At 40.5% G+C, this 144,179-nt stretch overlaps 1 protein-coding gene and 2 non-coding genes across 5 annotated transcripts; 2 read left to right on the top strand and 1 right to left on the bottom strand.

Annotated features, from left to right (window-relative positions):
• Window positions 1-48,578: 48,578 nt before the first annotated feature.
• Window positions 48,579-48,651, top strand: TRNAV-CAC. Its single transcript has one exon. It is a non-coding gene; the product is annotated as a tRNA-Val (tRNA).
• A 28,347-nt stretch (window positions 48,652-76,998) lies between these two features.
• TRNAV-CAC lies at window positions 76,999-77,071 on the top strand. The gene has a single exon. It is a non-coding gene; the product is annotated as a tRNA-Val (tRNA).
• Window positions 77,072-97,058: 19,987 nt separating this feature from the next.
• Window positions 97,059-138,792, bottom strand: TUBGCP3 (tubulin gamma complex associated protein 3). Of its 3 annotated transcripts, none has more exons than XM_015849179.2 (22): window positions 138,534-138,792; window positions 130,013-130,120; window positions 128,871-128,938; window positions 127,513-127,590; window positions 126,748-126,965; window positions 122,160-122,332; window positions 119,891-120,009; window positions 116,977-117,102; window positions 113,721-113,789; window positions 112,517-112,649; window positions 111,219-111,385; window positions 110,593-110,703; window positions 110,100-110,208; window positions 107,892-108,081; window positions 106,556-106,691; window positions 105,697-105,765; window positions 104,364-104,499; window positions 101,827-101,915; window positions 101,558-101,689; window positions 101,044-101,184; window positions 99,746-99,862; window positions 97,059-98,270 (listed from the first exon to the last, which is right to left on the bottom strand). In XM_015849179.2, the coding sequence occupies exons 1-22, from the start codon at window positions 138,607-138,609 to the stop codon at window positions 98,112-98,114; spliced, it is 2,724 nt and encodes a 907-aa protein (XP_015704665.1). In that variant the 5' UTR covers window positions 138,610-138,792; the 3' UTR covers window positions 97,059-98,111. The 3 variants fall into 3 exon arrangements, with proteins under 3 accessions (XP_015704665.1, XP_015704672.1, XP_015704680.1); XM_015849186.2 differs by having other exon boundaries at window positions 110,103-110,208; XM_015849194.2 differs by lacking the exons at window positions 126,748-126,965; window positions 127,513-127,590; window positions 128,871-128,938; window positions 130,013-130,120; window positions 138,534-138,792 and adding an exon at window positions 124,029-124,184.
• Between the last annotated feature and the right edge of the window lie 5,387 nt (window positions 138,793-144,179).

Genomic DNA, 144,179 nt, shown 5'->3' with positions numbered 1-144,179 from the left:
AAATGTTGAGACATTCTTTTGAGTTTTAAAACCTTGTTATACATACAAAAAAAATAACAGTCTAGATGCAATTGTAAACACTAGCAGTGACTCTGAGCATCATACACTAAAGTAACAAAAGGAGCCTCTTAGCTCACGGTCTAAAACAAAGAAAAGAGAACTAAAGGTTTGCCAAAGATGCACCAAATAGCATTTTTCTTCCCCAGTTTTCTCAAAGCATCTATGACATAGAAAATAAACACAAAACCTTAAAATACGCCCAATCACATCCACGTAAGATAACTTTGCATTGTGTAGCACATTTTAAACAAAATCCCAGCATAAGGCTGCCGAAATAATAGCTCCAAAGGGCCTATTTATGTTTTCCTAGCAGCTAATGAATTGTCAAGGAAAATGTCAGCAGGCAAGCTTATGGGAAGCATCCTTAAATATTATTGGGTTTTTTTTCCTAAAGCATGAGCACAGGCACTACATAAACTGTGAAACACTCTCTGTTGGCCTCCAAAAATCGCCTGAAAAAGTCCTTTAGTATCTTTGAGAGAACTTGATGAAAGCAATATTCATTTGTCATACACAAAAGGAAAACTTTCACTACTGCTCATCTGGAAAAAAAAAAAAAAATGCAATCACACGGCAAGAAAATACATGGATAGCTTTAATCTCTAATTTACTTCAATTACAGGTGCTTAATGGGAAACATCATCATTTTTAATGTGCCAGTGATTACTCTCAACAAGCCTGACAGAACCCAACTTCACACAGTGACTAGATTGGAGCTGATCTGCATTCAAGAACCTCCTTAGAACATAACATCATACTGTATGTAGCATCTTCTTTATGGGCACTGACCTTTGGAGCCCTCTTTTGACCCCAGGTCAACAGATAATATCAACTCCTGAAACAAATGAATTCCAGAACAGAAAAATTGTTTACTTTCTATTCAAATAGTATAATACAGTTTTGCCTTCATTGGGAAGCAGAGATTATTGTTGAATAACTGGCAAACTGAGTATAAATACTGACTGCTTAGTGCATGGTGGCATGCTTGGGGTCTCAAGATTTCTTTCCGCTGGGTATTCTGATAAAACCACTGTGAAACATAAACAGCAAAACCAAGGTATCACTGAACTGATAAAGCACGATTGATGTCTAGTCAAAAGAACAGGAAGCACATCAGTGTCAGTAACAAATTAAAGCTGATGACCCAGGATACAACTAGCAGTCTGAATGTCACTAAAGTTAGAGAAATCAACTTAAAACAACAACAACAAACACTGAACCTTCTACTTTGCTTTAACTGTACAGAGAGCAACTTGCCCCTGTTAGTTTATGTCATAAGATTGTCCCAAACTCCCATGAAAGGATCTCTCAGGAGAAAGAAAACAAGGAAGGAACAAGTGTCTTGCTGTTCATGCCTTTCTTTCACAGTTCCCATTGCTCACTGCTTTCTTAATCACATACAACAGACAAGATCCACGTGATAAGGAATGATTAAATTATCAAGAAAAACACACAGTCTATGTATGGCCCGCAGTTTGGTTCTGGGTAAGCACACCTGCTACATCCATGCTACTCAACCTGACAAAATTCAAGCGAACACCCTCCTCCCAGAGATATAGGCACATGGCCTGCAACAGAATGACAGCATATTCTGGCCAGGTCCCTGACCACAACAATTAGGAAAGCAGGACTGAGGGAACGCTCCAAGGCAGGATTATTCAGTCAGGCATAACAGCAACAGCTTGACAAGCCATACTTCGTCCAACTTTTGTCCCCTGACTCACAGGCTTTCCTCAGTGCCAAGCTGCCTGTGCAGACAGCTACATACAAAGGCATGTAGGGGCACCCAGGTGCGACAGAGGTAGAGACACTGAGACAAAGTGATTCATAGCATCTCACTGCTGATTCAATCCCAGTGTTATGATTACACACAGAATCATTTTAATTATCCACTGCCAATTTCTGAGATCCCAAGCTACAGACAACTTTCAATTTTCCCTCGTCTGCTTTCACAAAAAAAACTCCAATTTTCTAGGGATGGCGGCATCAATTTCCAATGGCACAAGCATCTTTCCCTTCAGTTGAGTTGTCAAAAAAAGATGTAATCAGCAGAAACTTTGTGCTTCACTGCTTCCGTTCTATTATTTAGCAGTGATAAATATGGATCTAGATTTGACTGTCCACACTCTGAGTGAGACCCTTATTATCGTCACGCTGTTTTTCACCAAACAATTATACTGGAAAGAACAGGAATCTGAAGTGACACAAGAACACCTGAGCTTCCAGACTGCTTAACGTCAGACCTTGAGCCACATTTGGGTGGGCAGGGTTGTAAAAAAATGAAAATGCACCATACATTACATATTTCTCCCTAATAATTTTATAGAAAACTATTTCCAGACTGATATTTGCCTTACACCTGGTCTATATCACTGGAGGAAGGATCACACACTCAAATTTTATTTCCATGAAAGAGTTCTCTTGGAACCAGCACTGAAGTTTTCTGGTTTTTGTACACCAGACCATTTCGATACATCATTTAAGATAAGCTGCTCTAGACAGCATCTTAGGAATTGCAGTCTTTATGCTTTTAAATGAAGTCCTTTTCTGACAGCTCACCTTTAAACTGAAAAATCAGGATCAGGAATATATTTTCCACACTCCTTGCTCTTCCAGGAGAAGTCATCTAAAGGTCTAACTATATTAATTCCAAGTTCTGTTTTGACTGAGACTAAATTGGGTTTATTCGTGATTCATTTTCAGAAGCCTCTTTTAGGCAGCATCTGAATGACAGATTTACTAGCAATGTGCATTGTAAGTATATGCCTAACACTGTGAGTTCCAACCAGTTTATATACTCCTGAAATCCCCGACTCCTTCATTCTTCTATAAACTTCTTGCATGACTTCAAAAAAGTCATTTTGCTGTAGCTCAGCTGTGTTCCAAAGAACTGCAATAACTAAGTGAACCTTTTATGTATGAGTTACGCGTGCAGGGGAAGCTTAGAGTTACGCGCTCAGAGGTAGACAGGGTTGCAAAGATCATTTCAATAATGTTTCTGAGCAAGTTCTAATGAAGAACTACTTCAGTGGATAATTTTCATCAAAAAAATTGCATTTAGAACAACTCATACAAAACCAGGGGTGCCCTAAGGAAGGAGAAGAATCATTATCCCCTATACTCTGATAATTGTCCTTGCTTCTTTTTGGGACAGGTATGTTGTCATTGCTGTACTGAGCCACTTAGCTCCCTCTCTATCTCCAAATGGGGCCATCAGCTTAAGAAAAAGCAAAAGCAAGGCAAGCATTCACAATACCAATTTTCATTACTCAGCTGCTCTTGAGATGCCTCCAGAGGATTTCCTCAGCCTCACATTTATTTAGTAGCACCTCATGGAATCCTCTTCACTGCACTTGATAGCCTCCCTTCAAACTCATGTGAGAAGGATATACTTCCCTTGCTACAACCATCTTCTGCAAAAGTGATTCCAAACACATTGTGCTAGCACGATTCCTGCCTCAGCAGACTCTCTGGAGCTCTTTCGCTTAATTGCCAGCATTTTTATGCTCTTGTTCACAGTGCTATAGAGATTCAACTGAAGCTACATGCGTCCATTGCTGGGTCCAAAAAAACAAGAATCTCCAGAGTAAAATATCTCACTTATTGTGAAGCCACAGTTAAAACTTCAGCAAGTCATTAGAAACAACCCACTATTTCTAAGAAAGAAAATTTGGCACTCAACTGCAGTAGCAGAAAACATGCCTGCAGCATTACGCACTGGGAACAAAAACAAGAAGACAGGTGACAGATCACTCGTGAAGTAGAATGTAATATTATTTATGATGACTGCCTTCCACCATTCTTTAAATGTGCTTCTTAACACTGTCTGCTGTTTGCCAGCACATTTATAACAAACTTTCCTAAAGGTCAAGTTGTACAAGGAAGTTCTGTCAGGATGAATGGCAGCTTGCGCACTTGTTAAAAGCTTCACTAAGCCTCTCATCTACCAGAAGGAAGGAAATGATTAAGAAGAAACTCACGTGGTGGGTTCCACAGACAATGCTGCTTTTACAAGACATATTTTAAGTCAGTTTAACCTTAGGCAAATGATGTCTGCTGGATCCATAGAGACTAGATGCGTTTGTGTGGTTAACCGTTCAACGTCTGTTTAAAATCTTTGCATGGGATACTGCACGTTTTGATAAAATCACCAAGCTTTGTTTTTGTTTTTGTTTTTTAATTAAAGTTCTTATTGAAATTTTAAAGTCTCAGGATAGCATTTTCACTCAGTTTGATACGTTAGCTCTCTTTCTAGTTTGAGAATGGTTTACAAATAAATTCTCTGAGCCGCCACATTGCACCTTGAGCTCCTTGGAGCTGAGAATCAAGAAAAATATCTAAGCTTGGTTTATATTTCATGTGATGACTGGTTTTAAAGAAAGCAGGAAAAAATTAACCATTTTATTCAGTTATACAGAACTCAGGAAGCAAAACCTAAAGAGAGATCAGGCTTTGGGCAGCCTGTTCTGGTAGCTGGCAACTGCGCATTAGCAGGGGGGCTGAAACCAGATGATCATTGCAGTCCTTTTCAACCCAGGCTATTCTATGATTCTATGAAAAACAAAACCTCTTTTGAACTACAATAATACATAATAAAATTAACCTATTAACATTAGTTAACATAAGATTTCAGACACTAAGCAAAAATAGTTGGAGTTGGATTTTACTTTCTATCTGCAGTATGCCACAAGCTTTAAAACATATCCTAGACACTTCCTAGATGAGTTGCTGACAAATTACTTTTCACCCATCTGGCCTTACCAAGACACAGTTCTACATTCCCACAATGTCATCTGATGAGAGCCCACTGCTGTGGTGCAATAGGAAAGGAGAAATATATCACACACGGAGATATATGATATCTACATCATCCTGTAGATATCATTTCTTCTGGACAACAGGCTTGCAACCTTTTCAAATTACATCTTCAAATTATTTTTTGCTCCCACTATTCTGATTTGGCAATCATTTGGACGTAGCTCTATAGATACTTGCTTTTGCAGTTAGAAATGGAGCCTTTCAGAAACTCTCCAACAAAACAAGAGTTACACTGGAAAACACTGTCAGCTGAATCTAAACTGATTTAGTAACCTAGCTCAAATTTAGCTTTCATAGATACGAAGTGAAACCTTTCCTGACTTCCCTGCAGGTGACTGGAAGCCTGAACTGCCAGTATCCCCAAGGTCTAGGTAGTCAACCATGACCTCAGACATGTCTAACATTTCAACCACTCATGAGCCAGAAATCCTGAAGCTTTTAATTACTCTAATCACAAACAGCTGGAGGCCTGACAGCTCTGGAAGCCCGCGCACATGCCCAGGATCTTCTTCTGGCCATACAGCCTGATCTGCTCATAGCTCCATTAACCAGCCCAGCGGCCTGCAACAGAGCATGGCTGCTGAGCCCAGTAACGTTGGCAAGGAATATCCTGCTTTGTCTCATTTGCTTTTCAAACCCTGTTCCCTACAACAGTAGTATAACTCCTCCTCCCTTACAGCAAGCACCAGAGCTGGTGATCATCTCTCAGTGACACAGCTCAACTCATTACCATAGAAAACACTGCTTTCATTTTGGTCTAACAGTTGGGGACAAGGACAAATTGCCTAGCCACCAGTCTGGAATACTGGTCAGGACTCAGTATGTAATCTTGTTTAACCAGTCAAGCTGACAAACTGGGAAACTGTCTGGGCCACAGCACTAGAAGACCCCTGCGTTTCCTCCATCACAGGCTGAAGGGCCTCTCCTGTACTTTCAGAGGAACCACTTTTTCCACTACAGGATCTGATAATCTTTTAAAGGATTTTCCTCTCCATGTTTATAAAGGCACAACTTAATTCAGTTTTGGGGTTTTGTTTTGTTTTGTTTTTGTTTTATTTTGTTTTGTTTTGTGTTTTTTTTTTTTATTTATTTAAATTCATGGTTAAATGCTACAATTTGTGCTCCCTTTTCCCTACAGAGCTAAAGGATCCACATGCTTCCTGATAGGCTTCCTGATTTCTGCAGGCAGCATCCCCGCTCAGGGCCCCCTCCGCTCAGAAGCAGGGCACAGAGCAGAGCCTCTTCAGAGCTGCTCCTGTGCACAGCAGTGGCACTGGGAAAAAGCACTGCAGCCAAATCCCTACAGGTTGTGCACTTTTATAACCAAACCTTTCTACATCAATGTTTCCAAACCAAATCTAGGGTGACAGTAATGAATATGTATTTTGCATCACCTCTCTAGGATACCGTCAGTTTTTTCACTAAGACAACTTTGAACTAATCCATATTGGAAATTTTTAATTTCAAATCTGCATAATTTTATTATATTATATATTTTATTTTCAAGTCTGCTACTGCTATCTATTTGTTTCCATTTCCCTTCTGTACCAGGCTCTCATTGCAAGGTGCTGGTAGCTGGGGGGCAACAGACATGGCATCTCCAGTAACACAGGACTTTATTTATGTTAGAAGTAAATAGAATTTGGGATTAAAGAATTACAGAATCATAGAGGTCTGAAGGGACCTCTGGAGATGATTTAGCCCAACTCCCCTGTGTTAACCAGGGTTCCTTGCAGTAGGTTGCACAGGAGAACATATCTATATGAATATGGATAAGTTTTCAGCATCTAGAAGCACCTGATGGAGCCTTAGAAAACAAAACAAAGCCAAAAAATACTGTACACATGACTCTTCCTTAATATAAATATTCCTTTCTTATGAAACAGCTTCTGACCACTACTGGAGACAGGAGCAGCACCCAGCAAGCTTCAGTGGCATCGTACTCAGCAGCTCTGGGGACACGCACAAACTCTGCTGGATGTTTATATCTAAGTGTCCTGATAAAATATGACATCTTTAAAATTGATGCTTTTCTCACAAAACATTCATGAATTCGTAAAATATGACTAAGCACAGGCCAATAAAAAGCTAGGAAGCGTAAGTGTACCTAACAGAATATGAAATTATCCAGTTATTCATTATAATCTAATAAGCTTCTCAATTCCAGAAGAGCTTGATGAAATTACATTTATATCAAAAAATGCTTAATTTCTCAGAACTGTTGCCAACTGAATTTCTCACATCAATAAAGACGACAACCTGGAGAAATATACAGTTTGCCATTTAAATGCCATGCTGAGTGCCTACATTAAAAACAATGCATATATCTCATCTGTCACAACAGACTTTCCCAGAGTAAGGTATTCTGGATTTTAAGGCAAGCGGATCACTTTCTCATAAATGTCTGTAAATCTACATCACATTTAACCATGTTTGCCTCCAATTATCACTTACTCCTACAAGAGAGAAACTAGCAAATCAGATTAGCAAAATAAAAGGAAAAAAGAGGAAGGAGAAAAATCCCACTTAAGAAACTCCCACATTGATGTAACTGTAGCAAGAACTTGTGCAAATGTTTAAGACACAGGATATTTCTTTGCCAGCAATTAGTATTTACAAAACACTATTGATTCCTTTTATGATTTTATATTTTGTAGATTATGTTTGGAAGAAAACTGCAATGATAAAAAGATATATTTCTAATACATGCTGAGTATTTTCCCAAGTCCATAGGAAGCCACACAGCTGAGCTAATGGCTCTAGGGTAATTATGACTTACATTATTTGTGTAGCACCAGATACATATGCAGCTGTCTAAAAGGAATGAGCCAATCTTTATTACCTCTAAAGCACCACCAAAAATTAAAGGTAATAAATTAAGAGATGGTTGGAAAACATAATGGTCAGTCCATGCAGGGGAAATCTGGGATATGTTCTTTCGGTACCTTGACCGAACTCCCCTCCTGCACAACAAACCCCACCTCCCACAAACAGATTGCATGCAGGTGAAAGGCAGAAAGAGGAACAGCAGGTGCACCAGACTGCGGACAGGAACAACAGCCCTCCACCATCTGCTCTCCTCAACAGGAACCCACCTGCAGGGGATGCCACCAGCTGCACACAGCCTGTGTGCATAGGGCAGGGGAGACCAAGACCCTAAGCTGGCAGCTGCTGAGCACTTCCTTCAACCACCAGCTTGGCCCCAAGGCTGGGAAACCTGTTTTGTGGTAAGGCTTACTTGGCAGGGCAAGGCTAAGTGGTCATGCATGGGTAGGATATCTGAACGTAGTTGGAAGAAGGCTAGTGAAAATAAGCCTTCTCCCTCCACACACACCATCACATTTATTCAGTCTGTACTGAAAACAGCAACTTACTGGCTTTACTCATCTTTTCTCAGTTTCCTATCAGAACTGCAATCACAGATCACTAATGTATCACTATACCCTGCTGTTGGGCATGGCAACTTCCACATCCAAAAATAGCCTTCTGTTAAATGACAATTTTGTTTAGGTCTCAGCTCCTCTTTCAAATGAGCACCACATGCTTTCAGCTTTGTTCTCACATAATCCATGCCTTTCCTCCTCTTATACTTTCGAAAATGATACATAAAAATAAATATAATATTACAAGCTCCCTTTTCAAATCAGGAGTGAGGGTTCCAGTTTTCTACAGCAAACACATATGGTTCACTTTATCAGTGAATAAAGATTTAGCTGAGGGTTGTTAGAGTTAGGGTACTGTGGTTAGGCTGCGGTTGGACTTGGTGATCTTCAAGGTCTTTTCCAACCTGGGTAATTCTATGATTCTGTGATTCTATGATGAAGTTAGAAAGTTAGAAAATGATCACACTACATAAATCTCCATCAAAGCATGCAGAAGTGTCCTTGCATACCATCAATTTTTCGATAATGAGATAACATTGGATCGGATAGGCAATGCAATAAATGAATAGCAACAGCATCAGAATTAGCTGTTGGCACACAGCCTAAAGAAGGTAGGGAAAGTTAAGGGGAGGAAAACACTAAAGAGTGAGATTACACACTGGATGCTAGATTTTCTTCTTCCATTACATATGCAACCCAGGTGGATGGTTAATATCCTGAAATGGGCCCCAAAAGAGCAAACAAAAGGAAAATTGTGAGGAATAGAATTACAACTCTGTGTCCCTCAAGTAAGATTGGTATTTATTTAGGTTTTTAAAAATATATTTATTGTCTTTCATAAAAATTCAGAAGTAAAAACCATATCTCAACAGACTCAAAATGAGCACACTGGGAAAATATGCAGATATTGCATTCAGCTATAACATCGTAATGGAACTTATGCTGTGCATGCAACAAGAATATAGAAGAGGGGCAGTAAGAAAGAAAATGCCTTAACGATACAAAGGAAACAGCAGTAGTCTCAGTAACCTGCTTCCTTTTAAGTGCGAGCAAGTAAGACTGGTGCTTGACAGCACCACACATTTTATGTTGCACAGGTGCTCACAAACATGGACTGAAAAAAGCGATCTCTAATTTGTGATGACTCTCAGATCCCTGCATACTTCATATGATCCAACAAGCTCTGTCAACACCAGGTTTCAATGTTTCTGAGCCAAGCTCTGTTACACGATCAAAATGCATACCTCCTTTCATCCTACTGGTTCCCTGCAGTCTCCTAAGAGGCTCCAGTCTTCCATGTGAAATAATATGGCACAAACGCAAAACCTGCAAAAGTCTTTCCACCCATCATCCACAACACTGTTGTATTTAGTTTCATCCAATTGTCTTACAGTCACAAAATGCTTTTAACAATAATAAAATGTCAACAATAACACCGATTCAACCAAGAAAGTGAGCACCCTATCACTTACAGTAAAGAAGCCTTTTCCATTTTGCTAATGCTAAACTCTTGCTGTCAGCTAACTGCTAATAAGCAGCTACATGACAAGGGATTCTTAAGTAGATCCACAGATGAAGGACTTCAAAACTACTTTTTCTACATTCCTTCTCAGGAAAGGATGCTTATCATCCCCTTGGAATTTACAAGGCTCCAAAAAACAGGCAATTCATGGTAAACAGTATGAAGTGGTCAACCTGATCTACTGGTTGGTAACCCGGCCCCATGGCACAGGGGTTGAAACTAGATGATCCCTTCCAACACTAACTCTTCTATGATTCTATGAACTACAGTACAGTAATTCACCATATGAAAGAGGCAGCTGTCTTTAGTACTTAGCAACACTGCCTCACTCACAAAACAACAAAAACAACAATAAATTCAAATGTTTTCAAACAATTTTAAACTGGTAAAAAGGTCTAGAATATTCCCTTACGATATTCTGATTGAACTTACCGAATAAATTATTACAGTCCAATACCTATAGCCTAGCCAACTCAGTCCAAAGTTTTAGCCTTTCACAATGACTTCTGCTGTATTTGGAAAGCCTACATACAATTATTTTGTCTGAAAGTGCCTTCTCATATTAAAGCAATTCAAGCATTTCAGACTACATGTACACTTAGATGAGAAAATTCCCTTAGGAATCCAGAACATGAGACGCTCATGATGATCAGGAGGATTACCTGATGTTGCAACAAACATTAGCCCTCTGCATCAACAGGAAGTTCTGGATATACATAGCCTCTCATCCATTGCTGGAACAGATTATAACCATAGGAAGCAGCCAGAATTGGGCTCATCATCATCTCATGCAAGCCAAGAGAAGAAATACTTTGCCATAGTTCGGTCTCTTATTACACATCTCATTACACACAATTTTCTGGATGCTCTCAGCAGCATCTCAATTTCAAGTCTTTTCTCATCACCCAGACAAGTTTAGAAGACTCCAGTGATGGCTGAGAAAACAGAAAGAACAAAACACAAAATGGTTCAGACCATTAAAGACACCTGGCATAATATTTTCTGTCTGACACTCAACTGGAACTGCTTTGGTAGACCTTTATTACTGCAGCCCTGTCAAAATTCATGTTGAACCTTCCCAGGGTGTGATATATGAGATACTTCTTGTTTATAGCAGTCTGTAAGTGGAGCTGCAGCCTGTGCTCTCCTTGGCTCTGGTTTCCCTTATCAGATGACCAAATACAAACAAAAATGCGATAGCTGAAGCATTAGCAGCATCAAGGAAGCATCAAGGCAGCGCCACCTGCCTCTGCATCCTGTCTAGAACCTGCATGACACACCACTGGAGCATCAGGAGAACATGAAGGGATCTACCTCATAACTGGTGGCATCAATCAGGCAGGTCTGTCCTGTTGTCTTGCACCAATTTATAGGAGGGAGAGGAGGTTCTTTGGTATATGTATACCCAGCGTGAGATTAAGAAACAATGGTTCAAATGCTGGTCCAACCAGTTTATTACAAGTCTTAATCAGGGAGATGGGGAAGGGGAGGACGGACGATTTAGGGTGATGGGGAAGGAAAGGCAGGTGATAGAAAAGATAGAAAGAGGCAAGAATTGCATAAAGTGGGGATAGTCACCACCAGGATCCAGCAGTGATCCCGCTGCAAGACGTTCTAATGGTCTGAGGCAAAAGCACAGGGATGGGAGGGGGACAGCAGCAGCGTAGCCAGCAAGCGGGTAGCAGGAAGAACCTGCAGGGTAAGTCCATGGTATAAAAGAATAATCTCTTACAGCTGTGCAACCTTAAGAGTCTATGATAGGCCTTTTGTCAACTGGCATCAGCTTTCTGCACATTCTCCTCTTTGAATTACTGAGCACAGTCTAAGTGTCACATATTTGTGCATTATATAGTAAATACTTTACTAGTTTTACATTTACCAGTGTAGAGATGGGCATAATGCTATTTCAATTTATAAGACTGTAAAATCTTCCTGTATTTCCCTTTGAAACACGGAGTTATGTTTAAAAGCTGTGCTTTCTAATTGTCCATCAGGTTGGCTGAGGATGCACTTTGGGTCATTCTAAAATGTCAGCCTTGATAGCATGATATTCTCCCTTGCTCCCATAATATTTAGTGTCACCTCTTCACTTGCTGCTAATCATTTGTCGTCATTAGGAAGGTTAATTCCTTTGATTAATGTAAGGGAAAAAAAAACCACATTTTTGAAAGGTCACTGTTTATAGCCTGATGAGAAGTAATCAACAGTGTAACCACTTCATCACAAACTGAACCCTTACGAAGTCTTATTTAAGGTATCCCTATGACATGCATTCCTAAAACATCCAACCACTCCACAGAAAATCCTAGTAAGGCAAGTCAGGCTTTCATTTCAGCAACCACCAAAAGATTAGCTAACTCCCTACCCAAGGGGAGGCTCATGAAATAGTACCACAGGGTTGGAAAAGCCATCCAAAAGCTGAGCTGAATTAAGAAACTTGGTCTGTGTAAGAAGGTTAGGATGCTAAGACGCACTGGCTACAGGAATATAACAGATAAGGAGCAGCAGTGAATTTTAGGTTAACAAAAAAGAACAGACCAGAACCCTCTAGGTATGTACAGATGGGTCTTCAGCAGGAGAACCAAGGTTAGGAGAACGTATTGACATGTTTTGCACAGCCATGTGAAAGACAGATGAAGCCCTAAGAAAAGAGACTGACTGGGCATGGTGCCACATCTTCTTGAGAACAGAGGGCAGGCTGCCAGCCTATACTTCTGAGCCACAACAGACTTCTCCTGACAGCATCTCCATGGAAGAGGAGTATTAATTCTCTCTTTATAAGAAGGCACAATCTTACTAACCTCAGGGTTAAAGGAAAGGCTGCAGAGAAGTATGATTAGGAACTTATATTTTACTTGGTCATGATTTAAGCTTCCTATTCAAATTAAGTCTCCCAGGATGCAAGATTTGAGGTAGGGGGGTTTCATGGAAGGTTTTTTATTGGAAGGAGACAGAAAATGAAGGAAAAAAAGTCTTGTGAGTTTTGCCATTCAGCCTTCAGAGAAAACCTGACACTGCTTTAGTTTTGTTTACTTGGAGGGGAATGGAAAAAAAAAAAAAAACCACAACTGTGTTACTATATTATTTCAGCTTTGCAGCTAAATTTCACACCTTTATCTATCTTTTGTTTTTTCACAACATTTACAGTTCATGCAGAAGAAAAACCTCATCAGCCTAAGAAAAGCACAAGGGAGAGTAAAAGAACGTGCATATATATAAGGAATGCTTCACAGAATACAAACGCTACTCTTAACTGTCAACAAAACAAAATATCTTACAAAGTGACTTACAAAGTGACTACTCCTTCAGATCAATATAAAGCACTGATGAACAAGCTCAGTGGGTATCTGATCTCTGCACCACCCTGCTGCGGTGCTGCTGCTTCCTCAGAAAGGCATTCACACTCTGATACCCTGACCAACTCCCACAGTAGGCTGCCTTTCCATTTCTGAGCTACTTTCTGAGCATCTTTCACAACAGTTATCAGTAGCTTCTTTCCACCATCCATAGTTTAATTATCCACGGCCAGGGGCCAAAGTGGTTGGAAGAATATGTAGGATCTGGCAAAATGTGCAGTTTTAAAAATGACAGCAACAATAATTTCCCTATGTACTCTTCTATAACTCTGGGCTTCAAAATCCTATTCAGGTGCAGAGAGAATGAACCATATCCATCCAGCTGCATCTGAAATAATTACAGTATACATAAAAATTATTGTAATGCCCAAAGTAGCCATAACTTTTCATCGCAGCAGGCAAATGCATATGGCAAGAAACATTCACAGGCATCCCAGCTAACCTGGTATTTTAACTGCAATACCAGACACTACAGTGAAATGGTGTCATAAGTAAACAGCAAAGTTTCATCTCAGAGATTTACAGCTCACATGCAATATGTGGACAGGACTTCATTCATAAATGGTAAGCTCAGAAATTAGACAGAAAGGAGCCAGAAGTTCCTCTGTTGGATGGAATTAACAGTAGCAGTTTTGCTCAATACCACAAATAAAATTACCTAATCCGGTTGAAAACAAATACCAATGTGCTCATTACTACATGCATATTCTGTGCAGACAGCAACGTCTCACAATGGCCTGTGGTTCAAGCAGCACATAGTTCCACTGAATAGAAATAGTATGATTTTTATTAGACAAACATTCAACTAAGCAATTACATGGAACATGGTAGAGTTTTACGAGCGAAGGCAATACCTCACAATGCCTGAAAAATAAGAAGTGAAGTCAGGCACAGTTCAGAGAAACGGTATGGGGAAGGTATAATCAGCATGTTGAAATTCATACAGGATTAGAGTCGAGAGACTTGACAGGGCAGAAGCACACCATGCAAATCTTCTAATGCCAGTAATCCAGGTCACACCCTGCACACCACTCACCAACACAGAATCCCCTAATGCTCAGTTCAGCAAAGAGTTAGGAAGGCTGGAAAAACACAAATACATCAAGAGAAAGAAAACACAGCTCCCCCCCTGGCCAAAGCACTCCCTGGGACCCTTCCACCTAGATCTTGGTGCACTTTGGAGCAGGTTTTGTAGCATTTCTCACCAGTGTTGAAAGAAAACTGCAACATTCCCACGGATAACAAATTCTAAATGGGTAAATGGGAGGTAAATAACCATAGGCATTTAAGCATGTACTCCCAGAAGCCACAGAACTTGTTTTAGTGTTTTTAGTCTTTTTAAACCAAACAAGCAAGGTTATTGTAACACTAAACATACGAACAAATCGGTTTATTTTCTGCTTTATGATCCATCAGAGTACATCCCCTCGTGTTAGTAATGTAGGACATTCCCTGTCAGAGGAAAAAAATGTGGCACTTTTAAAGTTAATCAGTAAATACCACAAACAGTGGTACTGAGAGGTCAAAAGATCAGCTCTGTTTAGGGACTTACTCAAGCCATCACAATGCAGTTCAATACATAACTACCTATACATGAGCTGACGGTCTTCAGGTCACCATACAGACAATGCCAGAAAGTAAGAACCAAAAAAACAACTGTAGGTCATTTGGTCTCAGCATGAAGAAACTAGGACTGCAGGACGCATGGCCTGCAGGGAGAACCACCAAATAGTGTCACAAGCATGATTCTCTTACAAGACCCACAATGCCCTACTTTGATTCTCTTTAAACTGCCAGTGAGAAGGCAGGCTTTGTTGCTGTATTTGTACTCTCATCTCCAACATTAATCACTTATTTCACTCTTCTGCTTTTATTCAGTTTAAAGTACTGCAATACAATACAAAAAGATAATAGTTTCTGCAGTAACAATCAGCTCATAGATATATGCAGCAGATTGTGGCACAAAATAGTTCTGAATAGTTATATCAATTAATTAAATCAACTGCTAGTGGGGCCCTTCAAGAAACAGACAGTAAATGCAAGGCAATTGAGTTTTTCTTAAAACCTTATGAAAATATTAACCTAACAGATGCACAGAACAGAAGAATGATGGAGGAAACTAGCTGTCTGAAAGAGAAACCACAGGCAACTTTACAGGAAAGGGTGGTGGCTGGCACCAAGGGCTGCAATAAGAGATCTTGCAAATGAATAGCTACACAATCCTGAAACCTACAGAGAAGAAGCCAAGGCAACTTTTATTCTCAAGGTGGAGCCAGATATCCCCAAATGCTGGAAAAAGACTCTCATCAACCTCAAAGAAGACATGAAGGATGTTTGAGACTCTCCCAGGAGAGCCCCAGCTCTCAGGTATAAAAATAAACAAACATAAAAAGAGAGACAACAGGATGAGAATTTACTAAGAAATCTCTGACCCAGAACTGGAGAAGAAATTATATAAATAAAAAGAAAAGCCACATGAAGATAGTAGATGGTAACAAAAGGTAAATACAAAGTGACAGCACAATATTATAATTCTAAAAGCCAACAGGCTCAAATTAAAGGCTGAGATGGAATTCCTTCTATGAAGAAAATCTCATTGTCAGACTATTTTCAACCTCTTTTTTCCATATACCAAAAAAAAAAAAAAAAACCTCTGAAATTACACAGTCTGAACACATAGAAAACAGTGACTCGTACTTGAGGCAAGGACTTTCAGTGAATGGGAAGCTGCTTTGACACAACGATATGTCATACACACAGCTATATATCCAATGAAGTTAACAATCCTCTGAAAACATTTCAGTTCAGCTATAACTTTCAGAAGGATCGGTGCTCAGTAGAACTCCACTTGCACTCCAATCCCCCATAAGCCCTTGGCGGAAGCATGCATGGAAGCATGGACCCAGGTTCTACCACTGATCCCAGTGCCCCTCACTGGAACACAGCAGGGAGAAAGGCAAGACTGACCGCAAATGCAGAGATGAGATAAGAAGAGTAATTGGGACAAGATGACAAAAGTGCCCGACTTCTGTATAAAAGGAAGCTGAGAAATCTACTCAAAGTGGTGCTTCTCTTCTGCTGAATCTCACAAAGTGTACCATCAAGGATCTTCTGGAACTGGTTCAGAGTGCAGGAAGACAGTCTGCCCAGGTAGGTAGTGGAAGCATCATCCCCAGAGGTGTTCAAGGAACATTTATATGTGCTACTAAGGGACATGGTTTATTGAGGAAATATTAGTGGTAGGTGGATGGTTGAACTGGATGATCATGGAGGTCTTTTCCAACCTTGTTGATTCTATGATTCTAAAAGGACTTACAAGTGGTTGGATATGTTGACGGCTGGGGATGAAAAGCAACTTTGGCTTCCCGTGCAGGGCAGCTAGCTTACACCATATCATTTCTGCTCAGATATATGATTTAGCAGAGGGTTGTTAGCGTTAGGGTACTATGGTTAGGCCACGGTTGGACTTGAGGATCTTTGAGGTCTTTTCCAACCTGAGTAATTCTATGATTTCATAGCAGACAAAAGGCTGCAATACAAAAGCTGAAGAAACGTGCATTGCTGAGAAAAACAAAAAAAAAAACACTTCACCCGGGATGCAATTGTGGCCTCCAATAGAGATACCTCTTTCTTCCCTGCCCCAGAAGCAGTTTTTTCAGCTCTTCACTGGGAAGTCTGGCTTTAAAAACTGTTTCTGAGTATTTTGAACAATAATTCATAAAAGTAGAGTGTACAGCTATAACAAGTGACAAATGAACAAATGTACTTCATGCATACACAATGTACAACAAACTTGCTTCTGGCCTACACTATCTGTTTTTGCATCTGTTTAACCTTGATTTCTGCAGGTTTACTCAATTAAGTTCGAGATTCTGTTCACATTTAGTACAACAAAAACGAGCAATCTCTTGAGATGCAGCCACTTGCCATCACATACACCTTACATAGGAACAGAGCTTAACATTTGCAGGGAAATGCAAGAAAAAGTGTGACTGAAGAGCTAAAAGATGTTACTGTGCCACACAAAAGCTTTACTCCCATCTTAACACTTCAGATCACTAAAAGCTCTCAGTGAGCACCATGTGCAGCCAACACTTGCCCCGTGTTTTCCTTTGCCTTATCATTGCATCTCCATGTAAAAACCATCAGTCAGTAAGTTCTCAGCCAATAGTCTGGCAAACATTGTTCTCTAAAACTTAGGCTAAAAGGGTAAGCACAAAGAAATATTAGTTGTTTTGTAAATAAATCGAGCTATGCAGATCTGATTTGGACTAAAGAAACCACAGCAGTAGCACAGTGGCTTTTACGTGACACAGTGATACATTACACAAAATACACTGTATTGGCTGTGCTTGACAAGAATACTCTGACATTTGAAAAAAAAAATTAACTGTGTGCTATTTAACTTAGTGTTGTTGTATGTATTTTCTTCATAAGCAAATGAAATGTAGTCTGCTTGGTCATGGTAAATGCAGTCATGGAAATAATAAGGGGGAAAACAGGAAAGCTTGTGGAAAATGTCAGATTTATGTTAAGCAAAAAAATGAATAGTAAGCTTAGACTGAGTTAATAGCTTCAGAACTACAAGCACTGAACCAAACAGAAGCACACCTACTGCCCCAAATAAACAGAGCCTAAAAAGTGTTCTAAAAATAGGTTTCATTACATCCTACACAAAGAAGTATCAATTTGCAACACTCAGAACTCAGATGCAATAAACCAACCTTTTACTCCTCTATGAAAGAACCTTTCCCAAGCCTAAAATCTGATTTATTTGGTTGTCCTGTCCAACTGCACCAAAATGAATTAGTAAAACAGAAATCCTTATTAAAAAAATGCCTGATCTGTGTATGTACTTCTTTTCCCTTCAGTGACAGAAATATACTGATAGCACACCTCATAATAATCATCCCTTTCCCAGAATGTTTTAAGATAACTAAGATAAACAAAAAACAATTTTCTAAGTCATTCCAAATACTGTAGGTCACAAAATTCACAAAACAGTGCAATGAAGCTTGATCAGTATTTGTACTATCCATCTATAAAGCACAGATATCTATCTTTTGTTATATCCACATGCTATTCAAAACACATACCATCTCCAGGACATTTGTTTTACCACTGTACTTCATGTTTAGAAATACATAGGGTGTTTAGAAATACTCTGAGCTTAAACTTGTCCTTTATTTGAAAACATGCTTTCAAAATCAACTTCTACAATATTATCTTGCAGCTGATAACACAACTCATACTCGAGTTCGTTTACCTTATCTTGGTTTTATATCACTACCAACTGTTTTCATTTCTTTTTAAAAAAGTATGTAGTTTATATGTAACTGTATTCATTATGCACGGATACATTTCTCAAATGCATTATATATGTTGAAAATATACGCATAGCATCACATGAAGAATACATAAGACTCTGTAGTGAAGAAAATACCCATAATATCTCATTTTCAAAAGTCACTCTAATAATATATTAAAAACATGCAAAGAAATAGATTTTCTTACCGCAGTTTCTATCTTGACCAATTTGGCTCCCACATATTCCCGTGTTCAACTGAATCAATTTCACACTTACTCACCTCCCTGTCTCTCTGATGTGGTTTATTCATTGGTTTGATATTGCCATAGCAACTCTGCAACATGGTAACATGCTATTCAAGCAATGCTGCTCACCTCCCAGCGTATGGTGAGCAGCTATAGTTGCCTGACACACACGGCTTTATATTATGATGTATATTGATTTCTGATTCCTGCTATTAGCAAACTGTTTTAATGTTACCATTTCTAACTCTGCATCTAGAAACCATTCATCCTGACCTTCATAGCAGTTAATCTGTAATGGTTTTAGCTTCACTATACAAATCAGCTCCCATCTCAGATTCAAATCCAGGATACATTTTGACTCTAAATTCCAAATCTTTCAAAAAACTGAGAATAGAAAACCCAAGCATCATTTTTTATGTTTTTCTTCAAAAAGTTCAGCCTTAAAAAGCTTTCCCTCTGAGAAGGAGGTCTAGAGGACCTGGAGGCCCTCTTACCCCCAAGCCTCTCCGGAACTGCAAACAATCCAGCTGCTACAGGATAGATAGCATTTTGTCCCCAGACAGACATGGGAACAGCACGGCCTGTCACGGGAGGCAGTGCTTGAACTGGTTCTGCTCCCAGTGCCTCCTGCATTTGTGTAAAACAGCAGAAGACAAGAGGAATATCAGTTGCAGCAAGCAAGAGGTTTTTAAGCTACAAAGTCGACTGTATCAATGCTATGCAAATCAGGGCATCCCCAAGCACAGATTTGGATGACAGGAAGGAAACTAGGCAAACTTCCAGGGCAATGGTATGAGTGGGAGTTGAGTCTGTCTCATTCACTGAGCCTTTATCTTCACAAGTTGGCAAGCATTTCACAACCATGCTTACTCACAGTGGAAACATGCTTATGTTTGAACAGGGTTGTACCACAGCTTGACCTAACTGGGCTTCATAAAAGCAGCTTACTTGCCCTCAGACACGGGTGGACAAGTCCCATACAACACAGAGGCCCTGCCCACACATGACACAGAGAAACAGAAATGAAAACATCAGTACCACAGGACTGAACACATCTGTGATCATAGTAACATACCAGAACACCTCCTCCTGCTTACCTAGCTGCATCACAGCTGTTTCAGACTACACTGTGCTTAAGCTCAAAGGTTAAATGCTGTTGTTTGCCTTAAGCTAAAACACATCTGTGACACAGTATGAGTCTCACAGCAGAAATTTAAGTTGCAGCCAGGTTGCTGCAACTCAGTAAGGTTTGTGATCTGAGATGTACCACAGAAACATCTCTGCATGGCCTAGTAACAAAGGGCTCTGATTCCTTTCCCCAGCAATGTGAAACCAGCATTTTTGTCTGGAATTCCTTTGGACAATATCAAGGAAAAGACACAGAGGAAAGATAGAAAACTGAATATTAATTCTCCCACTGAATATATTTGGTCTTTCTGAGAAATAGGGAACTCTGAAAAAAAGAGTTGAAAGAAAATTACATTCTATCTAATCTGAGAACCTGTTTCATCTGAGTATGCTCTCAATTAACAGAGACCTTTGTTGGAACTCTTACAGTAAGCACAATGCAAAGGAATCTGAGCAGTATTAAACATTGCCAACTGGTCTGGTGTTTGTTGCACCCTTCACCATCTTAGCAAAAATTTGATTCTTCATGCCCCCAACACAGTCATCTGCTTTCATATAACAGACCTCAAGTTAGCCCCCATCTGGCTCCATGCGTGGCCACACAGCCAAGAATACTGCATGTATATATACATCAAGATACTCGGCATCATTCTCACCAACAGTAATACACACTTCTGAGAACAAAGAATAGTACAGAAGTCATAAAGTGTCCACATGACTGTGTCATCTTTAAATAATCCCAGAACTATGAACCTGCAAACAAAGCAAAACTCAGTTCAACAATAACTAAATCTAAGCTTCAGTAGCAGCCCAGCCTAGATACACATTGTCATGGAGAGACAACTCTGAAAAACCACCCTTGCTTCCCTTTTGCTCCCCAGGTCTCAATAACTGCGCCAAAGGACTAATCAAGCAAAGCAAACATCAGAATTACTCTTCTGGAAACAATAATTTTTCCTTAATAAATATTACGAAAGTTGAAGAAAAAAAAAAAGCAACCGAATGTGATATAGTAATTTCCTTGTAGGTTTGAAATAGTCTTTCATTTCAGCAATATGGAAACACAGGCAAAAATTTCTGAGAAGTATCACAGCTGGAGTCCTATGAACTAAGGTCTGATGTCAGCCCTTATACACTGCCAGCAGCTCTGGTTGCTTCTCTAGTTTCTTCATCTTTAGGATGCACAGTCTCTGTTTAACCTTTTCCAAGCACTTATTCCTCATTCCCCCTCTGCTCCCACCTTAATTTCTTAAACCCACCACTATAAAATTGCTAGAATAAAAGTCACTCATTTCAACTATACAGCCAAGATATACAGTCAGTCAGTTGTAAGAGGACAGCCATGCTCTACACTTGGCATTTTGTAGGGCCAGAAACACTAAGGTTCAGTGTACTTTAGTACTAAGCCCTACACAGTTACATGAGCATGGTTTGACTGTTCTGGTCTTTGAGCAGTGCACAAACCAATTTTCTTTACCTCCACCCTCCAGGCAAGGCGATAACTCACAAAGTATTTTACATCCAGTCACAACATGGGCTGCCAATCAAACTATTCCAAATTAAAACAAAAGGTCGTAGAACATGATTTGGGCTTTAGTTGCACTTAATTATTTAGACCAAATGAGAGGAATGATAATTCTGATTTTACGTCATTTCCAAACTCAGTATATAACTTCTTTAAAAATGCACCCATTGCTGCCTTGATATTCTCCCAGTAGAGGTGCATACAAGTACGATTTTGATTTGCCGAGACTCTCGAGAGTTTAATCTGTAAATATACCTTGGAACTTGTAAAACATATAGGATGAAAAGCCCTCACATTTCAAGCATCCCCTTTACCTTTTTATTTCCCTTCAAATCAGAAGGCATCACTGCAACAACAGAAAATTATCTTGATAAGATGGGTGATTCAAACAGACAAAATGGGTTGCCAGCAAATAAATTGATGACAATATAAGCAATCATCAGGTCACATCAGGAAAGCTGCACAAATAGAAAATGAAGGGCCTGCAAGTGAGGTCCTACCTAGCAAAACAATTGGTGATATTTTTATTTATATTTAGAGGTCTCTATTAAACTTGCTATTTTAAGCTTGAAATTTATTGCTATAATATGGTATTATTTTGTCTGATTGTGCCTTTCTCTCTCCTTCCAGATGGACCAGTACAGACATAAAATCATCTCCAAAAGGAAAAAGGATTTCGTTACAGAAGATGCATTCTGATTTCCATCACAAGCATTAGGTAGAAGCTTAACAGAAGCTTAATTCAGCAAAATGCTAACAACTTCTGCAAGGCACTTAGAACCCTTAGCTTGTAAGATCAGGAAAGTTCACATTCTTAGTTTCAATGCTTTATTACACAGATGCGATCTACTACCATTTAGCCAGTTGAATGATATTAAAGAACAGCTTGTGTGGGACAGTCAAAATAGTGAAGTATTTGTGTAGCTTTACTCATATGGGCATCATTCCCTTCCAGCTCAAACCCTTCAAAAATTTGTTTTCCCTTATCTGTGTAAGCTGACAGAAGATTAGTGGCAGAAGAAAAGAGAATGGCTGTGTGGTTTTGCTGCAGGACACTTCTGGAGGGAACGTTCATGTTTGGCAATTCTCAATGTTAAATAGGACACAGAAGAAAAGAGTGCTTTATCCTCAGATAAATTACCACTGTAAAATTTATTTGCAGACCAAATAATTTGAGTGTGAGAAAATACACCTCTTCATTTACTTGAATTTGATGTGAATTATCAGACAAGAACATTTGGCATCGAGTGCTGAGTAAACACATAATTATCAGTTCCTGTTACAATTACAAGTAATGTAATAGGATCTCTAGTTTGCATTGTTGCTTGCTTTCCCTATAGCTCGGTTCCTTGCATTTCTAGCAAAGACTCTGTTTCACAGTATCACAGTATCACAGTCTCATGCGGGTTGGAAAGGACCTTAAAGATCATCGAGTCCAACCCCCAGGATTCGAGCCTCCTGTGTAGCAGAGTGGCACTTCGACCACTCGCGCCACAGGGGGGATTCGAACCTGGGCCTCCGGTGTTGCAACGTGGCATTCCTACCACTGCACCACCGTGGCACACAAAAGCAGTGATATTAACCAAAGATATACTTTCATTCGGGTTTCAAAGTAACTAAGTTGTCACCTTGATTCCAATACGTGGACATGAACTCATCAAGCTTCACAGTGGTAAAGTTAATATGAATTTAATTGCCATGATAAAGCTGAAGGACTCTGATTGCTCCTTGTAACAGGCTGAACACAGCCTTTCTTTAACACACAGAAAGATTTAATCAGTATCTACAGACAGAATGTATTAAAGTACTACTTGCATCAATTTGCAAACAAACAACACCACTACATCTTATAGCCCTTCTCATTTCCAGTCAGTGATCATCTCTGAACACTAGCATCAAAAATGACATTTCACTTTGGAGTACCTAACCAACACAGGCAAGAGTAGAATTCAACTTCACAAACACAGCCCATAAACATGACCCTACTGACGCATACTCCTCATTTGGAAGTACCTGCAACAGTACTGAAAATGGATACTCTTTGCTGCAACTTTAGGGACATGAGCAGCTTATTATATGTATTTGCAAACCCACTTGCTTAGCCTTTGTGGCAACAGTTTACAAAGGGAACAGGCCAAAGCCCCACACCTTGTTGAGTTTTGGGCACCTCAATACAGAAAGGACACTGAGGTGCTGGAGTAGGTTCAAAGAAGGGCAACAAGCCTTGTGAGAACATGCCCTACGAGGAGCAACTGAGGGAATTGGGACTGTTTAGTCTGGGGAAGAGGAGGCTGAGGGGAGACCTTATTGCTCTCTTCCAATATCTGAAAGGAGCTTACAGCGTGAGCTGGGCTGGTCTCTTCTTACTGATGACAGGACAAAGGGAAATGGTCTTAAGCTGTGCCAGGAGAAGATTATGTTGGCTATTAGGAAAAACGTTTTTTACAGAAAGGGTTGTTACACACTGGAATAGGCTCCCCAGGGAGGTGGTTGAGTCGCCATCCCTGGATGTGCTTAAAAACCATTTGGATGTGGTGCTCAGGGACATTATTGAGTGGAGGGTTGTTAAAATTAGGATGGTATGGTTAGGTTGTGGTTGGACTTGGTGATCTTTAAGGTCTTTTCTAACCAAAGCAATTCTATGATTCTAAGAAAAACCACGTGGCCTCAGAAGCAACTGATAAATGCGTAAGAGCAGCTGAGGGATTGAAGGGACTGACAGGAGTCTGAAGTAAATTATATTGGCTTAATTCCCCACACAGAAGTTATTATCCTCTCTACAGAAGAAAAGCTACAGACCTATTAATGAAAAGAGAGGCACTCAGCAGTCATAGTAACTGTTATACACATTGCTTGAGTAAGATGTCAATAAATACCAGACCTTAATGACTTGCTCCATTGTATGATATGAATTCTTTTCTAACAGAGAAAATATAAGCAACAAGACACTTGTGGATGCACTGGTTTTGTTATAGGAAACACCTTTGGTTTTGACAGAGGATTTTTTCTTTTTTTTCTTTTTTTTCTTTTTTTTTTTTTTTACACCAATGTTTTGTGAATGCCTTTCAACACATGAAGACTGTTTGACTTCCATCCTACATTGTTCATTATTTTAAATATACAGCATTCTGGTTTCTGTACAGCACAGAGATCCTAACACTTATGTCTGAAAGAGTTACTGGGTCTAATTGTTTGCATTTAATACAGCTCTTAGCATCTTACTGCAGTATGGTTTAACCCAGCAGCAGCTCAGCGTGAAGCAGCCATTCACTCACTACCCTCAAAGCCAGTAGAATGAGGATAAAGCCCAACCCTGCCCACCTCACCATCACAGTGCTGTCTTTCTAACAACTCATCACCAATGGAAAAAACCTTCTGGGGAACCACATACTCCAGCTCTCCTATTTATCCTTTTCTGCAAGTTCAGAGGTTTGGGTTGTTTTGGTTTTTCCCCCTTAAGTTTTCAAGTGCTACATAAGGTTTTGTAGCAGTAGGTTACCAAGGCAACTCACACCGAACATCGTTATCTAGATCTCATTACTAAAAAAATGTAATTTGGGGTGAATAAATTACCTTGCTCTTTCAAGAAATCTTGTAAAAGTGATGTTGTAAATCACCTTCTTTTAAGTTTTTTTAAGTTCAGGGTAGCCCAAGCATACAGTTCTACCGTGGGGGGAGGAATCTGAAGAAACAGTTCAATCAATGGTTTCCTGGTTTCCCTCATTTTACCTTAAAACTTAGAAGGAACAGCAGAGCACTAAAAATGCAGGAAGATAAAAACAGGCATCTTGGAGTGGAAAAAAACAATGCAAATACAACCACAGGCATTACATTAACTCATTTTAAAAAATGGCATACTGCTGCCACAACTCTTCAATGTGAATATATAGAGATGCTTCATTAAGCAAATAAGAGTCTCCCCTCAGTAACTGCTGCTGCCGAGCTGATGTGCTAATCTTGGGGTGTCTTGCCAAACTTACAGGTTCAGGTTTTCCATGTTTATTCCATTCACTGTCTCTAAGTAACCATGAGAACACATATTTCTGGCCCTGCAAATCCTGTGGGAGGGTTTTCCCTAGCAGGGGAAAACAGAAATGCCCACATGATCTGACATGGAGCTGATAGCGAATGCTTCTGACGCTAACTCTGGTCCATTGATGGCGACATCTAAACAACCTGACATAGAGCCTCCTTTACACTAATGCAGCACAAGTTTGAAAAGTAATCCACAGCATAACCTCTCATATTTATGCACTGTCCCCAGGGCTGTCCTTGCATCTTTCTTGCTGCTGTTCAGTTAGCAAGCATTAACAATAATTTAACAGCTTCAGACTTAAGTCCTTTGTAGCATTTTCACACCAGCTTGTTGACACTCTACTACCTAACAGGACAATTGAGAATACTGTGGTTTGGGGTTTTCTTTGTTAAACAACAATTGAAAACATTCAGGTTAGTTATCAGAAGATCGTAAATGTGAGTAGGTGAATCTTTCGTCATAGGAAGACTTTAAAATCATATTAATGTCTTATTAAATCTTCACCCAGTAGAAATCCATTCAGCTGGATCTGAATCTCAGGTAGTCCCATTCTGCACTGACAAAGAGCAATGCAAGGATCTAAGTTCAGCCCCTCAGCTTCTCTTGGGGATCTCCTAGTAGTAACGCTGGTTCCCCTTGATCCATATTTCCAAAGCAGCACATGCAGTCACTTCTAACCATATTTGCAGTTTGCTTCACTGAGCTTCTGGTCTTGGATGTTTCAAAGCACACATCCTTACCAGCAGATAAGCCAAATCACAAGCTTGTGTTCTCCATCCTCAGACCACAAGCACACAACACACAGGTGTAAGAAAGAGAAAGTTTGACAGCAGCTTTTCTGTATCTAGAGGGGAGCTTGAAGGAAAGAAAGACCCTCCTTAGCAGGGTCTGTTGTGATAAAACAAGGGGAAATGGTTTCAAACTATACGAGGGAAGATTTAGGTTAAATACAAGAATAAAGTCTTTTACAGTGAGGGTGGTGAGGCACTGGAATAGGTTGCCCAGAGATGTGATTGATGCCCTGTCCCTGGAGACTTTCAAGGCTAGGCTGGATCAGTCCCTGGGCAACCTGACCTAGCTGTGGTGTCCCTGTTCATTGCAGGGGAGCTGGACTAGGTGGCCTTTAAAGGTCCCTTCCAACTCTTAAGTATTCTATGATTCCATGATTCTATTCTAATGACCAGTAACATTGCATCACTGGATGTGGCACTTTGTTCTGGGTCAGATTTTTTTTTTTTATCAAGTCTGCATCAGAGCACACCACATTTTCATAAGAGAACACATTGCTAAAGCTTCACTCATGGCTGTTTGCCTGACAGTCAAGCAGGAGGCACACACCAGGCAGCACACTGGGCTTCAAAGACTTCTTACCCCTTACCAGGCTAGGCACCATAAAATATTTATAGACTATTTTGTGTTGCATTTCACTGCAAATACCATATGGTTAGTGAACTATTCAATGCTCAGAATGACAATAAAGAGATTACATTTGAACGCACTGTGTAGCAAATAGCCCATTATCTCCTAAAATAAGCACAGCCTGCTTGTTCCTTCAGCAGGGTTCTGCAGCACTAAGCACCTCTACATAGTGCAGGGATGCAGGTGGGTTGAACATCTACTCCCCTGTAATATCCCATTTCCATTCACAATACTTGTGCACATACTTTCCTGCACATCAAGAGGAGAACAGGGCCTGAAGGGTATGAGTTCTTTAATGCAGTGTATACTGAAAGAGTGAGGGAAGCAAGGTAGCTACAGATCCCCTACCCAGGCACTGTACAGTTCCTAGTTATAGTTATAACCATATGATGATGCGGCACTTAGAAAATTGCTAGTAGTATACTAAGGAACTAAATAAGAGGAGCATCTGACCTCCGGAATAATTTAACTCATTCTGAAAGAAAGCAGCCACCATTATGGAAAAAATCCTTAAATAATTCCCTTAATTATTTATTTATTTATTTATTTTTTTAACTCATATACAATCAGAAATTTGCAAGGAAACTTGAGATGTATAGGTTCGAGTCATGCTGTACCTCATCTCTACTGCATCATCATACATTCCTTCTTGCATTTGTAGTCAAGAGAAGCAAGACAGCCATTTTGTACATAAGATTAGCTTTGCAGGGAAAGACAGGCAGCGCAGACAGACACAGGAGGATTGAAGAAAGTGCCAACTAGCTGAACAGACTTAGTCTTTTACTTGCAGAAGAAACCATGCACCATATTGAGCTCCTGCTTTGGGTAGCCAATCCCAAGAAAAGGATGATCTTTTAGGAGCTACTACAATATTTAGGATCCTAAAGCAGCTCATTGGATCAGCCATGCAGTGGTAAACCAGTTAGGATAATCCCAGTTATATCCAACAATGAACTGTGGCCAAATAAAAGGGTTAGAAGTTTGCTTCAACAAAAGCTGGTTGGGCACCAACTAGAGCTCCAGCACAAGGAGGACAAGCAGCCTTCCACACCACTCTGTTTCTTTTTTGTGTCACTTGACTAGAAATTCTGCAACCTATTCAGATTTGAAGGTTGTTTTATTTGTTTGTTTTGCCTACACTTTAACTATTAAACACATCTTGGGTTCTCTGTTATATCTCTTCGTGCATCCATTTTTTGTCCACTGCATTAACAGCTTTACACTTAAAGAAGTTTACATACAGAAGATCTGTATATTTTTATTCTCATTTCCCTTCATGCTTTCTGCCTGTTCAGAGCTTAAAGACAGCACCTTTTGCATTAAATCATGACCAGGTCCATTAACATTAGGAAACCATCCCCATTAAAGCAGTAATATATTGATATGCAAACACTCCACGCCCAGAAGCTTTTTTCCAACACTTCATTACCATTTTTCACTGCTGAACCATTATATCCTCCCAGAGCAGGTTTTTATTGTTCCATTTCCTCACTCTACCATCCCCGACACAAACAAAAGGAGGGGCAACTGTAGATAAATCAACCAAACTTCCCATTGGGCTCCCTTCTGCACCATCGCCATCTGTGCCTGCCACAATAACACACAGGTTGTTCATGATGGCTTTGTGGTCGTCCCAGCCCAGTACCTCCACTGTCTGCCTTTAGATGCACATACACAAGGGAGAGATTTCTTCCAAATAAGCTGAAGGTGCACAGCTGATGCCCTTCTCCTCACTGCTCATCACCTGGTCTTTACCATGCAATTTACAAACTACAGATTTCAAGACCTGAGAGGCAATATGTCAGGTTTTCAACAGTCCGTTTACTCACAGAAATATTCCCCTGACCTAAAATAATCAGATTAAACCATCTCTTTGGCAAAGAACAATATTTCCAAAGAAGTGGGAAGCTTAAATCACAAACAAGGTTAGGAATATGTGATTGTTTCCTCTGACTAAATTAACACTGCCGAAGGACAGAATGAAATATTGATCTATGTTTCTGAATTAGCTTTCTAAGCTTTGCAATCACCTTTTCATAGCTGTGAACACAGCACAGCAAAAAAAACTGATCATCACTCATTTTGCAAGCTGAGCCACATGATCGTTAATGGTTGAGTTGTTAATTAAAAATGGTAGCAGAATCCCAGATTAGTCCCGTCTTTATAAGAACACCATTAATAAACCTGTTTTTCAATTTAGGAAACATCATCTCTGCATATAGTAGGCATTGTAATATTCCTACAGCACTTCATTCATTACCTTGACAGGTTGCATCACTTAGGCCATCCAAGGGAATATATTTCAGCAGCTTACAAATGCTATCTATGTTTCCATACAGAAACCTCACATGCACAATGTCTGCTTTAAATCTTACATCACCATTTCTGTAAAACAGTGGACACAACAACAAGCCCATGAACAATACACTCACAACAGGCTTTCTACTGTATTATTTGGTGCCAAACAAAATGATTGTTTGGCTGAAGAATTCTCATCTCACTATTTTCCTTTTTTTTCCCCCCAGTCAGATTACAGTGTAAATCAAGTGAAAAAAACCCCACTCTTCCACAAACACTCAACCAGGAAACAAATCAGGGTCCAGCACATTTGCGTCCTCAATCCTCCTATAGTCTGTATTATGATATGAACATAACCACGTACAACATATGGCAATAGCTGTGGTACCACCTGATTTGCAATGCATCAGTAACATTGGCCTGATCTAGCCCTCAAGTATCTCAAGTATGATACTACTGTCTCAAGTATGATATCCAAGGCAAACACTTTTCCTTCCAAAACTTACACAGCAAAGTGCCACTGAGAAGAATAGTCTCCTCAGAGAAGCCCCAAAAAACTGGCAGCCAAGAGGGAATTCCTTTTGAAAGTTTCTATATCTAGTAATCAATTTGACCAGCACCCATATATTATATACATATGTATACACACAAATATACACACACACACCATACTTCCAAATTTATATATATATATGTGTATGTATATGTATATGTATATAAACCCAGGGGCAGAAACCATAAACACACAATGAATGAACAACCAGCACACAAAAATGCTGAGGTAGCAATTCTGCTAAAACACAAGGGCTGCTCCAAAAGCAATGCCTCCCATTTTATTATGCCAGCCCATGATGTCAGAGATGGTGATGGTATAGTAGTAGAGGCTGAACTATCCTGCCAATATCCCATTACAGATGGTAGCAGTGGGACAGACCAACACAACGGGCCTGATGCAGCAAGTGCCCAGATGAAACAGAGGTGTGTCCACTGAATTCCTTCATGCAGAAAAAACAGCATCCACTGACATTCATCAAAAATTGCTGAGTGTTTATGAAGACCAAACAGTGTATGTGAGTACATATAGCAGGTGATGTGTTTCAGCAGTGGCAACTTGTGGTTGCCTCCACTTGTGTAGACTTCTACAAGCATGACTCTTGTTCACTGTCCAGTGAAAATGCATAGCTAATGGTGGTGACTACGATTAAAACAGCAAATTCTCAGCAACAAAACACTATCAAATAATGTTATAATGCTCTTTGTATGTGTTGTTTCCATGAAAATAAATAGAAAACATTATTTTCAGAGCAATCTACATATAGGCTGAGATTCAATCCTGCTGTCACTAGACAGTCAGCAGTGGAAATGTAAATATTAGCCAAAAAGACTATTTTAATCAGCCTCCGACTATGAATTGCTAAGAATTGTGAATAATAAATGAATTCCAAGACTGGAGTACACAAACACATAGAAGACTGATGAATGGTTATTAGAAACCCCGTTTATTTCCTGTCTCTGAAACATTTTATGGATTTGCAATAGTGGATTAAAAAAGAAAACTTCACTATTTCCTATTTTAAGCATACAGAAAAGGAAGATTTAGGAAATAGTGACTTAGAGAGAAGAACCAACTGAAGAATAGACAAGATTCTTATTTCGTACACAGCAACATCGTACACCCTGTTTTTAAGGAGATGCAACTGATCTCCTTCCAGTAGAGTTCGTCTGATGTGTGTTCCCCACATAAACAAGTGAGTTATTTCACTGAAAGCCCGTACTATTTTAAAATCTTTGTCTCCATTTCTGAGAACTTCTCATTCCCCACAAAAATACAACCGAAGTCCTGTCTTTAAGAACTCCTGTCTTTATGCTACATGCATACAGCACAGCTCTTTCTGCCAGTAAAACAACCTTTATTGAAGTCACTTTAAAACTAAACATAAGTTTTGGAAGTCTATAGGCAGGAAAATACACAAATTTAGTGTACTTCTACAGAGCTTCTAATTATATGTATTAGAGTAAAAAATGAAAACCTACAGTACTACAGTAAATAGAATTTTGAGATCATGCCTTTGCTTCTAGAAATTGGTACAACATCATTTACACTGGAGCTAAATCAAATTACAGCAGAACAGTGTACTTCACTGTAATTTTGCTGACACTAATAGTATTTATCTTGCATCCAATGTGAGAATGAATGGCTTAATCCCATCATGAAAGGAATCCTGCCCAGTTTAAAGTGCTGGCCAGAAAGCCTGGAAGAAATGGAGAGAGCTGTCGCTAGTAGCCAAAGCCAAACAAATCTGAGAGTTGTATCTGTTCTGTGTGTAATTGCTCACATGAATTTTGTTCATTCTTCTAGCACTGGCAGCGCAAGGTCTCAGTGGAACAGTAGTCTGAGTAGAGATATGAGATAATGCGAGGCAATTTTTGTGTACACTATTAGGGAAATAGTGGACCAGGGAAAGATATGGCAATTAGAATATTAATGTCCACATCCTGGAATACTGATATCTGCATGAAAAGGAATAAACTTTACCTCAGTTGCAAAGGCATTGCTATAGAATTTAATTCTGCAGTTCATTCTATTTTTAATGGATTTTGCTTGCTATTTTCTATCACATAGTAGGTTATGTAAAATAGTTCACATGGCAGTTATGCAAAAATTAACAGCATTTACTATGTTTCAATGCTTGCAATTAAACAGGGAACATTTCCACACCACTACCATATATGCTATTAAATGATATACTAAAGTCATCTTTGTGCGTAGAGAGGAGAATAACAAGGATACTGAAGATACCTTATTTAACAAGGGAAAGTCTTTGCTTCTTTTGAATTACTTTAAATATACAATTATCTTTGTTAAGGAGGCTCTGAATAAATTATACCAGTTAATGTGTTTTTTAGAAGGATTCAATATTAGATATTCACAGACAATATAATAGAGTAAATCAACACAATGTCCCTCAAAGGATTAATAATTAAGTCTTAGCTGCGATATGCACAAAAATACCAGACTGCAGAAAAAATTCTGACTACATAGCCAAGCTTCCCATTTGCTTTGAAGCCATTCGAGAAAATGCCTCAAAGGATAGACTGCAGATTAGGAGCTGTTGGAGAGGGTCCAAAGGAGGGCTACAAAGATGGTCAGAGGGCTGGAGCATCTCCCCTATGAAGACAGGCTGAGAGAGCTGAGCTTGTTCAGCCTGGAGAAAAGAAGGCTGTGGGGTGACTGCGCTGCAGTCCTTCAGTACCTAAAGGGAGCCCATAAATAGGAGGGTAGCCAACTTCTTGAAAGGGTAGACAAGAGAAGGACAAGGGGAAATGGTTTTATTTGAAGGAGGGAAGATTTAGGTTAGATGTCAGAAGGAAGTTCTTTACTATGAGAGTGGTGAGGTGCTGGCACAGGCTACCCAGAGAGGCTGTGGATGACCCATCCCTGGAGGTGTTCAAGGCCAGTTTGGATGGGGCCCTGGGCAGCCTGGGGAGGTTGGTAGCCCTGCCTGTGGTGGTGGTGGAGGGAGGGGTTGGAGATTCATGACCCTTGAGGTCCCTTCCAACCCAAGCCATTCTATGATTCTATGACTACGTCAAGCAAAATGCATTGTTTTCCAAAATAATGTTTTAATGCCATACAGTAATGTCACACAAAGTTGATATATACATAATACATCAAAAGAATAAAGGTGCATTAAACATTCATAGAGCTTCTGTCTGAAAAGGAGTAAAAGGAAAAATCCATATTAATTTCAGTTCAGTATTTTCTTACCATAGACCATGAACCTTAACATGTAGTAGACAATCTGAAAGTTTGTAGACTGTTGGACTTTACATTTATGTCTTGGTAGTCCATATACTATTGTGTAGATTATAGTGGCAAGTTGACTTTGGCTAGCTGGCAGGTGCCTACCCAGCTGCTCCATCACTCCCACTCAACAGAGCAAGGAGGGAGAATAAGGCGGAAAAAGTCACGAGTCCAGATACAAAAAGACCTGTTACCATCTCTGGCAAAACAGACAGGACTTAGTGAAATGTAATTTAATTCATGGCCAGTTTAGATGAAGCAGGATAGTGGGAAACAAAGACAAATCCAAAACACCTTTCTCTCAGCTCTCCATTCTTCCTAGGCCCAGAATCACTCCCCTTCATTCACACTTCTTTTACTTCCCATGCTGCCCCCCAAGCAGAGCAGGGGAACAGAGAACTGGCTTAACAGTTTCCCTCTGCTGCTCCTTCCTACTTGCACTGGCTACCAAAGCTGATTGAAACTCACCATGTCCAGCATGGGGCAGACCCCCAGCCTCATCTCACAGATGCCACCCAGACAGCCCCTCTGCTACCAAACCTTGCCAACTACATCCAATATAATTATTTGCTGACATACAGGTTGTTTAAATATGACATACCAGAGTATTTACCTCCTCTGCTTCCCATAGTAAAGAGCAAATTGTAGCTGCTTGACTTTAAGAAAAAAAGATGAATTAAGTTCTTCCATGGAGAACCTCCAAGGAAACTCCCAGTGTGACTGTGGACAGTTTTTCCCAGGTACAAGAAAATCCCCAAGATTCTAAAAATGACAAAGAGTTCCCCAAGCTTTGATGTTAGCAGAGTGCATTCTAAGGCAGCCTAGCTCCACCACCAGCTCGCCACGCTTGAACACATTACAGAACTGAACAGTTCAGCTGGAAGGGACTTTCAAAGATCACTGAGCTCAACTGCTTGACCACTTCAGGGCTAACCAGAAGTTACAGCATGTTATTGAGGGTGTTGTCCAAATGTCTCTTGAACAACAAGCACAGGGCATCAGCTACATCTGTAGAAAGCTTGTTCCATTGATTGACCACCCTCCTGGCAAAGAAATGTTTCTCAGTGCCCAGTCTGATCCTGCTCTGGTGCAGCTTTGTGGCATTTCCACATGTCCTGCCATCAGTTCCCAGAAGCAGAGCAGAGCCCAGCTCTTCCCTCTGCTTCCCCAACTCAGTGAGCAATGAGGTCATGTTTTGGCCTTCTTCAGACTGTACAACCCAGTGTCCTCAGCCTCTCCTCACAGGCCATGCCTCCCAGCCCTTTTATGCCTATAGTCAGTACACAGATTGGAATAAAGACCTTGAAGAAATATTTTTATTTACACAGTAAACAAAATGCATATGAAATATAAATATAGATTAGCATATTCATTGTGGAGCTCTAAATTTGATACATAAATTCATTAGGGAAGCAATAAATGTGCTGTATAAATTAATTACTTTGTGGTTATCCTCATTAAATGCTACTTAATGAGTTAATAGGCTTGAAAAGCAATGACAAATTGCTAAAGTACATGTACAGGTTTTTTCTTTTTTTTTTAAAAAAAAAAAAAGAAAGCGTCATGTTAACAGAATGTTGCAGCTCTGGATACAAACTAATAAAATTTATGACAGCTGGTGATTTTATCTTATAAAATTCACTAACAGAATACAACCATACAGAATTTGGACTCTGCAAACTCTGCACTTCCAACTGCAGAAGAGATTCTTGCTAAAGCTTAAGAACCACCTACTACTGAAAGAAAAACTTACTTGTACCACAGGATGACCTCCATGTTAGGCTGTGCTAAATCAAAATGATTTGTACAGAGTGGCCTGTGTATGTGTGTAAGTAATACCATCTATCTGTTTCCAGAAAACCAGAATTGCTACAAAGAGCACAGTACCACTATCTGATAGAGCACATTCTCAGCTACAAAACACTATTTTTTTGAACAGTTTCTACCATTGATATCTGTATTTTAACCAGCAATGAACAAGAGCCTGCATGCCGCAACTCATAGAAATCTGCACCAGTGAAGGTGATCCACTACTGCTGTCACCAGTGCTGAAACTCACCACCCACCACCTCACTATGCTCACATCCACTGTCTGGTCTCTGTAAATGCTCAGCAAGAGTCAATGCATGTCAGTGGGTGCCATTCTTTTCTGCATGGAGGAATTCAATGTCACACACTTCCAGGTCAGACACCATTGTGTCAGGCTGCCCCTCTGCTGCCATCTGTCACACAACAATAAAAATTTAACTGAATCATGGCAAGGAGGTTCAGCCTCTTCTGCCATACCATCAACATCCACCTCTGACATCATGAGCCAACATCATAACATGGGAGGTATTACTTTCGGAGCAGCCTTTGTAGATATGCATAGACAGACACACAAAAATATTATAGCAATGCTTGACAATTATGCACAAGCTTTCATCGCTTTAATGTCTGAGGATGACAAACACACAGTCGCATTGTCAGAGTTAGGAACTGGGAAGTTGCATCCCATGGTCTGAGCAGCACTGGGGGAAGGCACATTCAGCACCAATAAACACTTCAGTTTCCGTGATGGAGTATAAGCATCCCAAAATTGAATGAGTTCTATCATTAGCAGTCTCTATGGGAGACTGAAATGGTGACCCTATTTGTCACATCCACAGGTAAAGACTGCGCTTATGCTTTCATCTTGTAGAGCACAAAGCCTGAAAGACGTGTTGGTTTATGTTACAATTTAAATGCAGAAAATCCCACATAAGTATGTTTTCCACTTTCACAGAATCACAGAACTGTAGGGGTTGGAAGGGACCTCTAGAGATCACCGAGTCCAACCCCCCCCTGCCAAAGCAGGCTCCCACTTTCTCTCTTTCCATGCCATAACGTACATGAGAGAGGATGGCATGCTGCACCCCAAGGTACATTAGTCATATTGATATTACAAATAACTTTAGCGTAAAGTAAAATATAGCCCAAACACATCTTAAATACCAGCCACATCAGTGCATTAACTAAGCATGGTTCAGTGAATTCATCAATATGCAGCTCTCTCACCTTCCCAGGACACACACAATTTGCAGTGAAACTACCAGCATAACCTTGAATAATAAGGCGGTCTTGGACTATTTCATGCTCAAATAATTCCTTAAAAAAACCTCAGGATATTAATCCAAATTTCCACACTCCTTAAACTGACTTTGTTAACTTCTTAAAACTAACTTACACCAACAAAATGTAACTTTCCTTTGGAGGAACACATTAAAACAAAATGAAAGTAGTTTCCAGCATCCTCCAGCATGCCCAGTAGGACCTCCATATAAGCTAACAGCATGAGAACTCCTTTCAAATAAAATTCAGAAGAGGTCAGTTAAGCATCAAGGAACACTACTGTACTAAATTTGCATCACCTGAGTTGTCTGCATTGCTACGACAGTAGCATTAATTCCACCAATGAAAAAAAAATGTTTGAAAGTATGCAAGAAGGCAGATGCTTATAGAGGACAGCTACTGGCATTCTTTCTTTCAGATAAATAACCCCTGTAGATATTGTTTCATCAAACCTTGAATTCTTTTAAAACCTAACTATCCTGCGAACATAACCACGACCATCAATCACACAGACTTTAGACATCTTCAATTGATTTTGGTCACTTAAGACTAACTCACACAGGATTTGAAAGCCACAATGCAGTTAAATGCCATCTCTAGGACTGGATCAAGACATCTTTTAAACAAATGAAGACATACTCATGCCCTCAACAGTTCTGTGCTGAGACTTTGCTAAGACAGCTAATGAGAATAGCTTTCCTAGACTCAACACTGTTTAGGACACTGTAACAAATTGTCCCTAGGTGGTTTGTAAAGTTACAGAAGGGAGAAGACACATTGTTTAATGGCGCTACTGGAAGGAGGAGGAGGAAGAAAAGAAATCCTTGATTTCTTTCTGATTACTGAGACGACAGCAATAAACGACACTAGAAAAAAGTATTTTACATGGAACAAGACTAACCATTTATCTCAATTACTACTATATATTATTTTTTCTGATAGACACTTTAACCTTCATTCATGCCCCAATTTTCAACAGTCATTCTAATGCTCTGAAAGAATCATTCTGGAAAGGAATTTAAATGCTGTTTGAGGCAGAAGAGCCACAATCAGTCACTGCCTGCATTTTCAACAAAAAAAACAGGCAGGAGAGTCACAAAATGAAGGATGGGTGGTGCCGGCTGAGATTGGTTTTCTTTCTCTTTTCCTTTAATGCATCTTATCATATTATCTCACTTCTGAACCATTATGCCTGTGGAAGGGAAGAGGGAAAGGTCATCAGTAGCCACTGGCAGCACCAGCTGGGAGCTCAAAATGGCACTTGCAGTTTTCAGCTGTCAGATGCTGCCTGAAATTTAACAAGTGCCAATAAGAAATGATCTGCAAGCAAATCTGTAGCTTTCTTTAAGCTAGCAAGGATAAATGAAGGGTTTTGAGAGCAATTTGAAGGCCATTATATTATTACACTTATACACAAAGTATTTCAATTTATTCAGTTCCAGCTGTTTCCAGGTTAGCACAACTCCCACCTACATCCCATGCAAAGCTGAAGTGCATTGTGTTATGTCTGATCTGCTCCCCATTAAAATTCCCTGATGCCCTTCCCCTCTGTTATCTTTTGTGAGTATGCACCATACTCACAAAATGAGACCAAACAATATCGCTCATTTTAATGTACTCTTATGAGCGGTAATGTGAATTGCTTGTATCTCCTAACAATTAAACAAAGAATGCTGAAACAATACAAAGATATGGGAAGCAACGCAACTACACTAGTGCCTTCTATCCACATCCACACAATGTTTTTGATCCAACCCCACGCTTTTTGTCCGTAACTGTACTTTTGGTGACCTAGACCTGCCTTTCCCTAGGAGCAAACTCCACCCATGTCTAAACCCAGCTGGAATTCACAGACATGCTCCCAGCCTATCAAAGAGATGAAAAAAGGAAACGGCTCCCTCCACAGCTGCAAGTTCAGCAAATACACTGCAACAGCAGCCACAACATTGCTGCCCTTCTTTTGGAAGACGATCTGCTAATATTTAAACACAGACATGGAAAGATACTTGGGTCCAACCCTTAGCCACTCCCAAATGCCACTCTGTTTAAGAATACAAATAACCTTTCAGAATACACAAAGCCAGCCTACCCATACCACAGGCCCCTTCCACCTTACACAAGATGTCCCTAGCCCCAACACAGGAGAGGACAGAGAATTAAATCATGAGCTAAGGAACGAACATTTACCATGAAGATGAATGGTCTGCAGTTTTCTACTGGGTATATGTTTCTGTGATTTCCAGACCAGACAAAGCAATGCAAACAACTCCAGCATACTGCCACAGCACACCAAAACAGAGAGACCACATCTGCCTTCCATAGCAGGTCATCGTTTCATAAAGGGCTGTGGCTGTGTCCATGCATGACTTGACATATCCACAAACAATCTCAAAGGAGTAAGTGGCTTTATCCTGCAGACCAGCTTTATCCTTCCCTCCCTCTGTTCCCAGCTTGTCTTGGATGAGTAAATTCCTTCTCAATCATTGGCACTGAACTGACTTATCTAAAATCCTGTGTATTTTATTTAAATCAGTTTTTAAAACATTAAGATTAGCTAGTCTAATGACCCCTTACTATATACAGCAGAAATCCAGAAACTGAATTATTCTTAGCTAATAAAACTCCTCTGACTTAAATTATATTTGCTATCTCATTTGTCCCTGTGGACATGGCCTAATTTCCCCCTGTTCTTCTCACATTTGATAGGCATAAAGGTTTTGTGGGGCAAGGACTGTCATTTATTATACGTCTAAATGGGACCTATGCCACAGAAGCCTGAAGGCTTTGAAGTGTTACTATAATGAGGATGTTCGACTGCTCTTTCTAGTGGATAAGACTTGCAGTAGCTATATTCTCCATTTAAAAGTAGTATTTTCCATTCTTGGAAAAATGTATAACAAAAATAGCAAAAATAACAGAAACAGAAAGCCTAGATAAGAGTTACACTAACAAACAAGCACACACATAAAAACCATTCAACTTATTAACCTATAAAAACTAAGCCTCTGCGGTTAAATGTTGCCACAAACCAGCTTGGTTTCCTCAGCCTTTATTCAATGGGATAGGATCTCCCACCCTGATGAACAGCCTACTGTACACTAGAGCACTCTACAACTCCTGTGTGTTTTTGTGCCAATATTTCCATTCACAGGAGGCCAAAGATTAAAGTCTGTAATTGTAAAAAAATTAATTAAATACCAAAGTCTCACTTGGTACAGATTTAGAATCACTGATGCCCCTGAGCAGTTAGCTAGAGCCACCATTGAGCTCTTCAGTAGAAGTGCTCGCACCAAAATCCAGTTAGGTTTCATGCTTGGGAGCACTTCCAAGTTCTCTATCACAGGCATGAGGGGGCAGTTAAGGGCAGAAGACCTCCCAGGAGAATGCTAGAGAAATCTCACAAGCAGAGGAAGCTGGAGACTTGGCAGGGCCTTTATCCATACTGTTTGTCCAGAGCAGGCCTTGCAGCAAATCAGACAGCCAACAATTGCCTTTCCCTCCCCCCCGTCCCTCTTCAGAAGGAACTACTTTACTATCTCTAGTAGGAATACTGAATTAATTAGCATACGTGCACTGCAAACAGTCAGGAAACTTGAACCTGATACTTAACGAAAACCAAAGTATTTTATATTAAAACATTCAGTGTGAAAGAGTGAAAGGGGCTGAGAAAGTATTGAGCCACTTGATGTCCAAAAGCAGTGTTGGTTGCAGGAAGTGGAAGCAGAGAAGAGTAGCCTGCAGTGTTTTTTGTCTCCCTTCCTTTCTGTGGCTGTGCTGGCACAGAGGGATGTAGACTAGCATGTCCTGCTGGGAAAGGAAGAGATGTGACAGGACTGAGGAATCGGCAGTACAGGGCAGGATCTCACACTCTGAAGAGATTCCTACTGCTTTTTCTCTAAATGCACATCCACACTCAAGCATTCCCCAAGCACAAAGTTGGAAAGCGAACCCCTTTGTTGTACAAAGACAAACAAGCAAAAGATTAGTTTAAAAGCTTGCTACAACTGTTGTGCATTGAAGACAAGTAACAAGCTTTTACACTTAATTGCTTCATCAGTCCAATGAGGGAATAAGGTATTCTCGGCCTAAGAGCTTGTTTGTTTCTTTTTCAGCTACGTCAACTAAATTAATAAACTGATCTCTCTCTGTAGATCTTATTTATAGTATATTACTTCAAGCTGGTTACAAAGCTCCCAATCTCTAAACACACTAGTATCTAGCATTTAAAGAAACCAAGTTATTAGGATTTAGTTCAGCAAAGCATGCACTGCCTTCCAGACCTAAGAATTTGTCACATCCATGGATCTCTGGCAAGAGCAAGCCAACTTACCAAAAGCAAGAGAACACCTGAGAGACCACCTATGGAAGCAAAACTTCTATGAACACCTACTTGATGGCCAGGTTCTCTGTCCATCTGAACCAGACATCATAGACTAACTGGTAGCAAGCTGCAAGGACAGCTTTATCCTTCTAAGGCCACAGTACATTTTATAGCAGGCTTACAGCTGCTCCAAGTTGCACCTTTCTATCTATATATAAAAAAGCTGCCTTGGCTGCTGTAAACTATGAGAGCCCGTGGCCAGTACATCCTGATTACACCCTGAGTTCTTCTCACACTTCGAAGGCCAAAGATAACTGTGGTAGAAAGCAATTCAAGAATGTCTCTTCCACTAGTTATATTTGAGTAGAATCTGATCCTATAAATGAGAGTTCAAAAGCCAGTCATTTGGGTTGTGGTGACTGACGGTATTAAGTTTCTGTAAACGATTGGCTCATGTCTTTACCACTATGTAAAAATAGAACAAATATTACTATTTCCTTTTAGACATTACATACAGAACATTGTCATAGAAATAAAGTTCTCTATAAACATTGGAAATTAGTGGTTCTTGTTTCCTTAAGGGTATATTTTCCATAAAATATCTCGCTCTGGTGCTAATTACAAAATTAGCAAGAAGCTTACGAGTAATTAGATTGGGGTGTTAAATCACTAATGTTCCTTAAATAAAACTCCTAATTAGGACACAGCACACATATCTACAAGCTAGATCTGACAAACTAACCAAACTGTCCTTTTTTCCTAACACGTTGGGCACCATGAGGGAAAGGAAAGGCACCCACAGTACCCCATTCATTTGACTCACACAGGTACAGGCAAGGACTCCTTTGCACACCCACTATGGCTCCGAAACAGACAGACATGGCAAACAGCATCATGGCCATACACTCGCATACCAGAGGGTCATTTGTCTCCATCTTTCAATTGCTTAAGAAGCCTGGGTTCTTGCTCTTACTGAGTTTCCATGGTGGCATTTAGTTGCTGATATTATAAAAACACAGAACCATCAACACTACCTGGTCCTCCCTCCTCCTCCGTGGTATTTCTCAGACTAAGACAAATCTAGTAGGATAAATGGATTTTTTTATTACATCTAATAAAGCAGCACTTGATACAAAGGCATCTCACTTGAGAATTGATCCCCAGTTAACTACCACAATACAAACAGCAACCATTGTAACTTCTTTACAGTCTATTTAGCTGAGACATATTTAAGTGCTTCCAAAAAAAAAAAAAAAAGCACCTTTATTGATATTCCACACATCCTGAAGACAGTCTTTCCAAACATTCTGCATCTTTTTCTAGTCTTAAATGAAATCATCTGTGATCACAAAAATGCAGATACACTGACTTTTTTTTTTTTTTTTTAGGATATCGGGAAGAAAAAAAACCTGTTCATTAAAAAAAAGCTCTTCACCAATTTATTTCCCGTTCACTTAACATCGCTGCGTGTGACAAATGAGCTTCTGATTCTATTGAACATTTCGCTCCTACTTTGACATCGACCATCATAAAACTAATTGTGTCTTCTGAACCATAAGCAGTACCTGTCACCTGCATTTCGCTATCCAATGTTGTACTAATTGCAATGCACAAGTGTAAGGAACCCTTGCATCACACTTCTGAGACAGAGGGAGCTTCCAGTATCTCCCTAGGACTGAAATCACACTGCTCAGCCACTCTGGGGCAAATTTCTGAGCAGCCACTCCTCACTACCAGACACATCCACATGCCAAAGGCAGCTGTGCCACAGGCACCCAGCCAATGCCACTGCAGGAGAAAACAATGCTTGAAGTGAGGTGTGGAGCAACTTCAAAACCAGATACTTGTCAGCTGCTAAAAATCAAGCTGTTTTTCAGAAGGATGCGAATTTCCTCTTTCTCCCACCAGCTCCAATGAGAGCAGCTCAAAACCACCTGAAAAATCAGCCTGGTCACCACAGTGCCTATATGAAAGTCAACACCAGTATGAGCCCCACACTGCTCTTTCTTAGGCCACTGAAGCTCTGATTTGACACTACCACTATACATATGCAATTCCAGACAGGGACAAGCCAGAGTCAGCCTAGCTGGAAACAAGCAGCTACCTCTGTCTGCTCAACCCAAATGTCCCAGTTATTCCAACCACTGTGAAGATATTTACCTTTCAGGCCACATGCTTGGGATCTCTTAAGTTTATAATTTAACATCTCTTTTTGTTTAGCACTACAGCAATTAGCCCAGCAAAAAAAAGAGTATTTGCCACATCCACTAGAAACAAACCACAATTGTACCCTTCCCTAAGAATTCATACAGCACAGAAGACTGCTGATTATTTTAAACATTACTCTTCTCCTGCTGCAACTTCCAGCAACCTCAATTATTTTCTGCTCAGCCCCCTCTACTCAAATATTCATTAAGACTGGACATGACCAGAGATATTCTCCCTGAAGCAGGGCGCTTCCTCAGAAAGTGCAAGTTCTGCTGACACAAAAGCCTTTCTCAAAATGGTGCTGCAAATCATTTTTGGGGAACAAAAAACAAAGCACAGTAACACAATGGCCACATCTGAGCTAAATCACTTGGTAGCTGAAACAAAGGTTTGCCACAAGCAAAATCTGAATCCTGATCCTGCACAGCTTCCTAAGGCTGTTTTAAGCACTGGAATAGGCTCCCCAGGGAGGTGGTTGAGTCACCATCCCTGGACGCGTTTAAAAACCATTTGGATGTGGTGCTCAGGGACATGATTTAGCGGAGGGTTGTTAGAGTTAGGGTATTATGGTGAGGTTGTGGTTGGACTCAATGATCTTTAAGGTCTTTTCCAACCTGAGTGATTTGATGATTCTGTAATTCTACATTTTTTCCAGCCCCGAGAAGAACTACAGTCTCTAAAGGCGCGACACAGACCTTTCCAAGGTCTCAAATAGAAGAGAATACCATACCCAAAGACAGGTCATATTTACATTAACAGTTCTATGCAGTAGGGGTAGCAGTATCTTACAGTGAAACGTTTAGGGAAAAGGAGCAAAAATCAAAATGCATAACCAAAACGCTTCTGTACATACAATAAGAATGACCATGAATCAGAGCACAATATATTACAAATTACTTGACAAAAAGGCTGTACCAGTAGCAATATATACGTAATATATACATTGCTGGGGATGTTTCTGTTTTTGTTGGTTTTTTTCTTCTTTTTATTGCTGTGACATATCTCTAAGGAGCTAAATGAATTAATAGCTAGACTTGGCTGCACATGAAACACACACACTTTAGGGAAAATTAAGAGATCTAAGTGCAAGGGCTAGAGTTAACTGCTTGCCAGGAATGTTTTTGCACTGTATTGATAATTTTATGTCTTCCCCTCCCCCTTTAGGAAGACGCAACAAACTGTACTTCGTGTGAAACTGGCAGAGTCTTAAACCAGCAGGCCTGGCCCATAAAATGGCAAGTGTCTCCAGCAGCTGTTGTTGTTGACAACATGTGACAACATGGTATTTCCAGATACCACCAACAGCATCGCCAGTTATTGCTAATTTCATGCAGGATTACAACATTGTCCTCTGCTCATTGGCTACAATTATCTTGGTAACAGTTAGTAGTAGAAAGAAGATGAAGCTGAAAAAACACAGAACATGCAAGTGAGGTTGGTTTGCTAGGCTACCATCTGGAAGACAGTACTGAGCCAAGATGCAGCTTAACCTGAGATATAGAGCAAGAGCTTTTGGGCTACACTGACTTCTTCACTAATTTTGAGACAAGCAAGAAATTTTCTACTTTGTACAATTCTTTAAAAATGGCAAAGCAAAAATGCTCACAAACACCTGGATAAAAGGATGGTTCACATTTGAAAAACATTTTCTGCTGTATCTTGCAATTAAACAAAAATCTGTGGTGCGCATCTGTTTGCACTGGGTTTTTAAGCACATTTTCTATGGAACAACCAATCAAGTCATACTCTGAAACAACCTGTTGTCTGGACAACCAGGTGAGACTGAAGAGGCCCATGTTCAGATCTGTAATCCATCTCGTTAGTGTCCCACTTCTTACAGGTGCTCATTTCATGATCATTTTGTCAGTTTCCATATCAAAGCTCTGAAATCATTCCCCTCCAAAAGAGTTAAAATGCGGCTGAAGCTGTCATTCAGTCAAAAATGTTTTAAGACGGCTTTAACCTAGATGGTTATTTTCCTTGGTATGACACCCTAAGCATGGTATTTTATAGATACTTTCAAGCAGAGATCTGAATTTAGCACTCAAATGTTGTTTTACAGGAGTGCTTGCCAAGTGCTTTTCATCTCATTATGCTGGTTTGAAATAATGGTACTACTTAAAGTAACATCATGCTAGCATAAAACGCAAGACTGATTTCAAAGCAGCACAATAAACCACTGTTCCATGATGGTCAGTTGCCTTAACCAACATTACAAATTCCAAACCACTCAAAGCTCCGCTTAATTCCTACTGTACAACTTTAAAATATACTATGCCCAAGGCACATTTACTGAAATCAATTTGTATGCTACACCCAGCTGGAAGTATTTTGATCTTTCAATTAGAAGATTTTGATCATTTCTCACTTTCTGCATTAAACACATGTTCTGCGTACTGTACTTCAAACATCATTGCTAATGCTTGCTATGTTAATCGATAATCAAGAAAGACTGAGCTCACAATGAACAAACATTATGACAGAACATACAAAGCCAGTTACAACCTGGAAACTTTCAGTTCTGGTCTAACCTGTGTAACACCAGACAAATGGCTCACCCTCCATTCCTTCCTCTTACAAATTGCTTGTTGTACCTATGTCATCCCTTTAGGCCAAGGACTGGCTTTTTCTTTGTATAATGTGATTTACAGCTGGGATTTCTTGAATGCTACTGTAACACAAAATCACTTTAACAGTTCAGAGCTCTGCTCCACCAATCACCCTAATCCCAGCTTTTACTGGTGCTGTTAATGGCATCCCTGCTGCTCTCAACAATAGTCCAGCCAAGAGAACTTGTCTCATCCCTCTGAACCTTCTGTACATATGCACGTTTTTCTTCCCCCTCGGGCCACATCTCGCACACTGGCAACAAAGTCGAAACTTTTTCTATACTCAACAAAAGGTGATGGTTTTTCATCCAAAATAAACATTCCTCAAGTAAAGTACTGCCTAAAAGGTTGCTGCATCAGCACTGGCTGCTCCATTTTGGTTTAAAATACTGATGACAATGACTGTAGCCAGCACTACTCTTTGAGAAGCAGTGCTCAAGAGAAGACCGTGGTCTCATAAAGATGAGGGAGCAGAAGAACAGAGACCAAGGTCCACCTGAGCTTCCACCTAGAACCCAGCACCGGCCAGAGCCCTGGGCTGTGGGCTCACTCACCCCTGCCCGCTGCGGGGGCTGATACTGGGCTTGGCAGCACAGGTTTTCCACTTAGAACAATTAGTCCAAAAGTTTTCCACAGCAAGAAAGTTCACAGCACAAACATATACATCACATCATCCTCCTCTTCTTCCCGGATGACTCTAACACGGCATCTTCCAGAGGGAAGGAGGACAGGGCTATTTACCCCTAACGCAGCCCCCCATAGCAGCACTCCCCGCACCTTCACGACAGGACTCCAAGAGCTTGCAGCCCCAACCCCCAGTGACCGCAGCCGGACCGAGGTACCCCAACCCGACACGGGACCTACCTGGTGGAAGAGAGCCCGGCACCCCGCACTACCCCTTAACTCCCTTCGGAAGGCACTCTTCCTCAAAACGCTGCGATGGAACCGACTGACGCTACCGACAATAATCGATGTCTATGAGGAAACCCCCGCCCCGCCCGGCTGCCCGTCGACCCCGACGCTCGCGGGAGGGCTCCTCCAGCCCGGCACCCCTCATCCCCCACCCGCACCGGGGCAGGGCTGGCGCCGGGCTGCCGGGACGTGGGCACAGAAGATAAATACGAATAAATAAACACTAAAGGAATGGGGGAATGGGTTTTTTTAATGGGGGAGGTGGGCTAGAGGGAAGAGAGAGAGAAAAAAAAAAAAACGGAAATACATGATTAAAATAAATAAATAAATAAAAAGGAGAAATAAAAGAGCATCCACAAACCAACCACGCGCAAAACCACCTCCCAAGCTGTGCTTCTTTCAACCTCCTTCACTGGGGCCCCAGCCCAGCACTCACCTCGGGTAGAAGCAGCCGAGACACAGCCACCAATCCGCCGGCAGCACTTCCACTTTCTCTCCGGGTCTTTCTTTGAGACACACTGCACCCAACCGCTCCCCTGCCCTCCCCGGGCTGCCGCTCGCCGCCGCCTCCCCGCGGTGCTCGGCCACGGGAGCGGACGGGGGCGGCCCCCCAGCGCCCCGCCCCGGTACCTGCCCGGATCCCCCCCGCCCCTCCGAGCCCTTCTCTATGTGATGGGAATGAAACTGGCCCCACGTGTCGCGTCTCCGTATTTTTTTTCCTTTTTAAATTATATTTCCCAAGTTCATTGTCTGCCCGTCTCCGCTGCCCGAGGGAGGGGGGCAGGGAGGCTGTTTAGGTTGGAGGAGCCCCGGTGGAGTTGAACGCAACAAAGAGCCGCTCGGATTCCCCGCTGGCACTTAACGCCCAACAAAAGGGGAAACGCTGAGAGTGTCAATATTATCGCCCCGTGTGATGGAGGCAACAACAACACTCGGTACGAGGTTTGGAGTTTGACGATAAACGGCAGCGTGGATGTGTCTCTTTCTGCCCCGGTGCTGTAAGCAGCTCGCTCACGCCCTGCTGCCTGCATGCTGTGTATGCTGGCAGCAGGGGCAGAAAGCTTGCAAATAGCATAATGGCAGAACAGCCACGAGTCCCTGAGGACAGAGCAGCCTTTTGCTGGCTGATGGAATGGTGAAACTGGTGTGAAGGTACATCACCCACAGGTGAGAGCCCTGCTTAACTCCTGGCTAAAGTACCAATGCATCTGTGCAGCAGCCATTTTCCAGGGTTACCTAAAGCCCACGCATAAGTTTTCTCCTTGTTGGTCATAAACGGTGCTCACTGGGTGATGGCACCCCTGGAGGTGGGCAGTGTGAGCACCCTGTCTCCATGTGAAGCTCAGCTGTGACTCCACCTCCAGATTCACTCAAGCTTTGTAGAGGAGCCTGACGTGTTGGTCACACACCTGACCAAAGCTTTAGATTCACACAGAATTTTAGGGCCCCACCACCTGAATATTTAATCTCCCTGTAGCTCGGTTAAACACACAGTCTACATGAATGCTTATGGGAGCAGGGTGCTCTGCCCTGTGCCTGGGAGCTGAAGGCACTGTGCAGCAGGATCCAAGGGGCTACAAGGCCTGAAGGAAGGAAACAATGAGAGCCCAGTCTATAGCTGGGTTCTGGGATGCTCAGTTAGGAAGTATGCTTCCAGGACAGTCCCTGTGTTGGTGATGTTCATTACAGGCAGCAGATTAGAGACCCACATGCAGCTGGATGTTCTGGATGGCGTCCTCTGGCTCCTTGACAGTATTTCTGCCTTCCTTTGGCCTAGTCCTCAGCAGGACTTGGAACCACAACAAAGCATAGAACAGAATAGAATCAGGAAATCTTTAAGGTTGGAAAAGACCTCTCAGATCACCCAGACCAACCAGCAGCCCACCCCTATCATGTCCACTGCCCACATCCCTCAGTGCCACATCCACACAGTTCTTGAACACCTTCAGGGTCGGTGACTGCACCACCTCCCTGGGCAGCCTATGCCACTGCAGCACCATGACTTCTGAGAAGATATTTTTCCTAATATCTAGCTTGAACCTCCCTGACACAACTCGAGGCCATTCCATCTTTTCCTGTCGCTGGCACATTCGCAAAGAACAGACTGAAATCTTGGTAGGGAGGAGCTGAGGACGGCCTGCAGTGGCTTTATGGCTTGTTGGGAAAACACTCTAAACAATCAGCTGCTATGCAAAAGGCAGGTAACTTCCTTCCTGTGCTTGATAAGCAACTTTCAGGCATAAGATCTGTCATTTCCTATTGATTTCCACTCAGAGCCTTGAGCACAGCCCAGAAAGGCTGAGATCACAGAAGAGACCACACAGCAGTGAGCTGACTTGCTGCTGTCACAAAGGGAGCTGCCTGCTGTCCTAAAGGTGGCAGTCCTACGCTGATACTTGCCCTGTTGGAGCAAAAGGTGAAGCAAACCTGATAGGAAACCAATATCTTTTCACGGGCAGTTTGTCTTCTAGGACAGAGCCTGAGCGTCAGGACACAACCTGCCACTAGGGCTGAGGCAGGCGCTGTACATACGGAGTTTCTGTAGTGTAGTGGTTATCACGTTCGCCTCACACGCGAAAGGTCCCCGGTTCGAAACCGGGCAGAAACATTGTTTTACCCTCAAGTGCAATTGAGCCTAGGTAGACAAGCATTCAGGATTGGTTCTCCCGGCAAAAGAAGAGTGTGGAGCTGTAGGTGCTTGTCCAGAGAGCCATGAAAAAGATCAGAGGGCTGGAGCACCTCTTCAATGAAGACAGGCAAGGCAATTGCCCAGAGATGCTTTTGTGCCCCATCCCTGTAGGCGCTCAAGGCCAGGTTGGATGGAGCCCTGGGCAGCCTGAGCTGATGGGGGCAGCCCTGCCCATTGTAGGGGGCTGGGTGGGTGGTGAGGTCCCTTCCAGCCCAAACCGTGCTGTGATTCTATGGTTCCATGAAACACATGCTCCTTCTTTCATTTATAGTTATTAATCTAAATTACTGTCATAACCTGCAAAGAAATTACTGCTGCCTGCCACTCCCTTGGAGTGATTCCCTTGGAGCATGTCATTATATATCTTTTCTGAATCAGAAGGAATTTAAAGTTATTTTGAGCTGTCAGTCAGCTCCTTTCTGTAATCTGCTACTGGTGGGAAATTCCACTGTGACTGCACCAAGAAACTTTCCAAGTAAAAGAGTAAACACTATCTAGAAGAAGCCATGGCAGTTCCTATGGCATGAGCACTACCAAAATGCCAAGCATGCAATGGAATACTCTTCCATGCAGCTGAGACATTTTAGCATAATAGAAAGAGGAACTGAGCCTCTGTGGTTTTTCTGAGGCTGCCTTCCTGTGTTCAAGTGGCTCCATTTTCAGATTTTCACACTTCTTTATTATTATTTTCTCCAGATCCAGTCATATAAAGATGATGTCAACACCACACTATCCTCAGGATATATACAACCTGCATATTTCTTTTAGCCTTTTCTTTTGCCCCCTGTGGAAACAGAATCTCAGCTACAAGAGCTGGAGAGAGAGGGGCACAACATTACCTCTTCTTGTCCCCAACTGCTATAGCACATGCTACATAGACGTGTTGGCTGCTTTTTAACAGAACAGTCACTTGTCGAAGAAAAACTTGTGTAGTTTGACAGCTTAAAGCTTAGGTAGGAGGTATGAATCATTGCCTGAAAGCTGGGAGACACTAGGTTCATGTGAATTGCATGGGGTGACGTGAGGACAGCAACAGGTTTCTAGACAGAACTGCAGCACTGTCAGAAAGCAAAATTGGAGAAGCTGGATCAGAGAAGATTGGAGTCAGGGATAGGAAGGTGCCAAAAATACATCATTTTCTAACTTATACGGCATTTCAGTTCAGCTGCATAGACACATAGGGGCAGGTTACGTCAAAGATAATTATCTAATAGATAAGGTAGTAATCTACCATGGCCTTGGAGATGTTAGGTGATGCAAAAATATGAGAAGAAAGTGACCTGAAATATACGCGTCAAAGGATTGCACTTTACTGCTTGCTGTAGAGCACCCATATTCAAGACCTTCATTTTTTTAAGACGTTACACAGCATCACAAAGATATCAGGAGAAAAAGAGAACAGAGAAAAAGGAGAGGGAATGGAAAAGAAGCTTTCCTTGCAGAATGGAAAACATCTTTACACATAGCCAGTATACAGCGGCCTGACTTCCTTGGTTCTGGTGAATAAATGTCCTTGCTGAAGTTATCCACCAAGGTTAATGAAACATTATGAAAGGTAGTCAAGGAGAAAAAAAATTGAATCCATTCAAGTGTATATGAATTTCACAGTATTTTTGTGCCTGTCACTTCTAATTATACTCATCAATGCTTATTTATTTTTCAGCTAAGACAATGACAAGCTCAGATTGCGTTCTTTCTCCAGCTCTGTCAGCTGAGTTCACCAATAAGAACTTGTTTTCTAGATAAAATTTCTATATCCTAACCCAGAGACTCATACATCATTTTCTATTCTGACAGTAAATTCGTTACTGGATTGGGTAGGTCTTTCTAATACTGGTACTGGTTTCCTCTTTCACTGCTTTAAATCTTCTGTTTGTCCTGGTCTATCCTGTACAGTGGATCAAATGATAAGCTTGGGCAAATTGACAAACCCATAGATTTCTATCCACGGGTCTTTGTTAATCAAGGTCCGCAGTACGTTAAAATGCCACATATCTTCATGACAATTAGTTTGGGAAAGTACGAAATTGGAAATACTGGAGCAGCTACTAACCTCTGAATAACACCACTACTGATGGGAATTTATGACTCCATAAGGGCCCATCACGGCAATAAAACTGCTGATTGTTGATGTGTTAATCGAGGATTGGATTACCAAGAGCTTCAGCTGCTTCATGATGGCTCCATTTTAAATAATGAATTAGTTGCCCTCGGCTTCTACAGAGGGAAATATGTTATGTCGGTAGAAGTAAATATTCAGAAAACTTACATTTAGGCATTCTAAAACCTTATGCCTGAAATACTCATGTCAGGCAACTGTGCCATACATTCTTGCAGTTTACATCTCTGTGTGAATGTTTTGCATGCTAGGGTCAGGCACACAAAATCCATTGTTTTAGGACTGAAAAACACGAGCTTCATGACTGTCGTACCAACATAAGGCAGAGGATATCTGCATTTAGTTGTATTTTGTTTATCTACTTGTTCTGTTATGTCTGGACAGAGTGAAGCTTCATTTGTTCTAAATTATTAATGAATCATTTTTCTAATCTTGTATTTGGGGTGGGACAGTTTATTCACTGAAATTCCAACCAGCTCCTTCATTCTACCAGTTCAATACCCACTTTTGACAAGAAAAGCATTTTCAAAGGAAAGGTGTGCAGAAATGCTGTCAGATTGTCAGAGCTTACACTTACTGTGTATTCAGTGAACAATAGTAAATAATAACATCCTTATCCTATCAGAGTTTCTAAATGGATATTGGTTAAAATGAGAACATCTATTCTGCATTATTCCAACAACCATTAATCCCCATTCCAAATAATGCAGAGCCCTAAAATGACTATGTGTCTCATGTATGCCAAGCAAGTGCCCTATATACTTCTTGTTATCCATGGCTCTTTTACTTCTTCTGATCTTTTACTTCAATTCTCCCACTCTTCAAAGGTTTTACTTACATTTTGATGACAGAAAGTAGTGTTTTTAGCATCTTAAGAAGGCTGTGGGTTGAAATTGTGATTTCATGGACCTCTCAGAAATGCTGAATCTCTTTAAAAATTATATTCTTTTCTTGCATCCTTTAATCAGTTTAATACTGCCTAAAAATGCTTTCAGACAAAAAAATGTTATGATCCTTACTTGTAGAAATTTAACTCATCACTTGCCACAGAAGCTTTCATTTTATTACTGATACGTGTATAATTTTGTAACGAAAATATTGTGCAGCATTGCAAATGTGAACCCCAATGAAGCAAGGTGCTCAGCTAGACAGTCTATCTCAAATCATTGGCTGTATCTGTGTTCTCCTGTTACATGGCATGTGGCAGCACTCTGCAGGTCACATTCCTCAAATGTTTACATTGCTTAGTTGGAGGCTTTTTCTGGGCCATGCTCTGGGAAAAATATGGGGGAAATGCCGGCAATTCATAACCCTTACCATGCCCTGCATAGTTCAGGCAAACCACATCACTTCTGTGCTCCAGTGCTCCAGCACAGATTCCCCAAAGCCATTTGCAATGATTGTTCTGAGGCAGAGGAAGCTAGCTGAGTGAATCAGTCAGACAAAACTGAATCAAGGTACCTGCAACAAAACTAAAGATGGGAGAGAAAGCGTGGTTGTCTCAACAACAGATGGATTATGTGAGGATATGAGGTACTTCAGAGGAACTTGACTCCTTGCACGCAATCAGAAAGAAAGGAGAAGGACAGAGAGGAGCGGGAGAAAGAAGGGCAGGGGGTAGAGGACAAAAACCTCTCCTGAGAAGGTGATGATGATTAATCATTCATATAAACCTTCATATAACTTAAGGCTAACATCAAATTTCAGGGATAAACAAACAGTGACCCCATTCAGGGCTACAGAATCAACCCTGCCATGCCCTTCTTTTTCCACAAACATCCCACATCCCAGGGAATCCCATCTGAGCACAGTCATCAGTGATATTCTCCCACTCCACAGGAAGATCAGCCTGCTTGTCTCCAACTGGTTCTTGATCACTGTCTGCAAATACATTGCCTGAACATCTTTAGTTTAGTCAGTAGCTTAATAGCTGCTAGACCTTCACCGTTTGTTAGTAGGGTGAAATTCCCAAGAGCTTCATGGAGCTGATTGAAAGGCTGGGAACTACTACATCTGGCAAACAGAGATATGATCTTTTGGATCCAGTGTCCTCTGGGTTGAGCTAAAGGACTAGAGATAGGGGTGTTTTATTTCTTAGACCAATCTGCTGATGCCATAACCTCAGAGGGTCTTTAGTTGCACCTAACTGAATAGGCTGACTCTCAAAGGTGTCAGTTATTATTTACCAAAGTGAATATCAGCTCATTTTATTTAAGAAAACTTTTTTTTTTTTTTTAATAGAGATCTAGCTCAATATTTATCCAGTCACTAGAGATGAATTTGTCTTAATTTCTGATAAATATATGTTTTTAACTTTAATTGGAAACTTATTCTGAAAACTTACGGCCTCAAGTTGCGCCAAGTTTAGGTTGGATGTTAGGAAACACTTCTTTACAAGAAAGAGAATGGAATAGGCTCCCCAGGGAGGTTGTTGAGTCACCATCCCTGGATGTGTTTAAGAGCCGTTTGGATGTGGTGCTCAGGGATATGATTTAGCAGAGGGTTGTTAGGGTACTATGGTTAGGCTGCAGTTGGACTTGATGATCTTCAAGGTCTTTTCCAACCTGGGTAATTCTATGATTCTATGAAATGATTTGTGGATGGAGCTTGGCAGAATGCTACCTCCTTTCAAGTTAGCACGTGAAAAGAACTGTGTATTAACCTGCTGTAGAGGTTTTTCTTTTGAAATAAATCCAGCACAGATTTTTTAATTCTGCAACAAGACATTCTTAGCATACTTGACCTTGGCTGAAGAATCTAAGCTGGCAAGTTCTCTCCTTCATATGTAGGGTGGACTCTTAGATCAGAAATACATGAAACAAAAGCAGAAGACAGATCAGGTGAAATAATAGTGCGCCAGTAGGTGAGAAACATCTATTTTGTATGGCAATCTTTGCCTTCCAGAAATCCCACATCTATTTCAAGAAGACCTCTCGCAGGTAGGATTTCTTAGTAGAATATTTGTTAGACCTAATGCCCAATGTTCCAGGCCCAACAGGGTTTATTAAGAAAGACTGAGCTGTGAAACAAGATTACAGAAATTACTTTGAATAACTTGTCCCTGAATCAGAAGTAGCCTCTGCTCTCCTTTGTACCCTTGCATCATATTCTACTCTGCTTAATGCCAGCTTGCACAACTGGTGATAGGATTAAAATAAGCTACAATAAAATAGAAAGATTAGTGCATCCACTGAATAAAATGCATGGAAAATGGAAAGCTCAAGTGTCCATGTCTAGACAAGTCTATAAATTAGAAAATAAGATAGGTCTGTATATTTTGGTAGGTATTTTGAAGAACTCTGTTAAAAAAATATATACCAGAAGTGTATCATGGAATAAGGGTTATAGCATACGTCCTTTATTGCTGTGATCTACTGGGAATTAGTTGAAGAGTATCCCAGATCCCTCAGTTTTGATGTAATCTTCTTGTACAAAGAGAAAAGAAGACTATCAGATTTCAATAGAAATAAACTGTCTATTTCTGAATTTATTCTAACGCCCAATTAGAACACCCTAGGTTTGTAGGCTGTGCCCATGAGTGACACCATTTTATGCTGGATAGGTTAGAGTATGGACTAAAACACATAATGTCTGCTCCTTTTTATGTCTGACTAATGGTTAATACCAGCAGATTTAGTCTCAGAGGTGAATAAACAGCAAATGTGATACAGACCTATAGAGAAAAGTATGGTAAAATTCATGCAGCCTCCAGTAAGGCTCTGGATGGGACTTCCACAAATCCATTTTTCCTTAAATGAGGCAGGTTTACCTGGAATGCTGAAGTATCAGAAAGAAAAAAAAAGGAAAAAAAAGAAAAAAAAAGAAAAAAATAAAAGAAGTGATAGAGGAGTCTCCTCTTATACTTCGTGTAGACAAATGTGATATTCTATCTTTTTCCTTAGCAGTACCGAAGAAATTAAAAATACATGTAGATATATATCGCAGATGGAGTTACCTACATATCTCTGGGGCTCTGGTGAGACAAAGGGGTTAAATCATGTTTACCCAGAATGTATACTTGGTCTTCTTTAGCTCCCTGGAAGTTGTTAGCACTTTGAGGACCAATTCACTAAGGATGAATAATGCCATGAATGACATCAGCTTCCGCCAACATGCAAAAGGTTACTATGGTAATGGTGAAAGTTTTTCACAGTACGAAACAAGTACCATACTTGATATATTAGCCAGCCAAAAAAAACAAAGCAGTCACATATAAGGTACAGCATCTTTCTAATGAATAGCCATTTATGCAGCATGCATGTTAGCAATTCTGCTGAGCTCCTCTGGACGTCAAACAGTTGGCAGTTACATTGAAAAACTTGGCAGATTTACAAAAGTGTTAACATTTTGTTTTCAGCAGCTTGTTGTTTTGGTTTTTTTCTCTCTCTTGCAGCCCATATCTTCAGCATATTCACAGAGTCTTCAGCCAATGCCAACTAGGACGAACGGACTCCAGTGTGAGCTTAGATGTGCTGTATATGCACGCTGAGAAGGCAGGATGCACAGACCATGAAGGCAACTCAAAATAGACTCTTATTTATTTATTTATGTATCTTGGTGGCAGAAGAACAGATGGCTTCTTTGTTAGGTGGCCCTTACTTCATTATTTGCTGATCACCTTGTCCATAAGAGTTTAATCCACGAAACAATGGAGTGTGTTTAGAGCGATGCAAAGCCCAGAAAATCTTGAAACTTTCAAATCATAGCAGTGTACTGCACACAAATATACACACACACATGCATATATATATATGAAGAAATAACCAACACAGGTATAAATATATTTACTGGATCAAAGCCAACACAGAGCAAACCACAATATCTTCTTACGACAAAAACAAATCAATCATTCAAAAGAGCAGCAAGATATTATTTGCTTCTACTTACACTTGCCAGAAGAAAAACAGTGACTTTTTGTTTTAGATACGGTCCCATCAACTCCTTTCTAATAGGCAAGACAATTATTGCAGGGGATGATGAGGGAATAGGAAAAAGGGAGAATCTGCAAGCAGCTACAGACCACTGATTCTCAAAGCCTGCTGACAGATAGCTCTGGGTTTGGCTTCTCTGGAGTTTTTTGTATACCTTGTGCCAAGGGACTTGGATAACAACTAAGCAGAACTTCTTCACAGCACTTCTCTGCTCCTTCACTGCATTTCTCTTGCCAAGAGTGAAGGAACAAATGAAAAGCAAAGGAATATATTTAGAGTGAATGAACCTTCATGAAATCCAACATCCCCATGTTCCAGAAGTAAGGGGTAACTGATCCTGGACTGTGTTTTCTGTGTCACCTATGTAGTACATTTTGGCTCAAGATGCTGCCAAAGATACATATTTAATATACTGCCATAATTAGATTTCACTGCCCAAGTCTTTCTTGGTATGATAGTCCCATCATTCAGCCTGCCATCATTTTGATAGGCACGAGAGACTGTTCCAACTCCACACTTGCATTTCTCATCCATCTTTCAAGAAGGATTTAAAAACTGATTTTAAACATAAAACACCACGGCTTTGATGATTGATTTTTAGTTTTATTTTTTTGGTATAAATTATTTTCTTCCTAAATGTCAGAAACAGCAGAACATTTATTTGTTCTGAAATCTGAAACCTGTCAGCTCTGCATTTTCTTCTACAGAATTTTCTAAGGCATTTTCTATACGGGATATCTGAGCTGCGTATTTTGGGAGAACATTTTTAGTTGTGTTTTTACAATGTAATTTCTCCTCTGTTGTCTCATCTGTTGCAGTGTTAGTTGCTATGTTGATAATGAGGGTTTTTTTTTTTTTGCTTCAAGTGTTGGCAAAAGGCTAAACAGGAGGTGGGAAAAAAAATCCTTTTTATTTGAAATCCTGTTCTTATTTTATTCTTTACAGTTTTGCTTTATCCTTTCTAAGGTATTTAATGCTTACCTGCCATTCTGTAGATGCAAAGATGCAGCACTTCCAAGAACAGATACCCAACTTACAACACAAACTGTCAACTTTAAGGATTTTAAAAAATATAATATAGTTTCTTCCTTTGTCTCTTCACAACATCACAGCTTCTTTGGTGTGTTTCTACCTTCTATCCACCCACTGGGCTTGCATGGATTTCTTAGAGCTGTTGCACTCTCCTGGAAATACCCCATTGATAAAAAGAAAGCATTTAACTTGTAGGCTAGATGAGCTCCACGCGGGATTTTATCCTCCTCTACATAAAAGATTGATATATAATGAAATAAATACACTATGTTGCTATCTGGAAATGGAGGACAGGGCAGCACAGCATACTCATCAACCTGATAGAGGATCTCATACTCACAGGGTGGCTGAGGTTAGCAAAGACCTCTGGGTCTAAGATCTGATCTAAGCCCTGCTCCAACAGGAACATCCAGAGCAGGGTGTTGGGTCTGTAGGGTCAGTAGGCTAGCAGCCCACTTTCCATGTTCCTTACCATATGCTTGAAGGCTAGGGCTAGCTATATTTAAGCACTCAGGTAAAAATCACAGATGATGGTTTGGAAAGCACTGTTCCACCCACCTTATCATAGAATCATAGAATCATAGAATTACTCAGGTTGGAAAAGACCTCAAAGATCAGCTAATACAACTTGCTTGCATTTTGGCTGTTACTGTTATTTTTGGCCAGTTGTCTTGTGTCTCAGGCAGAAGCATAACCAAGTTTCTTTGTTGTAGAAAACTGTTACATGCCAGTGTTAACATCATCTCCGAATCAGCTGCAGCTTCCCCTGAGGAAAACAGTGCCCTTTAACATACTGCTACCACATAACATGCTGAGGGGACCTGATCGGGCCTGTTAAGCTTGTGAGATGATGAACTGAGCACAGCCTTTGAGCTACAAATTCTTCACATAGAGTTCAGTTTCACTGGGATCCCTGTTGAGCTGCAAATTGCATTTTATGGGCAGACACAACAGAATCAAGATTCTAAATGTAATACTTTGCTTCCCGAGTTTCAGTAGGTTAAGCATAAAGATCTGGGGAATTATGAATACAGCATCTGGCACTGAAAATACTTATCACCAAACACAGTCCAGTGAAATATAAGTTATTTTGTCATTTCTCTGTTATTCAGACAAATGCTCGCAATAATTTTAGTTTCACCCAGTCACCACTGGGTTTCTCTATTTTATTTCTACCAAAAGAAACAAGACAAAATAATAATTCAAGCTTAAGAAACATTCCAATGATGAACTCAAAGAATCCCTCCTACTCTCCATCATGATCCCCTGCCACAGTGGTTACAGTCAGTACCATTTGCAATAGCTGGTTTTCTGGCTTAGCACCTCAAATGCAGTTTTTCCTACCCTAACCCTAAGCCTCACTGTTTTTTTCAGTCTAATCTGAGTAAGGACTGCTGCTAAAATGAAGGTGTTTCCAATTTTCCGTGCTACATTAGAACTCTTAGAACAACAAGTCTTAAAAAGATAGCTGTATTAAAAAAAATAAAACACTGCCTGATGTAGGAAGTTGGGAGTGTATTACCAAGAGCTGCTTTAACATCTTACAGCATTTAATAAGACAAGTTCAAAACAGCATGACTCCATCTCTACAGTAACAGAATTCAAATGAATGAGCAGAGGAAGTAATAGTACCAAATCCTGCATCATTCCAACTTGTTCTCTCATCAGCTTTGCCAACATGAATTATTTATGTTGGCTGAGCAAGTAGAATCAGTCTCATTCATGGCTAAGCACAGGTGACAAAACGTAACAGTCATAATGATGATGATCTCTCTTTGCCCTCAGCTATTTTTCTACATCTTTCAATTTCAAACACGTATTTTTGAGTCTGCTCCTGCTTCATTTCCATAGCATAAGACCTTAGAAAAGGTGGCCTAGTAGATTTTTTGGAGGCTGGAAATTCTGGGTCAGTTGTATTCAGCCAGCTGAGGGCACCACAGTTTTCTCAGCCCTCAGCTCTCCCATTGCTAAATAAACAGGCCCTTAATGAGTGGAAAATTAGGTGTTAGGTAGCTTGGACACTGCTCCAAGCTAGCTAGGGATCTGATTATCCTAGGCCTGGATTTCAGAATGACACAAGTCATTCCGAGTCTATTGGTTTGGAGCTCTATCCGTTACCATTCACCTGCAAGCAAGTGATATACATCTGCTGTCCTGCTGCTTATGGCCATGCCACTGCATTTAAGACCCCAGTGTCACAAAGAAATTCGCATACTATTTAATTTACTCTTGTAATTTTATTTCTGCATCTCATTCCTTCTTCTCACAGACTCATCTTTCCATCCTAGCCCAACAAACGCAACTGTACATTTGAGCCATACACACAAACATGTACAGACCTCAGATATGGCTGTCTCACTTTTGAATCCACTTTTCTAATTAAAACACTTCACAGATGAAATGACGTTAGATGAACAAGGTGTCATGTAAGTGAATATCTGTAGAGGAGAGACAACAGACACTGACTGTGACATCTAACAGTATTTCAGATAGTTTGTGCCTCCAGCAGGAGACAAATCATGTATCAGAGGACATCAGAGGAGAAAGATGAATGGGGGAATAAGTCTCTCAATGTGACCAGTTGTCACAAAGCCATGACAAGAGTCCTTGTCTTTTAAGTAACGTACTGTATCATGTGCCATGGTTAGCATGCGTTCCCTTTCATTCACAGTATGGCTCACAATCACATTTCACAATCTAAATCCAGAACTTAATCAACAACATAACAAATTTCTGCCAAATCTTTGCTGGTTTGGGTTACCTATATTCACGTCAGGACATCCACATGTTCCCATCTGGAAGAGTTTGTTACACATTTGTGCGCAATACAGAAAACCTCTGCAAGGAGACTGGACTAAAATCAAGGATGAATTTTTATAACAGTATTAAGCTTTTGTCAGGGTACTTGGAAGAGTATGACATATACCACGGGGAAAGGAAAGAAAGGGATGAGGCCAAACTGAACATCTCTGGAAGGTGAGGGAAGAGCAGGGGGTGGGGTTGAGGAAGAAGTGACAGAACAAAACATTTTTTGAGGGTGATGGTTAGCAGCTGGTTCACCATTCAGGGAAACCAGGGATACAGCTTGCTAGAGCCTTATAACAACAGCAGAACATTCTTTGCCTGATAATATACCACCAAGCACTGCTACTATGTGTATAGCCACTGTTATGTGGATATAAAAAGGGATATATTTGTCCTGGTAGAACATTCAGGTCTGATTAGACCCTCTGGGGCTACCGCATTCCAAACAATTAATCAGATCCATAGTATCCAAATTGGCGAGGAAGGCTACAGGCAGTAAAAATGGGAGGTTTTTGGCCCGCAAGCAAGCAGAGGTCAACATGAACTCAGAAGACCTGTCAGCAGGCCACCCATTAACAAAGATTTCACCATTAATTATTTCCTCTCAATACAAGACTGATGCAAGTAATAAAGAGCAGCCAACAGGGTTTAATGAGTTTATTACATAAATGGAGATAAACTATTTGTGCTGTATTTGCATGCATTTAGAATAACTTTTAAAGTTAAGTTGAAAGCATCAGATTTAGAAAAGAGAAGGGTAGACAGCAAAAACTAATTTAAACATACAAAGATGTGACAGAATTAGCAGAGATTTAAGACTCCAACATTCCATATTAACACGTCTTCATTGTATTAACAGTGCTAAAATGAATAGCTGTGCTATTTGCAGTGTTTAACTAAAAAGAATGATCATGTTAGCTCAGTCCCTGTGAATAATGTATGAGGCTGAATTCAACTTATTCACCTCATCTTGTATTCAGACTAAAAACCTACAAAATAAAGGGCTATATTTAGCATTAAGTAACAATTTCTTGTTTTAACTTCCATAGCATCGCTTCTGTGCAGTTAGAGATTGGTTGGAAAATTGCATACAGAGTGGTTTTCCATTTGTTAGAATTTTCAGCCGTGATCTCCTTGTCAGATAGAGGCCAGTCTGGGATTTTTTCTATTTTTCCCATTTAAATCCTTTGGACTCTCAATGCATTTTTAATAGGCCATAGAAGAATCAATTAAATCTTGTTATTTGGATGCATTACAGGGTTATGCTCTTGTGGGTATCTAGCCAGTGTTAATTAACCAAGGAAGAAAGCATTTTGCTCTTTAAAATTGTGTAAAATGCTATGTTCACAAATTAAGGATTTCACACAGCTGAAAATGAAAAGACATTAATGATAGCAGCACACTGGTGAGTTATGACTTCCAGCTGAAGAAAATTATGTGGAAAAGAAGACTTCATTATCAGCTCTATTTAAATCAACCCATTTTCATCATTTTATTCTCTAAAAGAAAATTATATTTCATAATCACTTTGAACACCTTAACGAACCAGGACAGTAATGACCTTGAAGGAATAAAATTACTCCTTCTCCCATAGCAGGTAGGTAAGTTCCTGAAGAAAATAACCCTGAGGCTCTGAGGAATCTTCCTAGTTTTGTTATTGTTTGCAAAACTAACTATTGCCTCTGCCCATAACAGGCATACAAAGCAACTATCCAAGAGGAAAGAATCATAGAATCATTTGAGTTGGAAGGCACCCTTAAATACCATCTCATCCAACACCTCTGCAATGAACACCTTGTAGGGACACCTATGGCTCGATTAGAGTGCTCAGATCCCCATCCAGCCTGACCTTGAATGTCTCCGTGGACAGGGCATTTACCACCACTCTGGGCAACCCACGCCAGTGCCTCATTATCCTAATTGTAAAAAAAATTTATCTAATCAAAAACTCCCCTCTTTCAGTTTGGAACAATTTCCCCTTGTCCTATCACAACAGATCCTGCTAAAGAGTGAAGGTGGTCAGTGCTGGAATAGGAGACAATAAAATCATTTCAGCCCTTTGCTCTTCATTATTTTCCCAGTCAGCATTAAAAGGAGACAACAGAGTCCTGCAGACAGACACCATGGAGAAGATAGGTTTGACTGGAATGGCTGATAGTCACTTGTGGCTGCAGTGGTAAATGTGGATAGTGGTAAAAAACAGAAAGACATCTTCATAGCAACCTGGGAGGTACAGTGGGCAGCCTGTGAGCAATAAATGGGGAGAATGGAGATGAAAGATGATGAGAACAGACCCAAAGGAGGAGAATAAGTGGGGATGGAGACAGGTGGCAGCCCAGCAGAATCATAGCAGGACATCCCCACCCCCTCTTCTTTCCTACTGCTGAACAGCAACTACTAACTCAGTTATCCCTCCTGGAGAGGAATGAGAGGCTCGCATGGTTTTCTAACTTTGTTTGCTCCTGTAACACTTTATGCAATTAATTACTTGCAGATTACTTTAGACAGTCTCTGTTCTATAAAAAATCAGTTCATTCAAGGCAATGCTTAAGGTAGCAAATAGCTGTTAGCAATGGAGTTCAGTTCAGAAAATACTCAACAAATCTTGTTTTGCCTTTAAACTTACACTTCAGTTCGGTCCTTAGTTACCTTTGTTTCTCAGCATAGCCTTTGGCAAGCTGAGGAAAGATCCATTTGGGCTGAGCAATATCATGAAAAGGCTCCCCTCCATGCTGGTATGACAGGTTTCTCCTTGTCCTGCAATTACCAAAGAACAACAGTAGCTTCCTGGAACAACTGATGTTCATTAAGGGATCCTATCACTCACCAAGCACAAGCAGTTGGCTAAGGCAAGCCCTGTCTGAGGGAACAAACACATCCTCTGTATTCCTACGGAGTCAAGGCAAATGTTGTCGTGTCTCAGGAAGGAGCCGGATAAATATTGTAAAATATTGTTTCAGTAGAGCAGATGTTCAGACTATACTGACACCTAGTAACAAACTCAGCCCCCCGGAGGCAAGAATCTTTATTTACAGCCGAATTTAATTATTTCTGAATGTGCAAGCAATGCGCTACCTGAGGCAAAGGATAATATTTCTTTACCTTTGTTAAAACTGCTAAGCCAAAGCAACATATAGGCCCACACTTCCCTCATATTTGAGCTTCATCTTCAGAAAAACACAGAAAATGTCAGCAAGTAGTTAACATTTTTATTTCACAGATAATAAGATGATTTAACACAAAAAAATAAATTGCAAGCAGTTTAAAGTGCTTTTTTAAAAGCTATCGCTCTCATCTGGTCCACATTTGTTAGTATTTTGTTCAATTAGCATATAGACTTTCATCTGAAACGAGGTTCCAAAATAGGTCGAGATAAGGCATTTAACTGAATGACACATGTCTTCTGCTCTTTATTGGGAAACAACACAAAACAGCTCCAGGATATCTCCCAGGACCTTCCCAGATGATAATTTCCTAAGAATAGTTACAGTACTGCTAGGATCCTCATTGCCACCTGCTATCTTTTAAGCACTGTTCACTGGAAAAAAAGAGCCCCTGAATCCCTTTGAAATATCACTGGCATGAAACCACTGGAGTGAAGAAGGTGTTAAGCCTAACATCCAAAAGTTTTTATCAACTCTTTGAGCGCTGAGCCTACATGCTGCTGTTGAGTCGGATTTTTGTGGCTTTCTTTTCCCAGCATGGAGACAACCTATGGATTGTAAAGACAAAAACAGCTATTTTACGGAGAGATAGGGAGTATGAGTATTCAAGCACCATTAAGTGCAGAATAATTCTTAGTGAGGACGACTTACTCGAAAAAGAAGCAGACAATGTACCTGAATTCACGATCATAAAAATAACAAGCTGACAATCTATAGGACAGCGTAACCTCAACCCCAGTCTAGACAGCCAACATGCCACTGATCCAGCATTGCAACCCCTATGCATTTATTTATTTAACAAAGTTATTAAAGCCTTGTGAAAAAATAAAGGATACGAGAAAATGTTTAGAGGCATCAGTCCCCCATTAAAAGATTAAGGCCAGATCAAGCCATCTCGTACACTGAGCATTGACTTACTTTGCTGGAAACTGTGCACTTGCTTCTTGTACTCTGCACGCAGCTCTGTTCATCCTAACAGGGATCTACCCACTGCTACCACCTCAGCTAAGATCTTCAGCATTTTGACTTTTATTTATGTGTAGCAGGAAAAAAAAAAAAAAGCAAATTCACTTCTTTCTAGTGCACTATTTGCACCTCTTTAATCTCACTGAGAAATTCCTACAAGAGTTCAAATACAAGGCAGAAACTGCCTTCATAGAAGATCTTGCCGGAAGCTGTATTAATATGCATTTTGGCACATTAGTTTCTACATTAAGAGCATTTATGCCATTCAGACAATCTCACTAGCATCAAGCCTTTGGCTGTCAAAGAAAAAGATCCTGCAGAAGGCAGATAAGCCCCACCAAGGCCCTTATTTGTAAACACAGTACAGCTGCCAAGTGCCTCCGAATACTCTTAGGTTACCTGGTCACGTAGCTGGGAGCAGAATGTAGAACAGACTTTGTCAGCTTGCAAACAGAATGCACGTCTCCCAGTCTGCAACAAATCCTGCAAGCATTATAAATGGATAAGGTGCTATTCAAATCCTGCAGATGTCATGTCATAACACAGTTACTGTTTCACAGCCGTAAATCAAAATGTTGAGGGCGGCGTTTTCCTTCCTCCCTCCCCCACCCGCTTTTATCTTTCATTTTGGACTATATACATTAATAACCAGGATTTTTTTAATATAAATTGAATAAATCTGAACATTTTCAATCTGACATATTGGCAAAACTCATTCTTGCCATTCACAATGTTTTCTAACTCAAAAGTAGGGAATTCAGACAGCAGACTATTGCCCTATATAATGGACAGAATACTGAGGGAAAAAGGAGTAAAGCTAAGCATTTTCTGTCAGAGAGACAACGTATCTTGGTGACAAGAACCTATGTATTTTTCTCTTTAAAAGTGTGTTTACTGGGATAAGGTGTGTGCTGATGATCAGGGCATGTGAGTGAAAGGAGGGACAGAGCTCGCGATAACTGCTGGAGGGAAGAATATCACCATGGCTCTTCTATTCACTGTTCTACCATTTATTATGGGGTCCTTTTCGCTCTTGAGCCTGATAGCTTTTAATATCTCTTCCTCTATACTCCAGCTTCTTTACAGAAGGACTGTACAGAGTACAAATTCTGCTCTGTTAAATGCATTTGCTGAAAGCATCTCATTTTCAGTAACTTCTTTCTCCCAAGTGTGACAGTAAATTTCACATCTTCAGAGAGTGTGATCATGCTTTCACACTAAGCCTTAGCAAACTGCCCTCAGTGTGAGCCATTCTGCTCCAGTTCTCTCAAGCTACCTCTCTAGGCACATTTTACTTTCTCAAACAGTGCACCATGTCATCCTGAAAGAGTCTGTTAGATGTGCAGGCCCAGTGAAGAACCATATGGCCCAATGCCACAATCCTTCAGGATGGTTTTAAGCACTGGTTCACAAAAGGTAATTGGTTAAGTAAATGTAAGCATTATTTTTGACTTAGCTTCATGTTCCTTCAAAGTACAGCAAATTGTATAAACATTGTGTACCAAGGAAGAATTATAACCTATCTGTTGTGGGTTCACCCTAGCCAGTACCCACCCAACGTCTCACTCTGTCCCCTCTCCTGCAGAATAAAAGTGAGACAGAAGCACTGCAGCAATCGTGATAGTGACAGTTTAATTGGGAAAGTAAAAGCAGTGCAAGCCACAAATAATAACAAATTAATTTACTATTTTCCATTGGCTGGTAGATGTCCAACCATTCCTGGAAAGTAGGGTCTCAAGCACCAGTAGTGCTTCGTCTTCTCCATGCCCCCTCAAATGTCCTTAAGTACAGCTGATGGCTCAGCTGAGATCTGATGTCTCTCAGGAAAAGAAAAGCTGTGTGTTGGATTATAGGGTGTCAAGAGTTTAGCTGGGTTTCCACCTCAACCATAGAGTCCACCAACATACAGATTCTCCTTCCCCTGCTCCTCTGACAGTGCAGAACAGAGACTTGATAGGCACAGGTTAAGTCCCCTAAACAGTGCAAGGGGCTGCTGTGTCTCACTGGGCTGGCAAGACACATTTTGCATCAAGGGGCACACCAGTTCAATGAGATGACATGCCGTAAGGTTTTTACCTCCAACCCCAATGGTCAAAACTTTGTCTCCCATTCCATCTCCAAAAGTCCAATATGCTGGGGGTGGGCAAGTGGTTGGGAGAGGACATTGCCTGGGTAGAGAACCCAGATTGACCAAAGGGATGCATTATGGCATCTGCTCAGCAGGGAAAGCTCAGGGAAAAGAGGAAGAAAAAGGGAGATGTTCATGGATATAGCATGGAAGGAGTGAAAGAAGGTAGCTGGCATAACGAAATGGAATCAGCAACAGACTAGCGCATTAAAGCATGCGCTTCTCTGTTTGGGCCGTAGGATTTTATTACATACCTTTTGTGTTCTTGGCAGCTTTTAGGTCAGTGAAAAGTCCCTTCAATAAATTTCACTAAAGCATCACCACAGGAATATGAAAGGTTATGTTCTGCCATTAGAATGACAGATGCCTCTTCTCCCTCCTTAACCTTTGAATCAATCTGTGCAGCACAAAATAAGCATGTCAGCTTTGTGCCTGTAAGCACTTTTCATCTCGCTGCTGTTTTGTAGCTGGTGAATGTTGTAGCAGCTACCACATCTACTTCGGAAACCAACTCCAAAAGCTCATCCGTGTCTCCTCTGCAATAAAATATCTCTAACAGATTGAACTCATTAAGATGTGTTTCTTAAAAGAAAGATATTTAAGTTTCCTTCAATGAACTCATTTTCTGGTTCTTAACAGTCTTCTTCGGTGACTGTGTGCAGGAAGCAAGAAAATCAAAAGCTTTCTTTTACACTTTTGAATGTAAATTTTGATTTTATACAATTAATACATAAATAGAAAATTAATGGAATTAGATACTTACTTATAGGACAAATTAAAACAAACAAAGTGGCATGCAGGTCACTGTGAGAAGATTTTATTGCGTCAAACTTCTGATAGCATGCTCCAACCACCTCTGCAATACTTACTGAATTACTTTGCTTTTTTTCCACCTGTTTTTTCTTTTTCATTTACCTAAAATCTCTTGAGACATCCTTGAAGGGCAGGGGGGACTCTTAGTTTACTTTCTGCAGGAAACCAGGTCAAAGAGGTGTTCATGTGCCCTTAGCATCTACAAGTGAAAGCCAAGAGCTTGGGATCATCTGCTCAGACACAAGCGAGTGGAGAAGAACTATTGGTTGACTACACAGAAAACAAGATCAGGAAACTGTTCTTTATCACACTTAACTTAGTAACTTGGCTCGTGCCCCCATGGAGTGTCTGCTGCTTGTTCCTGGCCCCTCCTTACCGCCCTGCTGTCACAGTCAGCACACTGGCTGCTGATTTGGCTGGTGTTGCAGCCTCCTGCTTTTTGCAGTTACAGCATCTCTGGTGCTCAGGAAGAGGCCACATGACTATCACCAAGCCTGCAAACATATGGGACCTGGTTCCCTGTTACCTTTGCCCAGCATCTCACACAGAGCAGAAATAATTAAAATCACAAAAGTAAAACTTCTTTAAAACCAGAAAATATTGATGTGAATGACTTACTTGAATTAAAAACCGACCTTTTAGTTGCACAGTGGAACTTGCATTTCAAACATGAAATAATTAAATTGCTCTGAAATAATTCAGATTGCACCATGTTCCATAGTCATCAGTGGGAAAGAAGAAACCACAGCCACCAAGTTATGGTTTGGAGGAGTTGGCTGGTCTTGTGGAGAGATCTAATCACAGAATTGCCTGGGCTGAAAAGAACCAAAATGATCATTTAGTTTCAACCCCTCTGCTATGTGCAGGGTCACCAACCACCAGACCAGGCTGCCCAGAGCCACATCCAGCCTGGCCTTGAATGCCTCCAGGGATGGGGCATCCACAGCCTCCTTGGGCAACCTGTTCCAGTGCGTCACCACCCTCTGGGTGAAAAACTTCCTCCTAATATCTAACCTAAACCTCCCTTGTCTCAGTTTAAAACCATTCCCCCTTGTCCTGTTGCTACCCACCCTTGTAAACAGTCATTCCCCTTCCTGTTTATACACTCCCTCCAAGTACTGGAAAGCCACAATGAGGTCTCCCCAAAGTCTTCTCTCCTCCAAGCTAAATAAGCCCAGTTCCCTCAACCTTTCCTCATAGGAGAGGTGCTCCAGCCCTCTGATCATCTTAGTGGCCCTTAGTGTCACAACTGACCCAACAAAGATCTCTTGGCATTTCGTTCTCTCTAAGCCTTTAGCTTTTTATCTGCTAATTTAGCCCTTTAAAATATCACCTGTTCCTTCATGGAAACAGCTAGCACACAATATTAATATTAATATTAATAATATATTAATTAAATGATTGTAGCATAAATAGGGAGAAATAAGTATTGCAGATATTTTTTTCCACTTTTCTTTGGTAGGATTCAGTTTGACAGAGAGCAGCTGGTGCTGGAAATGAGTGAAATATAATTTCCTTGTTACGTAGGGTTAGAGGAAGGGTGATAGACAGCTGCAAATCTAGGACTTTCTTTTCACTGGAAGCACTCATAAAGCATATTAGGATTTTCTATTTGCTGAAATACCAGCATTTTCTTAAAAGCATCTGTCATTTCAAAAGAGATCTGGGTACTTCTTTGGTAGAGCTGCCAGCTAATTCATTGTAATACATAGCTCTGTGTGCCGTCTCAGTGGTCTCACTGGGATTTCCCTCTCTGATTACACCTTAGTTTTCTGCAGGGAAGAAAGACTTCCTGCGCTGTAGCCATAGGATTTTCATAGTTTTATCCTAATTGATTGGTGATCACACAACATTTAATCAAAAAAAGGAAGATATTAAAGTATTTCTATTAAAATTAATATTTCCTAACAGAAAAAAGAGTCAGTTTCCAATCTAGAGAAAAGTGTGCTTAAACAGTAACAAAATTCTAGATAAGGCCCCCACAGTACTTTGTTATTTTTATTGAAAGCATGTTGTTGAACATGGCTGGCAATTGCTTAAAATTTACAGAAGTAGGGAAAGGTTCCTCATAACATAAATTAACTAATCTTTGCACGCAAAACTCACTTTGTTCTCAGATTTAAATAGGAGGACCTATTAACCTGCTTCTCAGCAGTACAGAAAATTAATCCACCCGGTTTAAATAAGGCAATAGTAAATGAAAGGCTTTCCTTTAGATTCATCACCCTCCCACATCCCTTCAGCAGACAGACAGATACTTACATATAAATAGCAGAATGTGGAGGATGCTAATGCTGCCTGAGACCAGAATGCATTCAGAAACCTATTAACTAGCAATCTATTTCTCTGCATTTAGTGAAAGCTATTCAATTTTTTCCTTAAGTTTCAAATGAACAAATGACAGCACAAGCTTTGAGACAGCGTGGATTCCTTTTGCACCTCTTGACCAAATAAAGGTACAGGTAGAAGGACAAGGAAGAGAAAGAAACAGGAAAATGTAGAGGAAAAGGGAAATACTTGAAAAAGAACTTGCAGCCTACAATGGCTGTGAGAATGCTTTCAATAATGACCCACAACACTACAACGACACTTTATCATAGAATCATAAGGCTTGGAAAAGACCTCTGAAGTCATCTAGTCTGTCAGCTGATCATCCTTTTGCCCACTAACCGTGTCCCTCAGCACTGCATCCACACATTTCTTGAGCAGCTGGATGGAGAGTCCTAAGAGAACAGGGACTGGGAAATTGGCATAACACTCTACCTATGGAAGAGAAAAAGGAAGATGCTTTTAACTACCCTGGAGCCACACTGCTGTCCTGGTGTCTTCCAGCACAGTTCAACCATTAATCTCCTATGAGGCTGTGATTATGCTATCTTTGATATGTGCCTGTTCCTTTATTTGTTGGAAATTTTTGATAAACAAAATAAATTGTGAAAGAGCATTTATTGTTACCCAGTCTTCAATCATTATCCAGCTATCCAGTTCTCAAAAGAAGTCTCACCTGGCCATGCTAAATACATTCAGTCCTTCCTGCTGAGTTTTATTAATTTTCAGTGAAACAGAAATAATGATACTTGCCTGCTTTTGTAATGCAATTTCAGATCTGTAAATGGAAGTTTAACATCAAAAAGCTAGATAAAAGTTAAATATTCTGGCAACAAAAATCAATTAAGTATAAACGCATGCAATTCACATTACAAAATACAGCTACAGCATTTGCTATAATTAATTTACATGTATATTTAGATTCACTTTATAGACGTTTTGGCAAATAGAGATTTCTCCACACACAATACACCCATAATTCACACAAACAATGTTGTTGATCAATGGTTTTAAACTAAAAGAAGGGAAAAATAGGTTAGATATTAGGTGGAAATTCTTTATTCAGAGGGTAGTGAGGCGCTGGCACAGCTGCCCAGAGAAGCTGTGGTGCCCCATCCCTGGAGGGGTTCAAGGCCAGATTGGATGGGGTCCTGGGCAGCTTGATCAGGCAGGCATTCAGGAGAGGTATGAGAACAGTCTTCAAGGCCAAGGTGGCAAAGTTGGTGCCTACCAAGGATATGGACACAGAGCTACAGACATTTGATGTAGAAGCTGGAAGCCATTGTGCTGGACATGCCTGGCCACATCCTGAAGAAATACATCTCTGCTGTAGCAAAGCCCTGCAGCCAAGTTGTGCTGCTGAAAACAGCCCCTGTTTCAGGGGGTTTCCCTCAGAAAGTTCAGGAAGGTGTACAAGTCACCTTGCTGTAACACAAACAACATTGCAGCAGAGATTATGCACCCTTTTAGAGTAAACAGTCCTCACCTCTTCACTAAGGCTATAGATCACCTGTATACCAATATCTGAACCAGTATCTGAAGCACTCTGAAGTTCAGTGCTTGACACACTCCTTTCATAATCTTTCCTGAAAACCTCACTTTGACTTTAGGATCTTTAACTGCAAGCCTTTATTATCAATACTATTTTTAAAACATCAGTGGCGCAAAGCTTTACTTCAGAGACCATTCTGTCACATGCCAAGTAATCAGCTTTGATTCCCCCCATATTTTCTACACAAAGATTCTTTAGCATCTAACAAAGAAAAGATTATAAGACTTTCACTCTGCGTGGCTAGTAATAACCCAGCAGCTGCTGCCTGTCTTCAACCAATGTGTTTGGTACCTCTATACTTTTTTGTCAAATCCAATTGAAATTGACCAACAAGTTAAAAGCAAATATGTTCAAAAACCCCACTTCCTTTAACAATTATACCTAACAAACTCCTTTAGCAGAAGGACATTTTGTATTTGTTCTTGATTTCCAATGACAATTAAATCTTAGATGCGAGGATCAATTCTTATTTTCTCTCCCATGAATACATAAGATTTTCACACTATATACATTGTGATTTTTTGAAAGAACTCTCCTATAAATCCACATCAATACAGTAGCTCAATAAAAGTAGACAGATGATTCCCCCTTCAGGCAAAACAAATGCCTGAGGGTTCAGTCTTCCATAAATGCACACATCAAATCAATCCAAGAAAGTGGATTGTAGCAGATAAAACTGCAACATCACAAGCTAATTTAGGAACTATGCAATTTCTAGCAAATTACGTTCAGCATTACAAATTCAATACTTTGCGTGTGATACAATGCTTCAGATAGAATGTGTGCATTGAATGGAAGATACCTGAGGCTCATTTTTCCTGGCAGATTTGCTGAGTCCTTACTGACTTCATGAAGAGGAACAGAAGCGAACATAATAACATGATAATATGATCCAATTTAAAATCTAAATGTTGCTTTTGTTTCCTCTGTGGAACTTGCTGTGTATTCATCAATGCAAATCACATACCACGGAGTCATCTGGCAGCATTTGTCTTTTTCCACATATGTATTTAAAAATTAAGAGCAAGTATCCAGTGAAGAATATACCACAAATAAATTGTGATTCTTACAACGTAAACAGGGTCTTTTCTGTGTCTGTGTGTGAGAGGCCAAGAATCTAATTTGTTAAGCTTGCTTGCTCTTGTCATATTAGTGTTAAATCCCAGTTTGATGCTCCTGGAAGGTGTCAAGGAGAAAACAGTTGAGAGCTTGACTTACAGCATTAATGCTTACTTTACCCTCAAAAAAAACCCCGAAGTCCTGCATACATTTCATTACCGTGCTTCAGACAAAGAGTGAACAATCATTTTGCTGGTCAAAATCCATCATTCCACTGGATTTTTATTGTTGTTGATCAAGTGTCACGTGGTCCTCTTGAACTATAAGGTGTGGAAGGATTACATGACAAGCTCTGTGAATGAGGCTGAGGAAGGAGAGCACAGATGAAGAAATAGTTTAACATAGTATTCTGTTTCCATCTGCACTGCCTTCTTAATGAAACCGTGTATTTGGAGAAATATGTAGCTGATGGAAATGGAAATCATTGTTAGATGGCAAGCCAAAGCAAATGCTGCTGCATACAACCATACTTGAATGGAAGTTTTAAAGATATATTACCAATTGCTACATAGCAACATGCTACAGAATAAGCTATCTTTGTCTAATCTCAAATTTATAGTCTTCATCACCCATGGAACTGGCTGTGGTAGTGATTCCTGGCAGAGCCCTGCAGCTCTGCATGGCTCAGCTAGAGCTATCCAACACTGAGTATTTTTCAGGAGGCCACAGCTGTAGCCACTGAATTATGCTATCTTTGTGCTTACATAATCTTATTTACCACAGGACCACAGTGCACCAGGTGCTGCATACCCCCTTCCATTCAGCACTCACTGACTCCATGAGCCACTGCAGTGCAACTGTCTCAGGAAGAACGGCACCTTCTCTTCAGTATGAGGTATTTCTCACATGGTCAGAAAGAGAAGACCACCAAATCACACTGAAACTGCAGGGGCATTACTCATAATACAGCAAGCACAGCAAAAACACTACCAGGGCACAGAGTTGAAACACACACTGCTCCTAAGAGCACCTTGAACCCAAAACTTGCTTCTAGCACTCAGTGTGTAGAAATACAGAATAACACTGTGTTCCCTAAATACACTGTAATGCAAAGCTTCCTCTAAGTGGAAGAAACAAACACATTTGAGACAAGAAGAGCAGAGGAACAAATCACCATCTCAGGGACCCTTAAAATCTCTTACCTTTATTTTAATTGTCCCACCAGATAACTCTTTCTGAAGGACAACCACTATGAACACAGAATAAGCACTTGTGTGTAGGGATTGGGGGAACTTTATGGCAGAGAAAACAGCTTGCTCTCTTAAGCTGTTCTGCATAAAATGGCTGCAGAACCCCTCAATAGCTCTTGAAAACACTTCAATCAGAAAAAAACACTTGGGATGACTGAGCAGCACAAGGGAAAGGAAACAGTTTTATTCCCAACCTGATGTCTGTAAAACTTCCAAATGGGAGCAGCGCAGGAATCACTCTCCATCTTGTGAGGTACACCAAATTACTTAGACTACACAGGGCGCACTCAGTTAAGGAACCAGAAGCACCCAACATGCAGTCCTTGGCCTATAATGATGCTCTTTCATATCGCTTCTTGTCCACAGCTCCCCAGACAAGACAAATTCACCTGTAAGTCACTTCTTGCAAGGATGCAATTCTTGGCTGCTTTAGAACATGACAGAGCTGCTGTCTCATCATTTTTCAGTGATGTACTGGATGTCCTCTGCTACTCTGTTTTCATAAGACAGGCTCCCTGCCAAGTGCAAAAATCAAACACTTGTCTAAGCAAAGAGGAGGGATAGGGGAAAAAAAAAAACAAAAACAAAGACAAACAAACAAATAAAAAAACAAACAACAGGGCTGTAAATGTTTATTTCCAGGTACAGAAAACCTTGACTATTTTATGAAATCAAAACAGAATTAGAGCTGTGGACATGGCCCTTAAGAACATGGCTTTCCTGTGGACTTCTAGGGTTATGCAGTTGGTTGGACATGAGGAACTTTTCCAACCATAAGGATAGGAGGCAGTTGATATAGTTGCCTTTAACCAGTTTCAGATCACCCAAGAAAGGCAGTGGTCACAATTCAGTAATAAAGCAATAGCTTACCCCTTTCCAAAAATGAGGGCTTGCTAAAAACTCTCTACTTAAAGGCAGTCTCTAAGTAGAAATGGTTCCCCTTCGGCTGCCAGCCCTATAATGAAGTTAGAGAGAGGTGGATCCAGGGCCCACCCCTTCTGGTCACATAGGTGTGTTGCTAGCACCTGTGATCCCAGGGCTGGTTATGCCACTTTATTGGGTACTCAATCACTGGTTCAGGCCATAACCTAATGGTTCCCATTCACCAACCTATATGATTCTATTATTTTATGATTTTTCATTTAATAATAAAACACTTCACAGAAAGGGAAGTGGAGGAATAGTGCAAACTTTTCTTCTCCCTCTGAATAGCACGAATCATTGTTGAAAGGTCAGGAACTTTCCTCCATCGAAATGCAACACCTGCTCTAGTTCTATCTCTGATGTTACTTAAATTATGTGACTGTGCTGCAGGGCAGTCAATAGAGCCAATGCACTGGGGAGAAGATTAGAGATTTCTGGGTTAGAATGGTTCTCATTTAAACATCAGATTCCTTGCACACTACCAAGAGAAAAGCCGGGCCATTTAGCTGTTTTACCTTGGTCATTTGTCTCTTGTTTTAATTCAGTCTTTGTATGAGAGCATTGTGACAGATATACCCTATAAACTCAACCCAACCTTAGATCTTGCAGTACTTAAGGTACAACAGGTCTGCTAAGGTTAGAAAGACAGACCAAAATAATTCTTCTTGGTTTTGACTTTTTAAGTGAGATGTCAAATAAAGCATTTTCAAATGTGCTCCCCAGAATTAGGATTGCAAACTCCTGAGAGACATTCATAGAGTAGAGTAAATGTTATTCAGTTTGATTCCTTTTCTCCCTCTATTTTATCTGTTTACATCAGACGTTTCTCACGCAAACTTATTATTTGAGGTGGTACAAAAGAATTTCACTAGGAATACATACAAATCAGTATGAATTGTAACCTTTGACCAGGCCATTCTCTAGAGTTAGGTAAGTGTTGTTCAAGACAGAATACAAAGAAACTCAGACGTTCTGGGGCTGTGAATGGTCTACTAAGGAAGGGGGGGAGTCTGCTTTCCATTTTGGTCAGTTTTTGGAGGGGGCTAGAGATGGGGCTGTTTCTTGGACCTGGCCACTCTCAGGACACAGAGTTAGGGTTAAGATTTGCTAAGACAGAAAGGGAAGAGTCCTAGTGGTTATGGGGCAATGAACAAGTTGCTAAGGAATGGTGAAGTCCATAGCTCCATTTTCATTCCTAACCATGTAATTACAAGTTTACAAGTACATTTGCCACTGTCCCAGTCTCTGTGCAGTCTGACTAATGGTGCTGCATTAGAAATTAGAAATGATTCCACTTCAAATAGTGTATGAGTTTCTCTGCACTTCCCTCTACATATGTTTGGGCTCACAGCATGCTCCACTGTTTCTGTTAAATTGCTTCTATAGAATAGTTATTTACAATGGATCAGTTTGGAGAGGAAAGCTATTCTCAGGGATACAAATTAAGTATGATCAGGTATTAGTCTCTGCTTACTACATATCCATCTCAAAACAGCTGCTATGAGAACTGGGCTATGAGGTGCAACTCTATTTTGCTGAAGATTTCAAGTTTGGAAAGTATTTGTGTCTACACGAATCTCCCAGGAAGTAAATTAAGAATGAAAACTTAAAACAGTGCTGAAATTTGAGACCTTGAGGCAATCTACCCATTATAACATCCATTAGTCCTTAGTGGGCTGACTGCAGATCAGGCTGTCTTCAGAGAAAACCCACTTGTGCTATATCCAGCACTTTGACAAAAGGACCATATTTCCTATTTAGATTAAACTGCTTCCTATGAGTTGGTATTTTCTGTGTTAAGAAGTTTCCAGTATGAACATCATGTTATTCAGTCACTGGCAGCTCCTGCCTCCAGAGAAGTGGGTTTGTTCAGCAGGCAGACAAGTCCATAGAAAGGATCACAGCCATTGGTAGGGAAATACCAGTTCTTCTAGTGCTTTCCCATCATGGCAAGAAGGCATGAAGACAAAGATGAGGGAATCATGAGTTAAGGCTGGCAATTTTTGTGCATCACAGACTTTAGGGGACAGGGGAAGAACCATGAGGAGACCATGGGGGGAGATGGTTGACTTCAGTACCTACATTGCAGAGTAGCTCACAAAAACTGGTGAGACACTGTGATAAGATTTCCCTTTCTTTATGGTTTTGTGGGTTGTTTTTGGTTTTGTTTTTCCAGAATATTTCCTAAGCAATGAATGTGTCAACAAATTAGGAATTGCCTCCAGCGCTATACATAGTAAAAGCACATTTAGTCATAGAAACATAGAATCATAGAATTACCCAGGTTGGAAAAGACCTCGAAGATCATCAAGTCCAACCGCAGCCTAACCAGTACCCTAACTCTAACAACCCTACACTAAATCATATCCCTGAGCACCACATCCAAACGGCTCTTAAACACATCCAGGGATGGCGATTCAACCACCTCCCTGGGGAGCCTATTCCAGTCATGTGACTAAATCCTACCCTGCAGTACCAGGGTAGATAAGGTATGAACCCTTTCGTTGCAGTATTTGCTTGCATTAGCGCAGCAAGTCGTGCTGTCTGGGCTGGGATGCAGAGATGAGGTCGATGAGGGCACAACCTCCCACTGCAGATTCTCACAGCTCTGACAAATAATTAACTCATCAGGAAGTGCACTTTCTGCTGCTGTCTCTGTGCTGTAGCAAAATACTTTAATCAAGAACGAAGTTACTTTGTAACAAGCTAATCCCCGCTTTCTGCTGCCCCATTCTCCTCCTCTCTGAATCTCACTTTGCTGATTTTGCTTCGTTTCAGCTTCCGAGCCTCACAGCGCTGCCAGTAGAACTTTCCTCATAGAAAATCTTACTTTGGAAGCATCTACTCTCAAGAGAACGTGGTTTAATTTATACACCAATTAACAGTGTAAATTAATGCTTTGCTGTTCATCCAATCTCCAAAGATTTTAAAGTGCCAGCGGAGCTTTTCATTTTGAACGCAGATGAAAGACTTCAGAGCAGAGCGGATGAGTCAACCTCAAAAAGAAAAAAGAAAAAAAAAAAAAGAGCATTAGAAATGTCTTGAGCAAAACTTGCTGTGGTGGGTTAAGATTTTTTGCATGACTCGTCCCTGTGTGCACAGCTGTCAGAACAGAACACAGTGATGTCGCAGCATCACAGTCATCCCAAATCTCCCACTGGGACTGAAGCAGGCGCTGGGTGCTCACCGCTCAGCGTTTCCGTAGTGTAGTGGTTATCACGTTTGCCTCACACGCAAAAGGTCCCTGGTTTGAAACCAGGCGGAAACATTGTTTTTCTAGCTGCTGGGCCAATACCAAATATGTGTTTAAAGACAGCAGGGATTCAAAGGGGAGCTGAGGTCAGCAGAGTGAGGGGTTGGGGTTGTCCCCATCTGCAGAGGGGAGGCACGAAGCTGGTCAGGGCTGGAGCACCCTTCCTATAATGGCAGGCTGAGGGAGGGAGATGGGGCTTCCCAAAATGAAAGTGCAAGAAAGAAACAGAATAAAATGATAGAATCATAGAATTACCCAGGTTGGGACAGACCTTGAAGATCATCAAGTCCAACCGCAGCCTAACCAGAACCCTAACTCTAAAAACCTTCTGCTAAATCATATCCCTGAGTACCACAAAACTGCAAATACCACAGATATTTCTTTACAATAATTCAACAAGAAAATATACCTAAGCTTTATCTTTCCTTGAGTCATTGTGCTTCTTCTAATTGCTTTAAAACACTGATGAAAGCATAGTAAATGCGGCAACCTGCTCTGTTACCTCATCTAGAACATTGCCTTTAGGGTACGTATAAGGATGTTTCAGCAGCTGAAGGAATCTAATCTTTGAAATAAATCACCATATGCATGTTTGTCTTTGGTAATGGGAGATTTAGATACAGTTGTTCTATAATATCTATGCTAATAATTTAATAAATCTTGCACACTGACAGTGAAAGTGTTTCAAAGCTATTACTATAAATACTTTGCATTAGTACATAGTCTCCTTTCCTGTAATTCAGCAACAAGTTGCTCCTGTTGGTTTATCAGCATATTTTGATCTGCATGAGGCGATTTAGCTTTTCTGCTCTGACAGCTCTATGACAACGCACCCCCTCACTTAGCATTTCCCAATCCAGCTGGAGAGAGCTGCATCTCTTTCTCTCAAATAAAACTTCTATTAACAGCATGCCAGAATTACATGAAAAAAAATGTGCTCACCAGATTGTCCTTGCAAAAGTTCTGGATATAATTACTATTACCCTGAAATTGTTTTGCAAAACAATCTTACAGAATCACAGAATCATAGAATCACCAAGGTTGGAAAAGACCTAAAAGATCAGCCAGTCCAACCGTTCACCTATTACCAATAGCTCCCATTAAACCATGTCCCTCAACACAACATCCAGACGTTCCTTGAACATCCCCAGGGTCGGTGACTCCACCACCTCCCTGGGCAGTCCATTCCAGTGCCTTTCTAAGAAGTAGTATTTCCTAATATCCAGCCTGAATCTTCCCTAGCAGCCATAGCCAGCGCAGTTTCTCAGAACCTTCTTGATTCCTATAGAAATATACATAGCTTAAAGCTAAACTTGAAATCATCACTGCTATGCAAATACAGTATCTAAATTCAGCGTGAGGAAGGAAATTAGATGTTTTCTTTTGTATATTTCAAGCTTTCTCTGTAATGATTTTTTTTTACTTTTCTTGCTTTTGTTACATCCTCGCTTCCTTGCTTATCTGTTGATCTTATGAATCACAGAGGTTTTTAAATGTGTTTGTTTGCTTCTTTCCTATATGCACAGCCTGAGTTTATTGCTCTGGATTTTTGCTCACTCTTAGTCCATTCAGGGGAAATCTCTTTTGGTTTGTTTTTGTGTGGTTGTTTTTGTTTTTTAATGTCAATCTTTCAAAACATTTCTGCATTCTCTGATGGATTTCACAAGCATTCACTTAATGAAATGAATTTCTATCAAAGAAGCCTTACTCTCACATATAGCTGTATTTTCTTCTCCAAGATAGAACTTCCAATGTACTGTGTAGACTTTCAATACTGGAGTTATCAAAAACCATTCTTCTAGTCTGTCAAGCAAAGAAACACCAACACTAGCCACAGTAAAAAAAAGCCAGTGCTCAAAGTTGTATGTTGTATGTCTATTATCCTAGAATTATAGAATCCTTTCTGTTGGGAGGGACCCATCTCATTCAACTTCCCTGCCATGAACAGGGACACCATCAGCTCAGTCAGGGTGCTCAGAGACCCGTTCAGCCTGATCTTGGATATCTCCAGCAACAAAGCATGCACAACCTCTCTGGGCAGCCTGTGCCATTTTATTGTAAAATACTCTTATGTTCAATCTAAATCTCCTCTCTTTTAGACTGAAACCACTTTCCCATGTCCTGTCACAACAGGCTCTGCTAAAGAGTCTGTCCTTTTCTTTCTTACAGCCTCCCTTTAGATACTGAAAGGATCTGAAAGGATGTTGATTTCCAGAGAGAAAAATGAGGTCTATTCCTTTTACATTCTGCTTGCTTGAAGTGAAAGTGCCTTAGACACTGTCATGAAGTTCTGCAAATAAAAATGACACGTATCAGCAGATAATTACACGGATCTATCATTGGTCACTATTCCACAAAATTCATCTTTTCTGCAATGGAAGATTAAAGGTTATTCATTTCATCAATAAATATTTCAAATTATTTTTTCTACTTTACATTATCAGAGCTTGGAATTCAAAATTATACTCAGTTATTATATCCCACCTTGCCTTCAGCTATTGCCTCTCCATTTGACAAGGTGACATTTCTACCAACTATATTAAGATTCAGGTTTGAGCTGAGTGCGCTCAGGAATGTATATGCTGTGATGGTTCACTTTTTGCCCCTGAGAAGTGTGTCTTTTTTTTCTCTTCAGATGTTTTGTCACAGTTTAGTGGCATTTTTGACACATGAATCTGCATTAAAAAAAAAAATAAAGTTCTTCACTGGTTTGTTCCACTCACTGGGGTAAAATGTGGCTCTCTAAGTACTGTGTTTGACTTAGAAAACCATCCTTATTCTTTGCTATTCATGAGTGTCACAGTAGCCATAGTAAACCAGTCTCCAAAACAATCTTGCATTTAAAACCAGTTCTATATTATTATTTTATTCAAAAGCAGGAGCTTTTTATATCCTATTAAGGATCCCCAGGGGTTTCAGAAATTAAGAAACATCACACCTGCATTAATATTTCCTGGTTCGTGGCACAGCCTGAAGTCTGCATAAGAATCTCATTATAAATGAAATATTTCCAAGTATTTTCTAGTAAGCAGCTAATAAAGTAATTAATTTTGCTTTGCAACACCTACTGGAGACTGGCCTTCCTTTTTTAGAAATCTTTTCAGCTATGCCCACTGAGGTTAGAGACAAGATACTGTCCATATTTATTCTTTGAAGAATTTTAGTTTATTTCAGTCAATTAGAGTTTATTTGTCTAACCTGACTGAAATTATGCCTACTTTATTGCGTATTCGGAGCAATATAGCTGGACTCACTGTAATTTATCTGGGAATGAACTGTGAGCTTGGTGGAAATTACTCTGAAAGGTAATGCCAGAGCACAGTATTCCTGCTTCTGCCAGAGTTTTCTTGTAGATGCTCTCCAGCCCCTTGTCTGGTTGCTCTTGTCATACCTCTGAAAAAAAAAAGTGGTGGGAAGAAGGGGTTTTAAACAGACTTCAAGGATATCAAGAGAGTAATCTTAGACTAGATACTAGAAAGAAATTCTTTACAGTGTGTGTGGTGAGACACTGAACAGGTTGCCCAGTGAGGTTGTGGATGCCCTCTCCGTGTAAGCATTCAAGGCCAGGCTGGATGGGGCTTTGAGCAGTTTGGTCTAGAGGGAGGTGTCCCTACAGAACTACAGGTGATCTTAAAGGTCCCTTCCAAGCCAAACCATTCCATTCCATTCTATTCCATTTCATTCCATGCTGTTCCATTCTATTCTATCCTTTTGAGGTTATCTAGAAAACTCTTCAAGAGACAGCCTTCCCATAAATACGTAAGATATAAGCTAATAACACATAACAGAATTCAGCAACTTTCCCACTCTGCACAGAAATACAAGATATCATAGCTCCTATTCTGTTCTCAGACTGCCCATTGGGGCATTTTTTAAAAGGTATTTAGAATTGGTTAACATAAAGCCACGCATCCTTTACAGATGAATGAGATAGAATCAGGAAAGTGCCCACTGTCAAGACTTCAGGGCACAAATGCAGCTTTATAATGTTGGTGTGCCCATCTCATACCTCTTGCTGCTTTACTTTTCTTTCTCATGACTTCTCCTCTGTCATTACTGATCATCAGCAGTCTAGCCCTGCTAGCATTCTTCAGGCCGAAAGTTGTTACATACAAATTGTACCTCATGCATAGAAATGCTGATTGAAGCTTTGTTCTGAAAATACTTTAAATGGAATGAGGAAAAAAACAAAATCTCTCTATTTATTCAGTGGTAAATTCTCCTAATCTTTTGTATAGATAAAACAATGTTGCTAGTGGCACCTGGACCACTTCTTGTAATGGCAGATCTATAGAGCTTGAAGCAGATAGTGTTTCTTTGCCTCCATTTAGCATTGGCTCTGCAAAAGTCATGTGCATTTTATGGTATTTTTTGTAAAGCTGTTTTTTGTAAGACTGTATTGACCAGCTTTTTTGGAAAGGGCCATTGAAAAAATGCTGGAAAATAAAATAGTTCTTAAAGTTGTTTTGTTTTTTTTTTTTCCTTCATCTTAACTCCTCATAAAGACTTAAGAAATGGTCCACATTATAATTCCTCTAAATGCAAGAACTTTTTTTTTCTGCAAGATTAAACTATACCAGGGAACCTCCAGTATCAGGCCCAAACCAAGCAGTGCCTTTTACAAGTTTTTAAGAATAATTGTATTTGTTATACATACGAATACACAGAACAGTACCTACTTGTGTTTTCTTCCTTTTTGTGTGCAGAATTAGCAAATGCTTGTGGGTTTCCCTTCAGGAAAGAACTGCTTCAATGTTTCCATATTTTTAATCCAAAGGGTATAATTTATTTCTGCAGCATGATTCCTCTAGAAGAAATGGGAAGCTTAAAGTGAGTGAGAGCTTTTCCACAGCTCTTCAACATCATGCATCCAATGGGAATAGTAGCATCTCCAAGGGGAGCAGGAGATAAGATGAAAGATCCCCCTCCTCCTCCAGGTCTTTTTTATGGCTTAATCAGTAAGTCAGAGTTCAGCCTTCCAGTAGCTGCCTGGACCTAGGACAAGACATGGCAGAGAGAAATCTACCAAGATGTGCAGGTCCTGGTAGATTATTTTTTTTTTATATCTGCCTTGAACTGTTTGTATGGTTTATAGACTGAGAAGATCCTCATAATACAGAATGTGGCCGAGAGTGAACTGCTGAGCTAAGACAGCTTGCGGGGGTGTTGTCTGACCATTTCCAACATTAATTATTCTAAATGTGAAGTTTCAAGTAGTTCTGAGCTACGCTACCTAATATAAGTTCCATTCTTCCCCGTATTTATGCTGCATACACATTTTCTGTGAATGCTGGTAGTGTAACTAATGAAGCATGGCGGTGAGAGACGCATAGTCAGAGCTGAAATTGCTTTTGCTGATGACTTTGATTTACTACGGAATTATGTTGGAACCAGACTGACACAGTTGGACTGTTAAGTTTTAATTGTACAAGCAGAAAAGCAGCAATCCCTTGCTGATGCTGCAAAAGTAAGTGGGCACATCTGAATGTTTTTAAAGACCTCAAGGATTAAGCTAATGAACTGATGAGGTTCCGCAGAACAGAATCTGCAAAGGCTGCCCTAATGGAAACAACAGCAACAACAAACCATTTCCTGCCCACATTCTAGGAGGTCTTGTATGAAGCCTTATGAATGCTGAACTTCTTTGATTACTGGGTCACAGATCTTTTTGTTGTCTACATCAAACAGAATATTCAATTTATATCAAACACTATTCTACCAAAAAGGACAAAACAAAATCCATCTAACAGATTTGCTTTGCTGCCTGAATTAATATTAAAAGGAAAAATGAGAAAATAGAATTGCAGAAAATCAACAGAGGTAGAAAGACAATTAAAGCTGTCAGCTCATCTAGGAACAGCCCCAGAACTGAATGAGGTAAGCTGGAGATCTTCAATGAATTTCATTGCTTTTTGGATCAAGGTTCCCAGTTTATTCCTCTTAGCAGCACTTTTTCACATGTTCTGATTGATCAGTCGTCTTACCCTCAGCTCTCTGCAATTTGCTTCTCTGTACATAAAAATTCAAGGTCAGGAGACACCTGAACAGCATCTGCTGAAAGTTTCCTGTCAGATGTGAAAAGAGGCCGTATGCCTCATTGAAAATTTATGATCCAGGAAAGTCATCTAATTTTTATGCAATCTAATCTAATCTGTCAGATTTTGAGGCAGGACCCATTGCCTGACATTCTGCTTCTGGCAACTCTGGAAGAATCAAGCAATGGGGTGACTACATCAGGCTTTTATCTCTGTAGAATACTGGAATGAGGGATGGGGTTTGTCCATAGCCAGCTGTAGGTGTCTATAAAGTAAACGGCTGCGTGTGACCTATGAATGTGAAAGTCTCTCACATGCTGATAGAGATAAATAGCTATTTACAGGGAATATTTCACCTGACATGCTCTGTTTCTCTGATGAACTATCACATAAAAAAATAAGGCAAAACAATAGTGAGCCAAATATCTTTTTCTCTTCCAAGATGAGAAATAAAACACAACAGGGTGCTCTGGAAATGTTTACCACCTGGATTCCATAAAACTTGTAGTGGTAGCCATGAAAGAGGAGTTCTGGAAGGAAATGGAGGTTTGTTTCTATAGTCAGACACCTTGACTTGTCTGGTTTGTGGCACATACAAATCTATTTGTTCTTCTTCCCAGAGGTTATTCAAAGTTATGTTTTCTGCATCTTGGTATAATTTTTCAGCTGAACATAAACATGGTACGTCTTTCCTTTCAAAACTCTTCCTTTTTTTGAAGACTTAAAACTCACCAGACAAAACATAGAAACTGATCTCTTACCTGACAAGAAAGAGGTTTCCATTATTCTGGCCTGCAGTTTGAAAGTGTTTCATTTACATACAAACAGCAAATTCAAAGTTCATTACCAAACCCCACAGATTGTGGAGGATTTTGGTTAAGCTCTGGTGTAAACTTCCCCATTGTTGCTTCTTTGACATCATCAGCTGCATTGCAGAGAAAAGGCTTGCTATAACATCTACTTCCACCTACTGGCACACAAAGAATGCTTCTATATAGAATGTTTTATGCTTTCTCTCTCATTCTTTTTGGCAGGAATGTTTAAAAGACTAAAACATCTTCCTGCAGCTTAAAGCCTTGTTTGTATCATGCCACTGCTTCTACTTTCAAACACTGCTCTATGTTGTTTAACTCTCTCAGAAGCTTCAAATTTAACATGTGGCTCATCATTATGTACATTATGATTTTCTCCTTTAATTACAGATACAGAATCATTTGTGTAGGAAGGGACCTTTAAGGCCATCTAGACCAACCCCTCTGACATGAACAGAGACACCTACAGCCCAATCAGGGTGCTCAGAGCCTCATCCTGCCTGGCCTTGGATGTCCACCACCTCTCATTTTAGACTTTCTTCCTATTAAAGAGCCATTCACTTTGATTTTCACTGTGTTTAATATTACAGAATACAGTTTCAGAAGTAAGATTTTATGCCAAATGCTCTCCTTTCAAGTTCAGGGCACATTTTGTACATAATCTGAAATGGAATCAGGATTGGTTAGCTTTCTTAATTTATACTCTTTCTTCATTCTAAAATTGACAATTAATCTCAGAGTAGACATATTTAAGGTGGGGAAAAGCTGAACAGAATGAGAGAGTCCTCCAGCACAGATAGAAATGGTTCCAAAGACATACATTCAAGGTGTGAAGAAGTGCTACGCCCCTGTATTACCAAGCTCTGATGAATCTGAGTTTAGTTTATTCGTAGATTTTCTTCATGTATGTCCATAAGCAATTTCCAGGCCACTCAAAGTCACAGAATGCATACAATAAAACATGGCTTTATATGAAGGAACAGGGGGAGGGTAACCAGACTGCAGATTTCTTGCATATTTCTCATTTCCAATTGTATCTGGGAAAGAAAACATGACAAATGAAAAGTTTATTGTGACTAACTTCTCATATGGAGTGAGAAAGTATAGAATCATAGAATCACCAAGGTTGGAATAGACCTAGAAGATCATCCAGTCCAACTGTTCACCTATTACTAACAGCTCCCACTAAACCACGTCCTTCAGCACAACATCCAGTCTTTCCTTGAACACCCCCAGGGTCAGTGACTCCACCACCTCCCTGGGCAGTCCATTCCAGTGCCTGACCACCCCTTCTGAGAAGTAATACTTCCCAAGCCTATAGCGTCACCCAGGATTGTTGTAGCCAAAGTGCAGGACCCGGCATTTGGTCTTGTTGAATCTCATCCCATTGGCTTTAACTCAGCTCTCCAGCCTGTCCAGTTCCCTCTGTAGGGCCTCCCTACCCCCAGGCAGATCAACACTCCCAGCCAATTTGGTGTCATCTGCAAACTTACTGAGAGTGCCCTCATCTATGTCATCAATAAAGATATTGAAGAGGACAGGCCCCAGCACCGACCCCTGGGGAACACCACTTGTGACCAGTCACCAGCTGGATTTAACTCCGTAAGTACAAAGATAGTCTATTGTTTGCTATGGTGTGGAAGTTTTTGGGAGGTGTATTTTTCCAAAATGGCTTTGCATTAGTTCAAGGCCACTGTGGAGATGACCACCACTTAGATATTGAAACCTGCACAAAAGACATGAATGAATGAATAAAATAAAAGGTCAGCTACTGCAGATTAATGTTCATATGTTAACTCCTACTCCAATTATCTTGAATATCTTTATGATGAAAATAAATGAGTTTGACAAAATTTGTTGGAAATGTTGCCTCCATTCAAGTATCAGGGAAATGCCAGAAAATAATGTAATCGGGCATCACGATCACAAATAAAATGTATTATAAAGAAGAACAAAATAAACATTCTCAGATGAAAGTCTGGTTAGTAACATGCCACAGAAGGAATTACAAGTAAGTTTTGTGTAAGAAGCAAAAGGCACCCTTGATATAAAATTACAATAAAACATAAAGATGTCTATCAGTTGGAAATAGATACAAAATGTGGTATCAGAATAGGTGAACCAATAGTGTATTCAAAACTCTCCAAGAAGTTCATAATCATAATTTAGGCAGAAAACAACCACCGAGAAGCAACTTCTGAGTAGATCTATTTAGGGATAATACTGTGAAGGATAATGTTTACTTTCAAAGGTAGGAAGTGATCCGTTACTGTGAGATTCTTGTAATGCATTGCTTTATGTATTTCTAGACAGGCAACATTTATCTATACTTCCATGACAATAGTGACCTTCTTATCAGTGAATCTCCATCTATTTTAACTTAAGATCATATCCTGGAATCTTCCTTGTAAACCTACAGAAAGTCACCTGAGTTTCTCTCATCCAGGTAGGTTCTAGCCAGGTTGGCTCACTGGGTCTCTTCCCAACTCCTTACTGACACTGGTTCCAGATTTATTACTGCGATGCTTTGAAATCTTCTAAATGTCAGCTAAATTCGTCAAAGTCTGTTCTCTCAATTTACCTAACACTTACCATTAGAATGTTATTCTTTCCCTTTCTGCTAGCAGCATTTGTTAACTGGAAGTAAAGTATGTGAATCCTTGTAAAGTGCAAGAATAATCTCCACCCTTCTTTTCTTTCTTCCTCTTTATTTTTTTTTAACCCGTGTCTATGTTTGCAGCACTTTCAGTAACCTGGATTTCCAAATGCTCATTAGGAGCAGAACTACAGGCGGTATGTAGCATAATGTCAGACTAATACCTAAGTTCAGAGATGAAGGAAGATCCAAATGCATGGTGTATTCATGTACATTCAGCCATGTAGCCCTTGCCTCAACAGTCCATTTTCACATGTGGCATCACTAAAATTAATGAGATCGCTAACAAGTACACATTTAGTTTCTACTTAAATTTAAGTTAATTTTGAATTTTAGGGGGCAAGTAATCAAAATGTATGACTGGAAGACTGATTTGTTTGACAGGCTTTGCAAGTACCTTAAAGCTTTCTTAGTATGCACGAGTGCTCACATCTGCAGGATGTGGGTGCACGAGCAAGTGGAGCTGGAGGCTCTAAGTGTTTATGCCTCATCAAGATGTGCTGTGTGAAATGATGCTTGCTGCCAGTTTTTCCATCTGTGCTCATTACTTTATACTGCTGCGCTATGGCCATTTTTGAATGCAGATCCCCGTCTTTAAAACACCTGATTGTGTTCTTTAACTTGGCAAACAGGCTTATTTCTACTGAATGGTTTAAAGCTGGAATAAATAGGAACCTAAGAGAAAGGTTTAAGACTGGTTATAACCACAATATCCTTTACATGACAAGCTTTATTTTGACCCATAAGTCAAGAAATGGTGTCCTTTTGCTCCATTCATAGTTACCTGCTAGTAGAGCACACAAAGCTGTTCTACATGGAAATAATGCATTTGTGCACTACACTGTTAATAGTGCATATTTTGAAACGTAAGGGAGGTAGTTAAGAAATACACAGGCAGAGTAGTGCAACACCAATAATGTGATGCTGGCACAAGAACTCGACTGAATTGAAGTATAGTCAAAATAGCAAGAGGTATGCATTACCACGTGTGTACAATTTGCGCACAGCGAACAGCTTTGGAAGTTCAAGGATGCATTTGCCAATAACTTCAATCAAATCTTTGTATGCAGCACTTGCCACGGTAACAATCAAAACTGCACTGGCAGCTTATTATCCCACGAATTCTGAATAGAAACTGTACTACTAACAGAATGGATGATATTGAAGATTTGACTTCTCAAAGGAAAATTGCAGGGTGAGAATGCTGCTTAGGAGGACATCAATAGCATTATGGGAAGATGACTACATTGATCACATAGAGGAATTACACCACAGTGAAATCTTCAGCGCACACCAAGTGTCCTTATTTTGTATCTATCCTCACAGTGAAGTCAATAGAGCTCTTAACAGAAATATGCTGCTATACTATAAATGCTCTGGAAATAAAGAGGAACACTTATCTGCTGTTAATCAAAGATACTTTGGGATACAACAGATAACAGGCGATGAACTGATTAAATATCACAGGGGGAAATATTCCACACATCACCTCAGAATGTATTTTCACGACAGAAGGATATGTTGTGTTAGAAAGTACTTTCTCCCCAGTTACAGCATTTGTTTCCTATTTCTGAAGACATTCTGTTGGGCTACCTGTAGCTCCCCCTCAACGTTTTGGAAAAGATGTCACCATCAGATTTAATATGTAAAGGGTTATTTCAGATTTGCATTTACCACTGCAGATCTGAACATCTCACAGACTGCAATAGGTTAATCATAAGCTGGCCTTCATAATGGTGTATTTTTATCCCACTTGTTATATTTCCTATTACATTAAAATCTTCTCACTGGAAGACCCTTATGGATACACAACCACCCTATTTAAGTGCTTGCCCTGATTAAGATCATTTCAAAGACCATGCAGACATACACTGATGCAGTATTATTCTCTCCTTCCCATCCATCTTTTTGCAGCAATTGCAGCATAACAATCATGAAAGGCTGAATCTTCAAAATCTGCACTAATCTAAAAAGTAGGCAACAATCATTTCAGCCACTCATTAGTACCCAAATGCAGCTCCACAGCATCTCTGTTACATTTTCATGGCTGTTCAAGGATTTTTTAGCTTGCTGTTGATGATAATTGCATTGTTACAGAGCAGTACTAATGGGAGACTCACAGAAACAAAGAGGCGAGCAGGGAGCACAAACAGCTGACAAACAAAGGAAGGAGAGAAGCAGAAGCCCTAAATCTCTGTCTCTTTTAATAACAGAATAGGATTTCAGCTTGGCAAATAACGTAGATCAAGGGAAGGTGTACTGCCCAGGATGAAACAGACTGTCAGGCTCAGCAGGGGCTATCAGGAATGGCAGGGCTGGAGCGTGCCCCGTGAGCAGAGGCTGGGCCTGGGAAGCTCATCCAGCTGGGACAGAAATGGCTCAGGGCACATCACAGCCATCCTACAGGCTGACAAGGGGCAGCCAGGCCCTTCACAACCACATGTGATGGGTGGAGGACAGATAACAGCAGTAAGCTAAAATAGGAGAGGCTTAGTCATACAAGGAGAAATGTTTTTATCAGGATGACAGGCTGGCAGTGGGATAGGCTGCCAGAGGGGTTGTGCACTCTCTGAAAGTCTTCAGTGCCTGGCTGGGTAAACCCCTGAGCAACATGGTCCGATCTCACAGCTGGGCCTGGGTGACAAGAGCCATAAGGACCTCTGTGCAGTGATCCAAAGACTTCATAATGAGGACAGTCTCTAATTGTGCTCCAATAACACAGGAGTAAGTTTCTTTAATGGCCCTATAAAACAGAGATGTATAGACAGATGAAACAGAAGATGACAATCTTACTGGCTGCAGGATCGAGTCCTGAGTCAATGGCTCAGTGTTTGGATGGAGATCAGTGATGAGTGGTGTCCCCAGGGGTCTGTGCTGTGGTTGATGCTCTGTAATATCTTCATCAGTGACATCAACAGTGGGGTCGAGTGCACTCCTAGCAAGTTTATGGATGACACCAGGCTGTGGGATGTGGTCAAAACACCAGAGGCACAAAATGCCATCCAAAGAAACCCAGACATGTTTGAGCAGTGGGCCCAGGTGAACCTCATGAGGCTCAACAAATTCAAATGGAAGATCTTGCACCTGGGTGCAGGCAACACCCACTACCAATGCAAGTTGGAGGATGAAAGGATTGATTGAGCGCAGCCCTTCCAAAAAATATGTGGAGGTCTCAGCTGGACATTAGCCAGCAATGTGCCCTCACAGCCCAGAAAGCCAGCAGTATCCTGGGCTGCATCAAAAGAAGCATGGCCAGCAGGTCAAAGGAGATGATCCTGCCCCTCTACTCTGCATCGGTGAGGCCTCACCTGGAGTACTGCATCCAGATGTGGAGTCCTCAGTACAGGAGAGACACAGACCTGTTGGAGTGCATCCAGAGAAGGGCCACAAAAATGATCCATGGAATGGAACACCTCTCCTATGAGGACAGGCTGAGAGAGCTGGGGCTGTTCAGCCTGGAGAAGGCTGTGAGGTGACCTGATAGTGGTCTTTCAGTATCTGAAGGGGAGCTACAAGGAAAGAAGACAGACTCTTTAGCAGGGTCTGTGGTGATAAAACAAAGGGAAATGGCTTCAAAGTCATGGACATCTGTGGCATAACAGCTCTTTGGGCAGGGCAGTGCCTTTGTCCCATGAAGGGGCCATTAAATCTCACACTGGGAAGAATCAGCACTCAGATCTCAGTTATCCTGATATCTCTTCAAATGGAGTCACTGAAAACATGCTAACAAGATCAAGCCATTCACAGCTATTTTCCTATAGTTGCAGCTACTTTCCTAAAAGAGCATAGCAACTATAATAGCACTCACCTTTTCCATATATCCTGACAACTCTGAGAGGAATGACAAACATTTATCTTGGAAATTTGCCTGACATATGAAGTAAGGCTAATAGCTTTATACTTGACTTGTTGGGGCATGGGGGAGAAGAAAGGGAGGAAGTCTAGGAGTCTTCAATGTAAAATAGGCAATTTAAAGTTTGTCAGGCTGGAGATTCCCAAAAGGAGAAGAGTCCTACAAACTAGTGATTAAAGTACCAGTGATGACAGGGGAAGGAGGGATTGTTATTCTCTCAGCTCTTGTGATTATTCCTAAGTATGGTAAGTGTAGAATGAACAAACAGTTCTAGGCCACCTCCAGATCAACATTCAAACGGTACTGGAAATTGCCCAGACTTGGAATTTTGTTTCTGCTGCCGAGATAGCACTTGCAAGGTGAGCATTGTGCCATGTGTCCTATCTCCTTCACAGAGCCTGCATTTTTTACCTGAATTTTAAAGCTTTTGGGGTCAGCTCAATATTACAAGCCCCAAGAGACTAAGATGGCCCATTTTCAGCTGTATGAATTGAAATACATCTCAAAACTACTACGTTAAGAGAACTTTAAAGTTACAAAGTCAAGGACTAAAAAGATTAGGATAAGGCTATGTAACCTTACTCAGTCTCCTTGTGAATGCACCTTAGGACGCTGTCCTTAATTACATCTGTCCCTACTGTCTCCATTCCTATTGTTGGGGTTTTTTACCTCCCTTAGGCTGTCCTGTGCCAGTTTTCTGACTTCACTTTCTCATCCAAAATTGTCTTGCTCGACTTAGCACAGCAATTCTCTTCCCTGCTGCACTTCCCCACTCCCAGTCCTCCTGTGGGTTGTTTGTCCTGTGGGTTTTAGGCTCCTATTCTCCAAGCAACATGGAAGCAAAGCAGCCCTCCTACTTTGCTTGGGGTAGGAGTGGATGGTGGGGGTTTTCAAAAGAGATTTCTACCACCCAGATTTTTAACCTTCTTTCCTGAAGGAAAGAGAGTGTGGACTCACCTGTGTATGAGGCAGCCCTCTGCTCAGGTACAGCTGCATCTCTTTACGTGTTTTAACCAGGTTCCACAAAGGCGTAGAAGCCTCTAGTTGTTTATGCTTCTACAAGTCTCATAAAAGCCCTTATAGAGGAGAGAGATCTTAACGTAGATAAGGGGAAAAAAGGCTCAGTGCTGAGTTAACACTTAGTAGAAGCTGGAGAACCCGTCCACAGTACAAATCTGTCACACATCATTTCAACAGCTCTATTGCTCACAGAGCAATGTATTTAACTTGGACAAAGCATCTCATTTTCCTCTTCTTTCATTCTTGGAAGCAAGACCCAGCCTGGAGCAGACATTCACTATGGAAAATTTCAGCCTAGATGGTTAAGGTTTGGCAGCTTTATAAACGACTGAGAACAGGGACTTAATAATAACAGGCCGCACTAATGTTCCACCTGGAATTATCCATTATGTTCCCAAGTGAGAAACCACAGAATGTTTCCTTGAGACATAGGAAAAGTAGTTGCATCCAGATAATTTAGGGTTTAAGCTGAATCCAGTATTAAGGAAGTGTTTACAGATGAGCACTGATTGGAGGAGGATCTGAAAACTGCCCACGGTACAGGGAGGGAATGGGCTGGCCGAAAAGCTACTGGCAGAAGTCCCTCGAATTCAACCTAGCAATGACACAAGTGTTATTTCTACTTTAATGGCATATGGTCCACGGTCAGCTTAGAGAAATAATTATAATTATATATGATTGTAACCAAGATTGCAGTGAATTTGACTTTCACTGCTCTAAGTGTAACTTATTGGACAGGATAAACGTACTTGTGCCAGGTCAGCAAAGAGCAGGGGGAGGAGGATGTAAGACTGAGTCCTGCTGGGGCTGTTAAGGTTGTGTGGCACTAATGCAAGTCTGAGAAGGTGGAACCTTCTTCAAGTGAATGGAGAAAAGCTCCAGTCATAGGACAACAAGAATGAATGCATTCATCTCTGTACACATAAGTCTAAAAGGATGTCTTCATCACCATCGGTGCTTGAGAAAGTCCTATATACTCACAGAAGAGCAGCACCAGTAGGGGTGAGGGCATCCTTGTGCCATTGTAGATTCCATGGTACCTCATCACCCTGGCCAGCTGTTTGTTGTACCTTCTCCAGCGAGCTGAATGCCCCTCAGAACTTCTCTAGGAGTCCAGTTCCACAGTGTCACTGTCCTTAACATATTCTGCTGTGTGTAATCAAAGCTTTCTTTCCAGTTACATTTTCTGTGGCTAGAAGGTGAACAATTGAACAGATATCCTCTTTATAGAAACTTTCTATGCCTAAAGCTATTTTTTCCCAATATTGATTGAATTGAATTCCTTCAAATTTACTTCATGGATTGCTTCTTCAAAGCTATTTATCACTGCCAGCGACCTCCTCAGTGCTTCTCCCAGTGTCTCTGCAGCTTCCTCATAAAGGAACAGTATCTTGCACATTTCCTTGCTAGTGGACACAGTCCATGGGGACACGGCATCTATTTGTGCTTAGATTTGGCAGGAACAGCACTACCCACTCTTTCTACAGAAGGTTTTCTCTATCAATACAGTATTGACCGCAGAGCTGAACCTGCTGAAACAACACCACTGCCCCTGTGTCTGCAGTACCACCTTTATATTTCTTAGTTTCCTCCTCCTGCTGCTCCCTTGGTGTAGGATACATGGGGTTTGGCACAGAGCAGTGCAGAGAACTCAGACCAACATCAGGATCCAAGGCGGGGGCAATGGGCCCCCTGGTAAGCCCATGTCTGAAGTGAGCCAGCTGATACTGGGCAGCAAGGAGCTCTGTTTGGTGAAGATACAGTAAACAATAAAAATATGCCCGCTTCTAAGCAAAAGCTGAGGAAAGGGCAAAATCTGTATCTTGTAGCTGTCAGTGAAATCTGTCTTCTGGGAGTTAGCAGGGTTTTGCAGATCTCATTCTCATTGAGAAGTAGGTGTCACACTGAGGGGTGGTGGCAGGATGGAGATCCTCCTTATGAGAACATGCAGAACACCTGGTGTAATGCTGTCTCTTCCACACAGCACTGCTATTTCATAAAAGACTGTGGACTGTGTTCAGGACGTGTCCTTTTAACATGCATCTAAGAAGTTAAAACTAGGTCTCATTAAGCAGTTTTACCAGTTTTAATGAGATTCTGTAGTTCCAAGGTAGGACTGTCACACTTTTCTTAAGGAATAGCGTATCTTGTCCTAATGATTGCTTCATTCCTGCTACTAAGAATCCTTGACTTTAAAACTGGACAGAGGATGAAGATTAAATATCCATATTCCCTCATCCATCAGAACACCATCAGAGCTGTGCTACCTGTTGCTGTGGGCATGTCTGAATAAAACAGGAGTCCCTAGCTCTCTAGCACAGACAGATAACTTTCTGCTCTGTGTTAAGTAAATAAGCTTAGTAACTATGTGCCTATCTTGCTTTCTGCAGAGTTCAGAGTCTGCTCCGCCCACGTGAAAAAACATAAGCCAGGAAGGCTTTCACAAAGAAGGGCTGTCTAAGAAAGGCTGATTAGTTTGGGTAGAGCACTGCGTATGAACACACATTTTGTTGAGAAGCAACGGAGTGCAGCAACCCGTGGCACTGCTGTGTGAAATGGGGCTGCATTGCAAAAGGCAGAATGGAAGCATCTGTACATGCTCAACCTTTTCAAAACTCATGAAGTGAGAAGCAGAATGCACTTGAAAACAGACACAGGCGTGCGCTCACTCACAAGTAATTTGTGTGAAATATATATATTGCAGACTCCTTTGGATTTCACCTTAACTGATTATATTGACTGTTGTTACATTAGCAGAAGAGCCCATTCGGCGCTGCCCGTGGAATCCCTTCGTTGTGCTGCCTGTGGCATGATGCAGTGGAAGCACACCATCTTCTGGCAACACAAGATTACTTCCTAAAAGCTTGTAAAAGGAAGTCTTTGTGAGTCACTCAGGAAATCAAGAACGCCCCTCAGCTGGATCAGGGAAACATCCTGGAGTATTCATTTTTCTGTGGAAAAAATAAAATAAAATAAAAAATCTACATAGAGAAGGTAACCTGAGGATAGCACAAGGCTTTCTAGCAAAGCAAACCGCCAATTAGCACTGTACTTCCAGCTAAGAATCTTGAGAAGGTGACACCTCCTTGCTCTGCATAGCTCAGGTAGGATAGACAAGTGGTGTTTTTGTGATGAAATTTCCAGTAGGAAACTAACAAGGCAGCATGTAGAGAGCTGTAGGTCCCAAAAACTGCTCACCCAAACTCCTCTGCAGTGGCAAGGAACACAGACATGGGTGATCCCTTCCATCATTTCATCATAAGGCATCTGCATTGCAACATATCAAGAAAGCTTTTCTCATGCTGTACTCCATCCCAGATGATTGTGTTGGCAGTGCACGTCCAACTTCTCCTATGAAGACTGGTTCTGAGCCTTGTGGGAATCCCAGAGGTGAGATGACAGTACTGAAGTCCTTGGAGATCTGCCTGGCCCCAGCCATGAGTCATTCAGGCCCCTCCACACCTGGCAGAAACCACGCAAGCGTTACATGATCCCTGGACAGCCCCTGTCATTCCATTATAGAGAAGCCTAGCGCTACGTGGAAAGAAAAACAGAGCTGTGTTTTCTTAGAGCTGTTCCTCTAAGGTGAGTTTCTGGTCTGGACATTGCTCTTGAGCTCTGTGAGAAACACAGGGATACGGTGTCCATGCCAACTTTCTGAAAGCCATAAATATTTCCCTTTTGGTATTTTGTTCCTCTCAAAAGCTCGGTGTTGTTCCTCCTCTGGTGTTGGGCATCTCCACTCACTCACAGATCTCGTATCCTCCCATCCTCCCCTTGCATCAACAGCAGTTCCTTTTTTGTGCAGCCTATTACAACATGGAAAGAAAAAAAAATCAGTGGAATCTCAGAGGTGAGAAGTCACCGTTCATTCACCTCACATAATGCACGTTCCATTCCAGCTTTTGCTCATCTGGGATAGAACGGACTGCTTTCTGCTAATGCTCTGCCATGCACGAGGGCAGAGTGGGACCTGCTGGCGGAAGACTGAGAGGCAAAAATTGCGTATACAAGGTGCATTCCCTGCCTTTCAAAGCTGAGGAAGGATAACGGAGTATTTCACAGCAGCCGTTCTCTTCTGCTTCCAGTTGCAGATGCAGGCATAGCAGTTGGCTCTGCAGCTGTGCAGCAGGATCCTGATTTTCAGCCACTGAGGGATCACTTGGGTATGTCAAGAATATGAAGCTCCTCCATCCAGGTCAGCCAGGCACCTCTGCAGCCTTGGCTGTCTAGATCTATGCATTTCACCTGCTCCCCTTCCATGCACTTGACATAAAAGTACTTGGTAACATCTGGGGAACTTTTCCTGATGTGTTTATTGTTGTAGCTGTAGGCCATGTTTATCCAGCCTGGGAGCTGAATGCCACTCTAGATACTCAGGCAGCATTCATCTTCCTTTGCCATTTTATTATTTAATGACTCCAGTACACTTTATTATACTCCCGATGAATCCAGGGTCCCCAGCAAACAGTCCTTGTCCAAAACTCAGAAGCACAGCTGGAGGCAGCAACAGTTCAGCCTTTTCACTTTAGAGTGCATTCTGTGGGTGACTGGACCTGATCATCCCCATCCTCTGGTGCCAAGGCAGGGGAATGAGGGACAGAAATCAAGTGCAGAAGGTAACTGCTTGGGCTTGTCAGCACGCTGGGAGACAGTCAGAAGTGCAGAACTCACAAATGCAGAGAACCGTCTCATTTCTCCTAGGTACCGGTGCTGAGAGAACTCCAGAGGTCACATCATAAAGGTACAGAAAGGCACCAATGCAGCTGTGGTGCTGGCCACCCTGGGGTCCGTGCTTGGCTGCTGAGAACACACCACCAAAGGATAACTTTAATTCCACAGCCTCTCATTCACTATAACTGTAGTCTGGCCTAAATAAGTCATCTGGAAAAAAGTGTGATCCATGCAGGATAGCAGAGAAAAAACAAACAAACAAAAAAAAACTTGAGATCAAATTCTGAACTATAAACACTGTTTTCCAACACAACGCTATACTACCACCATACACACAGAAACGGAGTATTCCTACCTGTACAGTGGTTTGTGATGTTATGAAGCCAAGCTTTGAAGCCTTCAGTTTTCCCTTGGCACACAGATTATCACTTGCTTCGGTGTCTGGTTTTTCTTATGGCTGAAATGCTGCCTGCAAATACTTTAGTGAATCGAAGTCCACTGGCAGGTTCTTTAAGGGGCACAGGGTTAAAAGGCTTACACGTTTTATTTAATAAAAGCAAAAATCCCAAAGCCCATATTATAACATTTTCAGGAGCACTGCAGCAGAATCCTGGAAGGCAAGCCTGCTAGTCCAGGCCTTCAGTTTTATGCATCATCCCCACAAGAGATGCTGTCCCTTCATGGTCACATCAGCTTCGCCTGAATGGCCTGGCCAAAGCATCTGCTTCCCAGGGGTTCAGACAGAATAAGGGTAGAAGGCAAAAAAGGCCAGAGACTTGTTTCATTGGAGGGAAGCCATTAATCAATGAATTACATATAACTCTAAGTACGGAAAATACTAGTACCAAAAATGGGCAGGGATCTGTAGCCATTACATTCCCAGCTGTAAGCTTCTCCTTTCTTACCCTGTCAAAGAATCATAACTTTGCAATTACAAAAAGAAAAGCCAATGTTTGAAAGATAGTTGTTTTTATTTTTCTAAGCTTGTACCTGTGGAACATAATAAATGACCTAATATAGTGACAAGTTTGCAAAAGAAGAATCCCTCCTCTCCCCACATCTGGACAGCAATATATAAATATTTACAATGAAAAAATAGGCAAGGGAAGAGAATTAAATCGACATTATCTAACTCAGATTGCTTCTACACATCAGATTTTGAACATCAATTATTTCATTCACTTTAATCTTAATTGAAACTTTCACTTTTAAAGTACTGAGTAACTTCAGTTCTTAGATCTTCTGTGCAATAGATTTACTCCTGGCTCTGCTTCTATAGTTTTCTCCTGTACAGTAACTATAGAATCTGCCAATTATTTTTTCTTTTATTTCAAATTGTAAAATTTGAAAACAAAGAAAAAATTAAATAGAAGTTTATGTCTCCAGATACAAAGTTTCTTACACAGTCAAACACATCACGAAACTGAAAATCAGCATAATGAAATGCTGGATAGCTTCATAATGAGGACATGAGGTCTGTGTCCTGATCCATTGGCTTTAACAAAAGCTCTTTTCAAATAGAACAAGTACATATAGAAAAAATAACCTTTTTATTTTCTTGTTAAAAAAGGAAATGGTGCTTTCTGAAACAAAAGATGTGATTTTTTTTCGACACAAATATAAGTTACAGTGGAGGGAGCTTACAAAGCTTCAAATAAGAATGGCACTTGTTCGAAAGGATGACTTGAGGATGAATCTAAGATGTTCAAGAAGCCCATTTACTCTGATAATTCTATAAACATTAGTGTAAAAAAAACAAAACAACAACAACAAAAAAAACAAAAACAAAAAAAACAAACCAAACCAAAACCCAAAATCCACAAACCTACTTTTTTTTGCTTCTTGTTATACAGTGTCACACAATCACATGACTGAAAACGTTGTCTGCGGAAATGGTGGACACCTACTACGCACAATTTGGTTTCATTATGTCAACACTGATTGCCTTGTCCAACAAGAGGTTCAATATCCTTCGGATACCGAGGTGCAGTCCTTAGCAGCTGTTTCACATATGTGAGCTTCGTTTGCCTCTCACGCCCAAAGACACACGAAGCCTTGGTTCTCTTGCTTTATAATGCTCATTGAAGTCCAGTCTAAAGCTAAGAAATCGAAGGCTTTCATCAGAACTGGTTGTCAGCAAGACCAAGAACTGCTGGACGATTCCCTGAATGAGGAAAAAAAAGAAACAAACAAGAGACAGCTAAGAAGACAACATTAGTGTGCTTCACACAGGTATTCTCGGTGGTATCTAAGCCTGGCAACAGGGCAGAAGGAATCCAGGAAAGGACGAGCACAAGAATTTATACTCAAATGTTAGCAAATGAATTATGCGGGACTTACTCTTCCTACAAAAAACCCACAGCTTGGTTTTACCTTCAAATTTTTGCCACAGACACCTCAAAATTTTCAGTGCACATAGCTCAGTCTTTCAAACAGGCCATCCCCTCATCCAGACAGGACTCTCCATCTGTTCTAAGGCTTCAGAGGCTGCAGAGGAGCATTCCTGTGTGCCTGAGTAGGCATGTCTCATTTATTTCCTAAATACTTCTGAAGATGACCAAGGATGGCCCAAGAGCTTTTCAGAGCACACAAACTATAATCTATTCACAACTTATACCCCATAAGTAACCTGACTCCGTATTTCTCTGGAAGTGAGAAATGCAAAATTTGGAAGCAGGAGGCAAAATCCTTCCAGATTTGAAGTCCTCCTATCAAAGCCTACACAGCCTTCAAAAAAAAAAAAAGACACCAATATTTTCTAAACTTACCATAGTATTCTGCTTTCCTTAAAATTTTTATATGAAATCAACACTTAACAGCACTTCATCCAGCACAGCTATGGGCAATACAGAAATAGATTTAGTGGAAACAGTCAGATAGAAGGGCTGGGAAATGCTGTGTGCATGCTTGTGCAGGTGCTAAGTCATGACTACAACTGCTAAAAAGAACCCAGTTTACTCTTACAGCAGAAAAATGAGATTTTGGGTAACAACCAAGAACACTTTAACCTCATTTATTTACGTAGGGAAACAATATATCCCTACGTGTTTACTACATGGAAATGTGTGTCTACAGATGTTAAGTAATAGAGAAAAAGGATACAGAAAGTATTAACAAGCAGGAAGAAAGCAAATCCCACAGCTTTAATTCATATTTGGTATCAATATCATTAAAAAAAAACCACCTATCTTCAGGTATGCCAAAGGTGATAAATAAGAAAAGTTAAAGGCAGACTATACTACATCAAGAATTTCTTATACATGAAAGGCAAGAGTGGAGATTGGGGTAGGGTTCTGAGTTTCAGTTGACCTGGGCTCTGACTCTGAAAGGCAGCTGTAGCACATAGTGCTGTGCTCCCTTTTTCATTGCTTTCTGAACACTCTCCCCGAAATGTATCAGCTCATTTTCCTGGGGAATGGGAGCTCTAGTAGGAGATATAATAAGACAAGGCCAGAATAATTCACATCACATCTGTGTTGTCTATTAAGGAATGGTGAAGACAGGCATCTAACTACAGCAGAGAAATGAAGACCTCGATCTACAAATGGAAGTTATGCCTACCCTGTACGTGAAATTGATTTCTACATATTGTAATTAATCATCCATATTAAAAATATATATACATATCAAAAAGGGTACCTGGTAAAAGTGAGTGAGTATTCGCAGCTGTGAGCACATTTTAGGTATGGAGTCTTGAAATTCTTTTATCCTTTTCTTCTCTTCTTCTTCTTCTGATGCAGTTACACCCCATTTGCCCTACAAAGAGACAAAACGTGTAGGAATTCAGTTGTCATGTGATAGAAATTGCTAGGTGTGTCTACCTTCTGCTGGGCTGAACTACCATGTTCCCATGATCAAATGCTGCCAAAGAAAGCCAAACATGGACCTTCAAATGCTGAAATTATCAGTCCACTCCATGGCTGTACAGCACATGAGAACATTCAGGATGTGTTACTACATGATTTTTTACAATGACAAGTTAGAGAAGTTGTTCTCACATTCCTCACAGAAGGGCTTTTGCTACCAAAGAAATCTGAGATCAGCAAAGCAGTTGAGTCTTGCACCAGCTCTGCACATCCCACATGCAAGTATGCATGCAGGCATTCATTGCAAGAAAAATCAGAATATTTAAGGCTCTACCATTTCCTTCACCTAAGACATCCCTAAAACACCCCTAAAACATCCCATCCTTCCCAGCTGTCATGGTTTTGTAATGTTGCTGTCAATATCATAACATCATAACATCATGTGCAGTATGGATCATTAAAAGGTTCATACTCCAGTTCCGTGGAATAACAACGTCCCGAATACTCAGCTCTCAGAAGAAAACTACGTATCCCAGAGGACTTCGCGGTCAGAGATAAGTCACGGGAGGAGGACATATATAATCTCGCTCCCAGGCTGGAGCTCTCTCCTACTCGGACTCTCGGAGAGTGGGAAGCGTTCCAGCCGTGTCGCCTACAGTTCACAGTAAGCCTCTCAGTTTTTGGGGACTGTTTTGTTCGATTTATTAGCCTCAATCATATTGTATTATATTGTGTTATCTTGTATTCCGATATCATATTTAGTAAAATAAGTTTTCCTCCTTAGATTGCACCGCTGTACTCTTTTCCCATTCCCCTTTTCCCTTCCCTTTCATGCCAGGGGCCCTACGGGGTGGCTGCCCCCTGTCATGGGCACAGGTAAATCTATGTAACCTGTGACACCAGCCCAGTGCAAACTCTATCCACTTAGAGTTTCTGAGTAAAACACAAATGAATAATGTCATTTGGAGGTTTTGTTCAAACTCACTACCTACTGCTGATGACTTTCAAAAGCACCCCAAAACATTTTTCATTTCTTTTGTAGATGTAGCTGAAATAAAAAGCCCTCCAAATCAGATATTAATTAGATATTATTCAACTAGTTTTTATGTTTTAGTAATGTTCTTACTGTACCTCAAGCTCTCGTTGCTTCTTCCTCTCTTCAAATTGCAATCTTAGTTGCAATTCTTCCAGAGCAGCTCTGTACATTGCATCTTGAGCGTTCTGGAGCTCAATTATCTGATCAAAAACAGCTCTAAGTTGGTTGAGAAGTACCTGCGAGACAGTTAAGTAACCAAACAATGGAAGAGTATTACAGTAGAAGCATTTAATTTACTACCACTCTTGAGAACGTAAGTAAATTAAGTCTTTCCATGTTCAGCTAAAGAAACTGCTTTGCAAAGTTCCAAATCAGTTGTTGCACAAGAATTCTGTTTCTCAGGACTATAAGCAACTGGCCCACCTTGCAACAAAAATTTTATAATCAGCAACTATCAGTGTGTGCAAGGAGCAGCCTCCAATAACAAAGTCTTATTTGAGAGGGAGAAAACTGACTTTCCTCCTTAGTCCTGGAACCTAAGAGAAGAAGGTTCCAAATTCATAAGACAAACTCACAAAGCTACAATTTAATGCAAAGGAGAAGACTTACCCTGGAATCACTATCCAGCAAGCACCGAGCTATGATTGTGTCCAGAAAAACTTCATGAGCTGCAATGATGTGATCCAAGTCCTGTGCTTGTTGGACCTTGTTCCAGAGTTCATCCCATGAGCATTCAAGCACCTGGAGTACAATGATTCAGGATTGGGCTGTTTTGATTGCTAGATGACAAGTTCTTTGAAACTTAAGACACACACAACACATACAAAATATTAAAAGTACTTCATTTTTAAGCAACATATTGGATGGATAGAGTATACCTCAAATGTAATGTAATACTGCATTTGATGAATGAAATGGACCATTTCTGATGCCAGAACGTGACACTGATGCAGCACCCCAGAAAGCTCTGTAAAAAAAAAAAATTCAAAGAGATGGCATGTTAAAGACCACAAGGACAAGCACAGCCATCAAACCAGATTGGCAATCTTTTTTCTACCAAAATGAATACCTCATAAAACAGCCACCAGTCTTGGATAGCAGTAGCAACACTGGAAAAAACAGCTGAACAAAGAATACTGCACAATTAACTCCTTGAAAATGTTAGCCAAAGACACCAACTGCGTGCTCAGACAGCACTGGAAATTTGCAGAGTATCACAAGTGAAAGTGGCCCTTTTAGTTCTAAGAGACAAAAATACAGCATGTTCCATGCTTTCTTTTGGATGAAAAATCTATAGCCACAAATCTGCAGTTCTTCTGGGGCCTCTTGTACCTCTTGCCACTAGCCTTCATATTACAGGCAGCATATTTTGTACTACCACACAGAGAAGAGAGGGTGGCTGCAACAGGAGCAGGGAATCTGTGGCTGTAGGAGTCCAAGCCTGCTCACCTGTAAGACAGAGCATCTGTCTAAGACAGAGAAGGGTATCATCAAGACTATCATCAACTGCAGAAACGCTCTGGAACAGAGGATTCTTCCCTCTGGAATCAAGTAGATACCCAAACAGAAGTCACTTCTAAAACGCTGCCAAAGCTATGAGATTCTGCATTTTCCTATCCACAATGTTACAGACCCATCTAATGATCTCAGTGACAGCACAACAAGGCATTCTGTTAATTTTCTAAGCCTTCGTAGGAAGATTCTTTCATACATACTATATAGCATCTTCTTTAAATAGGGTCAGTTAAAAAAAACAAACACAGAAGTCCAGGACTGGTTAAACAACTGGAACTGCTCTACATACCTATGTGAGTTGGATACATCGATATTCTTCATCCAATTTCTTGATAAGAAAATAGCAAGACTAGCACTACAGTTTAATAGTGGTCCTTTAAAGCATTAAGAACCCTGGCTGTTGAGATGTTTTGGGAATGCGGATCTTAGAAAGTCAATGCTACCACATGGTGGCTGAAAAACAAAGACCCTCCTACAGGCGCTTTCTCCTATCAATTACTGTCTTCCAGTTGCTGCTCTGTGTCTAGAAGGGTAAGGTACTGTGCTGGGTAAGAGAAGAAAATGAAGCAAGTTCTGCTTCTTCTTTGCAAACCAGTGCTGAGGAAGTCTCTCCACATACTGCACGTACTGGAAGAAAAATCTACCCACAGTTTCCAACTTAGACAAGTCAGAGAATGAAAAAGACTCCTGTCCCTTCAGGCAGAAGGCAGATATTTGTAAAACACGCTCCTCTATCAGAGACAATGCTCAAATGCAACACTGAGCTCCTCCTGCTAGCAATAGTTATAACATCTTTGCTAGCATTTTAAATGTAAAGCATTACCTAAAAAGTAGCCAGACCTAAAGGTGACAATTGGCTATGATTTAATCTACAGAAGAATACTCTATAAAAAAGCATAAGAAAGCCTTCCTGAATATGTCTTCCGAGAGTAAGAAATACTCTAGCTGTAGGAGATGGCTTCAGTATGAAGACCTTCAAGTGATGAGAATAAAAACGCATCCTATTCTCAAAGGGAACATAAGGAGAGAACACAATACACCAATTGGATTCAAATCAAACAAGGACTTCTTTGGTACAAAGAAAGAACAGTGAAGTTAAATATAAGATTTTCTCTCAGAAAGGAAATTTAGTCATCCTGTATAGTCTAGAGATCAGCCTTGCAAGCTGGAGCATCTTTACAAGAGCTGCTGAGGCCAAGGCACCGGCTCCACCCACCAAACAGTTCCCAATTATTAAAGTACTTCTGTAAACACTATTATGCCACAAAAAGCTGTAGCTCCCAATAGCTATCTTCTATTTTTTACAGAGTAAATGTAGTTAGGTCAGAAGTCAACCTTGAGCCAGTACAGATACTCAAATAATTCTATATTCTCTACAGAAAAACACAATCGAAAATTCCCAAGGATACAGAGCCACTACACTTAAGAGCTTTCCTGTTTCTGCTCAAACAGTTGCTTCTCTACTATTGGTCTCTTCTGTTCTTAGCTAAACAAAAGAAAAAGAAACAGATAATGGTAAAACTAGTAAATTTGGAAGTGTGCATGTGGAAGACTTAGTACTCCCAGCACAAGACAAAAGGAAATAGAGGGTACATATGGAAAGTCATCAAGGAAGATGAATAAAAGGAGATGAAAGAGTAACGGTCACTTTCCAGAGACATGGTTTTTTTCATTTCCTCATTGCTACAAAAACTTGTAATCAAGGATTAGGTTAAACAAGCAGGAAAATTCCATACACAATAAAACTACTTCATCTTCACTATCTACCATTAAACAATCAGTCAAAACCAGCAAGAAAATATAAACTTCACTTGTCACAACTGATTTTTTGTCCATTTTAAAATCAGTTACAGTAATCTAAACCCAGTTTACGAGTATTTCATCCATTTAGACCTCTCACCTGGCATACTTTTCAAAAGCTTTGCATTGCACATGTGTCCTTTCCATATATCGGTAAGAATGTACTCCATTCGCTTCGCTCTCCAAAGGAAATTAAATACTCTTAAATAGTGGCTCATGCACTCACGTGTAAACACCTACAAAACAAACAAAATATCAGTACAAACAATAGATCTCACGTGTTCTGAAGAACCAATAGCATCTTCACAGTTCATCTACTCTGACCCACGCAGTTTATTGTTAAACATCAGCAGAACAAAAACAGCTCTTAGGAAAATGTTCCCTCAAGGACTGAGCTGAGCTATCCAGCATTCAAGCACCAAGCACTGCTGACAGCAGAGCTGCAGCACTCTATGTTTGAGTACTCTGGAGTATGGTCCACAGTACACTTCAGCTGTGTCTTCTTACAGCACTGTTGCATTTAAGCTTATTCTAGTTTAACACAAAAAAGATTCCTGCATTATCAGTATTGCCACACTGCATTCTTAAGAAGACTGAAGGAAAATGGAGCAGAAATGCATTAAAATTTATCTGTTCTGCATAAAAGAGTCTTCTATTTAAGTACACTGAAATAAACATAAGTAATTCTTAGAACTGCTCTAATGCTTTTGCCAGTTCCAATTCCTTGTACAAATGTATTTGTTGTTCTACCAGATTGGCAACTGAAAAAACTTGAACCTGTAATTGCTTCTTGAGAGGTTTTCTTCACTTTCAATCTCATGTGCACAGAAGTGTAAGAAAGGGTGAATACGACAAAGATTGCTCTTCAAACTCCATATGTATGTAACAGTTCATTCACATTTCAGTGTTACAACATTTTTACAGAGACTAAATGCATTCTGATCAATACTGCTGCTGATTGTATCAAGAGAATTATTTCCTCAGTAGTTCTTGTGAACACTATCTATCAAATTTAATTTAGTAAGTACAAATAAGTTCTCCTCAGATACATTCTCCAGTTCCTGGCAAATTACCTCAAAGTAGCTGCTACAGACTCATAACAATAGTCTAAGAGGAGCAGCACTCCATTTATTAAGTACCCGTCAAAATCTCTGCTAGAACAAATAAACTACTGATTTTCAGTAACTAATGTTTTGAACGTGGTTTTTCAGCACTCCCTGTTAATTTATAAGAACTGAGGTTTTGGCTCAGATGTTTATACAGTGGATACATCCCTGATGCTGAGGGGAAAAAAAAAAATAAAAAAATAAAAAAAATAGGAGTCTTTCTGATATAAAACACTCCAGAGTAAAAAGGTTATTTCAATAACAAAATGTTTAGCAATCCAGCTCAGCATCTGAGACATGTTCACAACCAGCAGTATATGACATTACCGTTGCTATTGGTCCGTCAACATGATAGTCCAAACTGAAGACATCCCATCCAGTGTCCCCAGGAGATACCTGTATTGAAAAGATGTGTAAACTTTAGTGCCTAATCAGAGAATGCTAGTGCAGAAGAGCTGCTTCTTCTTCTCTTATGATGAAATATGAAAAGCTAATATGAAAAAGCAAGTGACCACAATACATGACATAGGAGTTCATTGTCAAGAGTAGTAGATTAAGCAAAAATTAACTTATGTTTTACACAATGGTGGGATTCACCTCACCCAGTTGCTGATGTTCATGCTGCCAGTGGTTTTTTTTCCATTGAAACTAGTAAAATAAATGAAGGGGAGACTTCTCAGGCAGGACTTTGCCTAACGAACAGGCTTGCTTCAGTTGCCTGAGTTCAGACAGTTCCCACCACTGGGAACTGTCTCCAGTTCTGGCTGGAACTTCCTCATCAACTCAAGTTTCTTAGTAGAGGTCTCCTTCATGAGATGCAATTTCATTTCTCCACTCTTCCTCACCACCAGTGACTACTGGTGAGAAAGAAGACCACTCCAAGACCTGCTTGCAGAACCCCAAATCAGGGCCATCTACATCAAGTACTTGACCTTATTTTGCCAGTGAAATGGCTGTGCAATCACAATTCAAAATATAAACAGACAATGGGCAGGAGATGGGAAGAGAAGGCTCAAGTGAGGTTCACATATTTCAAAGTGGGCTTCAATGGAAAAAGGGGAGGACAATAATATTTACTATATGTGTTTATCAAAATTTTATTTTACATAGATGTCTGTATACACAAACACTAAATGTATTTTCATTCACTTATGTTTCAGGTCAGAGTCACCATGGTGCAACAAACCTCCAGAAGTCGTACATCCAATCGTTTGAGAATCTCAGGATTATCGAACTGTGCATTAGTTGCCCTCACTGCTGTTTCAAGAATTCCTGTTAGGTTATGCTGGTACAAGGTTGTGGCTGGTCGTGCAAGCTCAGGTCTGAAAGTTAAGAAACAGAAAAGCCATGGCAGACTTCTTAGATATTCTGTAGCAGCAACTGGTTCTAACTGCAGAATGCAGTGAAATAGTTTCCTGAAAATTCGAAACCTCTTATGTTACTCTTTCAATGTTAACCACAAAGAAAATCAATCAACAGAATATTTATAACTGTTTGTATGTGTGCAGCTATACACCTGAACACCAGCATGAGGAGTAAGATTATCCTGATTCAATGCCAGTCGTTTCAAGTTACTAGCACTGCTATAACAACAGTTCTGAAAACTCAGCTGCATAGGCAGATTGACTCATCAACATGTCAGAACATTAATTCTGTTTCACAGTTTTGATACACGTACTGATAGGCATCTCATGGGCTTAGAACTGCTGACAGAAACATGTAAACCCACTCCCCCTGTGAAACCTTCCAAGGACAGCAACATGCAAGCTTTGCAATCCTCTCCCTCGTGACCAGTGCTGGAAAGTCCCTCTCTACTCCTGCCTCAAACGTTATACTGACTCCCATGCACCAATGTTGTTCTGCTTCACACTATTTTCCACTTAAAAAAGCAAGGTTATGTACAAAGAAGTTGATGGAAGCTTTATTAGAAAGCCTGCCTTTCAGAACAAAGGAAAGCTTTGTTAAGGACATTTCTGGTAGACTAAGTTTCATTAGTAACACCAGCATGAAAAAGCAGCCAGCTTGCAAAAACACTTTATGAACTTAAACTTCAAGGTATGCTTGAATGCTTAAAACAGAGATTGGTGAGGCATCAATTAAATAAAATAGAAAGGAACTAAGGATGCTTTGGACCAAACGCATCCAAAACATAGAAGACTAATGCTCAGAGCAATACTCACTAGAGGTGTCAAGAGCTCCAGAAACTGAACTTTGCTACTTAAACTTGCTGACAGGAACAAGCAAAGTACAAACATCTCTGAGCCTCTCACAGGCTTGATGTAAAGGTACACTAATATAGTTTTTCAAGTCATTATGAAATAATATAGAATATACTTCCTACCAAAAAGAACAACATTTCAGCCCTCGCGGTCAAGGAAACTCAAGTCAAAATAGGATTTCAAAGTTGTTCAGGTAAAACTTTGAGTAATAATTAAAGCGCCATCTTCTGACAGCAAAGTAGTACTGATCATGCATACTTGGGAGCATCAGAAATTCACCATAATTACCCTTCTTATTCTTACTTGAGCAAATCCATTAAATGTCTGATAAAGTCTCCCTGACCGAGTAGTAAGTAACGCCTCATGGCCTGCATATGTTCCAGTAAGTTGTACTTCTTATTGAGAACATCCAGTAAGTATTTGCTGGTCTCAAAATAAGCCGCATCAATTTTCTCTTGGAATGCATTTTCTAGATCCGTGAACAAATCAGCAGCTAAAAAACAATAAGTTAGAATTAAATTTGTATTTTTCCAAAAAATGAGGCAAACAAGCTTTGAAACTGAAATGTACATGCAGAGGAATTACTATTTACTTTGATCTACTGTATTATGCATTAGGTATAGCCAAAGTGAAAGCAAGTCTAAAGCAGCTCATACTTCAACAACATTATTTTTAACATGTACTTCTGAGTTCATGTTACGTTGTCACTCCTACACAGAAAGTGAGTTTTCCTTTGGTTTGTTGGAATATGGCAGTTTACAGAACAAAATCATTTGAAGGAGATGAAAAAGTACAGTCTGGGAAAATCTCCGTAGGGGACAGCCCTAAATTAGAAGTCACTTTTAAGGGTAGAAGAAAAAATATACAAAGAATCAGTCAAAACATTCAACAGAAAAATGTTTCCACAGATACGTCAGAACAGGAGACGAGGGAATATGCTTGCGTTATCTGGGGGACAGTCAGAAACACTTTGCTTTCCTCTCCACATTTAACGTACGGCAATTTGGGACCAGAAAGTAGGACATAGCTGTTTAGTAGGCTACGTATTGCACTCTTTTCTACAGCTATGAGTTTGTTAAGAAAGGGACTGCAATAAAGCTCCTACTAGACAGCAAAAATAAGGTAGCTTCTTTCAGCAAAACGCCAAATACTGGACAATCAACTATCAGGCCTTCCTCAGCAGTAAAGAATACACTACCATTTTCATCAGTTTTTCATTCTACAGCAGTTACTCTAAAAAGCAGAAACCAGAGGTTCATGCATCAAGACAGCACACTTCAAGAATTAGCTACAATCTGCACTGCAGATATGAAAAGTTAGAACCAAGTTCCACATGCTCTTCTGCTGAGATTCAGCCTCAATTACTAAATTGCTTTTAAGCTTAATAAACAAAAAATGATTCTAATAAGTAATTCGCTCTTCGATGAGGCAAACTTCACAAAGTCCTATCACCTTTTGCGAGGGTAGACAGTGCTAGGACGAGGGGGAATGGTTTTAAGATCAAGGAGGGAAGGTTTAGATTGTATGTCAGGGGAAGTTCTTCACACAGAGTTGTGAGGTGCTGGAACAGGATGCCCAGAGAGGCTGTGGATGTTCCATCCCTGGAGGTGTTCAAGACAAAGTTGGATGGGGCCTGGGCAGCCTGGCCTAATACCAGATCTGGAGGTTGGTGACCCTGCCTGTGGAAAGGGGTTGAAACATAATGATCCTTGGGATCCCTTCCAAAGCAAGCCATTCTATGATTCTGTGTCTCTAAGTCTGGTTCAAAGGAAGACTGAAGTTTCCAAACTGTCATTCAGTAACCTATGAAGCTCTCCAAAGGACACCAAATACAAGCATATGCAAAGAGAATTCACAGATATTTGCAAAAAAACATGGCTGTGCTCAAAATCAACATCGTAACTCTAACCTTATTGTAAAGAATAAGCTACCACAGAACAACCATAAATGCCATATGAGCTCTCATGCATTAAAACTGAAGTCTCTTCTAAATAGTAAGAAATAGTAATAAACACTCTGAGGAAGTTCTGAAATTAACTTTAATTTGGTTTACGGTCAATAGCTGGCAAACCAATTTTAAAGTCTTCAAAAACAATTTTACTAGCATCCCACATATCCAACTTTCATTTAATATACTACAGTGGTAGAATGCATTTACAGAAAAACTTCTGTCCTGCCTGTTTTACTGCTCATTTTCTTACTTACAATTAATGTGCTTTTAGTTACCTTCTTAAAATCACAGAATTATTAATATTATTATGGAATCATGTGATGTGTATTTGATGAGAAGTCAAACTCTAAATTCTCATAGCAACACTCACAAATTTGCCTGCCCTCATCCTATTCCTCCAACTTAAATGCAATTAACCAGTTATAAAACAACCCTGCATTTTAAAGGCAGATGGGACTTTTGTACTCTTTTCCATCTTTTTATCTAAAATGTGAATTTATAGATTAAACCACATGCTGCACAGTTCAAAGGGAAGAAGTTGACAAATACTGATACCCTACCACCTTTTGAAGATTCTGCAGATTTAGCTACAGCAATCATCTTTGTGGATGGAGTTTGATCATGGCAAACTTGATGCAAGAAGTTTATGGATTTTCCTATTAGGAGGACCTAAAAACAAGAGATTATTATTATTTTTTAGATTCAATTGTCACTTGCATGTTAGGTCAAAGTTAACAAAAAGTCCACCCACAACCACCACAAAAGTTTGTCGTCATCTTTCTTCACTCTTAGCTTAGCAATCTCCACCACAGCAACGCAGAACTCCAGTGACAAACACTCAAAATCTCCTTAAATAAAGTCTACCAGTCAGAAAGTGGGAAAAAAGAAAAATCCCTGAAATAGTCCTTAGTCCTCCTTAGTCCACAATTCTATTAATTTAGTTATTCTTAGGATGAACACCTATTGTTAGTTTTGGTCTCCATTTTCTTAATAACAATCTAAATGGCAGCACAGGCCAACAAATCATCACCAGATTCATTATAAATATCATACCTTTTTTGATTGCTCCATTGTAATAAAAGAAGGGATCATTGATTTCCTCAGAGTGTACTTGTCATGCCACAACCGGTCAGTTTTAACTGTAGGATCTGAAGCTACAAAAAACTGTAGATTGAAATAAATATTAAAAACAAGAGAGGAATGTGAGCTGCAGAATAACTACGCGATTTCTAGAGGAACTCTGCAACCATCAGCTGTTCTATCCCGTCTACCAAAGCAAAGGTACTTACAAGGCTAGAGATAACAAGAGGTACTCAAAGTAGAATATTCATTCTAAAGTTACAAAGAACTCTGTATACATTACTACTGCTACTAAGCAGGAAGATACAGAGATGATACTTGGATCAGAAGAGAGAATCTATCATTATTAGTCCATTATTTTGCCTCTATAACTAGAGCCAGGATATGATTTATTGAAGACAACACATTGTATCACTGCGACCTCAGGACATCTCACTAATACTGAATTCATTAAGCAGAGACACACTTCATGCTGACTGTATACATTACTTACTTACATGCTTACATCACAATTTACTTCTTCAGTTCTCCCCTAAGCTTCCTACAGGCTTCCATAAAGCAAATGAACAAAGATAATACATTTCTTATATATAAATTACCTCATGGTATGTATCCTCCAGCTCTCCATCATAAATCCATCGATAAAGAAAATTCAGTACAGGATGGGATACCAGGCCAAGAATGTGCTGAACCAGAGACCTCATGTAGGGATCTCCTGTTTTAGTATAGGCATGAACAGCTGAAGCTAGTTCACCACCTTTTCTTCCTGTAAGTTCATAGGGAAAAGGAACAGGAATATATGAAGGAAATAAAATATTCCACAATTAAATTCAGAAGCCATCAATTTTAACTAGTCTCATATCTCTGAAAGCTTACTGAATACACTACTAAAATGTATAGAAAGTAAATTTTTACCATTTCCTGGGAATGCTTAGGTTTTAAGGCATGAATCATTTATCTCACTGAAGTATTATGCCTATTTTTGACATGGCATTCTGTTTGTACTGCCTATGTACAAACTGCTATGTACACAGCAGTAATGTAAATTTACAGAATCAGATCACCCACAAAGGGTGATCCTCAGAAGAGTATTGGAAGTATAGTGTGAAGCTATAGTATTTATTTACTTTCTATCTTGTACTTGTCTCTCTCGGATAGTCTGTGTGCAAATATAAACACAAATGTATCTTTTCTGCTTCGCAGTTACAGACTCCTCCATAGTTCCACTTATAGGTATCACCTCCCGTCATCTTCCAATTGAAACAAATCAAATAAAATATATCCAGCACTTGTTTTGCTGTTGTGCTACAGTTTAAAATGTCCTTGTAGAACAGGCCTAGGTTGGTTAGTGACCAAGTTTTGGTCAACTCCAGCGCCACTCCCCAGTTCTTCATTGTGGATCACCACCACATACTTCTTTCAAATTTGGGTAGTTTTGCTGTTTCACATCAATCTGCAGACAAGTTGCAAACTGCTGCCAAATGTCAGCTTGTGTAGAAAAATACTCATACCCATTGAAAAGGCTGAACTAGTCATTTTGTAATATTGGTGGGGTTTACCACAGTATAATATTCTCTGAAAGACAACTAAAATTGAATAATTGAAAACAGTGTGAAAGGTATGTCCCTAAAATTTGAAGGATATTTTCAGCATGTCCTAGTTTAATGTTTCAAACAAACAAACAAAAAACCAACCAAGACATTTAAGTGCATCTACAAAGCACTCAAATTCATCAGTTTTCTGCTTGAAGTAAGAAAAGGAAATACTCCAGAAGATGAGCTACTCAAAATTGTCCAAAAAATGTAATCGCAATATTACTGATATCCACAGTTAGCAGGCACAGCCACTCAGAAGTTAAATAACTTCCCCAAAAATGTTAGATGAACATTAAACAGACCTTGACAGTGATCAACAAGTGCTGCAAGGGTCTTTAACCTTATTTTAGGATCATATGTCCAGACGAGAAGACGACGAAGTGTTAAGCTGCTTTCAAGTCCCAAATTTACGCCCTGATCATCTTCCAATTGGAGCTGATAAAATAGACAGATGTATCAAGGAACAAAACTGGAAAGCACCGAAGCATGAAATAGCGTTTCATCGTTTTTGTTCTGTAATTAACATTTTACTAATAAAAGCATAAAAAACAGAGTGGGGAAAGCAGAAAGAAGTTCATGGTGATGGAATTTGTCTTCCCAAATGTATTGAGCCCTGCTTTCCAGGAAGGGGCTGGACATCTGCCTGCCGCTGGGAAGTGGTGAATGAATTATTCCTTTTGCTATGCTTGTGCACAAAGCTTTTGCTTTCCCTATCAAACCATTATTAATTCAATTCTGTTTTTGCCATGCTTCCATTTTCTCCCCACCTTCTAAGAAACAGGACTGAGTGAGAAGCAGGATAAGAACTTGGTTTATCAACCCAAGTGAGTGGCACTAGAATCTTCCTTTTTTCATCATATGTTCCTCCTCCCACTAGAGTCATCAGTTATTTGAAAGGAGGAAGGGTTAAGAGGTCTGAAAGCTTTGTTTCAAAGAAATCAAATATTTTCATGGTGAAAAAAAAATTTGGAAGTTATAATAAAACTACAGCAAACCAAAAAATCAAACATATTATGGACAGAGCAAGAAATAATTACTGAAAGGTTAACAGGTTGGTAGCCAGGAAAAAATACAAGAAGTGATAATGACAATCACTCAAAAGTTATAAACGTTAAAGAACTGCCCTTGTTCCTAGCTTCTAAGCTACAAGTCGCTTGGAACAGAGAGAACATTTTTCTCCCTTCTCAAAGATGTGTGATGCCATTTGGGATCTGAATGACAGAAACATCACACAAGATGAAACTGGCTAAAGTGAAGCAAAAAGGGACAGAGGCTTAGGATCATCTGTTACATTTCTTGCTCACAAAAAACATCAAATTTCTGAGAGAAAAATATTTATGAATATATATATCCAAGGAGTAAGTAATATACAAGTTACAGTGTATTGCAACCATTGTCAATAGCAGCTGTTGAACATCCTTCCTGCTCTAAAAGGATACCTACATGTACATTTAGGAGTTGCTTTGCTTCGCAATGTCTGAATAAGCTAAGAACCATCTAGTTTACCTGAGAATGCAAAACAGACAGAAGTCGGTAGTATTCTTTGAGTTCCTGATGTAAGGCTGCACAAAAACTCTGAAAGAGAAAGAAAAGGAAAAACTGTCAGGAAACATCTTCCTGGTTTAATGTAGGACAGCCCTCTTATCCTATCATCATACTGTGAAGGTAGTTAAAAGCTTCCTTAAAGCAACTGAGCTACAAGTTTCACCACATAAGCCGAGTCTCAGAAAACTGGCCTACACGTGAGTGCTTCCACTAGAGATGTGCAGTCCTTTTCCAAGAACAAAGTCAGATGACAATGTGCATATATTACCATCACAATGACAATGTGAATAATTACCACAGGGAGTGCAAAACAAAACTTAACCTAGAAGACCTTTCTTAATTATTTAAGATGCATTACATAACAAAGAGCAGCATTTCAATTTCAAAAAGGCCTCTAATAAAGGAACACAGAAGTTAGACAGCTACCATTATGTATATTGTACAGACTATGGCATAAACAAGAAAACACAATTGTCATAAAAGAATACTTCCATTAAGTGCTGCTGTACTGAGTAATCCAAACTTCTGTCCTTTTACCCATTGGCAGCTATAGATGATTTTTCACTTCACATAAAGGAAATGAATAATACTGAGAATACACAAAGAAACTTAAAGAAAGCACAAATGTTAACGGGTCCGAACTAAAGAAAAGACTGCTCTCTATGAAACAATTCTAAGCATAGCTACTTTGGGTTACTGAAGTATAAATATATCGAGATTATTTTTTTAAGATAGTTCTTGAAGGAATACTCGTTTAGTAATGGATAATGCCCTACAGGTTGGGAATCCCAGGCATTTTGTTTCTTATTTTTGTTCTTAACCTAGCATGTAGACTGAAAATACTAGTGCAATGTCTTCTAAAGATGAAATAACAATACTACTCAATTTTGGACCACATTGAAAAATTTGGACTTTAAACACTTAAGAAATAAGGATGCTTTTTATATTTTAAGAATAAAGAATTACTCAGGCCCCTCTCTTCAACCCATTCTAAGCAATGTTTAATAAAAAAAGAAAGAAAGAAAACCATCTCACATGAACCCAAGAGCTTCAAGTGAAATATTTATTCAATAAAATACATACAGCGCATAAATCGCTACTACAAGAACAAGAAAAAAATTGATCTTCTTTCCTGACAAAATGACTACCTACTAAGACAATAAGAATCCTAAGGGAAAAAAAAATACAGTGACAAAAATACAACAAAGATGAATCTTGCTATTGTATGCTTTATTGAAGAAAAAGCCTTCCTTTCTTCAGCTCTACTTTATCAGTTAGAAAGCCAGACCAAACGCATTTTATTCCAAGGATACTGAAGGGCAAAATGAAACCCCCTTATGTGTGATTGCACTTTTCATTTCTTCTCACTTGCTTCTTCAGTACATTTTGAAACTTATTTAAGCAGTATTTGTCAAGACAGAGGGCAGGGTAAAGCCTCCAATGAAACATCTGAAGGCATTGCAAGTGTATACAAAAGTGAAAACACTATCACTGACTTTAAAGTGAAAATTTACATTCAGTGCCAATCCCAGCATTGAAAATCACAGATGGTTGTTTCCCAAAACACTGCCCTGGAATTCTGATTTAGTCTACAGCAAGACAGCTCAGAAAGAGAGAATGCTTGCTAAAGAGAAAACATTTTAAATGCCCGCTACTAAATGGGTATTTTTTTCAAATGGGCAAAATGTCAAAATACAAGGCAAGTTTTATTTCATTGCCAATGATTTCTGAGGACTACGTAAAACTTACATACTAAGCAGCAAACACTGAAGTGCAGTATATATAGATATACCTCTACTTCAATAACTGTTGTTACTGATATTTTGCCTGGTAAAAACAGTTGTTTCATTCTACATACACCTTATCTTACACAAGCATTACCTTAGACAAGCATTCTTTTAAAATAGTAAGCAAATGAAGCTTCCGTATGCACAAAACATTCTTGTGCATTAACTCTTAAAGCACAGTGTGCAGCACCTGAAATTGTCAGCTGTGTTAGCAATGAAGAGCAACAGAACACACTTTTTGCCCAGGTACTGACAGAAGGAGTAGAAATGTTCTTATTTGTATACTTATGCACTAAAAATGTGGCAAGTATTTGCCTCAAGCAAAATTAACAGCGTTAGAGGTATGCAGATTCATCTAGCTACCTGCATAGCTCTCTTCTGATTATCTGAAACACCTACATATGGTAACCAAGATATTGAACATTCATATTCTTTGAATAATTAAAGTTCTCCCCTTGCTGTAAACTTGCAGATTAAAGACAGAGACAGGGAAAAGAAGCATAAGTATGGAGCTACTAGGTAAATAACTCAAAACTTCACCCATATAAAAGGTGGAGAGTGAAGAAAATGTATATACGGTAACACTACTTTATAAAGCATGGAAATCAGCACTGGATCACTAGAAAATATTTATTTGTAGCTAAAAGGATTATTTAGAATAAGAGACAGAAGGGAACAGAATAAAACATTAGAATAGTAGGAAGCACTACAGTATCTCTACTGACCTCTTAAGAAAAATTAGACTGAAGGGAGAAGCACTTCAATTTCTTTGCAGATTAGGTAGGATGTAATGGCTAGAGGCAAGGACAACATTTCTGTCGACTCAGAAGGGATAATATCCAGTTTTACAGAGGAAGCAAGTGAGAGGAAACAAGAATGCCTTAGCAGTAAATGTGGTTTTGGGTATTACAGCAGCTGTGAAGTTACTGTAGACTACAAATCATGATGATGAAACCTATAAAAACAAAAATTGACATTCTTTTGATTCTGTATTTAAAAGAAAGGGTAGACGATAATGGGATATTTGCATTTTTATGTAGAGTTAATTAGTATTAACACATGACCATCAACATTAGCTGGCAAGACAAGAGTGTCTCCTCATAGATCACCTTAACAACTGAAGGAACAATGAGGTCCATCATCTCATTTAAGCCATGTTTTTGTTTCTAAACACACATAAGCACTTCAATTAAAAAGTGAGATGAAAAACAAAAGGATTTTATGCAAGACACCTTCCTGCACCATTCCCTTGCCTTCAGTCTTTGACCCACAGTGGCAGGCCATAAAATGAGTAAATCAAAGGATGAATGGTCCAAGCCACAAATTCTCCAAAGTTTATTCAGCATTCTATTTCTGCATTTCACTTGGTAGTTTCTAAGGAAATAAGACCAAAATACTGTAGCAAAATCAAATTTTTTCAGTGGACCTACCTGACCCACAAGTCCAAACGCACGATCCAAACTCCTTTGGTCTGTATATTTTCTTATTTTATTATGTAGCCATCCCAACTCTGCAAGTCTGCTTGTGGTGTCTCTGAGAGATTTGGACAAGCTCACCTATAAAAATTAAGAGAAACAATACCTTCTAAGTTGAAGTCAAAGCATGCAGACCCATTTCTTCCCTAAAGTCTTTCTCATAAAACAAACCAATTCAGGAATGCATAGTTTTATCTTTCACTGCAGGGATACTACCAAAAAGCAGACAGCTATGTAATCAGCATTAAGCATATACATGTAACCCATGGAAAGGCAACAGCAACAAATAAATTACAGTCAACTCTGGGATCTTCTTTTACATTTAGCAATTATGACAGTAAAAAAAAGGTGATGTAGTATCACACTTTGTCTTAACTTGAAAATCAAGACTGGAAATACTGGGTCTCCAAAAAAAGCTGCCTATGACTGAAACAAGTAAAGAAACCTAGAGAAAATAATTAAATAAATACTACTAATAATTAAACAAATACTAATTGGTAGTGAGATCAGAGTTCAGTCCTTAGCCCTCCTGTTTAGCCATACAAACACAGCCTCAACTGCTTGAACAATTTCTAAAGAATAAATTCAAGCCCAAATATGGTTCAACACAGACAGAAATGCTGCCACAGCTACAACATGCAAAAAGAATTATTCAGAATTCTACAGTTAGAGTGGTTGGAAAACATTAAACACAATTACACATCCGCTGAAATCAAATGAGGAACAAGCAAAATTGGCTTACTGTTATTATATTTGTATCTATTAGACCTAATCAGAAGCTTTCAGCTTATACAGTGCTGAATGTCATCAACAGATCTAATATTAAGGATGACATTAGAAAACACTCAGGTAAGAATCAACAGCTTAGCAAGTATGTTACTGTCTGGAAAATGACTGCACATTACAAACATTTTTAAATAGAAGATTGCTTCCATTCTCTGTTTAGGCAAAATTGTGTAGCTATGGGAAAACTGTATATTTTGACTTGTTTTTTTTTTTTTTTTTTTAACAAGCAGTCAAGACAATTAGAGTAGGTAAGAGATTGCTGGTCCTCATAGACCAGTAAGTTCCAGCTGCAGCTCTACTCTACCTATTCAGTCCTCACTATAGCTCAGTATAAATGCCAACAAAGAAGAAGGAGGGAAGACAACTGACCCCACAATTAAATCAAAGACCGATAAAAGACATGAAGCTCTAAGGAAGTAGCATTACTGATCACAAAGGACTTGAATAATCAAAATCCCGGTGTTAACGGAATTAGGGGTTTGTAGTAACACAATTTTCCACCTCCAACTAGCCTACGCGATGTGGAATTCATGCAGAAACATGGTAAAATCCACAGCACTAATTTTGCAACTACTCATTACATTTTCTCTATGTTCCTTTAAAAAAACCTGTTGCCCTATTTTTCCTTTGCCATATACAATCTAAATTAGATGTGGAATGTAATTATCACAGTGCAAGTGTTGAGGAATTAGAAATTTTGCAGCATCTGCAGGTTTAAAACACGAGAGCCTTAGTCAATTTATTAACAAGATTTAAATGAATATAAGGTTTCTATTCCCGTAAGGAGCCCTAAATGTCATTATAAACCTATGGGAGGAACAATGATTTATGTCAATTTTCACTACTATTACAGAGGAAAAAAAACAGTTCAGATATAATCAAAATCTTGGACATGAAATGGCCCAAACATAGTTCCCAACACTTTTGCACTTGTATTGTATATGCTCTTAATGCAAGTGAAATTTAAAGACATTGTCTTTCCATTTGAGCAAGAACATGAAAAGCAATTAGTGAGCTGAAATTGAATTGTGATACAGTACTCTAAATACTGAATAAGACATTAAGGCAACTAGAGCCAACTGCATGACCTCATCTGAACCACTGTAACTTGTAACCAAGTCCATAAGGTCAAATAGCTGCCTAGCATCCATTCTGTATCACAGGCTGCTTTCTTAGACCAAGAAAGATGTGGTCATCTTTCTTGCCTGCATCTACTTTACATTAATTTTTTATACACCGAGGAGGGCAAATGATGATAAAAGTCTTCAAATTAAGCCAAAACTTAGGAGTCTTTGTACTGGCTTAATATTTTGAGTCCACCTTAGATATTCTTGGCCTGATACTACCTCTGAACAACTTAGAAAATGCAGGTTTCTTCAGGGAACTCAGTTCAGCCATTATTTTTAAATTTCTACTGGCACATTTATGTTGCTTTTTGATACAGAAACACATGAGAACTTTCAGCCTTCACTATGACAGCTGTTTCCTAATGTTGCTCATTCATTCAGCAGCCAGGAGAAAGCAGTCAAAAATATTTCCGAAGTCCTTATTTTACAATATTTTCTTTCACTTTTCAATTCTGATATTACATTTATCCAGGATAATAATGACACTATTTGTGCATCTAATTCTGAGCACGTGTAAAAATTCAGAGTAAGCAATATGCTAACAGTAACAGATATGTTCTTTCAAACATGCCATAATATAACAGCTAGAATTCCATGTCTTTGCCTCTGGATATAGAAGAGAAAGTAGGCAAAAATGCACATGGACTTGAAGCACCTGAGTTTTCTCCTCAAAATAAAAACAACAACAACAAAAAACAACCCAAAACCTAAAACCCACCCCAAAACAAAAAACAAACAAAAAACCCAAAACGTTAATTTCACTCCATAATGCCCCCTACATTTGTTTGACAGTGGCTTTCTTTCCATCCATCTGAATGCATAAAGAAGGCGCTCGGTTTGACTGAAAACAGAAGGTTGTTTAATAATACCTGAAACTACCCTGTTAAAACTAAATAGCTATTCTTCACTTGAACATCTGTCTTCTCACATACAAAATACAAGTTCCCATACAGTACCTTCCCCTCAACTTTATAGCAATTTTCAGAATTGCACATTTTGATGTTTTTGCCATCTATTCCCTGGAAGACATACAAAACATCTCTTACAAGGTTTGCTTCAGTTATCTCAACAGAACCTAGAAAGGAAAACAAGAAAAAGAGTGTTTAGATTTGCCAGAAAAATCACATCAGATTTCATCACAACTTTAAAAATTTATGTCTAAAGAATTTTTTAAAGACATTTAATCCAACAAAAGGAAAGGAAAGCCAAGAATTCCCACTACTTCAATCAGGTCATGTAGTACGTTACATTTTAATGAATACTTCAGCAAGTTTTAAACTTGTTATCTTTTCTGATCCTATCAACACTGCAAGATTGGAGGTAAACTTCATAATAAGTTCACCTTTCTTAGAACAGTTCATGTTCTTAACTGGGTCTTACAAGAATAAACTGTAGCATAGAGAATATCAGAGTTAATTCAGAATAGAGAGTTGCTTGTTTATATGTGTCTTGAATGTCACTGTTCAGTGTAAAGAGGTGAATAAAAATCAGTCTGTCAGCTGCATAACAGCTACAGAGTTGACCGTCAGAAAGCAGTATTGTTTCTGAACCTTTGAGGAAAGCTCTTGCTATCCCAGCGTTCATTCTGCCTTCTGGCTCATATCTACAGTTGGAGGTTAGATTACATTTGAGATTTAAAGGAAATAACAGATTGAGAAAGATATTATATGCAGGCCACTGAAACTATTCCCACCTCTTCTGGGCTATAAATCATCATCTCTTTTCTTGACTTCATTTAAGGCATCAAGAATGAAGCAATTTCAACTATCCAGACCATCCAGAAACTGAGATGTTACAACATCCTTCTCCCAAACTTGACAGCACTCTTATCCTGATCAGTTTACCTCTCAAATAGATCCACCTAGCCAGAATAAAAGCAACAACAACAACAAAAATACATTCTTTTTTTGACAAAAGTAGCCTTAAGGTGCTCTTCAAAACCCAGATTTCTTTCATAAGTTCTAAAAGTGCCCAAGTGTGGGTATTCCCTTTTAGGAACTCTCAGTGAAATCGTAAATTAGAAGAAATGATATTCACAGAAATGTATCTTCTTAAAAACAGCTTCTCACATTCTGAGTTGTGTGCCCCGGTGGCGCAGTGGTAGGAATGCCGTGTTGCAACACCAGAGGCCCGGGTTCGAATCCCCCCTGTGGCGCAAGTGGTACAAGTGCTGCTCTGCTACACAGGAAGCTCGAATCCCAGGGGGTTGGACTCGATGATCTCTAAGGCCCCTTCCAACCCGCATGAGACTACGAGACTATAAGACTATGATACTATGAGTGCAGTTCTACTTCAGCAAGTGACTGCATGCAAAAGAACTGTCGGGCCTTAGACCTGTTCTCCAATCAAGAGTTGTGGTTGACCAGTTCAATGAAATAAGTCTCTGCTGCTCTTTGTAGCAGTCAGTACAGTAGGAAGCAGAGAGAGGAAAAGTGCACACATCCTCTCCCACACCAACAGTACTGTTAACTCAGTTTCAGTTGCCAAATCTCACCCTCATCTATAACAGTGCAACTCTGTTTGTTCTATTTTCTTTGTGTCCTGTTAGTAGTTTAAGAACTCAGCTGTATCTTAACATATTTGACAAGCTCTGCAGAGGCAGGTAGTTAGACTATTTTTTAGCTTTTTTTTTTTTTTTGCCAGAGAGCAGCAGTAACGTAGGATGACATCTATTATTAACTCTCTTACTCAGAAAAGTCTCCTATTTTTATAGTAAAAGTGGAGTGGGTTGAAACTTCCACAGCAATTGCTGCAGAGACGATCTGCTAAGCAATTTATCCTCAGTTACACTTCTGTAAACACCGAATACATCCCTTACACATCAGCTTCATGTTTGCTGCCACTCAAAGAACTAAAACGGCAAAATGTATCTATTTTTAATTTTGATGACAATAATTTTGGTAACTTCTTCAATTACAATCACTATAAACACTGTACTAATTTAAAAGAAAAAAAATAAGATTAAAAATTCTATATTCTAAAGCACATTTCCAAGGTTTGAAGTACAGAATCAGAAACGATTTGGTGTATTTCAGCAAGTTCTATCAGTTGATCTGTTGTTCTGACTTCCTAATAGCATAGCATCTCTTCATCAACACTGGAATGACCAAGAATGCGGCTGTGATCACTTAATTCTGACAAACACTGCAACAAAGTCACAATCTATTAATAAGAAAATGATTTCAATTGTAGAAAGCTAACTTTGACAGACACATCTGTGCTTACCACTTGTATCTCCTTCTCGCCTTGACCTTGGTACGCCACGTGAGACAGCATTCGAAAAGCCTTTTGAGGTAGTGTTTTGTAAAGAAGGCTGGCTTGCAGTTAGAGTCCATGCAAGACGTGACCCTAATTGCTGACGGAGGCAATCTCCAACACTTGGAGCTTGATAGGATTGTCTAAAAGGACAAAAGAAAAAAATGTCTTCAAAACTTGGACTCTACACCCATCAACTAGTTTGGGATATGCTAATTACAAAAGATACACTGAGCTTGAGAGCAAAGAATGCTTCTGCTCCCCCACTTCACTGCATCATAACTCATGGTAAGGCCATGCATAGTACTTAACTGGACTGTAACTGATAAACAAGAACAAGGCCTGCAAAACACAGCAACTCTGTTGTGTTCAGCATTCCTAATGCCTCAACAGTACAATACTGAATTTAGCAGGTTATGGTTCAAAAAAAATATACATCAAGAGACAAAAGGCAACATGTATAAAGAGAAGTACAGGAGGAATGATGCTCACAGACCCATCCAATTTGGACTGCCCAGTTAACAAGCTACAAGCCTAAGGAGTGAAATTGCTATAAAATGTAAAGACCAAGAATAGGTGAGGAACAGCATAGGTTCTGATAATATCTGTAAGCAGGCAGATAAATGAAATAATCCCACTGACATACGTTCCTATACTGCATCAGGATCACAGAATGATGAAAGTTAGAAGGGATTTTCAGATAACCACCTACTCAAACCCTCCTGCTTAAAGCAAGGTCAAGTAGAGGAGGCCGCCTGTCCAGCCAAACTTTAATATTTTCAATTATGCACACTATAAAACCACACTGGGCAACCCTTGCCAGCATTTCATGATACATATTTCCACCACAACCCCCATTTCAAGTAAAAGAAGGTTTTTCCCTTATGCCTAAGTGGCACTTCTTAAGTCACAAGTGCTGCCCTTTCCATGGGTACTACTCAAAAAAGCTGGACTTCGTCTTCTCTGCTCCCCTGGTCAAGTAAATGACACACTGCTAAGAACCCCCTGAATTTTCTCTTCTCCAGTCTGAACAGTCTCAGCTCTCTCAACCTCTCCTCATGTGACAAGTGCTCCTTTGTTTTGCAGTCTCTTTTCTAGACTCACTCTCCTATGTTCCTGCCTTCTGTAATGGGGTGCCCAGAGCCCAGCTCTCCACCTGCATCCTTACCATTGCTGAGTGGAGAAAATCACACCACTCAGCCCACTGATAATGCTTCTTCTAATGCAGCCATGAAATTCTTGGCCTTCTTTGCTGCACACTGCACACATATGTTCAACTTTTGGTTTCACTAGGACCCCCAGGGCATTGCTGCTAAGCTGCTTTGCAGACAATCAGCCCCCAAAAAGCCTTCCTCTTGTCGAACTTCAGGAGGAGCTTGTCAGACTATTTCTGGAGCCATTCAAGTCCCTCTTTATTTGTACACTCTCATTTGCTGTGGACCTCACTCTGTTCCAGTAGCTTAAAGGCCTGCCTTGGCTGCAACACCCTGTATCTGTTGCCTACCAAGTGGCTTTACCACTTTCTTGACTGCAAATCTTCATCACTTCCAACTGTTCCAAACTTCAAGCTACTGGTATATCTAAGATGTATCACACAGCACTATAAAATAGTACTAGTTGTACTATTAAAAGAAATTTGATTGTAGAGCACATTAATGACAACAAAATCCAGTTGTCAGCACCTACTTACAAAATACAAGTTCTAAAGAGTAGCCCAAGTACACTGTATTAAGTATATATATATATATATCCAACCATTCATGAGAAAAGGGAGCCCAGATGAGATTACTAAGCACCTCGTCCAATTGCATATTAAAAACTAAGCGATGGGGATTCTACCGCATCCCCAGGGAGGCTGTTCCAGTGATAGGTTGTTCTCATCTTCAATCAAGAAGAAATCTCCCACAGTGCAACTTGTATCAGCAGTCCAGAAGAGTTTTCTCCACGTGGCTTCCCATAAAGAGCGCCTCCATCCTCTTTGAAGCCACTCTTCAAGTACTGGAACACTGTGATGAGGTCACAACCAAGTCTTCTCTTCTCCATGGTGAAAAGACCTAACTCCTTCAGTCTTTCCTCATAGGGCAGGTTCTCCAGCCCTTTGATCACCTATCCAGTCTGTTCATGTATTTGTTGAACTCTAGGTACCAGAGCTGGACACAGTACTCTGGGTGCAGCCTGACAAGCAGAGTAGAGTGGAATGATCACACCTCTGTCTCTGCTGATAACGGCTCTGAAGAGGCAGCCTAGGATCTGATTTGCCTTCACTGCTGCAGCAGCACACTGCTGACTCATCTTATTGTCCACTAGGACCCCACATGCCCTTTTCATAAGAGCTGCTTCCCAGCCACACACATCCTAGCCTGTACTAGGCTCTTTGGTTATGCCATCCCAGGTGCAGAACACTGCACTTACCTTTGCTAGATTTTGTATGTTTCTTGCTTGCCTCCTCTTCCAAAAGAGGGTTCTCAATTCTCAAGTGTCTACCTCAACATCCAGTTTAGCATTATCACCAGACCTGCCAAGTACACTCTCAATCCCATCATATAAATCACTTCTGAAGATGTGGAATCATGGGGGTCACTACCTGTCCTTGAGGAACCCTATTTGTTTATAACGCAGGCTGACAACCCGTCACAATAACCATCAAACACTGTACCAGCAGTCTTTTAGCCAGCTTCCTATCAACCTCTGACTACTCATTGCTGTACAAGAATATTACTTAACACCTTCCTTCCCTCTACACTTTTTTCATTATTTGGATAAGACCAATGAGCTACTGAACACTCTACTGCATCACCTTTAATTATAGCCAAAAGGCTGCAAATTAAAGATGCAAGTTCAGAAGCAAATTGACAACCAGGGAAAGTGAAGGAACCAGAACTACTACAACTAATTACTAAAATTAAGTCTGTACTGTGATGTCTGACATCCATATTTACATCCTTATGCAAAAGCAAAAGCTGATTGCAAAGGCACTTGCCATCAGCCTGAAGAGACTGTACTTTAGAACATCCATGAGCACTTCCTGCTCCTGTCTGGTCACAATTAGATCTTCTGATAGGCATTTTCAACACCACAGTATCAACCAGTGTTACTAAACTATGGAACGTAAAGAAGGCTACAGCAATAGACTTTAACAGTGGACTAACGTAAACACACCAATTTCAGAACTTAAGAGTATGCCTGAATCAGGTTCTTGCTTGTTTACACAGAAGACTGTGTTCTCTGAAACTGTATATATTAATTACAAATAAGCACTCAGAAGAGCTCGTACTTCAGAATTTTTAACTTGGTTAAACTGTTTGCTGTTGAGTCCAACAGAGGGACACAAAGATGGTGAAGGGCCTGGAGTATCTCCCCTATAAAGAAAGGCTAAGTGAACTGGGACTGTTTAGCCTTGAGAAAAGAAGACTGAGGGGGGACCTGATCCAGGTCTATAAATATCTGAGGTGTGGGGGGCAAAGTGGCGAGGCCAGACTCTTTTCAGCAGTGTGTGGAGACAGGACAAGGGGAAACGGCCAGAAACTGGAGCATAGGAAGTTCCACATGAATGTGCACAAGAACTTCCTTACAGTGAGGGTGACAGAGCACTGGAACAGGCTGCCCAGGGAGGTGGTGGAGTCTCCTTCTCTGGAGATATTCAAGACCCGCCTGGACGCCTACCTGTGTGATGTGGTGTAGGGAACCTGCTTTGGCAGGGGGGTTGGACTCGATGATCTCTAGAGGTCCCTTCCAACCCCTACAATTCTGTGATTCTGTGATTATCTCTAAGACCTTGGTAAAAACAATACTGTTCATTACCATTGGGTAAGACCTTATATTAAAAACAATCCTTGTCAGTTATGAAGTAGGTTTCGTTGCTTTTTTTAAAGTAAACAATTTGTAACGGCAATGGGATTGTTATATAACCACATAAAGATTAACGTATGTATTTCCCAAGATAGGACTTATTCCACTCTCCTTTCATCTTAATAAGGAATCAAAAAGAAACCCTTATTTGCAAGGGAAAATCCCTTCCTCTTGTAACCCAGGAAGAGATATTTCAGTAGTCTCTAACGCCTTTTCTAACTAGCTGTATGAGTCACCAAAAGGGGTTGAAAAGATTGGCTAGCCCAGGAACACTGTTAGTTTTATCATCAGTCATCTTAAAGCATATAGTATGAAAGGTAACTAACACACTGTAACATAATTTTCATCTTGGCTGAAAAACTATAAATTTCCCCTTCATTTATTTGTTGTATCCATGCTTATATTATGCAAAGCACTATATACATCCCCACTGCTGCTAGAATGGCTCAATAGTGTATGACAGGCTTGGTATTTCCAGCTTCAGTGAGGCTAGTTGGGATGGAGTTTATTTTCATCATAGCAACGTGTGGTGCTGTGTCATGGATTTATGTTAGTCATTAGTCTAATTAACACTGATCTTTTTACTGTTAATGAGCAGTGCTTGCACAGCATTAAACAAAACAAAACCAAAAAACTCGGGAAGGAAGAATAAGCAGCTCATCACCAGTCTTCCCCAAACCTATTTATTAAAAAGAAAGGTTTAATTTACCCTGGAAGGAGCGACTGTGGAGTTGGTGTTGGGCCATTTAGGGCATACAAGTTGATGCTGCTGATCCCACTGCTCCCCATACTGCCAGAACTCTGGGCAGACTGAGCGCTGCGGTCTTGGTAATTCAGTGGAAGGCTTTGAGGTCTGGCATAGTAATAGGGAGTTGAGTGAGCATCCCGTGGCAACGCCTGAGCAAAAAGCGTGGCATAACTTGACACCTGAAAAATGATTTGGAAAAAAGGAAAGACACTTGAGTGGTCCTAAATCATGTCTTAACTGCACTGCAACATTCAAGAATAGAAAGAATACAATGAATTAAAGATCACAATTATGCAAAGAAAATAATTTTGTTAAAAGTAAGACAACGAAGCAAGTCCTTGACTGTAAGGGAAAGTCCCTCTAGAAATAGTTTATTTTTGCCTGTGAATTGTCATTAGCAATAGCTGCAAAAACACTTTGGTGCTAACAAAGCTGCAACCAAAGAAGGAATTTTCCTCTTATTATTCCATTTCAAACTTACTAGAATATGAGCAGACATGACACCACCAACCAGAAAGTAAAACCATCCAGCAAAGTCAGAACTCATAATTTATAAAAATGCAAACACTTGCATGTGAGACTGAAAGAAAAAATCTGTTTGACACAACCACACACACAGCCTAGTTTCCAGAAGTGCTTATTAGGTCTGGATAGCAGCTCTGTGACCTCTCAACTAAACAACATAAATGTATTGTTTCTCAAAACCAACAATGATTCCTCACTTACCTTGTTAGATTGTTTACGTGGGTCTTCACTGAGGCTAAGCAGGAGGTAGAGTATTGCCCATTTATTTTTCAAAATGCCCTTTCAAAAACAAACAAAAAAATACAAGTTGGTCATAGCACTCGATAGTTGCTGGGTTTTTTTTTTTTAAGTCATCCAGTCCACTGCATTGTGCACATATAAATGATTTTACCACACAAATAAGATTAACCTTATAAACTAGGAATGTGCAATATAGATTGCAAAACACTATTATTATATGAACTTTCTCCACTGTGTTAAAAGCACAAACTCTCTCATCTGCTCTAAAATCAGCCAAGTATTCTCAATTTAAAATTCACAGACACTAAGAAAGACGATTATAAAGTCAAACTTTTGCTGGCATTCCTACATACTTCACCATTTAAAACACCTTGGACTGGCATCTAACACCAAAAGCAAAGACAACAAATTTCTGGTATGACTGTTAGCAACCTTTTCTTCAAAGGTTCTTTCAGCAAAAGTCTTTTATCCACTTTCCTCTTCACCTTTCTTAAGGGAGGCTTCAATAGCTTGAAGCTGAGATAAAAATTAGGGCAATTTGCCTATTATACAGTAAAATACCAGGCCTAGCACACCTGCTAGCTGGGTAACAGAAGGAATTGTCCTGCTCTGTATGGCCTCACCTTCATGTACTGGGTACACACTTAGGCACCAGAGTATAAGAAAGACAAAACTATTAGAAAGCCTCCAAAGAAAGGAAACAAAGAAGAAAAGGATCAGTAGGGCAAGGTGCGTGAGGAGCAGCTGAGGCCCCTCAGTGTGCTCAGCGCAGGGCAGAGGAGCTGAGGGGAGGCCTGATGGTGGCCACAGCTCCTCACAGTGAGTGGAGGGGCAGTGCTGAGCTCGGCTCTGTGTGACAACGACAGGGCCCGAGGGAACAGCATGGAGCTGTCAGGGGAAGGGCAGTTGGGGGTCAGGGAAAGGGGTTACATCACAGGGTGGTGGGCATGGAATGGGCTGCCCAGGGCAGTGGGCACAGCCCTAAGCATTCAAGGTGTATTTGGACAGTGCTCACAGACACAAGGTTTGAATTTTGGGGGCTTCTGTGGGAAGCTAGGAGTTTGACCCTTGTGTATCCCTTCCAGTTTAGGACGTTCTATGACTCATTTATTTTTGTGGAAAAACAAAAAACAACCCACAGAGATTCCACACCTTTCCTTGGCAACCTGATCCAGTTCAATCATCCTCTCAGTTAAAAAAAAAAAAAAAAAAAAAAGGAAAATAAAGAAGTTAATGATCTGAGGACTATCTAAAACAACTCTAGAATATCAAAAGAATTTGAGTGTGCTTTCAGTTTCTTCACGTGTTTATTACACTACCTGCGAACCGAGCTTTCTGTAGAGTTCTGAAAACAAAGCAGCATCTGCTTCCCTTCTTTGTCGCACAACTGAAAGAGATAAATGTAGATTAAAAGAACTAGAACAAGAATAATAGTCATGTTAGAAACTATACATTTTGTGTTAAATAGGAAAACATAACCAAGAAAGCATTATGATGCTCAACTGTTTTGCATTACTTACTCAAGACTTCTGAGAGTTTTTTCACACTTACTTGTATTCCCAGCCTCAACAGTTCTTGCAGGGGATATGACCCAATGTAAACAGTAACCATTTCTCTTATAGCAACAAAGGAAGTGTATACTGTAGAATACAGGGTTTTACAGCTGTATCTAGAGAAATTCTAGATGGGCTTATTTGTCAGTTAGTAAGTAATGGAAACCTTGCATTAGCAAAAAATACACAAGTACTTTAAAAGGTTACAATTCAGTGATTCTAATTCAATCATCCTGACCAAATGTTCAGAGTTCCTGAGCACAAATAGAAGCTTTAATTTAATCAGGAACTGCTCCTGAACATCCTACCGTTGAGCTGAGAGTCTGCTGAAAGCATTACTTGGCTTTTTAAGAATGCCTCATAGTCCAATGGGATTAAGAGCTCAGCACCTGACTCAGAGCAGCACAGAGCAGAGTGGAACATAACTGCAGTAACTTACTGTCACGGTCTAATGTTTTGGCTCTGGGAAGGCTGTTGTAAATAAACGTTTATGAAAACAGAAGCCGAGAAATATCAGGTAATCCGCATGAACAATGATTCCATCCATCCCCAGAATGCTCATTCATTAAGATTCACATATGTGCTCATGAAGTTAATTGTGCCAAAGTGTAGCTCAAAAACATCAGTCTTCCAAAATGAAGTATGTATTTATGAAGTCTGAATAATAACAAAATGAATGAAATGTAAATTGCTCTTTATTTCCATGGTGGCTAAGATGGGAAGTCAATGGCTTGCACAGAAGCAAGGGAAATTTAAACTAAGCATCTGAGCTCAGGAGGAGTAACTAGGGGATTCGTAGAATTGCCATCACAAGATTTTCAGGAACAGGCAATAAGAGCAGTAATCAGTATTAGGTAAATGTGGCAGAACAGTTCCACCTTCAGAGGAATAAACAGAAACACACGTACGTTCTTTCTTGATTTTCTCCGCCACAAGAAATTCATCCCGTTCGACAGTAGGAGCAAAGTTGCTTCCAATAACTCTCACTGCATACTGGAACTGCTGGGCTACATCAGCTGAAAAAACAAAGGGAAACCCACTCAATTAAGCAGACTGATAAAGTACTATTAAAAGAAGGAGAAAAAAAAACCCACAAGATTACATAGCTGTGACTGAATTTGGCATAAACGTACTCAGCTTTGATCAGATTCTGTTATATTCCTCAGATACACTTCTAACCAGAGGGCAGTGAAGTCTATGCTATCCTGGGGGGGAGATTAACAATACTTCAAACACACCTGTACAGACTCTGCTAATTAAACATATGCAATAAATACTTCCTGTGCTTTGCTGGTTGAAGAGACACTTTGGCCTGATGCTATTAGAGAGCATCAGCAAACTTCAAGAGGCTCTGCAACGCCCTACAGCCTGAAAAGCTATGCAGGACTTGCCGCAGTCACGCAATTCAGCTTGCACACAGGAAACACTGCTGTGATTGTTCCTAAGGAAAATAATGTTTAGAAATTAACTTTTACATCCACCTCCATTATCCTCTCTTAGCACCTTTTACATTAAAAAAAAAGAAAAACAACATTAAAAACAATTCCCTGAGGTCTCCATGAGGGGGCTGGCAGAACAAACCTCCAAATAACCTTGCCTGAGGAGGGTCAGAGTGCAGCATAAGCTCAGCAGTTAAGCATTCTCCCTGGTCTGCCAGCACAGCTTTAGCAGTATTAGGCACCACCTCCTGCCCAGACTGCAGCCAGAGTGCATAAACGAACAGATATGGAGGATGAAAGATCCCAGAGATTTCTGAAAGGAGTTTTGGAGATTTAAACTTAAGTCCTCAGGCTAATGAAAACACAATAGATATGCTATCAACAGTAAGAAGTAAAGGGGGGTGGGGGGTGTTCCTTTAATAGGGAACAGAGCTTCCCTATTAAAGAATTCCCTAACTTTCTATGTCAACATTAGCTATAGCAAGACTAATTAAAGCACAGACACCTAGCTAAGTGTTTCTAAAATGTCCTAACGAGGCATTTGAGAAAGGTCTCAAGTCAAAAACTTACAATCCCATTAAAGAATGCTGCAGATTAACCCTGCTACGTGACTAACAGTATGTTTCGAAGAAATCCACTCTTTACACCATAGAATCACAGAATGGCTCGTGTTGGAAGGGACCTCAAGGATCATCAAGCCCCAACCCCTCCATCAGAGACAGGGCCATCAACCTCCATGTTTAACACTAGACGACATTTAATACTAACACACATAGAGATTTGCACTGGAAATCACATAACTTCACCACCTGTAGTGCTTAAATGTAATATAATTCAGATATCTGTCAGTGGAATAATCTCATCATTTACAACTAGTAGACATGTTTAATTGCCTCAAAGATCATTAAGATGGCAGGCAAGTGTAAAATACATAACTGTGTGTCTGTATGTGTACACGCTTTCCCATCAGAAAGTGATTCAGTATGACTCTCTCACCCCAGAGCAGAGCAAGCTATCAATAATTCAATATCTACCATCTACCCAACCATTTGCACTTCCCTACAAACAACACGGCATTCAAGATGAATTACAGCCAAAGGCAGATATAAGGCTTATCCCACCCAAAAGGTGGCCCAGCTCCGGTGCTTTTACCCTAATGCACACAGCATGCGTAATAAACAGGAGCTGGATGCCACTGTGTGGTCAGAAAGCTATGATACAGTCACTAGCAGGGAAATCACAGTATCACACAGAATCAGTCTCATGCAGGTTGGAAGAGACCTTAGAGATCATCGAGTCCAACCCCCGGGATTCGAGCCTCCTGTGTAGCAGAGCGGCACTTCCACCACTTGCGCCACAGGGGATTCGAACCCAAGGCCTCCAGTGTTGCAAGGCGGCATTCCTACCACTGCGCCACCAGTGGCGGGATGACTTGCACAGCTGGAGTGATATGATCGATGGCTACCAACGTTTCAAAAGAACTAAGCAAGGCAGGAAATACAGTGGTGTAGCTCTCTGTGTTAAGAAAGAATGCAAATGTGTGGAAATTAACAACGGTGATGATAGGATTGAGAGCTTACAGGTCAGAATAAAAGTAAAGGCCAATAAGACTGATATTATCATGGGAGTCTGCAATAGGCCACCCAACAAGGAAGATGTGGAAAAGACACTTCATAGGCAGTTGGGTGAGGTCTCAAGGTCTCTTCCCCTTGTTCCTGGGGGGACTTGAACTTCCCAGATATCTGCTGGAATTACAGTACAGGTGTAAGGGAACAGTCCCAGTCAAAAAGGGGAAGCAAAATCCCAGACTTGTTGTTTGTTAACAGAGAAGATCTTGTGTGGGATGTAAAGGCTGAAGGCTGTCTGGGGCAAAGTAATCATGAAATGATAGATGTTACAATCCCTGTTGAACCATGGAGGGGAGTCAGCAGAGCTTCTACCATAGACTTCCAGAGGGCAGACTTTGGTCTCTTTTGGACCAGGGTTTAGAGAGCCCCTTGGGAGCCCAGGAAGGCTGGGAATACTTTAAGGAAGTGTCATGGTTCCATGATTTTTTGTTATCAATATTCCACATCATAACATCATGTTAGAGCACTGGGGGTTAAAGAGTTAATGCTCCAGTTCCAGGTACCTGTCTCAGAAGACAAGAACTACATATCCCAGAGGAACGTTGGCTATTCTGTTACAACTTCCTCTCAAAGGGAAAGATAAAAACACTGTTCACAGATCACAAGACTCCCCCCTTCTTTTTGACCATCTGGCTCATCTGGCCATACCACCTCAGCTTACTTAGAGTAAGGTCTCCAGCTTGTCAAACATTCTCATTTTATTTGATTTATTAGCTTCAATTCTGATTACATTGTATTATAGCGTGTTATTTTGCATTTCAATATCTTATTCAGTACATTAGTTCGTTGCTCCTCAGATCACTGCCGCTGTTGTTTTTAGGCCCACCTCTCTACCCTTTTCCCCAGCACAGATTTATGGTATCCCCCCAACAACCCCCTCGCCCCCCAGTTAGTCACAGAACTGGGCCAAACCAGCCCATAAACCATTGACAGGAGGTTTATTTTAAAAGGTGCACAAGCTGACCACCCCCAAGTCACAGAAGACAAGCTGAAGGGGAAGGAGACCAGTCTGGCTGAACAGAGACCCTTAGCTGGAACTCAGGAACAAAAGGAACGTTTACAGTCCCTGGAAGATGGAGCAAGCAACTTGTAATCAAAAGTATGTAGTGAAGCTGTGCAGGGAGAACATTAGGCAGGTCAAAGCCCAGCTAGAACTGAACTTAGTCACTAAGATGAAAGACAGCAATAAATATTCATAGAAACATATCAACAGTAAGAGGAGGGCAGGGGAGAATCTCCATCCCTTATTGGATGCAGAAGGCAACACAGTGACCAAGGATCAGGATAAGGCTGAGGTGCTTAATACCTTCTTCGCCCCAGTCTTTAATAGTAAGACTAGTTGCTCCCTGCACACACAGCCCCTTGTGCTGGTAGACAGGTATGGGGAACATACCTGCATAATCCATGGAAAGATGATTTTGCACCTGCTCTGAAAGCACTGGTGAGTCCCCACATCAAGTACTGCATTCAGTTTTGGGCAGCTCAATGCAGAAAGGACATTGAGGTGCTGAAACAGGTCCAAAGAAGGGCAACAAGGCTGGTGAAGGGCTTGGAGAATATGTCCTATGAGGAGAGACTGAGGGAACTGGGGCTGTTCAATCTGGGGAAGAGGAGGCTGAGGGGAGACCTGATTGCTCTCTTCCAATACCTGAAAGGTAATTGCATTCAGAGCGGAGTTAGTCTCTTCTCACTGGTAACAGGATGAAGGAAAATGGCCTGAAGTTGCATCAGGGGAGGTTTACGTTGGATACCAGGAAAATCTTTACAGAAAGGGTTGTTAAGCACTGGAATAGGTTCCCCAGGGAGATGGCTGAGTCACCATCCCTGGATGTGCTTAAAATCCATTTGGATGTGGTGCTCAGGGACATGATTGAGTGGAGGGTTGTTAAAGTTAGGGTAGTATGGGTAAGTTGTGGTTGGACTCGATGATCTTTAAGGTCTTTTCCAACCTGAGTAATTTTATCATTCTACAATCAAAGCTGTAAAACTTAACTGCCACACTCTCAGCTGCTCTCTTATGCATTTTAGCTGTATCAAAGATTATCAGTATGAATTACTACCAGAAAACAATTACATCAATATTATGCCATAAAGAATCACTGAGCAGCTTATGTTGGAACTGACCTTAGAGATCATCGCACTCCAATCCCTGCTGTGGGAAGGGCTGCCACCCACTACAGCAGTTTGATAAACTAATAGAAAATACTGATAGGCTAAAATACTAACCTAGAATGCCATCACTGTTCCTATTCAAAGCTAGTTATGTGTAACAAAACCAAAACATTTTCTTAATGTTAAACATTTTCAGTGTATTTTTGATTAGTCCTTCTAGTTATCCACATTCCTCTCATATAAAAGATAGAGCAGAAACAATTGCTTCCCATCCCCATTGACTTACCAGCAAACATAGGCAGACAGTCTGCCTGGAACTCCTTGCTATATTTTATTTCCTAAATTATCAACATTTGCTTCTGTTATTATATGCACTTCTATCTCCATCTCAATTTTTTAAGGAACTCTGTGTTCTCCCTGCCATGAAAATTAAATATTTAGGCCGATAGATCAGATCTTAAATAATAAACATGCAACAAGAAAACCTCTGAGATTATACATACTAAACTAAGAGCATAGCGCAGACTTTAGATAGCAAACTGCTGCCTAAAGACTCAAATATCACCTTCTAGAGCATGCTCACCTTCAGAAGCATTAGGAGAGTCTGGCATTTAAAAATCTTTTCACAATTCCAAACCAAATAGACACAGCCTGAGTAGGAACTACAGTACTATTTCATATACTAAGAGCTCTTACAACTGTAATGTTCATATAGCAGTGTACAAAGTAGGATTGCCCAAGACTTCCCATAGATTTCTGAAGGATAGCCAAAAGCATGAAGATTTGTCAGGAGCATTAAACTCACACTCACAGAGCAGCATGAAACCTTGTCTAACTGCTGGAGTCCCCAGGCAGGGAAAAATTGAATGAAATCTGAATACCTCAGCATGCCCAAAAACAGTAACAAGCCCTATGCAGGAAACACTCATCTCTTGGAAACAAAGGAAGCCATCCCACATAGCAGATGATCTCAGAAACGGACAGATACAGAAGGCAGATCTGCCACCGGGAACCTCTTGTGGTCACACTGCATTCTAACACAAATTCACTTCAACACAGATTTGCAGTGAGCGGGCCTCACAGGACATCAGTCAGTCTCACTTTAAGTACTGGGCGCAGTTTGGGGCACCACAGTGCAAAAAAGACATAAAGCTATTAGAGAGTGTCCAAAGGAGGGCTACAAAGATGGGGAAGGGTCTGTAGGGCAAGGTGTGTGAGGAGCAACTAAGTGCCCTCAGTGTGCTCAGCGCAGAGCTGAGGGGAGGCCTGATGGTGGCTGCAGCTCCTCACAGGGAGCGGATGGGCAGCGCTGAGCTCTGCTCTGTGTGACAGCAACAGGGCCCGAGGGAACGGCATGGAGCTGTCAGGGGAGGGTCAGGTTTGGGGAAAGGGAAAACTACACCAGAGGGCGGTAGGCATAGAACAGGCTGCCCAGGGCAGTGGGCACAACCCCCAGTGTCAGAGTTCAAGGCGCACTGGGATACACCTCTCAGACACGGGGTTTGAATGCAGGGTGGTGCTGTGTGGCAGCAGGAGCTGTATTTGATGATACTTGCAAGTCCCTTCCAATCTGGGATATTGTGACGCTATGGTCACAGACGGGAGCTAGAGAATGTCCAGCAGATAAGAGACTCAGACTTGTTGAAGGCTTCAAGCACAGCACTACAGACCGCACACATGGATGTCATCACCCACATCAGCTACAGCACACTCCCACAGATGTTATATGAATGGAATCCTTCGGCTCCTGCTGATGCCATGGCTTCCACACGAACATAACAGCAAACAAGCACTGAGAACAAACACTGCCAAGCTGATGAAGCCCTATGAAGTACAGAGAGGTCCAGGGAATGCACAGGCAGGAAGATCCATTAGATCATCTCAACTCCTTTCTATGATTAGTCCACAACATTTTACCCAATTACTTTGATAACTCATTTTTCATTAGAGTGTTTATTGTAGGAGGGTACCAAAAGCTAGAATTTCAAGCCAGGTCTGCAGCAGGATAACTACACAAATGCATAAAGATCACTGTCTGCACTTAGCTTTTGCTTCTTATTTATTTTTTTTAAATGAACTAGTAACAAAACTTCTTAAGAGATTGAACTTCAAATTCCTATAAGTAGTTAAGCCTCTTTTCTTGTGCTGAAAGGAATTCAGTTAAAAGCTTAAAGAACGACAAGAAACTACCTGCTACTGGAGCACACACACAATACTCCAACACAAAGGATACTGGTAGCAGCAGTCTCAATTTCTCCCTTGGACCCAGGAAAGAAAAGGAGATTCCTCACACAAGAGGAAAAGAAAGAAAAAAAAACAAGTCTGAACACCTTTCATGACTAGGATTTCTCCCAAAGGGACTTTGTATTACAGCCTCCCTGCACTGCCTACCAATAGCTGGGCTGGCGGCCAACTAAGAGACAACAGTTGACTGTCCCCTGAGAAACTTTATGTCAGAAGCGCTTGGGTCTCTTGTACCACAAGGAAAAGAGCAAATAAGGATGAGCTTCCTACCTGCCAAATGCAAAGAACTATAGCAACAGTAAACACTGTGGAGAGCCCACATGTCATAGGCCTAAAAAAGATATTAAACATCAATAAAAACAACCATAGATTAAGTTTAGGTGGCAGCTCTCAAAACTAAGGATAAGTCATCAGGAAGACAGGACCCAGCAAGACAGCATTAGCAGTATAGAAATAAAGGCCTCAAAGAGAGCACTGCTACCACAATAAATTAAGAATAACAATAGTCTTAGGTAGAATTAACATGACAACTTCAGCTTTTAAGCAGTGAAAAGCTAGAAATGGTCTTGCAGGCCAACATATACACCAATTGTATAATAACACATCTTTCAAATAATTTTAAAGTGAAAACAAGCTATCAAATAAAAGCTATAATAGTATATTTGAATGGAAGGCTGCTTTGAAATAGCTTATATTACCAGGTTAAAATAAGCGCGATTACATAAAAGTACAAGAGATGTTACACAGCTCGGAAGCTAACAATGATTTGAAGGAGGCTGGGGAAGAGTAGGAGCTGAGAAAAGCTTCACAGCAGAAATGTCTGACACTGAATTCTTACAGAATGGCAGTTCTGGAAATGGCAACTTATGGGTTTGGGGATTCAAATGCACAATGAAAAGTGTAGGTGAATCACAGGATCACAGAATTATTAAGGTTGGAAAAGACCTAGAAGGTCATCTAGTCCAACCATTACCAATACTTCCTAGCTAAATCATATTCATCAACACCGCATCCAAATGTTTCTTGAACACTCCCATGCTCGGTGATTCCACCACCTCCCTGCAGACCTCTGGATGCATGGAAAGGGGAGAAAGAGGTAGGGGAGTAAACTCAGATCTTGTCTCTTGTTTTCTGTACTTCAAGGAGCAGGAAATCAGTCAGTTCAAAGTTGTTTGCGTGATGATAGTGAACACCTCAAGGTAACCTGCAGTGACTTTCCAGAAGACAGCGGCAGAGAAGGAGGAAAAGAACATACTGGACTTCACAGCTACTAACATGGGAGGAAGCCACCTCAGAATCACAGAATGACCTGGGTTGGAAGGAACCTCAAGGATCATGTAGTTCCAACCCCCCTGCCTGGCAGGGCCACCAAACATACACATTTACTAGATCAGGTTGCCCAGGGCCCCGTCCAACCTGGTCTTGAACACCTCCAAGGACGGGGCATCCACAACCTCCCTGGGCAGCCTGTTCCAGGGCCTAACCACTCTCCTAGTGAAGAACTTCCCCCTAACATCCAACCTAAATCTTCCCTCTTTTAACTTAAAACCATTTCCCCATGTCCTGCTATTGTCAGCCCTTTCGAAGAGTTTACTCCCCTCCTGGGTGTAGTTTCCCTTCAGTTACTGAAAGGCTGCAATGAGGTCACCCCGCAACCTTCTCTTCTCCAGGCTGAACAAGCCCAACTCCCTCAGCCTGTCCTCATAGGGGAGGTGCTCCAGTCCCCCGCAACCTCCCATACGATGAAAAGGCCACCACGAAAACCTGGCCACGAATGGGGAGCAGCACTCACAAAGAGAGCAACTCCAAGAGCACAAGAGCGGTCGCACCTCTCTCCTTTTCCATCTCCCCGCTCCCCGAGAGCGGAGCCATCGCCTGTGCTGCACCACACACAACTTACGCAAGCGGCCGATGCTCCCACCCTCCGCACCGACACAGCGGCCCCGAGCTGAGGCCGGAGATGAGACAAACCGCGGCCCCCGCCCGCACTGACAGCAAGCCGTTACCTTCGCTCTTGCCCAGGATGCGGCAGCACAGGTTCTGCAACAGAACATTGGGGGATTTTTGGTCCGGGGTCGCCATGGCCGCCCAGGAGGACGGAACGGGGGTAGATAAGGAAGAAAGCGGAGAGGCGGCGCCGGCCGCCCGGTGCGAGCAGCCCCAGCCCGCTGCACGTTGGGCCGCTGCCTACGGCGCCATTTTAACAGAACCGCCGAAAGCCGCAGCGGCATCCGCTCCGCTCCCACAATGCGCTGCGCGGGGAGCGGCATCGCTGCGTGCTGCTCTCAACTCCCTCCGCCGCCACAACAGCCGACTCCGTGCCGGGGTTCCGATGTGCCGTCGTTCCGGGCCGTCCCCATCTACTCTGAACTCCTGATGTTCCATCTACAGTGCTGTGTCCAGGCCTGGGGCTGCCATGCTTAGCCTTGAAAAAAGAAGGCTGAGAGGGGACTTGATCCAGGTTTATAAGTACCTGAGGTGTGGGAGCCATAATGGTGAGGCTGGTCTCTTTTCAGTAGTGCGTGGGGATAGGACTAGGGGTAATGGGATGAAGCTACAGCATAGGAAGTTCCGCACAAATGTGCGGAAGAACTTCTTTACAGTGAGGGTGACGGAGCACTGGAACAGGCTGCCCAGGGAGGTGGTGGAGTCTCCTTCTCTGGAGATACTCAAGACCCACCTGGACGCCTACCTGTGTGACGTGGTGTAGGGAGCCTGCTTTGGCAGGGGGGTTGGACTCGATGATCTCTAGAGGTCCCTTCCAACCCCTACAATTCTGTGATTCTGTGATGAGAAAGTCATGGGACTGTTGGAGTGGATCCAGAGGTGAGCCACAAAGATGATCTGTGGGCTGGAGCACCTCTTCTACAACAACAGGCTGAGGGAGATGAATTTGTTTAGGCTGGAGAAGAAAAGGCTCCAGGGGGCCTCGTTGCAGCCTTCTAGTACTTGAAACCTACAGGAAAGATAGCTAGCTCTGATCCAGCCAAAGCATCAGCTGCTTCTTGCCTGGCCTAACAGATCTGGAGGATGCAGGAAATGATGATGTAAGTGACAGGAAGCTCTGGAAATAACATTGGAAGTTGTCAGAAAGAGGCGGGAGAGTGCAAGTTGCTGTGAAAAACAGGAGACAAAGCTTCATTAGTTCCACTACTCACAGAACGAGTTGCTTTTCTGCCTTAGAAATGGTAGCTGATATGGCAGTTGGGTAACATATGCAGGTTATCTAGACTCTACCAGTTCCAGTACACCTATGATCACTTAAATCAGCTTAAGATACTCCCCAACATTTTTATGGACATACAGAAATATGTCTTAATTCATTTCATTTTTGAAAAGTGAGAATGAAATAATACCAATTCTTTGTTCTTACTGTATAGCTCAGGTCACATTGTTGCTTGGCCTCTGAGCATCACACTGTTAAAAAACTGAAGTTCTTAGTCTTCAGATTCTTTTTTGTGTGCAGAAAAAAACATCTATTAATGAGACTGAGTGCATGCTTTTGAATGACCATCAGTGACTAAACAAAGAATTTAATTCATCCACAGAAGCTTAAAGTGACTTGTGTGTAGAGTTCCCACATAAGGGAGAGCTTTATGACAGAATAATGTACAGTGAAATCCAGTGGAAGATGGAAGCTGAAGCCTGGCAAAGTAAGGCAGGAAAAATCTGTTTTAAATTCGAAGAGCATATTTAATTAGTAGAGAGAGATGTTTAAGGGCATGACGTTGCTCCAAATCTTGATCGTTTTAAATCAACCTTCTGTTGCAAGCTTAGTGAGCAAACACAAACTGACACAGGAGCTATCATATAAGTGTATGCCACCCACTAGATCAGACTAGAGGGCATTACAGTCCCTTTTGATTGTTGAGTTTTTTACACTCATACAGCAATGCTAATAAAAGATTCTTATTCTTATAAAAACCCTGAGACCTAATTGCTCTGGTTGTCTTAACTCCTTTACAATTATGTCTGCAGGGCACAGTACCTTACATAGCTCTAACTGCTGGAGGGATACCAAAATCAGTAATCATGCTGACACCTCCAGCATTTCACTGTGCCAGTTAGACATATTTTCAGTGTCATATAATGAATGTCAGTGGCTGGAGACAATGCAGGATGCTGTCTGTGCCTTAGCGTATGGAAGTCCCACAGTACTTGATCCATCACCAGTTGGCTTCTGTATCTGAGCACATATTTTCCACATTGGCAGTCTTATAATGCCTAGAGCCCTACTACGCTGCATCTGCGGTGGTAAGAGGCTCATAACGATGTCTGCAGATCTAACTTTGGAACTGCCGTATGTTTTAGAGTGAAGTATTGTGACTGGATTTCAGTGGATCTTTTCCCTGTCCATGAATAAGGCTCAGATAATGAGAGAATTTAATCCAAACAGCTTAACTCTCCTAAGCATATTAGTTCTGCATTATAGCCCTCTTGTTGCAAGTTTAACAAAATTGTGGCCAGCTTTCTGCTTTCACATTCTTCACTTTGTCTGTTCTGTTGGTTGAGGAGCATGAAGCGTGTTCTGTAATGCCATGTACCTAAAGAAAATCACAGAATTGACACATATATCCAAAAAGAAACTGGTGTTGAAATACGTAAGAGATGCCAGAAACCTTGTTGTAAGCTGTATGAAGTCCAAATTAAGGACATTTGGAACTTTTTTTCAGTATTTACAGTAAAATAATTTGATGATGCCTGGTGATCAGAAGGAACTTCCCATGTTGCAGTTTGTGCCAATGACCTTTTATCCTCACACTAGGCACCACTGAAAAGAGCCTGGCTGCATCCTCTGTGCATGCTTCCCTCAGGTGTTTACATTGATGAGATCCCTGGGGCCTTCTCTTGTTCTGGCTGAGCAGCCCCAGCTCCCTCAGCCTCTCCTCATAGGAGAGGTGTTCTTAATCATGAACAGAAATCCTTTCCAACACGAATATATACAGACACACACCAAAACCTGCTCAATGTTAAATGTGATTTGTTACACGGGGGCAGGCAGCATTGTGTATCTTTCTAATAAATAGTATAACTACAGCCAGCAAACATGCAGTTCAAACTGCTAGGTATTTTCTGTGTTCCCGCCCTTCCCACAGAATCACAGAATCACAGAATTATCAAGGTTGGAAAAGACCTAGAAGATCATCTAGTCCAACCATTACCAATACTTCCCAGCTAAATCATATTCATCAACACCACATCCAAACGTTTCTTGAACACTCCCATGGTTGATGACTCCTCCTCCCTGGGCAGTGCATTTCAATGCCTGACTACCCTTTCCAGGAAGTGATACTTCCTAATGTTCAGGAATATTCCCATAGCATCAATGGCCTCAGGTTGGCCAGGTAAGATAAAAGGTGGACATAAGAAAAATTTCTTCTCCAAAAGAGTGGTCAGATACTGCAATGGAGTGCCCAGGGATATGGTTCAGTCACCGTCCATGGAGGTGTTGAAGAAACATTTAGATGTTGTACCGATGGATGTGGTTTAGTGGGGAAATACTGGTGGTAGGTGGATGGTTGGGCTGGATGATCTTAGAGGTCTTTTCCAACCTTGGTTATTCTGTGATTCTATGATCATAGCTATGCTTTATCTATTGAGTGGGAGGGAAAAAGAACAACAGAGCAAATTGTAGTTTTGTGAAAATGCAAGAGCACTTCTGTTTTATAAAAACTCCAAAAATACTGTCAAAATATTTTTCAAAGTTTGTGACAAGTGTTTCGTTTTTAAAAGCAGAATAATAATGTTGGAAAGGAGCCTGGAGAATAAAACTCTTTCATAAAACTGGACTACTATTCCCAAATATATATTTCATATTGTATTTCATGTTGTACTCTGCTTTTCAATAAGAGTTATGACCATGTCTGGCTTCAGTATTTTAGAGCAAATGCTTTTGATCTTTCTCACAGTGTATTCAGTGTTGGTGCAGCCTCCCCTGGAGTATTACTGCATACAGTTCTGGGCTCCAGAATTTTAAGATTAGAAGATATCTGAATGCATCCAGAGGAGGGCACCAAAGCTGGTACCAGAGCTGAAGACATGTCTTGTGAGGAGAGGCAGAGGACATCATCCCTGGAGGCGTTCAAGGCCAGGCTGGATGTGACTCTGGGCAGCCTGGTCTAGTGGTTGGCAACCCTGCACATAGCAGAGGGATTGAAATTAGATGATCATTGTGGTCCTTTTCAGCCCAGGCCATTCTATGATTCTATAACATTTGGGCTGTAAGGTTTGGAGAAGGCTGAAACATGACCTCATTTCTCTCTGCTACTTCCTGGAGAGGAAGTGGAGAGGAAGTTGCCAGACTCTGATCCTTGATGTTTAGTGATAGAACATGCAAGAATGGCTCAGAGCTGTGCCAGAGAAGGGTCAGATTGGACGTTAGGACAAACCTTTTTACCCCGTGAGTGGTCAAACACTGGAATAGGCTTCTTAGAGTGGTGGTTGTGCTGTCAGTGTTCAAAAGGCATTTGGGTAATATCCCAAAGGAGATGCTTTAACTATGAATCAGCCCCAAAGCAGTCTGAGAGTTGGACTCTGTGATCACTGAAGGTCTCTCCTAAAGGATACGATTTAATGTAGGGTTTTTAGAGTTAGGGTTCTGGTTAGGCTGCAGTTGGACTTGATGATCTTTGAGGTCTTTTCCAACCTGGGTGATTCTATGATTCTATAACTCTAAGTGGCGTTGCCTTCTTCTATTCTCATCCCTGCACAAAGGAGACAAGGGAAACTATCAAAATGAGATGCTGAATACAAAAATGCAGTACAGCAGGCCAATTTAAAAATGTGTATTTATGCATTTGTAGTGGGATTATTTCTATAAAAGCAATAATACCACTGAGCAAAAAATAACTCGTTAAATATAGCATAAGTCAATAACAAAGCTCTACAAAGCCCTGCAGTGCTTTGCGAGAAGGTGGTTGGAGTTTTTTGGATCAATTTTTACTTTCGTTGTTGTTGCTGTTTTAGCTAATTTCACTATAAGTCAGAAAGGTCAGAGATGGTTTTTGTATTCTTTTAGCCTCGCTTTGTTTACTCATTTCCCCAGGTGCAAATGTCTCACGCCAGTGCCAACCTTCACATCTGTGTGAAAGCCTCAAGGTCAAAGTTTAGGTTATTCCTCATGTCACAGGGGAGAGAAAGAACAACCGGTTGGCTGGAAGAAACCAATTCTACCTGTGCTTTTGTTTTAAATGTTAAAAAGTATTTGTAATTTTATAAGCAAGGGGTATTTTTGATTGTATTTGAGCCTGTTTTATTTATGCTTTTTCCTTTTTCTTTCCAATGAACTGGTCAGGAAAATGCTGGAACCTATGGCTCTACTAAATGTATAAGGTAAACAGTCATTTAAAGAATGAGGGGGAAGGAATAGTTTTATTTCCCAAAGCTTTGTATTGACTATTGTGATTAGTCCCTTGAAAACAATACGTAGCATAGAATCATAGAATTGCTCTGATTGGAAAAAACCTTAAAGATCACCAGGTATCATATTTCTAGACAGAAATGATTGTCAAGGTAACAATATCTCCTGAAGAATGCATCCTGATGTTTATCTGCCTACAGATAACGGAAGGAATCACAGAATGACCCGGGTTGGAAGGGACCTCAAGGATCATGTAGTTCCAACCCCCCTGCCTGGCAGGGCCACCAAACAT

The sequence above is a fragment of the Coturnix japonica genome, chromosome 1 (assembly GCF_001577835.2).
Source record: "Coturnix japonica isolate 7356 chromosome 1, Coturnix japonica 2.1, whole genome shotgun sequence".
NCBI classification, from domain to species: Eukaryota; Metazoa; Chordata; class Aves; order Galliformes; family Phasianidae; genus Coturnix; species Coturnix japonica.
This window is presented reverse-complemented; position numbering and strand designations above follow the sequence as displayed.

Excerpts from the sequence above, each read along its gene's own strand:
- TUBGCP3 (XM_015849179.2), bottom strand. The coding sequence starts at position 138,609 with ATGGCGACCCCGGACCAAAAATCCCCCAATGTTCTGTTGCAGAACCTG. Across the intron at positions 108,082-110,099 it reads TGCAGAATCTTCAAAAGGTG|CTGCTGATTTGTTCACGGAT; the intron begins GTAGGGTATCAG and ends ATTGTTTTTTAG. Across the intron at positions 101,690-101,826 it reads AGTATTACATTACATTTGAG|GTGCTTGAATGCTCATGGGA; the intron begins GTATACTCTATC and ends ATTGTACTCCAG.